The sequence below is a fragment of the Palaemon carinicauda genome, chromosome 29, assembly GCF_036898095.1.
Source record: "Palaemon carinicauda isolate YSFRI2023 chromosome 29, ASM3689809v2, whole genome shotgun sequence".
Lineage (NCBI taxonomy): Eukaryota > Metazoa > Arthropoda > Malacostraca > Decapoda > Palaemonidae > Palaemon > Palaemon carinicauda.
The window spans coordinates 94,717,543-94,821,955 of record NC_090753.1 but is presented as its reverse complement, the minus strand read 5'-3'; the positions used below and the strand labels follow the sequence as shown (position 1 = coordinate 94,821,955).

General features: G+C 44.4%; 1 protein-coding gene across 1 annotated transcript; it reads right to left on the bottom strand.

Annotated features, from left to right (window-relative positions):
- Positions 1 to 20,195: 20,195 nt before the first annotated feature.
- On the bottom strand, positions 20,196 to 96,121 carry LOC137622729 (mitochondrial intermediate peptidase-like). The gene is made up of 10 exons (XM_068353322.1): positions 96,043 to 96,121; positions 95,686 to 95,941; positions 79,703 to 79,844; positions 78,484 to 78,694; positions 43,789 to 43,916; positions 42,607 to 42,734; positions 41,557 to 41,764; positions 31,793 to 31,918; positions 30,551 to 30,672; positions 20,196 to 21,580 (listed from the first exon to the last, which is right to left on the bottom strand). Exons 1-10 carry the CDS (start codon positions 96,119 to 96,121, stop codon positions 21,406 to 21,408), a joined length of 1,575 nt encoding a protein of 524 aa, XP_068209423.1. The 3' UTR covers positions 20,196 to 21,405.
- Positions 96,122 to 104,413: the final 8,292 nt, after the last annotated feature.

Sequence of the window (104,413 nt, the reverse complement as noted above, 5' to 3'; positions counted from 1 at the left end):
TTTCTTCGATGAAAGATAGGGGCTTCATGAACTCAAAGGTAGCTGTATTTGAGTAAGAGGCTCCCTTCCTTTGTGTCCTCTCCTGCCACAGCCTTCTCCCTTTTTCGCTGAAAGGGTTTGCGGCGGTTTTGAAAACAGTCGAGGCTGGCAAGCCTTTCCCCTCCCTGCTGGAGTGTAAACCCTTGTTGCTGGCCTTTAGAAAGGAAGATTTAGTAAGCAAAACAAGGACTGGAAGGACGTCCATCTTACCTTCTCAGTCCAGATGTGGGAGGCGGATTTTGCCGGATGCCGGTTCGGCGAGATCCTCTCTAAGCTGTCTGGCTTTCTTTTGCGGAGAGAACTCTTGACAAAAGAAAGACTAGCTGCCTCTTTGTCTCTTCAGTCCACGTTTGAGACGATGACAAGTGATCCCAGGGTCCATGAAACGTTCATGGTTGTGATCAAGACTCATCTGGCCACTGTGACGAAGGATCTCTACAGCTCCGTCAGGGCGAAGAGAACCTGTAGGGAATTCGTGTTCGCCCGGGCTACGATGAGGCACGAGCCAAGGAAACTAATCTCCTCCAACAGTTGGGACAAAGACCTTTTCCCTAGTGAGTCGGTCAAAAAAGGTTGATAGGGCCACCATGGACGATAGAAATCTTCTCCAGGAGTGGGGCCTGTCTACCAAGAGAAATTCTTCCCCGGATGGGGTCCCCAACCTTGGAGGAAGACTAAAAGGATTAGGATACTTTCTCGGCCAGCTAAGTCAAGTAGACATCAGCAGCAACGGCATTTGCTGATGCCCTCAGTGCCCCAGATGGTGGAAAAAAACCCCGACCACACTTCAGTGGGTTCCCCAATTCGTGTCGACACAGTCTCCGGCATTCAACCCATCGTTCGAAGGTCAGTCAACTGCCTGTCGAACAAGCCTAGAGGAGCAGCCAGAATTTCGTCTAGGCGCCCCTCAAGGAGAAGGGGTTTCATGGGTGGTCGCGGTCAGAGAGGCAAGACCTCAGGACAACAGTCCGAGCGAGATGATATTGGTAGAAGGGAGTCTCCAACGCTTTTGGGATCGGTGGACCTTCGATCCCTGGGTCCACGGCCTACTCAAGAAGGGACTGGGCTGGAGCTGGTACAGCACTCCATCCCCATACCCTCGGCGTTTTTCCGATACTCCACCCCCGTTCTGGAGGAGTTCATTCATGAACTGTTAGAGGAAAAGTGATCCGAAGGGTAAAGTCCATCTAATTCCAAGGGAGGCTGTTTTGTGTTCCCAAGAAAGACTCGGAAAACTCGGAGTCATTCTGGGACTTGTCGCCACTTAACAAGTTCATAGCGAACTACTGGTTCAAGATGCTAACAATACAACACATAAGGACCTTACTGCCCAAGAGGGCATTTACCGCCTCCATAGTTTTGTCAGACGCCTATCGGCACGTTCCAATCTATTGTCGATTCCCCTCCTACCTAAGGTTAAGGCTACAACGAAGACTATACGTCTTCAAAGCCATGCCTCTCGGGCTTAAAATAGCCCCAAGGATTTTCACGATGCTTGCGAACGTAGTTCTCAGTCAATTACGCCTAAAGGGAATTCAGGTAGTAGCCTACCTGGATTTTTGGCTGGTGTGGGCAGCACCCAGGACAGAATGCTTGCAAGCTTCCCTGTATGTGATCCATTTCCTAGATTATCTAGGCTTCAAGATCAACAGGAAAAGTCTCAACTTCCTCCATCTCTAAGTTCCGGTGGGTGTGAATCCACTGGGACCTAATGTCACACCGTTTTCTCCGTCATGGCGGAGAAAAGAAAGGAGATAGCTGGTTCTGTCAAGAGACTTCTAGATTCCGTATGGATATCAGATGCGAACTGGAGAGTGTACTGGGGTCTCTCCAGTTTTCTTCGGTGACAGACCCGGTGCTAAGAGCACAGCTAAAGGATGCAACCGGAGATTGGAGTAGTTATGCATCAGATGCGCGAAGAGATCTGAGAAGACCAGTTCCGCTTCGTCGAAATACTCTTCTCAGGCCTTGGTCCCAAGCCAGACTCCTTAGGAAGTCGGTTTTTCTTCATCCACCTCCCCCGTCGGTGACGAGTCACTCAGACGCCTCGAAGGAGGGATGGGGAGTTCACTCTCATCAGAAAAAGGCCCAAAGGTCTTGGTCCAGTCTATTCAAGACCTCTCACAGTCATTTTTGAGAGACTATGACAGTCCTTCTTTCCTTAAAGAAAGTCTCCCCGCATCGCTCGATCCACATTAGGTTGGTGCTGGACAGCGGGGGAGTTGTGAGATGCTTGAATCGACAAGGATCAGGGTCGCCACCTCTCAACCAGGTGATGTTGGCCATCTTCCGATTTGGGGGAAGAAGAAATGGTACCTGTCAGCAGTTCACCTTTAAGGAGTCCGCAATGTGACAGCGGACGCTCTATCCAGGTTCACACCGATAGAGTCGGAATGGTTCCTAGACGCAGGACCATTCTCCTTCATTCTGAGTCAAGTCCCAGAACTGCGGCTAGACCTCTTTGCGACGAAAGACAACAAGAAGTTGCCCCTGTTTGTGTCCCCGTACGAGGACCCCTTGGCGGAAGCAGTTTTTTCTTTCATGTTATGGACGCGATGTCCTTCGACTGGAACAGATGGTTCAGGATTTATCTGTTCCCTCCTTACAACCTTCTGTTGAGGGTCCTCAACAAACTGAGATCATTTAAGGGAGTAGCGGCAGTAGTGGCCCACAAGTGGCCGAACAGTGTGGGGTTCCCTCTGGCATTGGAACTACGATTGGAGTTTCGACCGCTACCAGATCCAGTTCTGACCCAGTGAGTCCAGAAGTCAATTGTCTGCGCTTCATCACAGAAAACCCGGGCCCAGCAGCTCATGATTTCTTTCCTTAACAGGTGAGAAAGTGTTTCGGGATTTCGAAAGCCAGCATGGACTTCCTAGAGGATTATAAGTGCAAACCTTTTATAAGGCAATATGAGTCATCTTGGAGAGAATGGGTAGCCCTTGTCAGACGAAGATTCCGCAGGAGATCACGACGGACTTCTGCTTGTCTTTCTTCATCCATCTCCATGGTTATGGATCGGTAACTAACACGATTTTATCATGTAGGCCTGCTTTGACAAGACCCATTCTATATGCCTTCCAGGTCGACCTCGCTAACGAGATCTTTTATAAAAGTTCCGAAAGCCTGCGCTAGGCTCAGACCTTTAGCACCTCCAAAGCCCAATTCATGGTCTTTAGAAAAGTTCTTCATGTTGCTTCGCTGTTGAACAATAAGGAGTGTGCGTTAAAGGATTTGACCCATAAGTTATCCTCCTTTTTGCACTCGCGTCCGGGGCCAGGGTTAGTGAGACCATACCCCTCTCGAGAGAGGAAGGTCATGTTCAGTTCCTGGATGGGTGAACTGAACCTATTTCCGGATCCTACGTTTCTCACCAAGACCGAGTTACCCACCATCAGGTGGGGTCCCTGAAGAATCTGCCCTCTGAAAGAAGATGCATCTCTATGTCCAGTAGAATGCCTAAAGGTCTATCTTCGTAGAACTTCAGACTTCAAGGATGGCCATCTGGCCAGGGGAGAAACGTCAGGCTCAAAATTTATTACTGAAACAACTCAGGGCGAAAATCACATATATTATTCGCAGAGCGGATCCTGACTGTTCACCCACAGGTCACGATCCGAGGAAAGTTGCTTCATCCTTAAACTTCTTTAGTTGTAGGGATTTTGGACATCTTCGTTCGTACACTGGCTGGAAGTCTTCCAGAGTGTTCTTTCGTCACTATGCGAAGCAAGTGCAGCAACTAAGAGGTTCTGTGGTGGCAGTGGGTTGCGTCGTTAACCCTGCTGTTTAACTCTGCGAGGAACAGTAGCTTAATTGGGACAATTAATTCCAGGGTGAGTATGTAGTCACATGTTGTACTACAAACTATGTGAGGGTACTGGGTGACCCACGTTGACTGTTCCACTTTCAAAGGTGAACCCAGCATAAGTGCAAACATGTGTGCCGAGCGTTTCTAACGCTAATGTGACTGATTAGTAAAACAGACTTTTGACTTTGATACTTTGGTATCTTAAAAGTGGCTCCAATGTTTTTTCTTTCAGACAAACAAGTTTCTGTTTACTATCATACTTATGCTTAAAGTTTTAGTTATCCTCCTCTTATATATAGATATATATATATATATATATGAGTGTGGTTAACCTGTTTGTTTATTGTCTGTCAATAAACTGGTTCTTGAGAACCTTGCGTCTCCTTCACCTGTGAGCATTCATTCTATGTATATTTAACCGGGGATAATTCTAATAGAATGTTCCCTTATGCAAGCTAATACTGCATTGGTTTATGCTTCCCCTTAGCTGGAGGACTCCATCCCATAAAGGGATGGTGACGGATTTACGAGTTTCCTCCTAAGCGGATATGAACCTTTGCCCAATACGTGTTTTGAGCGGAGGACTGGTCGATATTTCATATTGACACAGTGATTCTTTTCGAACTTCGCTTACCCAGTATGGGGTGAGACCACTATACTTGCTTGCCTGGGGTTCATACTTAGATATATGTACTCTTCGAGACTTTCCCAGAGTCTAGTAAGACTCTTCCCTGTTGGGGGCAGGAAGCTCTATCATGGTTTATGATTAGTTGAAAAGATGTATGACGGTAACATCTTAGGTCTCTAGGTCGCGTCGACTGGGGGAAATACTTCTGAGGAGTACGGCACATTTTGAGAATCCACAGATACAGTAATGCTCTGGTATACTTCCATCAGGACGACATGGCTTGAGCCCAAAAAACGGATTTTGAGCGAAGCGAAAAATCTATTTTTGGGTAAGATAGCCATGTCGTCCTGATGGACCCGCCCTTCCCTTTCAATGAAAGGGCCGTAGGACCCCTCCCTACATACAGTATCTGTAGCACCTCGTGTTTCGCTACAAGGAATGCAGATGGCGCCAGAATCGGCGCAGGGCACGCTTACGAAACGGGAGAAGAGAGGGCCTTACGAACGGCTCTCCCCTTTTTCTTTCTCGTTTTCGTTTTCTTGCCATTTGACCCCTACGAAGTGTTAACTCTATTCGGGGTAAAGATTGCTATGAGGCGTGTCAAGAATACGTCCACTGATATTTACGATATCCCTAAGGTCTTTTTTAGGGATACTCGCTCCAGGAGTTAGAATTCTGGGTACCTTAAGGTAAATTCTCTGGGAATATCGCCGTAGTTGTAATATACCCTAGGAAGCTGCCTTTAAGGAACTTCCATCAGGACGACATGGCTATCTTACCCAAAAATAGATTTTTCGCTTCGCTCAAAATCCGTTATATATATATATATATATATATATATATATATATATATATTATATATACAGATATATATATATATATATATATATATATATATATATATTATTGCTTTTAAAGATTTCCTAATACAGTGAACCCTCGTTTATCGCGGTAGATAGGTTCCAGACCCGGCCGCGATAGGTGAAATTCCGCGAAGTAGTGACATCATATTTACCTATTTATTTAACATGTATATTCGGACTTTTAAAACCTTCCCTTGTACGTAGTACTGTTAACAAACCACCCTTTAATGTACAGAACACTTAATGCATGTACTACAGCACCCTAAACTAAAACAGGCACAAATATTAAAGGCGATTTTATATCATGCGTTTCCTAAACACCTAAAAAGCTTGATAAAAAATGGCAACCAATGTTTTGTTTACGTTCATCTCTGATCATAATGAAGAAACAAACTCATTTAGTGTACACATATATGTATAGGTTAGTTTTTGCATCGATTATATTGATTATACAGTATGTTGATTTTTTTATTACCAATGTTTTTACTTTATTTTTCTTAGGACTTCCAAATGAAATGTTTTTCTTTATGACGCCGCCTGAAACGACGGCGTCATAAAGTACTGTACGCTCAGTAAACAACCACGCTCAGAACAAACAAGGCATTTAACGCGCATGATGATAGTGATAAATAATGATACAGTACAGTATTTACAGTAAAAGCATTTACAAAATATGTTACCTTACAAATATAATTTACCGTATCTATATAAAATCATACAGTACTGTACAGTACATATTGTACGTAGCAAAACAGGAAAACAATTTACGAGAGAGAGAGAGAGAGAGAGAGAGAGAGAGAGAGAGAGAGAGAGAGAGAGAGAGAGAGAGATTGTTTTACGTACGTACTGTAAATGTAAATTTTAAACAAAAAAAATCAATTTACGAGAGAGAGAGAGAGAGAGAGAGAGAGAGAGAGAGAGAGAGAGAGAGAGAGAGAGAGAGAGAGAGAGAGATTGTTTTACGTACGTAAATGTAAATTTTAAACAAAAAAAATATGATAGGTTACAACATGTAGACTTTTAAAACCTTCCCTTTAACTTAATGCATACAGTACAGTACTAAACTATAAAACAGGCACAAATACAGTTTTAGAATGTGAGAATATTAAAGTAAAAAATAAAGATTGTTACTGTACTCACCACGAAAGAAGTTCAAGAAAAGCTTGAATGATGATGGCGATGAATTTGCTGCACAGTAGAAATGATGATGATGAAGCTGATGATGTGTTCTACTGTGCAGCAAGGTAGTATTTTACGTCTCTTCAGACGGAGGTGTCTTTTCCTGGGACACCTCTTCAACTTCTTCCTGGGAAACTTCTTCAATTTCTTCCGAAGGCGTACTAGCAGGAGTAACTGGCTCTTTTTTGCGAGGCTGGAAGAACATTGTGATCGGAAGTTGTTGCCGCTGCTTCTTTTTTCGATCTAAGAGCATCTTGTAGGGAGTCATTATGTCATCAACCTTGTTGCAGAATTGCATCGACCGAACCATATCCTCGTCCCACTCTTGCAACATTTCTTTCAACTCCTTTGCATGGTTGCAGGCCTTGGCAAGCCGTTCTAATGTTAAGCCCGTTTCTTCGACATTTTCTTGGGTCTCTTCCTGGGTTTCACTCTCTTTTTCGCTTGCCGATTTCGTCAGGTCTTCGAGGTCTGCGTCAGTTAGGGGCTGGGAATGGCAGTCCAACAACTCGTCGACGTCTTCAGTCGTCATGTCGCCAAACCCGTCACCTCCAATTATGGCAGCCAACTGCACAGATTTGCATATTGCAGAGTGTTGGATTTCAGCAGGTGTAAATCCCTCGTCGTCGTAAACAATCTGGGGCCACAACTTCTTCCAGCTCGCATTCACAGTTGCAGGTTTCATCTCTTGAAGTGCCTTCTGAATATTCTGCAGGCACGTGGCTATGGTGTACTGCCGCCAGTACGCCTTCAAGTTAAAATCTTCATCCTCATCCTCTTGGGCAGCATCCACACACGCAACGAGGTCCGCCAAGGTGTTCTTCGTGTAGAGGGCCTTGAACGCCCTAATAACCCCCTGGTCCATCGGTTGAATTAATGACGTGGTGTTGGGTGGCAGGAACTCAACCTGAATGCCCTCATGCGACAGGTCAGTTGCGTGTCCACCAGCGTTATCCATAAGGAGAAGGATCTTGAATGGCAAGCCCTTCTCTAAGAGATATTTGCTGACTTGCGGGATAAAACACTGATGGAACCAGTTGGAGGTCAGCATCTTCGTAATCCATGCTTTTTGATTATGCATCCAGTACACGGGAAGGAGATTCTTATTTTTATTTTTCAAAGCGCGAGGATTTTTCGACTTATAAATAAGCCCCGGCTTTAGCAAAAATCCAGCAGCATTGCCACACATCACGAGGGTAACGCGATCTTTGAATGCTTTAAAGCCAGAGGCTTTGGCTTCCTCTTTGAACAGGAAAGTTCGCGACGGCATTCTCTTCCAAAACAAGCCAGTCTCATCCATATTAAAGACTTGTTCCGGCTTGTATCCACCTTCGGCGATAATATTCTTGAATGTCTGGTTCGCGTAAGTTTTAGCAGCGGCAGTGTCAGCCGAAGCAGCCTCGCCATGCAGGGAAACGCTTTTCAGAGCGAAGCGTTTCTGAAACTTCGCGAACCATCCTTTGCTGGAGGAAAAACGTTGTTTCTGAGGCTGGGAATCAGTGGATGTCCCTGGTTGAGGATCATCTGCATCATCATCTTCTTCAGCATGGTTGCCGTCGTCGTCTTGAGGTTCCTTTGCAGCAAAATTCTCATACAAGCTCAAAGCCTTTGTTCGGATGGTGTTCGTATCCAAGGCTATGTTCTTCTTCCGGCAGTCGGCAATCCACACAGCTAAAGCACCTTCCATGCGTACGATCGTTTTATTACGCGTTGTAACGACTCGCTTCGCTGATCTGCTAAAGGTGATTGCAGCCGTCTTTCTAATGTTCGCCTCGTCCTTCTTGATATAGCGAACAGTAGATTCATTGATCCCAAAATGGCGCGCAGCGGACGCGTAACTTCTACCATCTTTTAACATATCGAGAAGCGTAACCTTCTCAGCAATCGTCATCATCCTTCGGTGGCGTTTAGGCTCACTACCAGCCTTAGTAGAAGCAGAACGCTTGGGAGCCATTGTACAGTAGGATTTGACAAAAAGTTCGCACACAGCACAGATTAAACTTCACAAACTTAAGAACGTCTACTCAGCGATACGCGGGAACAGAGAGTGGACGACCCGGGCCCGCGAGAACCTAGATGCTGGAAGCTGGAGATGATGGCAAAACACCAATCACAGGCTAGATAACAAAACTTGAGTTCTGATTCGTCATCTATCAGCGCTTGAACCAATCACAACCCGTCTTACAGTATATGATGCGTAGGTTACCAACTCATACAAGATACCCCGCGCATACCGTATGTACGTACAGTATTAATAATAATAATAATAAATAATGATAATAATACAGTACAGTACTGTAATAATAATAATAATAATGATAATAATAATAATAACAATCATAATTTTATTAACAACAACAACAATAATAATAATAATAATAACAATAATAATAATAGCTTTACGTATGCTACAGTATTTTATTCTTTTGTAGGATGTGTGTGTGTGTCTCTCTCTCTCTCTCTCTCTCTCTCTCTCTCTCTCTCTCTCTCTCTCTCTCTCTCTCTCGTACGCTTATTCGAAATGTGATTTTTGCAACAAAGAATATTATTGGATGCAGTACTACGTACGTATACATACAAAAGATTCATGGAAAAGAAGCACATCCATTACATTTGTAGTACGTACAGTAGTAGCCATCAGCAGCCTTACACCATTCTAATATTGTATGACTGCATCTGATTTGCGTTTCATGTTCGATTTAATTTTACTACGTACTGTATACAGTACTGAATTATCGTACGATAATAATACAGTAATAATAATAATAATAATGATAATAATAATAACAATAATAATTTTATTAACAACAACTACAACAATAATAATAATAACAATAATAATACTGTACACGTAATAGCTTTACGTATGCTATTTTATTCTTTTGTAGGATGTGTCTCTCTCTCTCTCTCTCTCTCTCTCTCTCTCTCTCTCTCTCTCTCTCTCTATCTCTCTCTCTCTCGTACACTTATTCGAAATGTGATTTTTGTAACAAAGAATATTATTGGATGCAGTACTACGTACGTATACATACAAAAGAATCATGGAAAAGATGCACATCCATTACATTTGTAGTATAGTAGCCATCAGCAGCCTTACACCATTCTAATATGGTATGACTGCATCTGATTTGTGTTTCATGTTCGATTTAATTTTACTACGTACTGTATACAGTACTGTATTATCGTATGATCACATTCTCTTTTCGTGTTTTATTTCTTTTTGTGCTGAATTATATATCATATGTAATGCAATGAACAATCAGTAAGAGCAGATATTACTAATTACAGTATTAATGGAATTACAGGTAACAAACTATCGTATTTGGGGGTCTTCAGATTTCGCGGTAATTTCGAAATTTCCGGAAAATCCGCGATATGTATATATATATGGGTTATGGAAAAAACCCGCGAAGTGGTGAATCCGCGATGGTCGAACCGCGAAGAAGCGAGAGTTCGCTGTACTGTAATAATATAGAATTAATTTACACATTTCGTCTGATACCAAAGTAATTTGTTGTTTTCTTTCTATCTAATATAACAATCACTTGGTCCTCAAAAATTAAATTTAAAAATTCTGTGATGTTATGGATAAATGGAAACTTTAAAAAAGAATTTTTTCCCCTTTTTTTTCTGAGTAACAAAAATAATGATTCTATAACTACATTATATGTAAAATCTTCTGATAATTTCCATGATTAATCCTTAAAAAATATATGAAATAAATCATATGTATCATATCTGAATCTAGATCTACACCATGAATTAATTGGAAAATATCAAATAATTAGTTATTCTAATTAGAAAATTTGTGACACATGGCAACTTGATCAACATTATCTACAAAGCAATAAAAGACAATGGCTTACCTATATATCTACTGCAGCTGAAGGTCACCCCTCTCGCCATCCAAACCTGTTTCTTCCGGTGACTAATATCCAAAGAATTTCATGTCTGCATCTAATGTCTTATATTTGAAGAGATTTCTCTTCTTTTGTATCAACTTCAGTGCTGAATAAAGGATTTAATCAGCTGACTGCCTTTTGTTATTTTTGTCCTTGCCTTTTTCATTAAGATGATGATGATAGAGCATGACTTTGGGCAATGTCTAAGACAAATGAAATGTGATCCTATTTCAAGTAAGTTTCCGGTTAAATGTAAATATTAAAGAAAACGGACCTTTCTCTACCTGGTGACGGCAACTCTGTGCCTAGGTTGAAACGTATTCTTTGGATATTGCCGGTGGATTGGGGAACTCCTGGTGGATTGGGGAACTCCTACGAATCCTATTTCCTTTCGACTGTTTTCTTTTTAGGCGTTGGTGCTGGTCACTGTCTTGAGTCTTGGTTTGGCTCTTTAACTTTGCTTTTTTTTAAAAAAAAAAGGATTCACTGACTCGGCTGCAATTTTCTCCTTACGAAGGGTCCATTAACCACACTCTAGCGACTAGGGGTATTGGGGCACGGGTCACTATCTTCTGACTTGAATTGCTTTGCAAACACTCTTTTTCACAAGACTGACATCTTACTAACTCCCAGGTTTTTCCTTTTCATACAGGTAGCTGTCGTTGTCTTATTTATAGTAATGTTCAATCTTGACAACATACTTGTTTCTTAGACTTGACAATTTCATTATTTTGAACCGGTGGTTCACTTCTCAAAAATGTAGTGGAACATTTACCTTAATTTGCCATATATAATGTATTTTCTTTCCTAACAAAAACGTATTGAATGCAGTCTTAAGCTATTTTAAAACACACTTTTAAGCTTAGATTAAAAATAATAAATAGTTAATAAAAATACAATATTACTCGTATAACTAAGGAGTTATACACTGTCCATGCCATGCAAAAGAATTCATAAAACATTACATATTTTATAAAAGCATTCACAAATTGTGAATAAAATTTGACGAAAAAAACGAAAACATGCAAAAGCAGATCCTACTCACAAACAACTACAGTCAAATTGTCGAGGCTCTTGAGCTAAACGGGTCCAAAATTCATCATTTAGAGACAACTGAAAGATTAATAACAAACGTTAAATACAACAGCTGACAGAAGGTTGTAATAAAAAAAATCATGAAGGTGATGATGTATGTACATATTTTTTCTTAGCAAAGGCAAGCAACCAGCAAAGACAATTACATATTCCAAGCAAAGCAAATATCTACATAAAATCCATGCAATTGAGCTAAAGCAAAAATTATGATATTTTAATTATAAAATAAATTTTTGAATATACTTACCCGGTGAATATATAATAGCTGCAACTCTGTTGCTCGACAGACAAAAAACAGTAAAAACTCGGCAGCGATCGCTATACAGGTTGCGGGTGTGCCCACCAGCGCCAACTGTCGGCCAGATACCACACTCGATGTAAACAAAGACTCAATTTCTTCTCATCCCACTGCGTCTCTATTGGGGAGGAAGGGAGGGTCGTTTAATTTATATATTCACCGGGTAAGTATATTCAAAAATTTATTTTATAATTAAAATATAATTTTTAAATATTTAACTTAGCCGGTGAATATATAATAGCTGATTCACACCCAAGGAGGTGGGTAGAGACCAGTTAAATATGTTTACATCGTATAAGCTAAGAGTTTTTATTTCATTTTGGAAGTTATCAATATAACAAAAACAAAATAAATAGGTACCTGGTAAGGAAGAAGTCGACTTAGACGATTACTCTGCCTTGTAAGTACGTCTTCCTTACGGAGCCTCGCGTTCCTCTTAGGATGCTGACAGACCCCTAGGAGCTGAAGTATCAAGGGCTGCAACCCATACAACAGGACCTCATCAAACCCCTAATCTGGGCGGTCTCAAGAAATGACTTTGACCACCCGCCAAATCAACCAGGATGCGAAAGGCTTCTTAGCCTTCCGGACAACCCATAAAAACAACATTAAAAACATTTCAAGAGACAGATTAAAAGGATATGGAATTAGGGAATTGTAGTGGTTGAGCCCTCACCCACTACTGCACTCGCTGCTACGAATGGTCCCAGTGTGTAGCAGTTCTCGTAAAGCGACTGGACATCTTTCAAGTAAAATGACGCGAACACTGACTTGCTTCTCCAATAGGTTGCGTCCATTATACTTTGCAGAGATCTATTTTGCTTAAAGGCCACGGAAGTTGCTACAGCTCTAACCTCGTGAGTCTTAACCTTAAGCAAAGATCGGTCTTCCTCACTCAGATGTGAATGAGCTTCTCGTATTAACAATCTGATAAAGTATGACAAAGCATTCTTTGACATAGGCAAGGATGGTTTCTTAACTGAACACCATAAAGCTTCAGATTGGCCTCGTAAAGGTTTAGTACGATCTAAGTAGAAATTAAGAGCTCTAACAGGGCATAAGACTCTTTCTAGTTCATTGCCTACGATCTCCGATAAGCTGGGAATATCGAAAGATTTAGGCCAAGGACGAGAAGGTAGCTCATTTTTGGCTAGAAAACCAAGTTGCAGCGAACAAGTAGCTTTTTCCGACGAAAATCCAATGTTCTTGCTGAAGGCATGAATCTCACTGACTCTTTTAGCCGAGGCTAAGCATACCAGGAAAAGGTCTTAAGAGTGAGATCTTTCAGGGAGGCTGACTGTAAAGGCTCAAACCTGTCTGACATGAGGAATCTTAGGACCACGTCTAAATTCCACCCAGGAGTAGCCAAACGACGCTCCTTAGTGGTCTCGAAAGACTTAAGGAGGTCTTGCAAATCTTTATTGTTGGAAAGATCTAAGCCTCTATGCCGGAAGACCGATGCCAACATGCTTCTGTAGCCCTTGATAGTGGGAGCTGAAAGGGATCGTCCTTTTCTCAGGTATAAGAGAAAATCAGCTATTTGGGCTACAGAGGTACTGGTCGAGGATACAGAAACTGACTTGCACCAGTCTCGGAAGACTTCCCACTTCGATTGGTAGACTCTAATGGTAGACGCTCTCCTTGCTCTAGCAATCGCTCTGGCTGCCTCCTTCGAAAAGCCTCTAGCTCTCGAGAGTCTTTCGATAGTCTGAAGGCAGTCAGACGAAGAGCGTGGAGGCTTTGGTGTACCTTCTTTACGTGTGGCTGACGTAGAAGGTCTACTCTTAGAGGAAGACTTCTGGGAACGTCTACTAACCATCGAAGTACCTCGGTGAACCATTCTCTCGCGGGCCAGAGGGGAGCAACTAACGTCAACCTTGTCCCTTCGTGAGAGGCGAACTTCTGCAGTACCTTGTTGACAATCTTGAATGGTGGGAATGCGTAAAGATCCAGATGTGACCAATCTAGGAGGAAGGCATCTATATGTATTGCTGCTGGGTCCGGGACTGGAGAGCAATATATTGGAAGCCTCTTGGTCAGCGAGGTTGCAAAGAGATCTATGGTGGGTTGACCCCAAGTGGCCCAAAGTCTCTTGCACACATCCTTGTGGAGGGTCCATTCGGTTGGAATTACTTGACCTTTCCGACTGAGACAATCTGCTAGGACGTTCAAGTCGCCCTGGATGAACCTCGTTACTAGGGAGATGTCTCGACCTTTTGACCAGGTGAGCAGGTCCCTTGCGATCTCGTACAACGTCAGTGAGTGGGTACCTCCCTGTTTGGAGATGTACGCCAAGGCCGTGGTGTTGTCCGAGTTTACTTCCACCACTTTGCCTCGAAGGAGAAACTCGAAGCTTTTCAAGGCCAGATGAACTGCCAACAGCTCCTTGCAGTTGATATGCATGCTCCTCTGACTCGAGTTCCACAGACCTGAGCATTCCCGACCGTCCAGCGTCGCGCCCCAGCCCAAGTCCGATGCGTCCGAGAAGAGAACGTGGTTGGGTATCTGAACAGCCAGGGGAAGACCCTCTCTTAGGTTGATATTGTCCTTCCACCAAGTCAGACAAGACTTTATCTTTCCGGAAATCGGGATCGAGACCGCCTCTAGCGTCTTGTCCTTTTTCCAGTGAAAAGCCAGATGGAATTGAAGAGGACGGAGGTGTAGTCTTCCTAGTGATACAAATTGCTCCAGGGATGACAGCGTCCCTACCAGACTCATCCACAGCCTGACTGAGCAGCGTTCTTTCTTCAGCATCTTCTGGATGGAGAGCAGGGCTTGATCTATTCTGGGGGCCGACGGAAAAGCCCGAAAAGCTTGACTGTGAATCTCCATCCCTAAATACAGGATCGTTTGGGATGGGACCAGCTGCGACTTTTCCAAATTGACAAGGAGTCCCAATTCCTTGGTCAGATCTAGAGTCCACTTGAGATCCTTCAGACAGCGACGACTGGAAGAGGCTCTGAGAAGCCAGTCGTCCAAATAAAGGGAGGCTCGGATGTCCGATAAGTGGAGGAATTTCGCCACATTCCTCATCAGCCTCGTAAATACGAGAGGAGCTGTGCTTAGGCCAAAGCACAGGGCCCGAAACTGGTACAGTAAACCACATCTTCGAAGACGAATCTCAGAAAAGGTTGGGAGTCTGAGTGAATGGGGATGTGGAAGTAGGCGTCCCTTAGGTCTAGCGAGACCATCCAGTCTTCCTTTCTGACCGCTGCTAAGACTGACTTTGTGGTCTCCATGGAAAACTTCGTCTTTGTGACAAAGACATTCAGAGCACTGACGTCTAGCACCGGTCTCCAACCTCCTGTCTTCTTTGATACTAGGAAGAGACGGTTGTAAAACCCCGGTGATTGAAGGTCCGAGACTTTGACCACCGCTCCCTTCTCTAGCAAAAGAGACACTTCCAGTTTCAGGGCTTGTCTCTTTTCTTCCTCTCTGTACCTGGGAGAGAGATCGATGGGGGACGTCGCTAGAGGGGGTTTGCGTACAAAAGGGATTTTGTACCCCTCTCTGAGTAACCTCACAGATTGTTGATCTGCACCTCTCTTCTCCCAGGCTTGCCAGAAGTTCTTGAGTCTGGCTCCTACTGCTGTCTGAAGTTGCGGGCAGTCAGACTCTGCCCTTAGAGGACTTGGATCCTTTCCTCTTCCCTCGCTTCCCTTCGGCACGAGCACCTCCCCTGCTGGAGGCTCTGCCACGAAAGGGCGGAATAAAACGAGACGCTGGAGTGTCTATCCTCGGTCTGGCAGACAATGTAGGCAAAGGGGGAGCTTTGCGAGCTGAGGACGCAACTAGATCGTGTGTGTCCTTCTGAACTAAAGACAAGGCAATTTCCTTAATCAAGACTTCAGGAAACAGGCACTTGGAAAGGGGAGCAAAGAGAAGCTCAGATCTTTGGCATGGCGTCACTCCAGCAGACAGGAAAGAACATAGAGACTCTCGCTTCTTTAGGACTCCGGACGTGAAAGAGGCGGCAAGCTCGTTGGACCCATCACGGACGGCCTTGTCCATGCAGGACATAATGAGCAAGGAAACATCCTTATCTGCAGAAGAGATTTTCCTGCTCAGGGCTCCTAAGCACCAGTCTAGGAAGTTAAAGACTTCGAAAGCCCTAAATATACCTTTAAGAAGGTGGTCCAGGTCCGATGGTGACCAACAAATCTTCGAGCGTCTCATGGCAAGGCGGCGGGGAGAGTCTACAAGACTTGAGAAGTCGCCCTGGGCAGAGGCAGGAACTCCCAAGCCGAGAACTTCTCCCGTGGCATACCAGACGCTCGATCTAGACGAGAGTTTAGATGGGGGAAAGGCAAATGCTGTCTTTCCTAAACTCTTCTTGGTCTCTAACCAATCTCCCAACAGCCGCAAAGCTCTCTTGGATGAGCGAGAGAGAACGAGTTTAGTAAAGGCAGGTACGGTAGCAGGTACGCCTAATACAAACTCCGACGGCGGCGAACGAGGAGCCGCAGAAACAAAGTGGTCAGGGAACAACTCCTTAAATACAGCCATGACTTTTCTAAAGTCCAAGGATGGTTGAGTTGCCTTAGGCTCATCAAGTTCTGAAGGTTGATCCTCTTGTGGTTCAGCAACGTCCTCATCTGATAGTTCCTCATCCGATAACTGATGAGGAAACGGCAAAGGAGTGGGCAACGTTTGACTCGCCGAGTCCGGTCGCACTGGTGCATGCGTGACGGAGCCGGACGCAGCGTCATGGAACTGCTGCACAGTCTGGGAACTGTCAACAACCATGGTTGCACGAGGACGCACAGCGTCCACCCGAGACTGTTTAGACCGTCTGGGTTGTGCAGTCAACACCATACCGGGTTGCGGAGGTTGACGCACCGCGTCAAAACAAGTCACCTCTGATGGTTGATGAACGTCCTGAACGTCAACAACCACCTCCGTGCGTCGCCTAACGTCAACGTGCGGCTGGCAACCCACACTGGGTCGCATCGGTGGAGGGGCTACCCCAACTGGTTGACGCGAGAAAGCTACCTCAACGTCAACAGGACGCACAACAGACCGCTTGGATGGTTGTTGGCCAGAAGGTTCAGCAGCAACCTTCTCCGCATTGAAGTCCTCCATCAAGGACGCAAGCTTGGACTGCATGTCCTGCAGTAATACCCATTTAGGGTCTACGGAAGCAGGTGCGGCAACAGACGGGGTGAGCGACTGAGGCGGCATAGCTTTTCCTCTCTTAGGAGGCGAGCAGTCATCAGATGACGGCAACGAGTCCGAACTGTCCCAGTGGCTACAACCGGGACGTTGGACTTGTCCTGAAGGGACCGACTTACGCTTCAAAGGTCGGGAGACCTTGGTCCAAGGTTTCTTACGAGAAACACCTTCGGACGACGAGGTAAAAATGGGCTCTCTCGTCTTACGTTGGTAGGGGCGATCTTGGGGAGATACGCCTGATACCATAGAGGGAACGTCTGTTCGCTGATCAAGGCCTCTCGAACCCATGAGTCGTACGACATTGCTTCTCCCCTGGGCTTGGGAGCTTGCAAGAGGTCCCGGACTAGGAGGACGACAGGCACGAACAGATGAACCCTCAAGCGCAACACTGTTCACAACACTTTGAGAAACACTAGGCACTTTAACACTTTCAGCCGCGGCACTTTGGCACTTTAGTTCCTTTACGTCCGCCATGAGTTGATTGCGGTCACTTGCAAGGGCCTCAACTCTCTCCCCCAAGGCATGGATAGCACGCATCATGTCTTGCATCGACGGTTCCTGAGTGCTAGGAGGGGGGTTAGGAACAACCACTACAGGGGAAGGATTAGGTTCAGGGGCATGTGGAGAGGAAAAATCTACCGACCTAGAAGAACTTCTCCTAACCCTATCTCTCTCTAGTCTGCGTGTATATTTCTCAAATTCGAGAAAATCGAATTCCGACAGGCCCACGCATTCCTCACACCGATCTTCCAATTGACAGGTTTTACCCCGACAATTGGAACAAACAGTGTGAGGGTCGAGAGAAGCCTTAGGAAGACGCCTATGACAGTCCCTAGCATTACATTTTCTGAACTTGGGAACTTGTGAAAGGTCAGCCATTTTGAATTAGTCAAGGGAAAATTCCAAAAAAAAAAAAACGATCTAAGTCATCAACAATTAATCCGATCCAAAAAAGAGTTCAAGGATTTATTTGAAGAAAAACACCTGTACTGCGAAAGCTCAAACCAAATTAAAGTACTTCACCAAATATGATGGGAAAAACTCCAGGTTCAACAGCGAGTAAAGTACGTCTTGTCGACACGTCGACAGAGAAGAAATTGAGTCTTTGTTTACATCGAGTGTGGTATCTGGCCGACAGTTGGCGCTGGTGGGCACACCCGCAACCTGTATAGCGATCGCTGGCGAGTTTTTACTGTTTTTTGTCTGTCAAGCAACAGAGTTGCAGCTATTATATATTCACCGGCTAAGTTAAATATTTAAAAATCCATGTTAAAAAAAAAGCATTTTCCCAAAAAATAATAATGTATAGCAGAACATTCTATATAATAAGCATATAACTAAAATAAGGCAATATCAAATGTTACAGAGCCACATTAAGTTTTCAAAGAATTGGGATATTAAGTCATTCCACCATGCAGATATCGAATTAATGTGACAGGATGTAAACCATGTTCCTGTATAGGAATTCCTATGGGATTCATCACAGAACCTTTAGCACCACTTACAATGTGCCTTGTGTGGCACACTGTAGAAGGTCCCTTCATTTTCCAACTACATTACTTTCTGTATATTACATTCATTATATTATTATTTTTTATTATTAGTATTATTATTATCATTATTATTATTATTATTATTACTAGCTATGCTACAACCCAAGTTGGAAAAGCAGGATGCTATAAGGCCAAGGGCTCCAACAGGGAAAATACCTCAGAGAGGAAAGGAAATAAGGAAACAAATAAACAACAAGAGAAGTAATGAACAATTAACATAAACAATATCAAAATACATCTTTCATATATGAGCTATAAAAAGACATGTCAGCCTGTTCAACATAAAAACCCATGCTGTAAGTTTGTAAGACATCGAAGATCGGGAAAAGTAAAAGTATATAAAGCCCGTGCAACTATGAGCTGAAGGAACAGTGCAAAGACCCTGAGTAATGTCTACAGTGCATCATATTAGGTGCAATGACAGACCTACAGTACCTTCATATAAGGTTTCTCTAACTTTGTTTTGTTCTAATTTTCCCCTCTCATCTGAAACCAAATCTTAAGACGAGTCTAGAAATGTAACTCTGTGGTTTTCATATAATAATCGGTTATGCTGTGGTCCGCTAGGTTTGATAAATATATTCTACTGAATTAAAAGTCGATACAGATATAAATATTGAAACAGGTTCAAAATAGTATAACGAAATCTCAAACCCCCACAAAATTTACAAGTCCTATTCTTGTTAAGGTTTAATGCACGAGATGAAATTTAAATAGACATCCAGCTGGCTTTTTATTACAAGTAGACACCACTGACACTACCTGCCTGATGCCCTTATCTAGTTCAGGCCTAAAGAAAGTAAGAAAATTGAATGAAGAGAGAGGCTTAAAGCTCACCAACATTATTTTATGTATGTGAATCCATTTCAGATAATTTGTTAGTTAAATCAAAGGTAATTTAAGCATGACAAAACATCAGCCATAACAATAAGCAATTAATAGGTTTGCATTTACATTCATTCACACATGCAGTAACATCACACACGCGATAGTAAATAACAAGCAACTAAACGATACCTTACAGTTTTCTTTCCAATTTTTCCCCATTCACAAATTGTATGCATAAATAGCAACTATACTATAGTATTTATCCATAATAGTACAGATTCTAAGCAAACGTATAGTTCAAATTGTGACTAGAAAGAATAAATTATGGTCCATGTAACACTTTGATATACAGTATATCAAATAAAATAAGAGGTGGACTACAAACAATTCGGTGTGGCACAAAAAACAGAAGGGCCACCATGAAATATTGAAAAATATCTGTAGTAACCCATATACTCTTGCGATTTTTATTCATGAATGGGTTACAACACTAGACTATGACCCTTAGGTAATCTGGATACATCAATACGTAAGCGGCACAAAAGTTGTTCAAGAGGAGGATGACTATGGGAGGCTGGTGATTGCCGAAGCAATGTGCATCAAAATGCAGCATACTGCATTGAACTTTCAAGTTTCCTCAGGCTGTTATGTCTTCCCCTCCAGCAAGAATGCATTCCACAACATGCCTCCAGAATAGGGATTGTCACTTGAGACACTGTTCCTAATCTCAAGATTTTGGCTGTTATAAATTGTTCCATTTTGAAATGGAAAGTCATAAACAATCTGAAATTAATTCTTTTGCAAAACAATCAGGCGATAAAAAGACTCAATACAATAAATTCTTTTATATTTACACATTTCGCCAATTATACATACAGTATTATACAAAACACATAAAATCCCAATAAAAAACCACATTCTTTCAGTTACCAAAAGTAATACAATAGTCAAACACATAACATCACATACCAACATATTTTCCACTTGCTTAAAAACCTGAGTTTTTTCATGTAGCATCATTCAGCTGTTTATTATAAGAATAAAGTAGTCTCTATCACAGATAATAAATAATTTCCATCTCCTATAGTCACTTCAAGTGCAAATCAAATTGAAATACTAAGTATATGTACAGTCAGACACAGGAATTCCCGGCACGCCTCGTTCTGAGGAAGGGTACGCTATCACACCCTTACTGTATGATGAGTAACCAAATAGGCTGCGTAGGGAGAGATGGCAAAGGCAGTGGGCAGGGTGACATACAGGAATCTGCTGTGAAGTAAGGGTGTGATAGGGTGCACTATCTCAGAGCAAGGTGTGCCAGGATTTCCTGCATCCAACTGTACCTATCCTTCGTGAAGTAAATTGCAGGCTGAAGATATACAGTAATCCAAATCACATCGCAGCCGCCATGATGTTAAACCCTTCATCTACATTAGGAAAACTTTTCCATATTTTTTACGGAATACACATATTTCTCACAAATACAGCACCGGTGAATATTACATACATAGGAAAATTACACAGCTAGAAATATCAGTGAACAATGTACGGACTGAGACACATGCTCAGTCTAGCATTTTTGCCTTAAAGATATGCTCAAGGATTGAAGGAAGAGCAACAAGGAGGCATTGAAAAAAAAATAGAAGGTCAGAACTAAAGGAAGAAGAGCAGGGAAGGATCAAAGGCAACCCAACAGTGGCAGGACCAAAGGGAAAACACCAAGGTATGACTGAAGGAAAAGCAGTAAGAGGTCTGGAGGGAAAACAGCAGGGAAGGATCAAAGGAAAGACATCAGGACAGGATCAAAGGAAATCAGCAGGGCAGCACTGAAGTAAAAATAACAGGGTCCTGAGGGCGGAAGGAAAAACAGACAGCAGGATAAAAGGTAAAACAACAGGGAAGGATTGAATAAAAACAAAAGGCATAATTTTCTATTATCTGTTCATAAATGTGGATAATATCTTGGTAGACATTCTGTACATTTGGACAAATTCTTTGGAAGATAAAATTGTACATAATATTCTATTAGAAAGCTAAAGACTAGCTCCTTAATACCCTTTCAACCGTTTGTTTCTTCAAGTCTAAGTCTGTCATTAAAGCTTCAACCATGACCTCTGCGCTGACTTCTCGGCCTAGAAATTCTCCAACCATGGCAAGAGGCGGCTTCCCTCCTCCATGTGCGAGCACTTCTGTTCGATATTTTTCACCCATTTCTCTGTTGAATAAAATATTTTCCAACCAATGAATCCCTTAAAACATTATATGGATAGATTAAATCAAAATACAGAAAGGCCTCAACTTACGTACTTAAAGAGGTTCCAAGGAGCTGTTTATAATCTAAATTGTTTGTAAGTAAAGTGTTAGGCAAACTCACATGCCTATGATTTTCAACTGACAAATTCAACAATTAGTCCCGTTTCATACTGCAAATGGTGTCTTCCTTACTGCATTAAGTTACGGTATATTGTTTTATTATAATCTTTCATTATGAACCCTTGGCAAGTTATCCCTTACAGCTATAGTAATGTAATCTTCTTCCTTTAATAAATGCAAGTATTTATTAAACAATAAAAATATAGAATCCATAAAAGCAATAGTTAGTTTGATAGGAAAATTTGATTTCCAAAGGATACAAAACCTAAAAGTGAATAATTCATCAGTTGAACTTGAGAGGAATCCAAGGTTTAAGACATGTTTCATTTTGGTAACGGTAAAAACAAAACCAAAGACGAATAACCAATTATAAACCCCAAAACCTTTTAGGTAGAAGCAACAGCTGTTCTTGTCCGGGAACATTTATCCCACTCGCTGTGGGCTGACGCCAGTCTCAGACTATCTATCATACCTTAAAATCCTAAATGTACATTGTAAATTGAAAGAAATTCACAGTTTTACTCTTACAAAGGTGATGTTTAATGAGAGTCCACTGAAAATTCACAGGCATTTGAATATTTTGTTACTGACACAAGAGGAATTCTGCTGCATCCAGTCAAATTCAAAACAGTCATCTGAAGACACTTGATCAGCACTGGACATGCATGATTTGCATTGACTTGGTGGTGGCACACATTTTACGTCAGTAAAAAGAAATCTTGACAAAACTTCGTTGAATATATAGTACAGTTCACCTGCTTATCGGCAGATTTGCATATACATCGTTGACCAATTGGTACATACTTACAAAAGTTATACACATAAATTCACTTATACAGACAAAAAAAAAATAAAAAGGCTGGAAAACAAATGGAAGAAACAGACTTTCAGAGCCAAAGACTTCTGGCTTTAAAAATGAGGGAAATTATCTTTTTGATTTAACAAAAATTGTATCGAATATTATAATTTTACATCTTGAAAGAACTTTCTTTGATAAAATACACAACACAATTCTTTCTTAGTATGGAAAAGGTATCAGATAACCAGCTATTTTGTAAAAATTCTAAATTTACTATTTTCCAATAAAAAATCACTATTTTTAAGAAAGGAAACTATTCAAACTAATGATAAAATAAGAACAAATAAGAGACTGAGAGAGAGACAGAGAATAAACTTATACCAAATGCCCCAGTGTTAGTCTTAAGGTAAAGTTCCAGAGTGAGAAAACTGGTTTTCACAACAGAGATATTTCATTCTATATCTATTACAAATATGAAAACAATGTTGAGTAGGGTTGAAAATCTCTTGTTATTACATTATAAATCTTTAATGATCTTCCCTTAAAAAAGTGCAAATTTTTTTTGGAAAAATGATATTTTAATTATAAAATAAATTTTTGAATATACTTACCCGGTGAATATATAATAGCTGCAACTCTGCGGCTCGACAGAAAACACACTCAAAAAACTCGCGAGCGATCGCTATGAAGGTTGCGGGTGTGCCCACCAGCGCCAACTGTCGGCCAGATACCACTCTTGCATGTAAACAAACCCTTCAATTCTTCTCGTCCCGCTGCGTCTCTATTGGGGAGGAAGGGAGGGTCATTTAATTTATATATTCACCGGGTAAGTATATTCAAAAATTTATTTTATAATTAAAATATCATTTTTAAATATTTAACTTAGCCGGTGAATATATAATAGCTGATTCACAACCAAGGCGGTGGGTAGAGACCAGAGTTAATTAAGTTTACAGCGTATAAGCTAAGAGTTTTTTCATTTTGACAGTTATCAATATAACAAAACCAAAATATATAGGTACCTGGTAAGGAAGTTGACTTAGACGATTACTCTGCCTTGTAAGTCTGTCTTCCTCACGGAGCCCAGCGATCCTCTTAGGATGCTGAAAGACTCCCAGGAGCTGAAGTATCAAGGGTTGCAACCCATACAACAGGACCTCATCAAACCCCTAATCTGGGCGCTCTCAAGAAATGACTTTGACCACCCGCCAAATCAACCAGGATGCGAAAGGCTTCTTAGCCTTCCGAACAACCCATAAAACAATATTAAAAACATTTCAAGAGACAGATTAAAAGGATATTGGAATTAGGGAAGTGTAGTGGTAGAACCCTCACCCACTACTGCACTCGCTGCAACGAATGGACCCAGTGTGTAGCAGTCCTCGTAAAGAGTCTGGACATCTTTTAAGTAAAATGACGCGAACACTGACTTGCTTCTCCAAAAAGTCGCGTCCATAATACTTTGCAGAGATTTATTTTGCTTGAAGGCCACGGAGGTTGCTATATCTCTAACTTCGTGCGTCTTAACATTAAGCAAACATCGGTCTTTCTCATTCAAGTGAGAATGAGCTTCTCGTATTAAAAAAATCTGATAAAATATGACAAAGCATTCTTTGACATAGGCAATGAAGGTTTCTTAACTGAGCACCATAATGCCTCAGATTTCCCTCGTAATGACTTAGTACGAGCTAAATCGAACTTAAGAGCTCTAACAGGACATAATACTCTTTCCAGTTCGTTGCCTACGATCTCTGATAAGCAAGGAATATCAAAAGATTTAGGCCAAGGACGAGAAGGCAGAACATTTTTGGCCAGAAAACCAAGTTGAAGTGAACAAGTGGCTTTTTTCTGTAGAAAAGCCGATGTTCTTACTGAAGGCATGAAGTTCACTGACCCTTTTAGCCAAAGCCAAGCACACTAGGAAAAGTGTCTTGAGGGTGAGATCCTTCAGGGAGGCTGAATGTAATGGCTCAAACCTGTCTGACATGAGGAACCTTAGGACCACGTCTAAGTTCCATCCAGGAGTTGCCAAACGACGTTCCTTAGAGGTCTCGAAAGACTTAAGGAGATCTTGGAGATCTTTATTGTTGGAAAGATCTAAGCCTCTATGTTGAAAGACCGAAGCCAACATGCTCCTGTAGCCCTTAATCGTGGGAGCTGAAAGGGAGTGAACCTTTCTCAGATGTAAAAGAAAATCTGCGATTTGGGCTACAGAGGTACTGGACGAGGACACAGATGCTGACTTGCACCAGTCTCGAAAGACTTCCCATTTCGACTGGTATACTCTAATGGTAGAAGCTCTCCTAGCTCTTGCAATCGCACTGGCTGCCTCCTTCGAAAAGCCTCTAGCTCTTGAGAGTCTTTCGATAGTCTGAAGGAAGTCAGACGAAGAGCGGGAAGGCTTTGATGGACATTCTTTACATGGGGCTGACGTAACAGATCTACCGTTAGAGGAAGACTTCTTGGAAAGTCTACCAGCCATTGAAGTACCTCGGTGCACCACTCTCTCACGGGCCAGAGGGTAGCAACCAACGTCAACCTTGTCCCTTCGTGAGAGGCGAACTTCTGCAGTACCTTGTTGACTATCTTGAATGGTGGGAATGCATATAAGTCCAGAAAAGACCAATCCAGTAGAAACGCGTCTATGTAGATTGCTTCTGTATCTAGGACTGGAGAGCAATAGATTGGTAACCTTTTGGTCAACGAGGAGGCAAAGAGGTCTATGGTGGGTTGATCCCAAGTAGCCCAAAGACTCTTGCCCACGTCCTTGTGGAGGGTCCATTCCGTGGGTATCACCTGACCCCTCCGACTGAGACAGTCTGCCAAGACGTTCAAGTCCCCCTGGATGAATCTCGTCAACAGGGAGATGCCTCGAATTCTTGACCATAAGAGAAGGTCCCTTGCGATCTCGAGCAGCGTGAAGGAGTGTGTGCCTCCTTGCTTGGAGATGTACGCCAAAGTTGTGGTGTTGTCTGAGTTGCCTCTACCACTAAGTTTCGAAGAAGCTTTCTAATATCATCAAGGCCAAGTGGACTGCTAATAGCTCCTTGCCGTTGATGTGCATGCTCTTCTGACTTGAGGTCCACAGACCCGAGCATTCCCGACCGTCCAGGGTCGCACCCCAACCCAAATCCGACGCGTCTGAGGACAACACGTGGTTTGGGTTCTTGACTGCTAGGGAAAGTCCCTCTCTCAGACTGATATTGCTGTCCCACCATTTCAGGCATGCCTTTACTGGTTCGGAGACTGGGAATGATACCGTCTCTAATGTCTTGTCCTAGTTCCAGTGAGAGGCTAGATGGAACCGGAGAGGCAGAAGGTGTAGTCTCCCTAGTGAGACAAACTGCTCCAGGGATGAGAGAGTCCCTACGAGACTGTTCCAACTCCTGACTGAATAAACGTTTCGTTTCAGCATTAGTTGGACTTTGAGCAGGGCTTGACTGCGAATCTCCATCCCCAAATATAGAATAATCTGGGATGGGATTAGTTGGGACTTTTAGGTTGACCAAAAGTCCCAACTCCCTGGCCAGACTCAACGTCCAATGTAGATCCTGCAGACAGCGAAGACTGGACGATGCTCTGAGAAGCCAGTCGTCCAAGTACAGGGAGGCTCGGATCCCCGATAGATGGAGGGATTTTGCCACATTCCTCATGAGCCTCGTAAACACGAGAGGCGCAGGACTGAGGCCAAAGCACAGGGCTCGAAACTGGTACCCCACATTCCTGTAAACAAACCTCAGAAACGGTTAGGAATCCGGGTGTATAGGAATGTGGAAGTATGCTTCCTGAAGGTCGAGAGAGACCATCCAGTCGCCTTCCATAAATGCTGTCAAGACAGCCTGGTAGACTTCATCGTGAAGTTTGTCTTGACAATGAACACATTGAGCGCACTTGCCTCTTACGTACTCCTGCAGAGAACGTGGCTGTCAGATCATTGGAGCCATCCCTGAAAGCCTTGTTTATGCATGACATAATTGTACAGCAAAACTTCAAAGGCTCGAAAATAGCTGTGAAGTCGACCTGTAAAATCTTGGAGCGTCTCATGGCCAGGCGCCAGGGAGAGTCTATGAGGTTTGAGAAGTCTATCTGGGCAGAGGCAGGAACTCCCAAGCCGAGAACTTCTCTCCTGTCATATCAGACTCTCGCTCTATAAGCCAGTTTAAAAGAAGGGAAAGCAAAGGCTGTCTCCCCCAAACTCCTCCTGGTGATAAACCAGTCGCCTAGCAAACGTAAAGCTCTCTTAGAAGAGCGAGAGAGCACTAGCTTATAAAACAACGGCTTCAAAGTAGCTAGGCCTAGTGTAAGCTCTGACGTTTAGGCGAACGAGGAGCAGCAGTTACAAAAAGATCCGGACAAAGATCCTTAAAAATCAGCATGATTTATTTAAAGTCCATAGAGGGCTAAGCAGCTTTAGGCTCCTCTCCGTCTGACAGAGTCCTCAAGGGAATATCAGTATGAGGGGGAACAGCAACTTCCTCATCTGAAAGAACCTTGTCCGATAATAGCCGAGTCTCAAGCAAGGGAGAGACCTACCGTGGTGGCAATGCTTTACAAGCAGAGTCCACACGCACTGGTGCATTAGTAGCGGACCAGGACGCAACGTCATGTAACTGCTTGACAGTCTGTGAACTGTCAACAACAACAGGTGCGTGAGGACGCACAGCGTCCACTCGAGACTGCTTTGACCGCCTAGACTGAGCAGTCAAAACAACTCTAGAATGCGGAGGTTGACGCTCAGCGTCAAAACAAGTCAACTCCGATTGTTGGCGAACGTCCTGAACGTCAACAGGAGCATCAGCAAGTGGCCTAACGTCCAAATGTGGCTGAAAATCCACACGAGACCGCATCGAGTGTGGTTCTAAACAACCTGACTGACGTGACTTGGCTACGCCAACGTCAACAGGACGCACAAAGGAACGTTAGGGTGGCTGAAGGCCAGGATCTCGATGAGATAAACGGCTAGGCTCAACGGACTTATCGGCAGAATAGTCTTCCATAAGGGAGGCAAGCTTATTCTGCATGTCTTGCCGTACAACCCATTTAGGATCAACGGGAATGGTTGCGGTAAGAGACGAGGGTAACGTCTGTGACCGCAAAACCTTGCCTACAAAAAGACTCTCGGAGTCTGTGTTACGCTTTTGTTAGGCGGCGAGCAGTCTTCCGATGACTGCATAGGGTCAGAGCTGTCCTAATAGTTAAAACCAGGACGCTGGACCTGTCCTGAAAGGACTGACTTTCGCTTAAAGGGCCTCGAAACCTTGTTCCACGGTTTCTTATGCGAAAAGCCTTCGGATGACGAGGAGAAAATCGTCTCTCTCGCCTTATGGTAGGGGTGATCTTGGTAAGATACACCTGATACCATAGAGGGAACGTCTGTTCGCTGATCAAGGCCTCTCGAACCCATAAGTCGTACGACATTACTTCTCCCCTGGGCTTGGGAGCTTGCAAGAGGTCCCGGACTAGGCGAACGACAGGCACGAACAGACGAACCCTCGGTCGCAACACTGATAACACTTTGCGCAATATCACTTTATCACTACGATTTTCTGTTTTGCACTTATTTCACTGAAATCGAATTTTTTAACAATTCACATTAGGTATGAATAAAACTGATTTCTACCTGAAGCACGCAATTCTACCCTCATCAAAAGGTTGTAATTGCGAAATCAGTCGTATAATGTAAGTACTGTACATTAATACCAGCAAAAAACAGTAAACATATTTTAAGATAAAAAAAAAAAATCAGTGGCTGGGGAAGAGACTAAACACTAGTTCATTCAAAACTACGTTTTCAATCTCTCACCGTACAGTGCCTTGGGACGAGAATAAAAACTAAAAACGTTTTATCCTTTCTCCCCGTACAGAGACTAGGGACGAGAGTAACTCGAGAACAACGTTACTCGCTTGGGACGAGATAAAGATCGGAACGTTCTCTCTCCTCTCTCTCTCTCCGTCTCTATCTCTCTTTCTCTCTCTCTCTCTCTCTTGATTTCGCATCGAAGAGAAGAGCCCACTTACCTTTCGTCAATAAACAGGTTATTTGACCAAAGGAAAAAACTGAAAGGTTTTTCAATTAAAAGTTCCTTTAAAATAGTCTTTAAAACATTTAAGCTTTGAAAGAAAAAAGAACAAAACGTCAGAATCGATTTACTCTTTCTGCAAAGTGAAACCGTGATACTCTCTCTCTCTATCGTAACGATAGAGCGCAAACTGCGTAGCATAAATAAACTAAACGTTAGTTCATCTTTGAAACAGTACGAAGACTATTCAAAGAAAAAAACTATCATAAAATATTTACCAAAAATATTTCATTTAATAAGTTTTAAATCATTAGCTCTGTAAAAGTTATTTACGATTGAAAGGGCTCAACGTTGTTTAACTTCGGTTTCCAAGTTAGGACCGCCTACTCTCAGGAAAGGTCGCATATAAACAAATTTATTTTGATGTTTATTATAAATGGAAAGCTAATCGAGGAAAATCTATAATTAATTTATAATGTGATAAGATAATTGCTAAAAGCCTAAAACACACTTCCGTCTAAGGGAAGGGTCGGCCATTTAAAAGTCAAAGAAAGTCCATACTCTCTCTCTTGTCATCAAAAATTAAATCTATCCAAAAACGAGTTCAAGATTTAAGATGAAGATAAAACACCTGCACTGCGAAAGCTCAAACCAAAATGAAGTACTTCACCAAATATGTTGAGAAAACTCCAGGTTCTACAGCGAGTATTGATACGTCTTGTCGTCAACATTGACAGAGAAGAATTGAAGGGTTTGTTTACATGCAAGAGTGGTATCTGGCCGACAGTTGGCGCTGGTGGGCACACCTGCAACCTTCATAGCGATCGCTCGCGAGTTTTTTGAGTGTGTTTTCTGTCGAGCCGCAGAGTTGCAGCTATTATATATTCACCGGCTAAGTTAAATATTTAAAAATAAAAAAATTGTTATATTACAAATTTAAAATAATTTTTAATTTTATATTTCAACCTGAAAAAGCTTTCATCTAAAAGAAAATATTCAAAACCTAACAACAATCAAATTTCACAACTATTTTGAAGAGAGAGAGAGAGAGAGAGAGAGAGAGAGAGAGAGAGAGAGAGAGAGAGAGAGAGAGAGAGAGAGAGAGACTCTACCTGAATTCTATTGAGTGTTTTCCAAATATATCATGAAATTATCAACTGAACATGAAGATTATTACATAATTTCAGTCATGTCAAAACAGAAGCTCATTCACAAGAGTCATTTACAACAAGTAAGAAATTTCTTACGCAGATGACACCTCTGCCAAGTCGATCAAATGCCAGCACGCCGTAATATGTTGAACATTAGACAGCAAGGATGGACTCATTGTAGCAGTGCACTCTATTATCCAGTTGGTTGCAATTCTCCCACAAAGATTCCTTTTTAAATCATTTGTTCTTAACAACTGGCTCCACTAGCTAATTGATATTGGTAAACGATAGCTTAAAGCAGTGTCCTCTATTATCCAGTTGGTTGCAATTCTCCCACAAAGATTCCTTTTTAAATCCTTTGTACTTAACAACTGGTTCCATCAGCTAATAGATATTGGTAAACAATAGCTTAAAGCCGTGTACCCTATCATCCAGTTGGTTGCAATTCTCTACAAAGATTCCTTTTTGAATCCTTTACACTTAACGACTGGCTCCATCAGCTAAGAAATATTGGTAAACAATAGGTTAAAGCAGTGTACCCTATTATCCAGTTGGTTGCAATTCTCCCATAAAGATTATCTTTTAAATCCTTTGCACTTAACAACTGGTTTCATCAGCTAATGGATATTGGTAAACAATAACTTATAGCAGTGCATTCTATCACCCAATTGGTTGCAATACTCCCGCACAGATTCCTTTTTAGATCCTCGCTCTTAACGACTTGTACCATCAGCTAATCAATATTAGCAAACAATAGCTCTGACTTAAAAATTAGAATGTAGAATTCTGTAAAACAAAAACTAAAGCTAAGAAACAGTGACTATAATAGGAACTAGACTTACCTATTGAACGGGTCATCAGCAAAATATTTTTGCCATATCCAAGAGGCCACAGCGCGAGACACGAGGTACGCGTAATACTTCGCGCCGTATCCAACTAGATGACCGAATCTTAATTGCCAAGCCTAGATATTAAATAAAAAGAAAATAATTAAACCATGAATCTGCAATACTAATCCATCTTTACAAAAACAGTTCAATTGATTTATAAGGAGCATCCATATAATTTACTTACTATTATTATTATTATTATCACTAGCCAAGCTACAGCCCTAGTTGGAAAAGCAAGATGCAATAAGCCCAAGGGCTCCAATAGGGAAAAATAGCCCAGTGAGGAAAGGAAATAAGGAAATAAATTAATGATGAGAACAAATTATCAATAAATCATTCTAAAAACAGTAACAACGTCAAAAAAGATATGTCATAAATAAACTATTAAAAACGTCAAAACAAATATGTCATATATAAACTATAAAAGACTCCTTGGAACCTCAACAAACAACATTCAACACTTCAGTCAGTATGCAAACAGATATACCTCACATTACGATACAGTAATATACGTAAGCTATATTATAAGTCAAATAACAGCAGAAACACCACCCCATGTAAGACTAAATTAGAAAAAATGAAGAAAAAGTTCAAAATACTATGCATCAATGAAAGGGATATGACCAAAATAAATCAAATAAACCTACTGATACGTACTTCATGGTACAAACACTGAGATTCCTCTAACATCATGTGTAGAAAACTTTTGACTAGCTTTAAAGTGATATTTTGACTCATTATTTTTGCTGTTTTCCACTTTTGAATATACTGCATAAGGTACAAGTATTTCTTATATATCTGATTACTTATGACTTTATATTGGTTTAGGAAAACCTGATGTGTAGGCTATTATTTTTGTCCCAAATCATAGGCCATTTTTCTAATTATATTTACAGTACAGTATTTCATTTAGAAATAAATAATTATTTTCTTCTTTAAAAAATAAGTGTATTCTATTCATTAAAAGCTTACTCTGGAAATTTTAGGCCTTTCATGCTTTCTACAAATGTATATTTACATATTCTAAGTAATAATGACAATAAAAATAATCATCATTTTCTATCCTTTGAAGATTGTACCGTATTACAAGAATGTTTTCAAATCTTGAATAATAATACGTATATCAAACTTTCTTTACTCTTGCACGAGTCCCATAAACAAAGAGGTAGCACATTAAACCCCGACTTGACTTACTGTATTAGGAACGTACGGTAGACTATAAGATTCATTATGGACTTCTTTTAAAATCTCTGTAGTGCTCACAGTTCTCGGCCACTGTTCGGTATTGTGATATTTCTGGTCAAGAATTGAGTAGAAGGTCTGAAAAGGAGATGAAAAAATCTATTATCTAATATTGTTACTTATAGTAACTCAAAAATATTTCCAATGAAATTTGGGAAACATTTCTGATATAAGTCTTAATTGCATGGGGCAAAAAATAATGTTAAAACTGATTTACATAATAAATTTAGAAATATTTTGTATTTTTCCTAACCATAAAAACATGAAGCTTTTCACTATGGAGATACAGTATCATTATTATTATTATTAATAATTATTATTATTGTTATTATTATTATTATTATTATTATAATAAGTAAGAGAAACCGGCAATTTAGAGGAGTAGTGGAAGTTAGTGAAAGAAAATTTTGTTGGGATTGCAAGTGATGTGTGTGGCAAGAAGGTTGTTGGAGGCAGCATGAGGAAGGGCAGTGAATGGTGGAATGAAGGAGTGAAGGTAAAAGTGGAAGAGAAAAAGAGGGCTTCTGAAGAATGACTGCAGAGTAATAGTATAGAGAAGTATGAAAAATATAAAGAGAAAAAGGTGGAAGTAAAGCGCAAGGTACGTGAGGCAAAGAGGGCAGCTGACCTGAGATGGGGTCAGGGATTGGGTCATTCATATGAAGAGAATAAGAAGAAGTTTTGGAAAGAAGTGAAGAGAGTAAGGAAGGCTGGCTCAAGAATTGAAGAGACAGTGAAAGATGGAAATGGAAGGTTGTTAAAAGGAGAGGAGGCAAGGAAAAGATGGGCGGAATATTTTGAAAGTTTACTGAATGTTGAGGATAATAGGGAGGCAGATATAATTTCTGTTGCAGGTGTTGAGGTGCCAGTGATGGGAGATGAGAGTGAGAGAGAGATTACAATAGATGAAGTGAGGAGAGCACTAGATGAAACGAGAGTAGGAAAAGCGTCTGGTATGGATGGTGTGAGAGCTGAGATGTTGAAGGAAGAGGGTGTGACTGTACTTGAATGGTTGGTGAGATTGTTTAATGTGTGTTTTGTGTTGTCAATGGTACCAGTAGATTGGGTCTGTGCATGTATTGTACCACTATATAAGGGTAAGGGAGATGTGCATGAGTGTTGTAATTCAAGAGGTATTATTTTGTTAAGCGTAGTTGGAAAGGTGTATGGTAGAGTAATGATTAATAGGATCAAGGATAAAACAGAGAATGCAATCTTAGAAGCACAGGGTGGTTTTAGAAGAGGTAGGGGTTGTATGAATCAGATTTTTACAGTAAGGCAGATATGCGAGAAATATTTAGCAAAAGGTAAGGAGGTGTATGTTGCGTTTATGGATCTGGAGAAAGCATATGATAGAGTTGATAGGGAAGCAATGTGGAATGTGATGAGGTTATATGGAGTTGGTGGAAGGTTGTTGCAAGCAGTGAAAAGTTTCTACAAAGGTAGTAAAGCATGTGTTAGGATAGGAAATGAAGTGAGTGATTGGTTTCCGGTGAGAGTGGGGCTGAGACAGGGATGTGTCATGTCGCCGTGGTTGTTTAACTTGTATGTTGATGGAGTGGTGAGAGAGGTGAATGCTCGAGTGCTTGGACGCGGATTAAAACTGGTAGATGAGAATGACCATGAATGGGAGGTAAATCAGTTGTTGTTTGCGGATGATACTGTACTGGTTGCAGACACAGAAGAGAAGCTTGGCCGATTAGTGACAGAATTTGGAAGAGTGTGTGGGAGAAGGAAGTTGAGAGTTAATGTGGGTAAAAGTAAGGTTATGAGATGTACGAGAAGGGAAGGTGGTGCAAGGTTGAATGTCATGTTGAATGGAGAGTTACTTGAGGAGGTGGATCAGTTTAAGTACTTGGGGTCTGCTGTTGCAGCAAATGGTGGAGTGGAAGCAGATGTACGTCAGAGAGTGAATGAAGGTTGCAAAGTGTTGGGGGCAGTTAAGGGAGTAGTAAAAAATGTTATTTTTATTACTAAAATAAATTTTTGAATATACTTACCCGATGATCATGTAGCTGTCAACTACGTTGCCCGACAGAAATCTACGGTCGGGATACGCCAGCGATCGCTTATACAGGTGGGGGTGTACTCACCAGCGCCATCTGTGGTCAGGTACTCCAGTACTTCTTGTCAACAAGACCTCAATTTTCTCCTCGGTCCACTGGTTCTCTATGGGGAGGAAGGGCGGGTCATTTAAATCATGATCATCGGGTAAGTATATTCAAAAATTTATTTTAGTAATAAAAATAACATTTTTCAATATTAATCTTACCCGATGATCATGTAGCTGATTCACACCCAGGGTGGTGGGTGGAGACCAGTATACATGTTAACAAAGAAGCTAAGTATCCCGTATTTCATTTTTATTAGTTATTCAAAATAACAATAAAAAATAAATAAGTACCTGGTAAGGAAGTCGACTTGAACCATTACTCTGCCTTTAATAAGTACGTCTTCCTTACTGAGCGTAGCGGTCCTCTTAGGATGCTGAACGACTCTTAGGTGGCTGAAGTATAAAGGGCTGCAACCCATACTAAAGGACCTCATCACAACCTCTAACCTAGGCGCTTCTCAAGAAAGAATTGACCACCCGCCAAATCAACCAGGATGCGGAAGGCTTCTTAGCCGACCGTACAACCCAAAAACAACAATAAAAGCAATCAAGAGAAAGGTTAAAAAGGTTATGGGATTATGGGAATGTAGTGGCTGAGCCCTCACCTACTACTGCACTCGCTGCTACGAATGGTCCCAGGGTGTAGCAGTTCTCGTAAAGAGACTGGACATCTTTGAGATAGAATGATGCGAACACTGACTTGCTTCTCCAATAGGTTGCATCCATAACACTCTGCAGAGAACGGTTCTGTTTGAAGGCCACTGAAGTAGCCACAGCTCTCACTTCATGTGTCCTTACATTCAGTAAAGCAAGGTCTTCTTCCTTCATATGAGAATGAGCTTCTCTAATCAGAAGCCTGATGTAGTAAGAAACTGCGTTCTTAGACATTGGTAGCGAAGGCTTCTTAACAGCACACCATAAGGCTTCTGATTGTCCTCGTAAAGGTTTTGACCTTTTCAGATAGTACCTAAGAGCTCTGACTGGGCAAAGTACTCTCTCCAGCTCGTTACCCACCAAGTTGGATAGGCTAGGGATCTCGAACGATTTAGGCCAAGGACGTGAAGGAAGCTCGTTTTTAGCCAAAAAACCGAGCTGCAAGGAACATGTAGCCGTTTCCGATGTGAAACCTATGTTCCTGCTGAAGGCGTGGATCTCACTTACTCTCTTAGCTGTTGCTAGGCATACTAGGAAAAGAGTTTTTAATGTGAGGTCCTTGAAAGAGGCTGATTGGAGCGGTTCAAATCTAGATGACATCAGGAACCTTAGGACCACGTCTAGATTCCAGCCTGGAGTGGACAACCGACGTTCCTTAGAGGTCTCAAAAGACCTAAGGATGTCCTGCAGATCTTTGTTGGAGGAAAGATCCAAGCCTCTGTGGCGGAAAACCGCTGCCAACATACTTCTATAACCCTTGATCGTAGGAGCTGATAGGGATCTAACGTTCCTTAGATGTAACAGGAAGTCAGCAATCTGGGTTACAGTGGTACTGGTTGAGGAAACTGCATTGGCCTTGCACCAGTTTCTGAAGACTTCCCATTTAGATTGATAGACTCTGAGAGTGGATGTCCTCCTAGCTCTAGCAATCGCTCTGGCTGCCTCCTTCGAAAAGCCTCTAGCTCTTGAGAGTCTTTCGATAGTCTGAAGGCAGTCAGACGAAGAGCGTGGAGGCTTGGGTGTACCTTCTTTACGTGAGGTTGACGCAGAAGGTCCACTCTTAGAGGAAGAGTCCTGGGAACGTCGACCAGCCATTGCAGTACCTCTGTGAACCATTCTCTCGCGGGCCAGAGGGGAGCAACCAACGTCAGCCGTGTCCCTTTGTGAGAGGCGAATTTCTGAAGTACCCTGTTGACAATCTTGAACGGCGGGAATGCATACAGGTCGAGATGGGACCAATCCAGCAGAAAAGCATCCACGTGAACTGCTGCCGGGTCTGGAATCGGCGAACAATACAATGGGAGCCTCTTGGTCATCGAGGTAGCGAACAGATCTATGGTTGGCTGACCCCACAGGGACCAAAGTCTGCTGCAAACATTCTTGTGAAGGGTCCACTCTGTGGGGATGACCTGACCCTTCCGGCTGAGGCGATCTGCCATGACATTCATATCGCCCTGAATGAACCTCGTTACCAGCGTGAGCCTTCGATCTTTTGACCAAATGAGGAGGTCCCTTGCGATCTCGAACAACTTCCTCGAATGAGTCCCCCCCTGCTTGGAGATGTAAGCCAAGGCTGTGGTGTTGTCGGAGTTCACCTCCACCACCTTGTTTAGCTGGAGGGACTTGAAGTTCATTAAGGCCAGATGAACCGCCAACAACTCCTTGCAATTGATGTGGAGTGTTCTTTGTACCTGATTCCATGTTCCCGAGCATTCCTGTCCGTCCAATGTCGCACCCCAGCCCGAGTCTGATGCGTCCGAGAAGAGATGGTGGTCGGGGATCTGAACAGCTAACGAAAGACCTTCCTTGAGAAGAATGCTGTTCTTCCACCACGTTAGAGTAGACCTCATCTCTTCGGAAACAGGAATTGAGACCGTCTCTAGCGTCATGTCCTTGATCCAGTGAGCAGCCAGATGATACTGAAGGGGGCGGAGGTGGAGTCTCCCTAACTCGATGAACAGGGCCAGCGATGAAAGTGTCCCTGTTAGACTCATCCACTGCCTTACTGAGCATCGGCTCCTTCTCAGCATGCTCAGGATGCACTCTAGGGCTTGGTTGATCCTTGGGGCCGACGGAAAAGCCCGAAAAGCTCGACTCTGAATCTCCATACCCAGGTAAACAATGGTCTGGGATGGGACGAGCTGGGACTTCTCTAAATTGACCAGGAGGCCCAGTTCCTTGGTCAGATCCATAGTCCATCTGAGATTCTCCAGACAGCGACGACTTGTGGGAGCTCTTAAAAGCCAGTCGTCTAAATAGAGGGAGGCTCTGATGTCTGCCAAGTGAAGGAATTTCGCAATATTCCTCATCAGTCGCGTAAACACTAGAGGTGCCGTGCTTAGGCCAAAACACAGGGCTTGGAACTGGTACACAACCTTTCCATAGACGAATCTCAGGAAAGGTTGGGAGTCTGGATGGATGGGGACGTGAAAGTATGCGTCTTTCAGGTCTAACGAGACCATCCAGTCCTCCTGCCTGACCGCTGCTAGGACCGACTTCGTCGTCTCCATAGTGAACGTCTGCTTGGTGACATAAGCATTGAGCGCACTGACGTCCAGCACCGGTCTCCAACCTCCTGTCTTCTTGGCTACCAGGAAGAGACGGTTGTAAAAGCCCGGGGATTGATGGTCCCGGACTATGACCACTGCCTCCTTGTGTAGCAAGAGCGACACCTCTTGTTGTAATGCTAGCCTCTTGTCCTTCTCCTTGTAGTTGGGAGAGAGGTTGATGGGAGATGTAGCTAGAGGGGGATTGCGGCAGAACGGAATTCTGTATCCCTCCCTCAGCCACTTCACAGACTGAGCGTCTGCACCTCTGTTCTCCCAAGCTTGCCAGAAGGTCTTGAGTCTGGCTCCTACAGCTGTCTGGAGAGGAGGGAAGTCAAAACTTGCCTCTTGTGGACTTGGAACCCTTCTTGGACTTGCCACGGTGACTGTCTGCACGGGTACCTCCTCTGCTGGAGGTTCTGCCACGAAAGGGTGGGATGAATCTGGAAGCAGGAGTATCAACTGCTAGAGGGCGGTAAGGTTTAGTCACGGAAGGTAAGGTCTTAGCCTTACGTGCACAAGAAGCCATGAGGTCATGCGTATCCTTCTGGAGAAGAGAGGCAGTCATCCCCTTAATTAATTCCTCCGGAAACAGACACTTGGACAGAGGAGCAAAAAGTAACTCTGACCTCTGGCAAGGGGTGATACCAGCAGATAAGAAGGAGCACAGATGTTCCCTTTTCTTGAGGACCCCTGATACATAAGAAGCCGCAAGCTCGCCAGACTCATCCCGTATTGCCTTGTCCATGCTGGACATGATCAGCATGGCTGAGTCCTTGTCAGAAGGGGCAGTCTTCCTGCTTAAGGCTCCCAGACACCAATCGAGGAAGTTGAATATCTCGAAGGCACGAAAGACTCCCCTTAACAAGTGATCAAGATCTGTAGGGGACCAGCAGATCTTCGAACGTCTCATAGCCAACCTGCGGGGAGAGTCAACCAGACTTGAGAAGTCGGCCTGGGCAGAGGCAGGAACCCCCAAGCCAGGTTCCTCTCCCGTGGCATACCAGACGCCCGACTTAGAAGCCAGCTTGGGAGGAGGAAACACAAAAGAGGTCCTTCCCAGTTGCTTCTTGGACTGCAACCAATCCCCCATAACCCTCAAAGCTCTCCTTGAAGATCTGGCAAGAACAAGCTTGGTGAAGGCAGGCGCAGTAGACTGCATGCCCAGAGCAAACTCGGAGGGAGGAGAACGAGGGGTTGCAGACACAAAGTGTTCAGGGTACAGCTCTCTGAACAAAGCAAGGACTTTGCGGAAATCTAAGGAGGGTGGCGAAGACTTGTGTCCTTCAACATCAGAATGAGGATCATCAAGATGAGCAGCTTCATCCTCAGAAGCCTCCTCACCCGACAGTTGAGTTGTAAGAGGCAAAGGCAGAGCAGCAAGCTGAACGGCTGAATCCTGCAGAACGGGTGCATGCGTACCTGCGGATCCATCATCATGCCTCTGCTGAACAGACTGTGAGCTGGCAACAACAAAAGCAGAGGGCCGGTGTGAGGGAGGGTCTGCGGTGGGCTGAGGAGCATGCGGTGTGGTATGCAGAGCATGCTGTGAGGCATGCGGCTCATGCTGCATGGCATGCGGCTCATGCTGCATGGCATGCGGCTCATGCTGCATGGGATGCGGCTCATGCTGCATGGTATGCGGCTCATGCTGCATGGCATGCGGCTCATGCTGCATGGGATGAGGCTCATGCTGCATGGTATGAGGCTCATGCTGCATGGAATGCGGCTCATGCTGTAAGGTCTGCAGAGCATGCTGCATGGGCTGAGGACAGCGCAACTGTGGAGGAGCTCTCACAGGAGGAGGGATGTTAACCTTCTCTGCCTGATAATCCTGCATAAAAGCCGCAAGCTGAGACTGCATAGTCTGCAGCATGGACCACTTAGGGTCTACTGAGGTTGGAGCAGAGGCCTGTTGAGGGACCACTCTACCTCTCTTGGGAGGTGTGCAGTCATCCGATGACTGCGGCGAGTCCGAACTGACCCAGTGGCTACACCTGGGCCGTTGGACTAGCTCTGAAGGGACTTTACGCTTAAGCGGTCGTGAGACCTTAGTCCACCGTTTCCTCCTGGAAACCTCTTCCACAGACGAGGAATGTAAGGGCTCATTCGTCTGGGAGTGGAAGGGACGATCCTTAGCAGATACGTCCGCAACCACTGAGGATACATCTGTGCGCCGATCAAGGCCTGCCGAACCCTTTGGTCCTTCGACATTGCTTCTCCCCTGGGCTTGGGAGCTTGCAAGAGGTCCCGGACTGGGCGGACGACTGGCACGCACAGATGTATCCTCATGCGCAACACTGACACTGACACTATGCACAGCACTTGCACTAACACTTCCCACTGCACTCTTCGCTTTCAGCTCTCTGACATCAGCCAAGAGCTGATTGCGGTCACTAACCAACGACTCCACCTTATCACCGAGAGCCTGAATGGCACGCAACATATCAGCCATTGCAGGCTGAGCACTCGTAGCAGGTTCGGGGGTCACCACCACAGGGGAAGGAAAAGGTTGAGGGGCATGGGGAGAGGAAATATCCAAAGAGCGAGAAGAACTCCTCCTATCTCTCTCCTTCTCTAACCTACGAGTATATCTGAGGAATTCATTAAAATCGAATTCCGAAAGCCCAGCACATTCCCCAAATCGATCTTCCAATTGACAGGATTTTCCCCTACAATTGGAACATACGGTGTGAGGATCAACAGAGGCCTTCGGAAGACGCCTATTACAAGTCCTAACACTACATCGCCTGTATTTAGGAACTTGGGAATGGTCAGACATCTTGAATTTTAGAAGTAGTCAAAGGGGGAATTCCAAAGTAAGCAAAGATCGTTAACCAATGAATCAAATTAATACCAAAAGCTTGCTAAGCTAAGGCTAAAGCTTCCTGTACAGCGAAGGCTAAAATTTCAGAGCAAATACTTCACCAAATCGTGAACGAAAGACTCCAAAATCAACAGCGTATCCATGTAGGTCTTGCCGGTGGCACGACAGAGGAAAAATTGAGGTCTTGTTGACAAGTACTGGAGTACCTGACCACAGATGGCGCTGGTGAGTACACCCCCACCTGTATAAGCGATCGCTGGCGTATCCCGACCGTAGATTTCTGTCGGGCAACGGAGTTGACAGCTACATGATCATCGGGTAAGATTAATATTGAAAAATAAAGGGTTGGGCATGAATGTAAAGAGAGTTCTATATGAGAAAGTGATTGTACCAACTGTGATGTATGGATCGGAGTTGTGGGGAATGAAAGTGATGGAGAGACAGAAATTGAATGTGTTTGAGATGAAGTGTCTAAGGAGTATGGCTGGTGTATCTCGAGTAGATAGGGTTAGGAACGAAGTGGTGAGAGTGAGAATGGGTGTAAGAAATTAGTTAGCAGCTAGAGTGGATATGAATGTGTTGAGGTGGTTTGGCCATGTTGAGAGAATGGAAAATGGCTGTCTGCTAAAGAAGGTGATGAATGCAAGAGTTGAAGGGAGAAGTACAAGAGGAAGGCCAAGGTTTGGGTGGATGGATGGAGTGAAGGAAGCTCTGGGTGATAGGAGGATAGATGTGAGAGAGGCAAGAGAGCGTGCTAGAAATAGGAATGAATGGCGAGCGATTGTGACGCAGTTCCAGTAGGCCCTGCTGCTTCCTCCGATGCCTTAGATGACTGCGGAGGTAGCAGCAGTAGGGGATTCAGCATTATGAAGCTTCATCTGTGGTGGATAATGTGGGAGGGTGGGCTGTGGCACCCTAGCAGTACCAGCTGAACTCGGTTGAGTCCCTTGTTAGGCTGGGAGGAACGTAGAGAGTAGAGGTCCCCTTTTTTGTTTTGTTTCATTTGTTGATGTCGGCTACCTCCCAAAATTGGGGGAAGTGCCTTGGTATATGTATGTATGTATGTATTATTATTATTACTAGCTAAGCTGTAAGCCCAAGGGTTCTCTAAGTTCAAGGGCTACAACAGGGAAAATAGCCCAGTGAGGAAAGGAAATAAAATAAATAAACTACAGAAGGAGTAATGAGCAATTGAAATAAAATATCTTATGAACAACATTAAAATAATCTCTCCTATATAAACTATAAAAACATAAAAAAGAACAAGAGAGAGTGTAGAATTATGCCAAACTATTGCCACAGTACCAGCAAAACTCAGTTGAGTCCCTTGTCAGGCTGGGAGGAAAGTAGAGAGGAAAGATCCCCTCTTTTTTTTTTCATTTGTTTGATGTCCGCTAACCCCCAAAATTGGAGGAAATGCCTTGGTATATGAATGTATGTACGACAACATACTGAAATATATTATAAGAAACTTATTTGTATGAAATGGAAAAATAGGATAGTTTTTCTCGGGAACCAAAAATAGAGACATCTTTCTATTGGAACAGACCAACGGCAAGAATTACTAAGCTCTCACCTGCAACTGCATCTCTGAAGAGCTGAATACTGCCTTAGATCCCACAAGTAGTTCGAGTAGCTCATTTGGGATTGGTTCTCCAGTCTTGTAGTGACGGGCAAAGCTGCGGAGAACCCTCGGATCCATGGCAAAGAATTCCATCAAGATGGAAGGGACTTCTGCAAAGTCGGTGCTGCAACGAGTTCCAGTGACATGCTGGTACTGGGTCCTACAAGAAAAAGTTGAAATTTAGTCTGGGTTCAATAGTTTTTTCTTGAATAAAATTTTTTAAAATTTTTCCTGTTTTATTCTGTTTTTTAAAATCTATCTTTTGCCTGTTACTTTTCCTATTTCCCTTCTGATTTTTCCTTATTTGCTTTGTAATTTCTTCAAATTGACCTTACTGCAATTTCTATCTTACATTCAAGGAGTCCATTGAATGACCCTTAAAATAAATTAAAAATGTGGGTCAGAGATCTTGTTGAGCCTCTGAATGAATGAATATACATGAATAAACTTCAGTTGGAACTTGGCAAACTGAAAATGAAATGAGAAAGGGTTAAATCAAATTAACTAATGCTAATCTATGGCGAAAGTTGATATAGTTTGGCCTCTGTAATACACTTAAATACTCAGTTATCAATTGTCAAAAATTTAAAAACAAAACTAAAAATGTAAAAGCTCATCACTTGATATAATGTGATATTGGAAAATATGGTGACAAGCTGTTATTATCATACAATCATCCAAAGGAAAACTTGGTTACAAATATAGTTCACTTCCCAAGAGAGATTAGTTCACCAAATGTTCAGCTGGGCTCCACAAGGCACTAGAAGAGTTGGAAGACCCAGACCTACATGGCTGAGGACTATGAAGCGTGAAGTAGATGATGAATGGAGAAGTATTGAATTAGAAGCTCAAGATAGAGACGACTTGCGAAATCTAACTGAGATCCTTTGCGTCAATGGGTGTAGGAGGAGATGATGATGATGATGATAAAATATGGAACTTTGCATACTATTTCACGGGCAATATATCAAAACATTCTAGGAAAAGACAACATAATCTTACCTCGCTAACATGGAGTGAAGAGCATGTCCCATCTCGTGGAATAGGTTCTCTACCATTCCAGGAGTTAACAGAGATGGACAGGACCAAGAAGGAGTTGGCAAGTTCAAGTGTAATACCACAACAGGATCCTATAAGTCAAAGAAAAATACTTAAAAGAGAATTTCTTTATTAACTGATGACATACAAAAACAAAATATCTTAACAAGACTGGAAATCCCTTTCCACCCATTCCTTGTACCTACAAAGATGATTTAACCTTAGAGTGCCATATGATGTAATGTAGGCGCAGTAATTTTATTACGTTATGTGAAAATTTTATGAACTATCTAATAGTGAGGTCAAACCACATATCCTATTGCACGCAAAAACATACAAAGACACTTGACGCACGTCGGCAAACTCCACACCTCACACGATTGATGGCAATTTGATCGGTGGCAATGCGAGGTGAAGTCATAATGAGCAAAATTTTTATCATTTCGACATGCGAAGCCTGGAATCCCCGATGCGCAACCCCAACTTAACATTACATATTAATAGAAAGGAAATTTATTCAACTATACAATGATAAACTTTATTATTATTATTATTATTATTATTATTATTATTATTATTATTATTATTATTATTATCATCATCATTTTTTTAGCATTATTATTAACTGCTAAGCTACAACCCTAGTTGAAAAAGCAGGATGCTATGAGCCCAAGGGCTCCAAAAGGAAAAATAGCCCACTGAGAATTGAGGAAAGGGAAGATATAAAAATTGAATGGCTGGGTGGGGGAAATGCTAACTACAAGAGATAAAATGTAAAAGGCAGACAGCTATTAACTATATATAGAAAATGTTGATATGGCCTAAAAACCTTTAAAGGATACAAAATACTAATATTTCATAAAGATCATTCATAAATGTGACAAAAAAACTCCCATGCAGCTATCCAAAAACAATCTAATCTATGGTAAACAGTAACCATTATCTGAGTAAAATAAACAAAACAAAACTACAGTACTGTATTAAACTTACTATAAGAGACCTTAACCAAACCCTCAACTTAACACTTCCCACATAAATATTGTTCCAAAATAACTTAAATCAAATCTCACATTTTAAATTACATCTCTTTACAAATTTAACTTTTGGATAGACTGATTAAAGTGTAAGATATTTAATTACACAAACCTGGTAAGATCCATCAGGTAACAGCTTTCCTCCTCTTATAGTGAAATGGCAGTCTTGGTGAGCCTTCCCGGCCCTCTCGTAGAAATCACAGTAAATATAACCGAGCAATCCTTCCGTACTGTGCTTCACTAGAAGTTAAAAAATGGGCAATGATGTTATTCATAAGTGCTGAATGAAAGAAAGTCCTCAACTCACAAACTTAAATAAAATTCAAGGAGCTGTTTGTAAGTCAAATGATTTTTTAAGTTGAATTTTGTTAAATTTTGGTCTAGAGTAGGTTTCACCTAACTAACATGTCTGCTATTTTCAGATGCAAAAGTAAACAAATGGTCCCATTTCATATTGCAAATGCCGTCTTGCTTACTATATTGAATTATAGTTGAGATACTACCACTAGAGAGTTATGGGGTCTTTTGACTAGCCAGATAGTACTACATCGGATCCTTCTCTATAGTTACGGTTCATTTTCCCTTTGCCTATACACTCACACACCGAATAGTCTAGCCTATTCTTTACATATTCTCCTCTGTCCTCATACACCTAACAACACTGAGATTACCAAACAATTCTTCTTACTGCACTGTAATTGTTCAGTGGCCATTTTCCTCTTTGTAAGGGTAGAAGAGACTCTTTAGCTATGGTAAGCAGCTCTTCTAGGAAAAGGACACTCCAAAATCAAACCCTTGTTCTCTAATCTTGGGTAGTGCCATAGCCTCAGTATTATGGTCTTCCACTGTGTTGGGTTAGAGTTTTCTTGCTTGAGGGTACACTCGGGCACACTGTTCTATCTTATATCTTATTTCTCTTCCTCTTGTTTTGTTAAAGTTTTTATAGTTTATAAAGTGATATTTATTTTATCATTGCTATTCTTAACATATCTTATTTTTCCTTGTTCCCTTTCCTCACTGAGCTATTTTTCCCTGTTGGAGCCCCTGGCCTTATAGCATCCAGCTTTTGAAACTAGGGTTGTAGCTTAGCAAGTAATAATAATAAAGGGATTTTGACGAAGGAAAAATCTATTTCTGGGCGAGAGACCTGTGCCGCCCAGTGAAATACTCCTAGAGCACTATTTCTAAGGAATATAACTGCTATATATACCAGAGAAAAAAAGCATAGGAATGCCAGGTTGAACCCAGCTCGCTCACCTATATAAGGTGTCGGTATAAAATACTGGGGCGTGATAATTCACAACCAGAGGTCTCGCACCATTTAGACATCTCCTCTTCAAAATCCCCGCCACAGCGAGGTGCCGTTCAACACTACTACCACTAACCCAACCCACGCCAGTGACGTCACTCCTCATAGCACCCTAGGTTTGGGGCCCATGTTGGGAGGGAAGTCAAGGGAGGGTTCACTGGGCGGCACAGGTCTCTCGCCCAGAAATAGATTTTTCCTTCGTCAAAATCCCTTTTCTGGGCTCCGACCTGTGCCGCGCAGTGAAATAGTACCAGAGAAATGGTCCCAAATCTTGGAACAATACCTGAGGAAGTAAAATAAAATCCAAAATAACAGGTAAGAGGATAGCAAGACATAGTTGATTAAGGTTCACTATGTTCAGGAGGAATCACATTCCCTGCTGCCACTGTAGCAAATATAAGGCTTCCAGAGGTTTTAAGCAGTGGCGTTTAAATACTGTTGGAGACTTCCGGCCTATATATTTAGTAAGTCCAGTGAAGTTCATAGTAATTAACTGAGGTAGCTACAGCTCATATATCATGGACGTGAGGGAGTGATGTGGGAATGATTCTAGGTAGCCCGTTAATGAAATGCAGAATCTTCTGTCTGAGTCCTTTCAGGATGATGGTTCTTCACCTTCTCTAATGGGTAAGGGCCCCGAGGACTGAACGGGAGATATGTTTAAGTAGGCTTCCAGAGTGTTTACTGGACATAAAGATGGGTCCTGCGGAAGTGGGACAATCTTCCAGGGGAACCGTCTGTCCTGGGGGTCCTCATTTTCGCTAAAAATCTTTTGTCAGGGGAAAGGAGTACTTCCCCTGACGAGAGAAATTCAATATGACCTGGATCTCTAGACAAGGCTGAAAGTTCTGATATTCTGGTGCCAGAAGTCAGGTTCATTAAGAACAAGGATTTCCTAACCAATGGAATATAATGGCAAGTCTCGTTAAGAGTGTCTGAAGCCAACTTAAGTACGTCATTCAGAAACCAGGAAACTGAGCTAGGGTGAGTTGATGGTTTCAATCTGGCGCAGGTTCTCGGGATGGATGAGAAGTATGAATCTGTAAGGGCAATATTAAAGCCAATTGTAAAACCTTCAAGGCTGACTTAATTTGTGGTAATAGTACAAGTCGCTAAGTCTGATTCAAATAAAATTCTGAAGAAGGTTACTGTCAGATTCATAGTCATCGTCTCAACCTTTGAGTCCCTTAAAAACTGGCAAGTTTCATAACAGCCGAATCATACTGTCGAAGGGTGGATCCCCTCTTATCTGATTCTAAAAATAACGTATTTGAGGATCAATATCTGCACCTCTTGAGCCGCAAATTTCATAAAGTCCAGAAAGGTAGGGCATTCTGAATTTGAGGAAGCTAACACACAGCGAGTTGTACTGCTTGTGTTAGTATTGGATTGGGGATCTGTCGAGGTGGAGACCCAGTTCCACCAGAAGGGGAAACCCGTTGTGCTTGGGCCAGATGGGGACTACTAGAGCAACTTGGCCTTTGAAAGTCCTGAACTTGTCTAACACTTTCATCGACAGATTTATTGGTGGGAATAGGTAAATTCTCTCCCAAGTGTTCCAGACTAATGATAGTGCGTCTGTGGCGTAAGCCCGAGGATCCGGGCTGGGAGCTACGTAGCACTCCAGTTGTAGTTGGACTTTTTTGCAAACAGATCTATCTGGAGATCCGGAACCTGAGAAAGAACCCAACTGAAGGACATTGGGTCTAGTGACCACTCCGACTCCAGCGGAGTTGTCCTCGAAAGTGCGTCCGCCACTATCTATCTAGAAGAAACCTGATATGTTGGTTTTTGGCTGGAGCCGGTTGCTTAAGGTAAAAAATACCGCCATGGCCTCTAAAACATTGATATGAAGTTGGCGGAATATTGTCGACCATAGTCCCAGGATTTTCGTGTACTGAGAGTATCCCCCCCCCCCCCCCCCCGCCTGTTAGGGAGGCGTCTGTGTAAATGACGAGCTTGGGGGTGGATATTGTAAGGAAACGGATTTGCCAGATTTTGACCTTTGTCCATGGTTGAAGTCTTTTCTTCAGAATTGGTTGGAGTCGAGCCCTTTGTCTCGATAGTACTCGTTTTCCTGGAGCACCATACTCGGCTTATATCTTTCAGTCTGGCCTTCAGTAGTATATCTGTTACTGAGGCAAACTGGAGGGCACCCAGGATTCTCTCTTGATTTCTTCTGGAAGACAATTTGTCTTTGAGAAAACGTATTGTGTTTTGCTATATCGTTCCTCTTGGCTGTTGGGAGACAGAGTGTGGGAGCATAGAACCCATTGAATCCTAACCATGAAACTTGTCCTCGGGACCAAACGAGATTTCTCGAAGTTGATTTGGAACCAAAACTGTTGTAAGAGATTATCACTCTGTAGTTGCTGTGAGGCAGTTTGCCTAGTTGAAGCCTAGAAACGGACGAAAATGCCTTGCTTTCGGAACATGATAGCAAACGTCTGCAAGATCCATAGGGGAGGTGACGGCCCCACAGAGAAGCAAGGTCCGCACCTGAGAGATGGTCAGCATGTGAAACTTGTCGCATTAAATGTAAGAATTCAGAAGCGACAGGTCTAGGATTACTCTTCGCTATTCTGAGTCTTTCTTTGGCCCGCTGAACAAGTGATCCTGAAATTACAAACGATTTACTTTCTTTATTGCTTCCTTTTGCAATAAATCATTTTCATATAAGACCAGCTCTTCCGTTGGATGTTGATGAAAACTGGTTGGTGGAGGGGGCCATTCTATCCAACTCCACCCCAGACCTTTGGAAATTATACTGGAAGCCCAAATGTTGAACGTTCAACGGTTCCGGAAGATGTAAAGTCCTACCCCTACCTGAGAACTCCCAATGATTTGCTGCGGATTTACCTCCTCGGCCTCGAGAGTAGCTGTTGCGAAAAGTTCCTCTCGAGCTAGCGCCTCTGGGGCGCTGGTAACCCTGGAAAGCACCCTGAGTTTCAAAGGTGGGCCTAAGGGCTGGGGAAGTAGCATAGGAGGTAGTTGCTACTTGGGACTGAGGAACCAGCACGTATTGCTGTTGGGGTTGACCCTTCGAAGTGAAAGGTTGACTCCCTTGTGCCATCGGGATGGTTTGAACCACCTGTTGGGACTGCCGGTTTGGAAGGAATGGAAAGATCTCAGACTCTTTCTACCTCGAGATTGGTTGCTGGCCGGTTCGAACTTGTGCTTGGGGACTAAGCCCATCGAACCTTGAGTCTCTGATTGACCCTAGCAGCTCCAGACTGGGGCTTTAATGAGCTTGTTAGGCTCATGTCTGATAGTGGCCTCAGACAAGACATGCCTACAGCAACGACGTCTGGCCGCAAAGAAGTCGTAGGAATCAGACAGTAAGGTTTGAAGTAATGACTTCGTCAAGACCTTAAAAGGTGGTTCTTCTTCATACATTAAAGAGGTCTTTTCTGCCATTGTAGCCGAGTTGATATGTCTACTCAGGCGCATACAGGCTTCGAGCTCGAGGCATATCAGAGATTCCGGAAGCCTGGGTAGCCACTTACTGAACTGAATGGGAGCACAGTCAGCGCTTAATTTACCCGATGTGAAGGTCGCCGGGGCGTTAGTCCAGCAATCGTGATCCCCCAGGGACAGGAGGGAGGTCGGATGCGTTTCCTTCAGCTGCGGTAACGGCTTGTCCTCGTTTATTGCCTGCTGAGCAAGGTCCGATATCTTAGTGACACACGGAGTAGGGGTTTACTCCTCCACTAGAAACATCGTGTACGGGCTCTTGTGAGGTGTTAACGTAGTGTTAACACACTCCCACTCGTTTAAGGGCCGGACCCAGGTGGACTGAGCCTGCCCCTTTGGGTACATTTTGGTTTCTTTGGGGACCTTGTCAAACCTTACGAGTGTCTCCTCGGTAAGGCATGCGAAACCAGAGAGAGGGAACTGTAGACCCGGCGGGAGAATTCAAAATCTTCTACAGTCCGGGTGCCAAACCCTTCGATGGTTAACATACCATCTTTGAAGGGAGAGCGCAAGGCCCCCTTCAACGGATTGCTTTCGACGAATTCCGGGAGCTTAGAGGCATCCGGGATGATATATTGTGCTGTTGAGGTAGCCCATAACAAATGAGACCCTGTAAGAGGCTATCTGGTTTAGCACTCTCTCTTCCCCCTAATGGGCAATAATTCCATTCAATTGTCAAGTTCACAGAGGCACCAGGAATCTTCCATCCTATAATTCGTGGTGACTCGGTATGTGACACGAGGTTTGAGCCAGTGAGCTACAGAGGTCCGTAATTTATATATATATGTATATATATGGATAAATATCAGCACAACATCGTGTTCAAATAGAAATAAATTTCTACCTCATCCCTGGGATCGGTCGCTGGCCTCTTCTAATGAAAGGTCAGGTTGAAACTAACCATGCCACGAGAGGCCATGCATCAATCTGGAAAGGGTTGCCGGATCGAAGGGAGCCTCCGGGGTCGTAGGTTTCAGGCCGGGCTTCGCTCTCGACCCAAGAGAAGTCTTAACTGGTTTGGTGATTTGGAAGACCTGTGAGTCTTTGGTAGGGCTGGCAGGTAGCTTTAACTTTAGGGACAACGGGACGTGGCCCGACATCAGCCACGTGCTTCCTTGAAAACCCTAAAAGGAAGAGACACAGGGTCTCTTTGCCCTGACACTCCAGGCAAACCCGCCAACCCAGATCTAAAGAGTCGCCAAGGTAGAAGAGACTGCGAGCTCCGAAAGAGGGTATATCGTTACTAATGAACAAGGTAACTCCGTTGGGAATGTAAAATAAATAGATCGAGAATAAATGTTTAAATCGATCAATCACAAAGGAAATAAAATGAAAATCCCAAAATAATATATCCGAAGTTATAATTATAGATAGTAACGACAGGGGCACCTACAGTGTCCCATAGTAGGGTAGTAACCCAAAAAGATCCGGGTGTTCCGAATTCTTAAAATAGACCGGTATGAAACCGGGACAAAAGGCTATGAACAAAATTTCGGACCGGTATAATAACCGGGGAGAAAACTTTCATAAATTAACTGACATTGTCAAAATAATTCCATAAAAGGTGAAGATTATCAATGAAATAATATTGTCATAGCGCGAAATATACTATCCCGTCGGTACTGGGGAAGTATAGAATAACATAAAGATACATAAGTATCCCATAGCAGGTCAGTAACCTAAAGAGATCCGGATGCTCCGAATTCTTGAATTAGACCAATATGAAATCGGGACAAAAGACTATGAACAAAATTCAGATCGGTACAGTAACCGGGGAAAAACTTATCATAAATTAACTGACTTTGTTTCAACAATGTCTGTTAATTTTTATAATTTTTTCCCCGGTTCCTATACCGGTTCGAAATTTTGTTCATAGCCTTTTGTCCCGATTTCATATCGGTCTATTTTAAAAATCCGGAACACCCGGATCTTTTTAGGTTATTAACCTATTATGGGATACTCACGTATCTGTATTTTATTCTATACTTCCCAAGTAACGACGGGATAGTGTATTTCAAGCTATGACAATATTATTTCATTGATAACCTTAACTTATTACGGGATTGTTTTAACAATGTCAGTTTATTTATAAGTTTTTCCCCGGTTACTAAACCGGTCCGAAATTTTGTTCATAGCCTTTTGTCCCGGTTTCATATCGGTCTACTTTAAGAACCCGGAACACCCGGATCCTTTTAGGTTACTAACCTATTATGGGACACTCACGTATCTTTATTTTATTCTATACTTCCCAAGTAGTAACGGGATAGTATATTTCTCGCTATGACAATATTTTTTCATTGATAACCTTAACTTATTATGGAATTGTTTTAACAAAGTCAGTTAATTTATGATAAGTTTTTCCCCGGTTACTGTACCGATCTGAATTTTGTTCATAGTCTTTTGTCCCGATTTCATATTGGTCTAATTCAAGAATTCGGAGCATCCGGATCTCTTTAGGTTACTGACCTGCTATGGGATACTTATGTATCTTTATGTTATTCTATACTTCCCCAGTACCGACGGGATAGTATATTTCGCGCTATGACAATATTATTTCATTGATAATCTTCACCTTTTATGGAATTATTTTGACAATGTCAGTTAATTTATGAAAGTTTTCTCCCCGGTTATTATACCGGTCCGAAATTTTGTTCATAGCCTTTTGTCCCGGTTTCATACCGGTCTATTTTAAGAATTCGGAACACCCGGATCTTTTTGGGTTACTACCCTACTATGGGACACTGTAGGTGCCCCTGTCGTTACTATCTATAATTATAACTTCGGATATATTATTTTGGGATTTTCATTTTATTTCCTTTGTGATTGATCGATTTAAACATTTATTCTCGATCTATTTATTTTACATTCCCAACGGAGTTACCTTGTTCATTAGTAACGATATACCCTCTTTCGGAGCTCGCAGTCTCTTCTACCTTGGCGACTCTTTAGATCTGGGTTGGCGGGTTTGCCTGGAGTGTCAGGGCAAAGAGACCCTGTGTCTCTTCCTTTTAGGGTTTTCAAGGAAGCACGTGGCTGATGTCGGGCCACGTCCCGTTGTCCCTAAAGTTAAAGCTACCTGCCAGCCCTACCAAAGACTCACAGGTCTTCCAAATCACCAAACCAGTTAAGACTTCTCTTGGGTCGAGAGCGAAGCCCGGCCTGAAACCTACGACCCCGGAGGCTCCCTTCGATCCGGCAACCCTTTCCAGATTGATGCATGGCCTCTCGTGGCATGGTTAGTTTCAACCTGACCTTTCATTAGAAGAGGCCAGCGACCGATCCCAGGGATGAGGTAGAAATTTATTTCTATTTGAACACGATGTTGTGCTGATATTTATCCATATATATACATATATATATAAATTACGGACCTCTGTAGCTCACTGGCTCAAACCTCGTGTCACATACCGAGTCACCACGAATTATAGGATGGAAGATTCCTGGTGCCTCTGTGAACTTGACAATTGAATGGAATTATTGCCCATTAGGGGGAAGAGAGAGTGCTAAACCAGATAGCCTCTTACAGGGTCTCATTTGTTATGGGCTACCTCAACAGCACAATATATCATCCCGGATGCCTCTAAGCTCCCGGAATTCGTCGAAAGCAATCCGTGGAAGGGGGCCTTGCGCTCTCCCTTCAAAGATGGTATGTTAACCATCGAAGGGTTTGGCACCCGGACTGTAGAAGATTTTGAATTCTCCCGCCGGGTCTACAGTTCCCTCTCTCTGGTTTCGCATGCCTTACCGAGGAGACACTCGTAAGGTTTGACAAGGTCCCCAAAGAAACCAAAATGTACCCAAAGGGGCAGGCTCAGTCCACCTGGGTCCGGCCCTTAAACGAGTGGGAGTGTGTTAACACTACGTTAACACCTCACAAGAGCCCGTACACGATGTTTCTAGTGGAGGAGTAAACCCCTACTCCGTGTGTCACTAAGATATCGGACCTTGCTCAGCAGGCAATAAACGAGGACAAGCCGTTACCGCAGCTGAAGGAAACGCATCCGACCTCCCTCCTGTCCCTGGGGGATCACGATTTCTGGACTAACGCCCCGGCGACCTTCACATCGGGTAAATTAAGCGCTGACTGTGCTCCCATTCAGTTCAGTAAGTGGCTACCCAGGCTTCCGGAATCTCTGATATGCCTCGAGCTCGAAGCCTGTATGCGCCTGAGTAGACATATCAACTCGGCTACAATGGCAGAAAAGACCTCTTTAATGTATGAAGAAGAACCACCTTTTAAGGTCTTGACGAAGTCATTACTTCAAACCTTACTGTCTGATTCCTACGACTTCTTTGCGGCCAGACGTCGTTGCTGTAGGCATGTCTTGTCTGAGGCCACTATCAGACATGAGCCTAACAAGCTCATTAAAGCCCCAGTCTGGAGCTGCTAGGGTCAATCAGAGACTCAAGGTTCGATGGGCTTAGTCCCCAAGCACAAGTTCGAACCGGCCAGCAACCAATCTCGAGGTAGAAAGAGTCTGAGATCTTTCCATTCCTTCCAAACCGGCAGTCCCAACAGGTGGTTCAAACCATCCCGATGGCACAAGGGAGTCAACCTTTCACTTCGAAGGGTCAACCCCAACAGCAATACGTGCTGGTTCCTCAGTCCCAAGTAGCAACTACCTCCTATGCTACTTCCCCAGCCCTTAGGCCCACCTTTGAAACTCAGGGTGCTTTCCAGGGTTACCAGCGCCCCAGAGGCGCTAGCTCGAGAGGAACTTTTCGCAACAGCTACTCTCGAGGCCGAGGAGGTAAATCCGCAGCAAATCATTGGGAGTTCTCAGGTAGGGGTAGGACTTTACATCTTCCGGAACCGTTGAACGTTCAACATTTGGGCTTCCAGTATAATTTCCAAAGGTCTGGGGTGGAGTTGGATAGAATGGCCCCCTCCACCAACCAGTTTTCATCAACATCCAACGGAAGAGCTAGTCTTATATGAAAATGATTTATTGCAAAAGGAAGCAATAAAGAAAGTAAATCGTTTGTAATTTCAGGATCACTTGTTCAGCGGGCCAAAGAAAGACTCAGAATAGCGAAGAGTAATCCTAGACCTGTCGCTTCTGAATTCTTACATTTAATGCGACAAGTTTCACATGCTGACCATCTCTCAGGTGCGGACCTTGCTTCTCTGTGGGGCCGTCACCTCCCCTATGGATCTTGCAGACGTTTGCTATCATGTTCCGAAAGCAAGGCATTTTCGTCCGTTTCTAGGCTTCAACTAGGCAAACTGCCTCACAGCAACTACAGAGTGATAATCTCTTACAACAGTTTTGGTTCCAAATCAACTTCGAGAAATCTCGTTTGGTCCCGAGGACAAGTTTCATGGTTAGGATTCAATGGGTTCTATGCTCCCACACTCTGTCTCCCAACAGCCAAGAGGAACGATATAGCAAAACACAATACGTTTTCTCAAAGACAAATTGTCTTCCAGAAGAAATCAAGAGAGAATCCTGGGTGCCCTCCAGTTTGCCTCAGTAACAGATATACTACTGAAGGCCAGACTGAAAGATATAAGCCGAGTATGGTGCTCCAGGAAAACGAGTACTATCGAGACAAAGGGCTCGACTCCAACCAATTCTGAAGAAAAGACTTCAACCATGGACAAAGGTCAAAATCTGGCAAATCCGTTTCCTTACAATATCCACCCCCAAGCTCGTCATTTACACAGACGCCTCCCTAACAGGCGGGGGGGGGGGGGGGGGGGGGGGGATACTCTCAGTACACGAAAATCCTGGGACTATGGTCGACAATATTCCGCCAACTTCATATCAATGTTTTAGAGGCCATGGCGGTATTTTTTACCTTAAGCAACCGGCTCCAGCCAAAAACCAACATATCAGGTTTCTTCTAGATAGATAGTGGCGGACGCACTTTCGAGGACAACTCCGCTGGAGTCGGAGTGGTCACTAGACCCAATGTCCTTCAGTTGGGTTCTTTCTCAGGTTCCGGATCTCCAGATAGATCTGTTTGCAAAAAAGTCCAACTACAACTGGAGTGCTACGTAGCTCCCAGCCCGGATCCTCGGGCTTACGCCACAGACGCACTATCATTAGTCTGGAACACTTGGGAGAGAATTTACCTATTCCCACCAATAAATCTGTCGATGAAAGTGTTAGACAAGTTCAGGACTTTCAAAGGCCAAGTTGCTCTAGTAGTCCCCATCTGGCCCAAGCACAACGGGTTTCCCCTTCTGGTGGAACTGGGTCTCCACCTCGACAGATCCCCAATCCAATACTAACACAAGTAGTACAACTCGCTGTGTGTTAGCTTCCTCAAATTCAGAATGCCCTACCTTTCTGGACTTTATGAAATTTGCGGCTCAAGAGGTGCAGATATTGATCCTCAAATACGTTATTTTTAGAATCAGATAAGAGGGGATCCACCCTTCGACAGTATGATTCGGCTGTTATGAAACTTGCCAGTTTTTAAGGGACTCAAAGGTTGAGACGATGACTATGAATCTGACAGTAACCTTCTTCAGAATTTTATTTGAATCAGACTTAGCGACTTGTACTATTACCACAAATTAAGTCAGCCTTGAAGGTTTTACAATTGGCTTTAATATTGCCCTTACAGATTCATACTTCTCATCCATCCCGAGAACCTGCGCCAGATTGAAACCATCAACTCACCCTAGCTCAGTTTCCTGGTTTCTGAATGACGTACTTAAGTTGGCTTCAGACACTCTTAACGAGACTTGCCATTATATTCCATTGGTTAGGAAATCCTTGTTCTTAATGAACCTGACTTCTGGCGCCAGAATATCAGAACTTTCAGCCTTGTTTAGAGATCCAGGTCATATTGAATTTCTCTCGTCAGGGGAAGTACTCCTTTCCCCTGACAAAAGATTTTTAGCGAAAATGAGGACCCCCAGGACAGACGGTTCCCCTGGAAGATTGTCCCACTTCCGCAGGACCCATCTTTATGTCCAGTAAACACTCTGGAAGCCTACTTAAACATATCTCCCGTTCAGTCCTCGGGGCCCTTACCCATTAGAGAAGGTGAAGAACCATCATCCTGAAAGGACTCAGACAGAAGATTCTGCATTTCATTAACGGGCTACCTAGAATCATTCCCACATCACTCCCTCACGTCCATGATATATGAGCTGTAGCTACCTCAGTTAATTACTATGAACTTCACTGGACTTACTAAATATATAGGCCGGAAGTCTCCAACAGTATTTAAACGCCACTGCTTAAAACCTCTGGAAGCCTTATATTTGCTACAGTGGCAGCAGGGAATGTGATTCCTCCTGAACATAGTGAACCTTAATCAACTATGTCTTGCTATCCTCTTACCTGTTATTTTGGATTTTATTTTACTTCCTCAGGTATTGTTCCAAGATTTGGGACCATTTCTCTGGTACTATTTCACTGCGCGGCACAGGTCGGAGCCCAGAAAAGGGATTTTGACGAAGGAAAAATCTATTTCTGGGCGAGAGACCTGTGCCGCCCAGTGAACCCTCCCTTGACTTCCCTCCCAACATGGGCCCCAAACCTTGGGTGCTATGAGGAGTGACGTCACTGGCGTGGGTTGGGTTAGTGGTAGTAGTGTTGAACGGCACCTCGCTGTGGCGGGGATTTTGAAGAGGAGATGTCTAAATGGTGCGAGACCTCTGGTTGTGAATTATCACGCCCCAGTATTTTATACCGACACCTTATATAGGTGAGCGAGCTGGGTTCAACCTGGCATTCCTATGCTTTTTTTCTCTGGTATATATAGCAGTTATATTCCTTAGAAATAGTGCTCTAGGAGTATTTCACTGCGCGGCACAGGTCGGAGCCCAGAAATAATAATAATAATAATAATAATAATAATAATAATGTTGCTTTATTACAGTATTTCATTATGAATTTTTGTTACAATATCTTAGATTTACGATTCCACTTGGATTTGTCTTTGTATCTCCGAATGTTTGTAAGTCAAGTGTTTGTAAGTTGAGGGCCTTCTGTACCCTGTATATGTAAATAAGTTAACCCTTTTACCCCCAAAGGACGTACTGGTACGTTTCACAAAACTCATCCCTTTACCCCCATGGACGTACCGGTACATCCTTGCAAAAAATGCTATAAAATTTTTTTTTTCATATTTTTGATAATTTTTTGAGAAAATTCAGGCATTTTCCAAGAGAATGAGACCAACCTGACCTCTCTATGACAAAAATTAAGGCTGTTAGACCAATTTAAAAAAATATATACTGCAAAATGTGCTGGGAAAAAAATAACCCCCTGGGGGTTAAGGGTTGGAAATTTCCAAAGAGCCTGGGGGTAAAAGGGTTAAAGAAAATCACTATGCTGTATAAATCATGAGTGCAGTTCGAAATACTGTGATTAAAATATTATATAGAATAAGAGATTAGGTTTGTTCAGAACACGTTTTTCATAAAAACCCACTGATCTCAATGGGCCCATAATATAAAGACATCCTTGTGATAAAAAGGCCCTATAAAAAATAAAAGGACAAAAATAAAAATAAAAATTTACTAAAATGTAATGAAAATTCATCTGGGTATTCATAAACTTTACATACCTAAAAGGAAAAATATTTCTCAGAGATAATGTGGACTTTTTTATCTGTACATTGCATTGTATAGAGAAAACAATATGTGCAGTATAAACTTTTCATTTCATAAACTTTAGTACGATTGCTAAAGTAGCAAAAATAGTCCAATCAGTTGAAAGTCTTAGCTTGTATATAACTTCCCCCAAAAAATATATCTTGATAAAATTCAGAAAACTCTCAAAATCTGCTTTAAAATACAATCTCAGATTTCCTTCAAATGAAAAATAAATTGGAGGCTTCTTCAACCAAAATAGTCAAAACTTAATCCTTTTATAATTTATTGAAGATTATGATGTGAGCAATGTGGAAAACACCAAATTCACTTATAATGTATAATTTTGCAATAATATAACAAATTTGGAAATAATTTTTATTTTTCCTAACATAAAAACCTGGAGCTATTTATAGGGTATTACTTTCGACAATGCTGAAAACCACCCAAGACAATTTTAGTGAGGGATAATTACCCCATCCGCTAGTTAGCGGGAGGGGGTTGGGGTAGACTAGCTACCCCGCTCACTCACACCTGTCGGTTGAGTAACCACTTTTGCTTTCTGGCAGGACTTCTAGGGGGACAAGGTGGCGGGCCAATTTGTATAAATAGCTCCAGGTTTGTATACTAGGAAAAATACAAATCACTTACAAATTTGTTATTTGTTCCGACGTAGATACAAACCCTCCGCTATTTATAGGGTGACATACTCTTAGGAGGGAGGAAGTTCTACCAACTGGCCTTGGTCATGACCAGGGGTTCCTTCTAATTGATTTTTTATCTAATTAGTAGGAACCCTACCCTCGCTAAAATCAAAGTATTTACACGGTAACTCACTGATGGAGGCCTACAGAAGCTTGTGTGAGAGAGAGTCGTGGCTTGTCTTTACGTAGGAACTCGAGGATTCTGAGACATATCCAATACCCTCCCTTATGAGGTATTGGTGACATAACAAAGTATTCATTCATACTCAGGATGCACAAGGGAAATGAATCTTACCTGCAGAGGGGTGAGGTCAGCTATGCTTCCGTCATGCGGAGCAATTTCCCCAGGGGGGGAGAAGGAGAAAGAAAGAAGTAAGCCAGACATTCTTTTCATTCACCCCAGACTAACCCGGGTAACCTCAGCCCTCAACCCTCTGCTACTTGTCCATCAAGGAGCCTGAGGCATTAGATCACTTGTTGTGCGGCCACCACAGGACCAATGGAGGTTTCCATACTCCTGTGGGTTATGTCTTTCAGGTAGTGGGCTGTGAAGGTCGTCTGATGCTTCCTCACGCCCGCTTGCAATACCTGTGCCACAGAAAAATTCTTCTTGAACGCCAGAGACGTTGCAATGCCTCTGACGTCATGAGCTCTGGGTCGGTTGGACAGAGGAGGATCTGGATATAGAGAGTATTTGATTACTTTCCTTATCCAGGAGGAAATAGTATTCCTTGTGACCCTCCTCTTGACCTTCCCCATGCTGACAAAAAGAGCTCGTACACGGGGGCGAGCTTTTGTTGTTCTTTTTAAGTAACACCTCAGACTCCTTACTGGACATAGTAACAGTTGGTCTGGATCTTCGGTTACAGAACGAAGACTCTCTATCCGAAATGGGCCAAACCTGGAGTCTGGCACACCGGGATTTTGAGTCTTAGCTACAAACTCAGGGACGTAGTTGAGGATTACTTCCCCCATCTCCTAGAGTGGGAGACATCAGCAGATAGACAATGAAGTTCGCCGACTCTCTTGGCCGAAGCCAAAGCGAGCAGGAACACCGTCTTCCACATGAGGTGGTGATTTGAGGCCTGGTGTAGTGGTTCATAAGGGAAGCCCTTCAGAGACCTGAGGACCCGGACCACGTTCCAAGGGGGAGGTCTTAGCTCGTAACTGCGTATGAGCAAAGAAAGTTCCAACGAGGAGGAAATATCGACTCCTTTCAGTCTAAAGGCGAGACTCAAGGCTGAGCGGTAGCCTTTGACTGCCGAGACCGAGAGGAGCATTTCTTCCCAAAGGTATACAAGAAACTCCGCTATAGTTGGAACAAAGGCATTGAGGGGAGAGATACCCCTTCCACGACACCAACCACAGAAAACTGACCACTTTGCCTGGTAGACTGCCTCTGTGGATCTCCTGAGGTGTCCAGCCATTCTTTTCGCAACCGGTTGCGAAAAGCCTCTCTGTGTGAGGAGGTGCTGGATAGTCTCCAAGCGTGAAGTCGAAGCGAGGCTACGGCTTTGTGGAAGATGTTGGCATGTGGTTGTTTGAGGAGGTCGTGCTGTGGAGGAAGCTCCCTCGGGATCTCCGTGAGGAGATGCAGAAGATCCAGGAACCATTCTGCGTGATGCCATAGCGGAGCTATGAGGGTCATTTGCAAGTTGTTGCTTGCTCGTACCTGGTTGAGGACTTTTCTCATCAGACAGAACGGGGAAAATACGTAAGCGTCCAGGTTTATCCACCGCTGTTGGAAAGCATCTTGCCAAAGAGCTTGGGGATCCGGGACTGGGGAGCAGTACAACGGGAGCCTGAAATTCAGGGCTGTTGCGAACAGATCCACAGTCGGGGGACCCCACAAAGTAAGGACTTTGTTGGCTATCAGAGGATTCAAAGACCACTCAGTGCCAACTATCTGAGTCGCTCTGCCCAGCTTGTCTGCTAGCACATTCCGCTTGCCCGGAATGTAGCGAGCCGATAGTCACCGAGTTATCCTCTGCCCATCTGAGTATCTCTACTGCAAGATGGCATAGCTGCTGCGAAAAGGTACCGCCCCATTTGCTTAGATAAGCTACTACCGTGGTGTTTTCGCTCATCAGCACCACAGAGTGCCCCGCCAGGACCTGGTGGAACTCTTTGAGGGCCAGAAAGGCTGCCCTCATCTCTAAGAGATTTATGTGCTGGTACCTTTCTGATTCGGACCATTGGCGGAGATGTAATGGAGCAGCACGTGAGCCCCCCACCCTTCTTTTGATGCATCCGAAAAAAGCATCAATTCCGAGGGAGAGATGAGAAGATCGACCCTTTTGCAGAGGTTCGGTTCCGCCAGCCACCCCCTGAGGTCCGACTGTTCCTCTAGCACTATGCGGACTAGGTGATCCCGGAAATCGGAGTGTTGGTTCCACTGGAATTTTAGTTGCCACTGGAGGGATCTCATCCTGATGCGACTGTTGGGGACCAGTCGGGTCAGGGAAGAGAGGTGACCAAGAAGGCGAAGCCAATACTGTGCCGGGAGCTCTTCCCCACTGAGGCAGACCTGTGTTATCTCCCTCAGTCTCTGAATCCTTTCGTCTGATGGAAACGCTTTGTGACTTAGGGTGTCTAATCGCATGCCTAGGTAAACCAGTTCTTGAGAGGGGAGCAGTTGAGACTTTTCGAGGTTTACCACAATCCCCAGATCCTGGCAAAACCTTAGAAGCTCGTCTCGGTGGCGGAGAAGGGCTGCCTCCGAGACTGCCAGAATCAGCCAGTCGTCCATGTATCTTAGGAGACGGATGCCGACTCTGTAAGCCCAAGATGATCCTAGGGCGAATACTCTCGTGAATACCTGGGGTGCTGTGGAAAGAGCGAAACACAGTACCCTGAACTGGTAATGCTTTCGATTGAACATGAATCTCAGATACTTCCTGGAAGACGGGTGAATTGGGATCTGGAAGTATGCGTCCTTCAGATCTAGAGTGCACATGAAGTCCCGGGGTCTTATCGCTTGTCTGACTGCGTCAGCCGTCTCCATCCTGAAAGGTGTCTGTTCGACAAACCTGTTCAGGGTCGAGAGGTCAATGATTGGTTTCCAGCCTACAGACGCCTTTTTCACAAGAAAGAGTCGACTGTAGAAGCCTGGGGACCCGTCGAGGACCTCCTGGAGAGCATCCTTCTCCAACATGGACTGGACTTCTGCCCTGAGGGCAAACTCCTGTGTGGATCCCTTCGCACAGGAGTTCGATGGAATCAGCACTCAAGTCAGTGGAGGGAGAGAGAGCGTGAACGGGATACGATACCCTGAACGAATCACCTCAACCGTCCAGGGTTTGGCCCCGTGGTGACGCCACCTCTGCCAGCGGCTTTGCAGGCATCCCCCCACAGGTGGGCAAATGGGAGGATTGCCTGTCTTATTGGGACCGGCCTCGGCCAGATCCCTTATTACCCTTTCCTCCACGAAAGGACTTTTTGCTGTGAAAGGCCTGCTTTGCGCCCTTTTTACCCTGCTGTTTTGGGTCTCTAGCCCTTTTCGGCTGCGGGTTTTGCTGTGCTTTCCGCTGTGGCTGAGAGGGGTAAGGTCTAGCTGTTAAGACCTTTTGGATGAGGGAGTCCTGACTGGACTTCCTCCACCTCTCTGCCACCCACTCGACATCCTAGGGATGGAACAAAGAATTGCCCTCGAAAGGAGCATTTCTATGTTTCGTTACTTCGGCCTGAGGGAGATGTCTATAGAGCTTGCCTATGACGACATCTCTCCTCTTCGGGATAGTGTTGGCCCAAAGGTTCACTACCTGATGGGAGAGGAACTCGATGGCCCGAGTGCCAGACAATAGGAAAGTCTCCAAAGACTTCCTGGAGGACTCCCGAGACAGGTCTTTAGACCGCATCAGTTGTCCTAAGGATCCTAACCAGAAATCCAGCCACGAAGTAGCCTGCATGGCGTACTTCGCCACCTTTTCCTGGTTTAGGATTTCAGAGGCCGAAAAGGAGACTGGAAGTCCCGTAAGTTTCTCGAAGGGGGTGGCCTTTGAGAGTGCCTCTATAGAGTGGTCGAGAGGCAGCATTGGAAGAGATTCCCCAAGGATCTCGTAGTACCTCCTCTGAAACACATACGGAAAAGGTAGGAGCTTGGAGGACGAGTTGGGGTGGAGAGAAGAGGTGGACCCAGTTGCCTGGGATACTGTCTTCTGTTTGGCACTCTTCAACCCCTTTGACCAGGGCAAAGCTGCACTGGTCCTATGAGGTTCCTGAGTGCCATAGAACTGGTCAAGGACCGTTTCTTTTCCATCTAGAGGGGCTGCCGATGGATTTGGAAGTCCATTAATGGAACGGATGCAGGCTAGGACCAGCCAGAAAGTGTGTTCCGACTCCTTCCTCTCATCCTCTGTAAGCTTAGGGCTAGCGGCTGCCGGCAGAGCGTCGTCCTCGAGATCGCTCTGCCCTTCCACGTCAGAGCTCTCATCCATAGGAGCCCGGAGTGGGTCGAAGTCATCTACTGTATAGACTGGGGATAGGGAGACTACTGGGGAGGTGCTCGCTTCCGGCTGCCTGGGAGGTAGTGAGGAAGAAAGCCTGGCCGAGGATTTGGGGATGGTGAACAAATCCTTCGGTTCCCTCCCACGAGGCCGGAGGTCCTCTGTCCCCAAGGGCCAAGAGGACTCCGTTGGCTTACGGGTGGAATGTAAGTCCATTGCCTTACGGGGTGAATCCTGTCCGGTCGCAGGTCGTGCCTTCTTGGGGGGCAAAGGACGAATCCTTTTCCTTTTCCCCTTTGGCCTGGCCTGTGGCGTCTTGAACTGCAGGGGGCTACCCTGAGGTTCATGCCTAATCTCCTCCAGAGGTCTTTTGCGAGGGGATGACCGTCTCCCCTTGCCTAAAGGACCCGCCTGTGCGGGAACTTCCGAACTCCTCCTAGGATCAGAGGGAGGAGAGGACCCTGGGAAGAGAGGAGGTGACAAGGGAATCCTAGGTGTATCACCTATGGACTGGGAGCGGGGAACAACTCCCTTCATGGCTTGGCGCATTACACTGAATAAGGTCCTAAGCCACGGGGGGTCACAGGCGCCTGAGGAACTAAGGGGAAGGTCCTTAGGAAAGAACTGCTCCCTGGGTTTAGGAACCTGGGCAGGTTTCCTAACCCTCTTGTCTGATGGAGGCTTCCCTACAGGCAAGATCGGCACAGGCCTACCCTTAGGTATGGGGTCTGGGCTCGGTCGCGCAGGCAACTGTTGTCTCTGTTGAGGCCTAAGGGGCTCGAGAGACTGATTGTGAGCACCAAGATGGTGGTGCGCTCTTGCGCCGAACTGTTGGTAGGCGGAAGGGAGCTCGTGCACGCACCCTTCCCGATTGCGCGCACCTTTTTCGCGCTCATGGAGCGCATGAGGTTGTTCGCGCACCTGGCGCGCATAAGGTAGGTTGCTCGCGCGCAGTAGGTTGTTCGCTCGCATGGCGTGCAACAGGATGTTCACGCGCATGGCGAGCAACAGGATGTTCGCGCATATGGCACGCCATAGGATGAACCCGCGAGTCATGATCGCCATTTTGTTTGCGCGTGACAAGACAGTCGTGCACGCCAAGTCGGTCATGCACGCCAATTCCGTCGTGCGCGCCAATTTGGCCGTGCGCGCCAACTTGGTCGTGTGCATGAGAGCTCTCAGGTTGGTGAGAGAACTCATTGCTAAGCTCACCCGAAGGTTTACGATAGCTTGTGTTGTGTGAGTGCGAACGATCAACACAACGAGAGTTTGAAAACTCTCTGTCATAAAAAGAATGACTCTGGTCATGAGAACCCGAAAGTTCAGCGTGAACTGTGTTGCACGAACCCGAAGGAGCAACGCAACGAGAAACCGGAGTTTCTCTGTCACAATACACCAAAGTGTTAGCGCGACTAGAGTTACGAGAGCCCAAGGGTTCAGCGTAACTCAGGTTACGAGACCCCGAAGGATCAACGTAACAAGGAATCGAGGTTCCTCTGTCACGAGATCCAGAAGGATCAACGTGACTGACGGTACAAAAACCCGGAGGTTCAACGTTACCGTCGTTACGAGAGCCTGAGGGTTCAGCGTAACAGAAACCCAAAGGTTTCAAGTCGCGAGAGCCCGAAGGTTCAGCGCAACGGAGACCCGAAGGACTCCTGCTGTCATGAGAACCTGCAGGATCAACATGACGAGAGCCCTAAGGCTCACGATCACGCCAGCCCAAAGGGTGATCGTCACGAGACCCCGAAGGGTCAACGTGAGGAGAACCAACAGGTTCAAAAAGATGTCTCCTCACAGCCCGAGGAGAACGTCCGGGGTGGAGAGTGGTTACCCACCCCTCCACTCTACAAACCTTCAGAGAGGAATGATCAACAGACTCCGCCCGAGGGGGAGACTGATTAAGGTCAACAGATAATTCCTCCGCAGGGGAGGAGAGTTCGCCCGAAGGAGAACTACGCTTATAACAAGGTTCTCTTTCCGCCCCTGGAGGAGAACCTAAAGCCTAAGGAGATTGCCGATGCACAGAGGCAATCTTCTCTCGCGAACGAGATATGTTCCCTCGAAGGGGAAGCTTGCCTTGGAGAGAGCCCTGCCACCGCCCCTGGTGGATTAGCTAACTCCTCGACGTCGGAACCAGACTTTCGGCCTGACCGACGGGCAACCGCGCCTGCACCCAGAAGAGGAGGATCGACCTCCGCAGAGGAAGGAGATGACCGCCTTCTCTCTGCTCCCCTTTGGAGGAGTTCGAGGAGAACTTCCTTCGAAGGGGGACCATCGACGCCCAGCGATGGCCATAAAGACACAAGGTCTGGAAAAGAACAGGCGCTCCCTGGGGGAAGAGAAGGCGCCGCCACCCTCGTCTATACACAGGGTTAACCTGGAGTCACAAGCCCTACGCTACTGCTCGATCGTGCCCCGCAAGGGCCTGGTTGAGGATTAGCTTCGGGCAGAGATTTGGGAGTAGAGGAAGCAGAAACCCGCGATTTCTTCAATTTCGAGGAAGACCCCGAAAGCGAAGATTCGCGTTTAGACTTCTTCTTCTTTTGCACAAACCTCTCCCACTGGGAGGCAGCCCACTCCCTACACTCGGAACAGGTGTTGTCCCGCGAACACTGAGTTCCCCGGCAAGCTGGGCATAAAGGGTGTGGGTCCATTTCCACGGACGACATGAAGGTGCCGCAGCGGCGGCATGAAGGTGCCGCAGCGGCGGCCTTCAATCCCTGGACATGTCCGCATAGCGGGACAATAACCATACACACACCGATACACACAAAAGAAAAAGAAAAAGTAATACAGGTAAAGTCCAGGCAGTTTGTTTAACGGGAGAGAGCCAAAAGCAAAAGTGGTTACTCAAACGACAGGTGTGAGTGAGCGGGGTAGCTAGTCTACCCCAATCCCCTCCCGCTAACTAGCGGATGGGGTAATTATCCCTCACTAAAATTGTCTTGGCTGATTTTCAGTGTTGCCGAAAGTAATACCCTATAAATAGCGAAGGTCTGTATCTGTGTTGGAACAAATAAAATTTTAAAGAGATCTTTTCATCCTCAAAAATAACTGTTGAACCTGTCTTATAACCCATCCAAGATCGAAGTAAGTGCAAGATTTGTTAAATACTGAATACTGTATCATTGGAATCAAAACATCATCAAGTAAACAAAAGCATGACAGATGAACACGTACCCAGACAAACAGATTTGCTCTATCTATTTCTGTATTTCCTTTCCTCCCTGGGCTATTTTCCGTGTTGGAGCCCTTGGGTTTATAGCAACTTGCTTTTCCAATTAGGGATGTACCTTACCTATTAATATTATTATCATTACTGTTATTATTAATACCTAAGCTATAACCCTGGTTGGAAAAGCAGGATGCTATAAGCCAAAGGGTTCCAACAGGGAAAAATTGCCCAGTGAGGAAAAGAAACAAGGGAATAAATAAATTACAAGAGAATTAATGAATAATTAAAAGGAAAGATTTTAAAAACAGTAACAATATCAAAATAGATATTTCGTATAATGATAAACGGATTTTGAGCGAAGCGAAAAATCTATTTTTGGGTGAGATGGCCATGTCGTCCTGATGGAAGTTCCTATAGGGTAGCTTCCTAGGGTATATTACAACTACGGCGATATTCCCAGAGAATTTACCTTAAGGTACCCAGAATTCTAACTCCTGGAGCGAATATCCCTAATGAAAGGGATATCGCGACATATCAGAGGACGTATTCTTGACACGCCACATGGCAATCTGCACCCCAAACAGAGATAACACATCGAAGGGGTCAATTGGAAAGAAAACAAAAACGAGAAAGAAAAAGGGGAGCCGTTCCCAAGGGTCTCTCTTCTCCCGTTTCGTAAGCGTGCATTGCGCCAATCCTGGCGCCATCTGTATTCCTTGTAGCGATACACGAGGTGCTACAGATACTGTATGTAGGGAGGGGTCCTACAGCCCTTTCATAGAAAGGGAAGGGCGGGTCCATCAGGACGACATGGCCATCTCACCCAAAAATAGATTTTTCGCTTCGCTCAAAATCCGTTTTTTGGGCTCAAGCCATGTCGTCCTGATGGAAGTATACCAGAGCATTACTGTATCTGTGGATTCTCAGAACGTGCCGTACTCCCCGGAGGTATTTCCCCGGTCGACTAGACCTAGAGACCTAAGATGTTACCGTTATACATCTTTTCAACTAACCATAAACCATGTTAGAGCTTCCTGCCCCCTACAGGGAAGAGTCCTACTAGACTCTGGGAAAGTCTCGAAGAGTACATATACCTATGTATGAATACCAGGCAAGCCAATATAGTGGTCTCACCCTATATTAAGCAAAGCATAGTTTGTAAAGAACCACTGCGTCAATATGAAATATCGACCAGTTCTCCGCACAATACTTGTATTGGACAAAGGTTTATATCCGCATAGGAGGAAGCTGTAAATCCGCCACCATCCCCTTATGGGGTGGAATCCTCCCGCTAAGGGAAAGCATAAACCAATGCAACATTAGCTTACATAAAGGAACAATCTATTAGAATTATCCCAGATAAATATAAATAGAATGAATGCTCAATTATATCAATAAATTGACACAGGTGAAGGAGACGCAAGGTTCTCAAGAACAAGTTTATTGACAGACAATAAACAGAGAGGTTAACAACAATTTTATATATATATATATATATATATATATATATATATATATATATATATATATATATATATATATATATATATATATACAGTGAACCCTCGCTACTTCGCGGTTCGACAATCGCGGATTCACCACTTCGCGGGGTTTTCCCATAACCCATATATATATACATATCGCGGATTTTCCGGAAAATTCGAAAATACCGCGAAATCTGAAGACAACCAAATACGATATTTTGTTACCTGTAATTCCATTAATACTGTAATTAGTAATATCTGCTCTTACTGATTGTTCATTGCATTACATATGATATATAATTCAGCACAGAAAGAAATAAAACACGAAAAGAGAATGTGATCATACGATAATTCAGTACGTAGTAAAATTAAATCGAACATGAAACGCAAATCAGATGCAGTCATACCATATTAGAATGTTGTGTACTGTAATGGATGTGCTTCTTTTCCATGAATCTTTTGTATGTATACGTACGTAGTACAGTACTGCATCCAATAATATTCTTTGTTGCAAAAATCACATTTCGAATACTGTAAGCGTACGAGAGAGAGAGAGAGAGAGAGAGAGAGAGAGAGAGAGAGAGAGAGAGAGAGAGAGAGAGAGAGAGAGAGAGAGGCGTAAAATAGCGTACGTAAATTTTTATTATTATTGTTATTATTATTATTATTGTTGTTGTTGTTAATAAAATTATTATTGTTATTATTATTAATCATTATTATTATTATTATTACTGTACAGTATTATTATCATTATTTATTATTATTACGGTATTGTACTTAATCTACGTACGTTCAGTATGCGCGGGGGCATCTTCTATGAGTAACCAACGCGCCATAGTACTAAGACGGGTTGTGATTGGTTCAAGCGCTGATAGATGACGAATCAAAACTCAAGTTTTGTTATCTAGCCTGTGATTGGTGTTTTGCCCGCATCTTCTACCCGCAGCATCAAAGTTCTCGCGGGGCTGCATCGTTCACTTTCTCTTTCCGCGTATTGCTGAGTAGACGTTCTTAACTTTGTGAAGTTTAATCTGTGCTGTGTGCGACTGTTTTAAGTTGAACTTTTTGTTGAACTTTCTGTTACAATGCCTCCCAAGCGTTCTGCTTCTAGTAAGGCTGGTAGTGAGCCTAAACGCCACCGAAGGATGATGACGATAGCTGAGAAGGTTACGCTTCTCGACATGTTAAAAGATGGTAGAAGTTACGCGGCCGCCGGCCGCCATTTTGGCATCAACGAATCCACCGTTCGCTACATCAAGAAGGACGAGGCGAACATTAGAAAGACTGCTGCAATCACCTTTAGCAGATCAGCGAAGCGAGTCGTTACAACGCGTAATAAAACGATCGTACGCATGGAAGGTGCTTTAGCTGTGTGGATTGCCGACTGCCGGAAGAAGAACATAGCGTTGGATACGAACACCATCCAAACAAAGGCTTTGAGCTTATATGAGAATTTTGCTGCAAAGGAACCTAAAGACGACGACGGCAACCATGCTGAAGATGATGATGATGCAGATGATCCTCAACCAGGGACATCCACTGATTCCCAGCCTCAGAAACGTTTTTCCGCAAGCAAAGGATGGTTCGCGAAGTTTCAGAAACGCTTCGCCCTGAAAAGCGTTTCCCTGCATGGGGAGTCTGCTTCCGCTGACACTGCCGCTGCTGAAACTTACGTGAACCAGACTTTCAAGAACATTATCGCTGAAGGTGGATACAAGCCGGAACAAGTCTTTAATATGGATGAAACCGTCTTGTTTTGGAAGAGAATGCCGTCGCGAACTTTCCTGTTCAAAGAGGAAGCCAAAGCCTCTGGCTTTAAGGCATTCAAGGATCGCATTACCCTCGTGATGTGTGGCAATGCTGCTGGATTTTTGTTAAAGCCGGGGCTTATTTATAAGTCGAAAAATCCTCGCGCTTTGAAAAATAAAAATAAGAATCTCCTTCCCGTGTACTGGATGCATAATCAAAAAGCATGGATTACGAAGATGCTGACCTCCAACTGGTTCCACCAGTGTTTCATCCCGCAAGTCCATGAATATCTCTTAGAGAAGGGCTTGCCATTCAAGATCCTTTTCCTTATGGATAACGCTGGTGGACACGCAACTGACCTGTCGCGTGAGGGCGTTCAGGTTGAGTTCCTGCCACCCAACACCACGTCATTAATTCAACCAATGGACCAGGGGGTTATCAGGGCGTTCAAGGCCCTCTACACGAAGAATACCTTGGCGGACCTCGTTGCGTGTGTGGATGCTGCCCAAGATGACAAGGATGAAGACTTCAACTTGAAGGCGTACTGGCGGCAGTACACCATAGCCACGTGCCTGCAGAATATTCAAAAGGCACTTCAAGAGATGAAACCTGCAACCGTAAATGCGAGCTGGAAGAAGCTGTGGCCCGATATTGTTTACGACGACAAGGGATTTACTCCGTCGGAAATCCAACACTCTGCAATACGGAAATCTGTGCAGTTGGCTGCCATAATTGGGGGTGACGGGTTTGGCGACATGACGACTGAAGACGTCGACGAGTTGTTGGACTGCCATTCCCAGCCCCTAACTGACGCAGACCTCGAAGACCTGACGAAATCGGCAAGTGAGGAAGAGAGTGAGGGTACCCAGGAAGAGACCCAAGAAAATGTCGAAGAAACGGGCTTAACATTAGAACGGCTTGCCAAGTTCTGCAACCATATGAAGGAGGCGAAAGAAATGTTACAAGAGTGGGACGAGGATATGGTTCGCTCGATGCAATTCTGCAACAAGGTTGATGACATCACGACTCCCTACAGGATGCTCTTGGATCGAAAAAAGAAGCAGCGGCAACAACTTCCGATCACAATGTTTTTCCAGCCTCGCAAAAAAGAGCCAGTTCCTCCTGCTAGTACGCCTTCGGAAGAAATTGAAGAAGTTGAAGAGGTGTCCCAGGAAAAGACACCTCCGTCTGAAGAGACGTAAAATACTATCATTGACTGCACAGTAGAACACATCATCAGCTTCATCATCATCATTTCTACTGTGCAGCAAATTCATCGCCATCGTCATTCAAGTTTTTCTTGAACTTCTTTCGTGGTGAGTACAGTAACAATCTTTATTTTTTACTTTAACCTGTTTTATAGTTTAGTAATGTACGTACTGTATGCATTAAGTTAAAGGGAAGGTTTTAAAAGTCTACATGTTGTAACCTATCATATTTTTTTTGTTTAAAATTTACATTTACGTACGTAAAACAATCTCTCTCTCTCTCTCTCTCTCTCTCTCTCTCTCTCTCTCTCTCTCTCTCTCTCTCTCTCTCTCTCTCTCAAATTGTTTTCCTGCTTTGCTACGTACAAGTACTGTATAATTTATATTTGTAAGGTAACATATTTTGTAAATGCTTTTACTGTAAATACTGTATGTACTGTATCATTATTTATCACTATCATCATGCGCGTTAAATGCCTTGTTTGTTCTGAGCGTGGTTGTTTACTGAGCGTACACGCCGTCGTTTCAGGCGGCGTCATAAAGAAAAAGATTTCATTTGGAAGTCCTAAGAAAAATACGTAAACTAAAACATTGGTAATAAAAAAATCAACATACAGTACTGTATAATCAATATAATCGATGCAAAAACTAACCTATACGTACATATATGTGTACACTAAATGAGTTTGTTTCTTCATTATGATCAGAGATGAACGTAAACAAAACATTGGTTGCCATTTTTTATCGTGCTTTTTAGGTGTTTAGGAAACACATGATATAAAATCGCCTTTAATATTTGTGCCTGTTTTAGTTTAGGGTGCTGTAGTACATGCATTAAGTGTTCTGTACATTAAAGGGTGGTTTGTTAACAGTACTACGTACAAGGGAAGGTTTTAAAAGTCCGAATATACATGTTAAATAAATAGGTAAATATGCTGTCACTACTTCGCGGATTTTCACCTATCGCGCCCGCGTCTGGAACCTATCTACCGCGATAAACGAGGGTTCACTGTATATATATATATATATATATATATATATATATATATATATATATATATATATATATATATATATATATATATATATATATATATATATATATATATATAAGAAGAGGATAACCAAAACTTTAAGCATAAGTATGATAGTAAACAGAAACTTGTTTATCTAAAAGAAAAACAATAGTGCCACTTTTAACATACCGAGGTATCAAAGTCAGAAAAGTCTGTATTACTAATCAGTTACATTAGCGTTAGAAACGCTCGGCACACATGTCTGCACTTATGCTAGGTTCACCTTTGGAAGTGGAACAGTCAACGTGGGCACCTCAGTGCCCTCACTTAGTTTGTAGCACAGTATGTAACTATACACTCACCCTGGAATTAATTGTCCCAATTAAAACCACTGTTCCTCGCAGAGTTAAACAGCAGGGTTAACGACGCAACCCACTGCTACCACAGATCTCTTTAGTTGCTCCACTTGCTTCGCATAGTGGCGAAAGAACACTCTGGAAGACTTCCAGCCAGTGTATGAACGAAGATGTTCAAAATCCATACAATTAAAGAAATTTAAGGATGAAGCAACTTTCCTCGGATCGTGACCTGCGGGTGTACTGTCAGGATCCGCTCTGCGAATAAAATATGTGATTTTCGCCCTGAGTTGATTCAGTGATAAATTTGAGCCTGATGTTTCTCCCCTGAATAGTTGACCACCCTTGAAGTCTGAAGTTCTATGAAGATAGACCTTTAGGCATTCTACTGGACATAGAGATGCATCTTCTTTCAGAGGGCAGATTCTCCAGGGACCCCACCTATTGGTGGGTAACTCATTCTTGGCGAGAAACGTAGGATCCGGAAACAGGTTCAGTTCTCCCCCATCCAGGAACTGAACACGACCTTCCTCTCTCGAGAGGGCTACAATCTCACTAACCCTGGCCCCGGACGCGAGTGCAAATAGGAAAATAACTTTTTGGGTCAAATCCTTTAACGCACACTCCTCATTGCTCAACAGAGAAGCGAAATGAAGAACTTTGTCTAAAGACCATGAAATGGGCTTTGGAGGTGCTGAAGGTCTGAGCCTAGCGCAGGCTTTCGGAACTTTATTAAAGATCTCGTTAGCGAGGTCGACCTGGAAGGCATATAGAATGGGTCTTGTCAAAGCAGACTTACATGTCGAAATCGTGTTAGCTGCCAACCCTTGACCATGGAGGTGGATGAAGAAGGATAAGCAGAAGTCCGTCGAGATCTCCTGCGGATTCTTTGCCTTGACAAAGGCCACCCATTTTCTCCAAGATGACTCATATTGCCTTCTAGTAGATTTGCACTTATATTCCTCTAGGAAGTCTATGCTGGCTTTCGAAATCCCGAAACGCTTTCTCACCGCTAGGGAGAGAAAATCATGAGCTGCAGGGTCCGGGTTTTCTGTAATGAAGCGCAGACAGTAGACTTCTGGACTAGCTGGGTCAGAACTGGATCTGGTAGCGGTAGAAACTTCAGCCGTAGTTCCAATGCCAGGGGGAACCACACGCTGTTCGGCCACTTGTGGACCACTATTGCCGCTACCCCCTTGAAGGATCTCAGTTTGTTGAGGACCCTCAACAGAAGATTGTGAGGAGGGAACAGATAAATCCTGGACCATCTGTTCCAGTCGAGGGACATCGCGTCCACTGCTTCCGCTAAGGGGTCCTCGTACGGGGACACGTACAGGGGCAACTTCTTGTTGTCTTTCGTCGCAAAGAGGTCTATCTGCAATTCTGGGACTTGACTCAAGATGAAGGAGAATGATCCTGTGTCTAGGGACCATTCCGACTCTATCGGTGTGAACCTGGATAGAGCGTCCGCTGTTACATTGCGGACTCCTTGAAGGTGAACTGCCGACAGGTACCACTTCTTCTTTTCCGCCAATCGGAAGATGGCCAACATCACCTGGTTGAGAGGTGGTGACCTTGATCCATGTCGATTCAAGCATCTCACAACTACCTCGCTGTCCAGCACCAACTATATGTGGATCGAGTGATGCGGGGAGACTTTCTTTAAGGTAAGGAGCACTGCCATAGCTTCTAGAAAGTTTATGTGAAAGGTCTTGAATAGCTTGGACCAAGTCCAAGAAGAACCGACTTCTTTAGATGTCTGGCTTGGGACCAAGGCCTGAGAAGAGTACGTAGACGAAGCGGAACTGGTCTTCTCAGATCTCTTCGCGCGTTTGATGCATAACTTCTCCAAACTCCGGTTGCATCCTTTAGCTGTGCTCTTAGCACCGGGTCTGTCACTGAAGCAAACTGGAGAGAACCCAGTACTCTCTCCTGCTCGCGTCTTGATATCCTTTCAGAATCTAGAAGTCTCTTGACAGAACCCGCTATCTCCTTCCTTTTCTTCGCCGGGATGGAGAAACAGTGTGACATTAGGTCCCAGTGGATTCCCAGCCACTGGAACTTTTGAGATGGAGAAAGTCGAGACTTTTTTCTGTTGATCTTGAAGCCTAGATACTCTAGGAACTGGATCACATGAATGGAAGCTTGCAAGCATTCTGTCTTGGATGCTGCCCACACCAGCCAGTCGTCCAGGTAGGCTACTACCTGAATTCCCTTTAGGCGTAATTGCTTGAGAGCTACGCTCGCAAGCTTCGTGAAGATCCTTGGAGCTATATTTAGCCCGAATGGCATGGCTCTGAAGGCGTATAGTCTTCGTTGTAGCCTGAACCCTAGGTAGGGGGAGAGTCGACGGTTGATTGGAACGTGCCAATAGGCGTCCGACAAGTCTATGGAGACGGTATATGCCCTCTTGGGCAGTAAGGCCCTTATGTGTTGCAGTGTTAGCATCTTGAACTTGCAGTTCACTATGAACTTGTTGAGTGGCGACAAGTCCAGAATGACTCTGAGTTTTTCCGAGTCCTTCTTGGGAACACAAAACAGCCTCCCTTGGAATTTGATGGACTTTACCCTTGAGATCACTTTTTTTCTCCAACAAATCTTGGATATACTCCTCCAGAACGGGGGTGGAGTGTTGGAAAACCCGAGGGCACGGGGGTGGAGTGCTGTACCAGCTCCAGCCCAGTCCATTCTTGAGTAAGCTGTGGGCCCAGGGATCGAAGGTCCACCGATCCCGAAAATTCTGAAGTCTCCCTCATACCGGTATCATCTCACTTGGACTATTGTCCAGAGGTCTTGCCTCCCTGACCGCGACCACCCCTGAATCCCCTTCCTCTTGAGGGGCGCCTAGACGAGCCTCTGGCTGCTCCTCTAGGCTTTGCTCGAAAGGAAGTTGACTGCCCTTCGAACGTTGGGTTGAATGCCGGGGACTGCGTCGACACGGCCTGGGGTACCCACTGGAAAGTGGTCGGGGTTTGTGCCACCATCTGGGGCACTGAAGGCATCGGCAATTGCTGTTGCTGTTGCTGTTCAACTGGCTTGGCTGGCCGAGACGGTAGCCTAGTCCTTTTAGTCTTCCTCTTTGGTTGGGGACCCTCATCCAGGGAAGACTTTCTCTTGATAGACAGGCCCCACTTCTGGAGAAGATTTCTATTCTCCGTGGCGGCCTTATCCACAACTTCTTTGACCAATTCGCTAGGGAAAAGGTCTTTGCCCCAAATGTTGGAGGAGATTAGTTTCCTTGGCTCGTGCCTCACCGTAGCCGAGGTGAACACGAACTCCCTACAAGCTCTCCTCGCCCTGACGAAGCTGTAAAGATCCTTCGTCACTGTGGCCAGATGAGTCTTGGCCACTACCATGAACATTTCATGGACCTTGGGGTCACTTGCCATCGTCTCAAGAGTGGTCTGAAGAGACATTGAGGCAGCCAGTCTTTCTTTTGTCTCGAGCTCTCTCCGCAAAAGAAAGTCAGACAGCTTAGGGAGGTTCTCACCGAACTGACGTCTGGTAATACAGTATCAGCCTCCAATTTCCCGACTGAGAAGGTAAGATGGACGTCCTTCCAGTCCTTGTGGTCCATGGGTAGGGCCAGCAACAAGGGTTTACACTCCTCCAGGGAGGGGCAAGGCTTGCCAGCCTCGACTGCTTTTAATACAGCCGCAAACCCTTTCTGCAAAAAGGGGAAGGCTCTAGCAGGAGAGGACACAAAGGAAGGGAGCTTCTTACTCAATGCAGCTAACTTTGAGTTCGTGAAGCCCCTCTCTTCCATCGAAGATGAAAGCAAAGCTTGAGCCTTAGCATGGTCCATCACTATGACCTCCTTCGGCTCTGTCTCCTCCTTTGAAGCTGGTTCCTTCCTCAACCGGACATAACAGTCCGGATATGACCCTTTGCTGGGCCAGAATTCCACCTCCTCAAGGGGAACTGAACCCAGCTTATCCGACATGACGATCTTTCCAGTCGTCATCGGCATGTGCTCAGCATATCTCCACGGGTTAGCATCTGAGCACAAGGGAAGGTCTTTCACATTGAGCCTTTTCTGGGGCCCACGTGATGCTGCAAGCTTCTGCATCTGCAGTTCCATTGCAGCTGCCTTCTCCATATTCTCCTTCTGCATTTGTTGGATCATTCCAACAATGGAGGAGAGGGCCTGTCCCAGCTCTACTGGGAGAGCGGACGATGTTGAGGGAAAAGGTTCAGGGATCAGAACCGGAGCAGCCGACACCTCGTCGGCTTCTTCCTCTACAATGTCTGGGGCTTGATCTTCATCCTGGCCTCCTGCCAGGAGGTCTTCCTCCAGACGCTCGGACACGTCTGACATCCTGTCGTCCAACTGGATGTCTTGCAAGGCGACCACGACTTCAGCATCCACCTGGATCTGAACTAGGGGGATCTCCTCTTGAGGCTGGGGAATCACTGCATCAGCTGATGCCCTAGGGAAAAGGTAAGCCCTCATCTTCTCACTTGGAAGATAAGGTCCAGAGGTGTTCTTCTGGAAGCCCCTTACCCAGGTGCGAAGCTTCTCCCTTGCTATATCCCTTGATTCCGCTGTCCTAGGGGAATCAAAAGCCTCAGTAATCAGGTTAGAGCACACGGTACATACCTGGGGGTCCCAATACCGGAGATCACCCTTGGAGACAGCGCATGCTGCGTGCCTCCTACATAACTCATGTCCGCAGAAGTTCTTACTGCGGACGTTGCAGAAAGCACTTCCGCACTTCGGACGTACCTCCTGCAAAGAGAAGAAATTTCCATGAGTATCAAGTGAACTACGTATCACTGGATATGCACAGTTAGCATAACAAATCAGAAAGGAAAGACACACACTTGTGTTTCCCCGCACAACCAATTGTTGCAGCCTTCCAGATAATAAAATCGTATGGTTAATCTATCCTAGAGTAACCAATGAAAAATTTCCAGAGGAAACAGGTGGAGCTCACACCTAAGATATGATTTTAAAATACCGGATAATAGGCAAGAAAGAACTCACTTTCTTATCTGTAAGGCAACACCAAAGGGCTGTGCAAGACAACACAAAAGTGTTAGAACACACAGTGTTGTACCAATACTATACTATAGTTTTCTTCCTACAGTATATGTTATACTGAAGAATACTGGTACAGTATAGAAGGTAATGCGCCGGCCGGCACACACCATAACTAGCTTTAAAGTATACTACTTAACAGCTATAAGGCGGCAGAACGCTGGTTCAAATGCATGAGCCGGCCGGCAGTAACTGCCGGCCGGCAACAGCCAATGTCGGCCGGCAATGACTGCTGGCCGGCAACTACACAAGGTAGCACCCGGCTTCCGGTCACTGCTCATAGCAACCGGCAGACAAGGGCTTGACAATAGCCGGCCGGCAAAGGTAAACAACCGATGCCGGCCAGCAGCAAAAGAACCAGAGGACTACGACTGCCCGGCTGCCGGCCTCATAGGCCGGCAGCCGGGTCGGGTACAGCACTAGAAGAAAACAGAATGGATGCCGGGATAAGAGAGTATACTACCCCCAAGCCCGGCAATCCGAAAGAGTGTATATAAGGAAGGGGAGAATCTAATTCAGGCTTCCTGACCAATGCCGTCTGGCTCTACAGGCAGACATGGACGAGGGACCAAGGGAGGTCCGGGCAGCACTCAAAGCAGAAGACCTTTGCCGGCCGGCACACTCTGCCGGCCGGCAAGGGACTGAGTCAATTCCACATCCTAACCTATCCTAGGTCCAGATGTAGAATGACGTACAGTACTGTAATGGCTAGGCCATTACAGAGATAGAGGGGGAAGGGACAAAAGAGGGTCCTACCAACCTTGCTTTAGTGAAGAATCACCCGCAGCCAAGAAAACTCATCTTAGCCTAAGGGAGATCCAAGGAGGGAGGCCAGCAATACTTGCCAACCCCACTGAACCAAAGCAAGGAAGGTGTTGCTACTCCCAGGGAAAGGATCTTATCCTCCCACCGAGAACAGCAACAAGGACTAGTCTGCTAGATCACAAAAGAAGGAATCAACTCGTACAGAAACCTTCGGCAGTGACCTAAGGAGGCTAAGCCTCCTATGTCTGCGTCAGGCTAGCGAGGGAGACTCTACCCCAAGCCAGACCAACACAGACTCAGACTAAAAACTCTGATGTTCTGTCCCTCTCTGAAGCCAGACTTACTGGAACAGGGAGGTACAGTAACACCCCAGTATAGTTGTATCGAAAGTTAATTCAGATAAACCACTAGGGTTAAGCCCAAGGCTTAAACAGAGGGAAAGGGATTGCATACCTTCTCCGAAGAAAAGAAAGCAACCGGGGAGTATGAGAAAGTATACTAAGGCTCCATAAGCAACTTAGCCTAGGCACTAAGAGAATCGATTACCTAAATCACCGAAACTCACTCGTATACTATCTTGGAAATAATCAACATAATCTTGAATGTATAAAAAACTGCCTAAAGCTTCAATAAAATTTTAAAACACTCGGAAATCCAAAATCATGCAGGAAAGTACTAGGACCAAACGACTAGGCTACATGGCCTAGCGTAGGCCAGAGTTGGCGAATACTTCGCCAAAATAAATAATACTAAAAGCACGAGAAAGGAAATCCTATGTAACGCTAAATAGCTAAAATTTATTAAAGCAAAACAACCGGGAAAGTCGCTCTGGCTAACTAAAACTCATACCTAGCGAGCGACAGCGTCCATGACGCCTCCGGTAGGCAACGGCTCTTGTAACAAAGATTAATACTATTAATCACTTTAAAATTTACCAAGAGCCTACATTTATACATAAAAGAAATGGTACTCAACTTATCAGCGGCAGACGAAGTTGAAGAAGCCATGAAAAGATGATTAAATCCAAGATTTTGCGAGAAACACAGGAAAAAACACCGAGTTGTTAAGCTACGCAAAAAGGAATGCAGATGGCGCCAGGATTGGCGCAATGCACGCTTACGAAACGGGAGAAGAGAGAGCCTTGGGAACGGCTCCCCTTTTTCTTTCTAGTTTTCGTTTTCTTGCCAATTGACCCCTTCGATGTGTTATCTCTGTTTGGGGTGCAGATTGCCATGTGGCGTGTCAAGAATACGTCCTCTGATATGTCGGTATATCCCTTTCATTAGGGATATTCGCTCCAGGAGTTAGAATTCTGGGTACCTTAAAGTAAATTCTCTGGGAATATCGTCGTAGTTGTAATATACCCTAGGAAGCTACCCTATAGGAACTTCCATCAGGACGACATGGCTTGAGCCAAAAAATAACAATAATAATAAAAATAATAATAATAATAATAATAATAATAATAATAATAATAATAATACCAGACCATTTTACCAAGTAGTAAAAGGGTCCTCTCACCTGCTACTTTGTAGACATCGCTGGCCCACAGTTCCCCATTCTTCGGCTCCTCCACTTCTAATACGACATCATAGAGATTATACAAGAGACCATTCAGGCCATCCATGACGGCTCCCAAAGACAAATATGGTGCCAGTTCGGAAGGGTTCAAGTTGAACTTGTTCTGCCGTGCCTGGCCTGTGAAGTAAGGTACGTCCCAAGGGGCCAGATTCTGAAATAAGATGAGAGTTGGAAGATGTGGTGACAAGCTTTAATTATCATACAATCATCCAAAGGAAAACTTGGTTATAAATAGTTTATAAAATTCAAATAGGTACCTTTCTAAAGGATTTCCCAACTTAAAAAATCACAAATATTAAAAGAAACTTCCATTTTTCCTAACTACATAAGGTCCTCAACTTACAAACATTTGGAAATACAAGCACAAATCCAACAGAAATCATAGATCTCAGATATTGTATCAAAAGTTCATAATGAAATACTGTAATAAAACAATATTTAATGCAGTAAGCAAGACAAGATTTGTAATATGAAACGGACTATTCGTTGGCTTTTGCAAAAGAATAACGTAGGCATGTGAGTTAGGTGAAGCCTATCCTAGGCCAAAATGGAACAAAATTTGACTTACAAATACTTTCTTGAAGCCTATTAAGTTAGTAAGTTGAGGACTTTCTGTAATGTAGTGTTGTGTTTTGAAAGAGGCTAAAGCTTCTTTTGTGTCTATTTTAAGCCAAGCACTGGTATGCTAGACATTTTCAGCAGTCTCTCATTTATATACTTGCGCGATCTATACCTTTACGCTCCCATGGTTCCAAATTCATATGATTTGTTCCTACACATTACTGTTAGTATTACTAGCTAAGCCTACAGCCCTAGATGGAAAAGCAGGATGGTATAAGTCCAAGGGCTTCATTAGGAAAAAATACCCCAGTGAGGTAAGGAAATAAAGAAATAAATAAACCACACTGTCAAAAGAAGCTATAACTCATTTAAAACACAGCACTCTACATTTATATTTCATTCATATCGAACTCCCAAGTGCTTTCAAGCCAAGTGGGACCAAACTTTACTTATTTTTAAACCACTTGCTTTTATATTTACAAAATCATTGTCAAAAGAATTTATAAGTTCAAAAACAAAAAAATAAAACTCTTATATATTATGTACTGTAGATGTTTTTTATGTGATATCCCCCCTTGCACAATTCACCCTGACATACCTTTGAAAATTTATTATGAGATTTCTTCATGATGCTCATTTCCATAAAATCCTCCTCGGCTCTCGGTCGTATTTCCTGCGACAAGAGATTCAGAAAATCCTGTACTAATTCCGGTGTTTCCGCTAAGCTTCCTTTTACTGCCCTGAAAAAAAAAGAAAAAAAATCTATATAATTTTTCTTGAAAGATATGAAATACAATCCTCTCATAAATTATATTGAAAAAAAGTATATAACATTTAAAAGTATTCCCATTTAGCTGTTCAAATTCTTCAACTTTTATATTTTGCTCCAATTTCTCATTCAAAAACAAATCCCTCAGGAAAGCCATATAGAAACTGAGTCACAGTAATCATATGAGAGCTGAAAGTACCCAGTTAACTTTAAGTAATGTAAATTTTTGGGCTCAGGCCATGTCGTCCTGATGGAAGGTTCCTATAAGTAGCTTCCTAGGGTATATTTAACTACAGTGATATTCCCAGAGAATTTACCTTTAGGTCTCCAGAATTCTAACTCCTGGCGCGAATATCCTTAAAATTTCTCCTAAGGATATCGCATAAACCAGGGGACGTATATCTTGATACGACACATAGCAATCTTCACCCCGAATAGCGTTTTCGCTTCGAGGGGGAAAGTGGCAAATTTTGAAGGGGAGCCAATATCAAGGTTCCCCTTCCTCCGTTACTACTTTGAGTATCCAGATGGCGTTGTACGTCGCCGCCATGTTCATTCCTATAAGTGTAGCACTACAGCTCGGTGATTTTTCCTGTTGCTCTTTCGTGTACGCTCTACTTTTCAGATTTATCATGCAATCGCCAGCCTCTTCTGCCTCTGGAAAGTTGAGTATTTGATCTTTATATTGTATAAATTTTAGCTCTTGCCTCACAGTGAAATAAGGTTAATTTAAGTGAGAGAACTTAGGCTTAACTGGAGGCGTCATGGGCACTGTCGTTCATTACGCATGAGTTATTTAGTTAGCCTGAACGACTTTCCCGGTATTAATAGCACGAATATCTTGAAGCTATTTAGTCTTCATTGCTAGGAGTTAATTATATTATGCCGATTGTATTCTTGATAGTTTTGGCGATTTAGGTAACCGAACCTTGCTTGCGCTAGGCTTCCTAGCCTATGCGTTTTAGTTTACTTTCATGCATGATATAATAGACATTCCTAGTGTAATAACAATTAAATGAAGCTATTTAGGCAATTTATACGTGTGAGATACATTGATTGAATATATATATTCCTCTTCTGAGATCGTATACGGAGTTTTGGCGATTAAGGTAGTCGATTCTTACCCGCCGCAAGGCTACTAGCCTAGTGGCTTTAGTATACTTTCATACATGTTCCCCGGTTACCCTCGTGTATCGTTTTATCAATTCAGGCGGAGATAGATATCTCCTAGAATTATTACATAAACCGATATTCGTCTCCAATGGAGATTTAAGGGTAATCCCTCCTTCCCTCTGAGCGTAGCCTTAGGCTACAACCCTATTTGGTCTTGCCTTGAGTAGACACACAGGCATGATTAGGCTAAGGTTTTCTGTCTCTCCCCTAGGCCGGCAGATGGCAAGCTTTGGGTTTCGGTCAGAACCTCAGAGCATATGGTCTTGTGCCGGCAACCGGACGGCAGGGTGAATAATCATTCCCCTGCCGGACTAGGCTGCCGGAAAGGGAGGCTAGACCTCCCTTGGCTGCACTTGAAGTGGTTGTATGATGCCGCCACCTTCTCCCTGCGGTCTAGTAGACTAGTCCTGTGCTCGCAGACCATAGGGTGAAGAATAGACATTCTTCTGCCACCTAGGATGGAGCCGGCACTGGAACTCTGTTTCTCCCTTGTTGAGAGGAGGCGGCAAATTTGCCGTCGTCCCCTCAACTATATTGGCAGCCCCTAGGCTGGAGAATAGATATTCTCCTGCCGCCTAGTATGGCGCTGATACTGAAACAGAGTTTGTTAGGGGTGTGGTAGGACCGGCAACTCTTCCGGCTCCTTCCACACCTCATACAGGACCCTTTTCCCTCCCCCCTCTGTCCTTTAGTGATGGCCTAGCCATCACAACTCTTTGGCCGTCGTCCTACAATCTCACCACTTGCCGGCAGGTTGTGGGGCTGGGCGGGGCTTCTACATGCACCGGCTTAGTCGCTCAGCCTTCCTTTATGGACGCAAGGCTCCGGGAAAACCTGTGCCGGCGGGAGACCCCTATACTGTAGAGCGTTCTTCAGTCCTCTCTTGGACTGCCATCCACACACCAGTGGCCGGCAGAGACCGGCAATGGTTTGCGTTTGGGTGGAAGCCTGAATGATACATTCTCGCCTTCCATTTGAACCCTCATTCTGGAGGAAGGCAGTAAGACTGAGTACTTACACCCTTATTTACTGTTAATATACATTTAATAAGGTACCCTTCACTCCTTGCTTTCTCTCTCTCTCTATCCGCTAGTGCCGCCGGGTACTAACCTAGCCGGCAGGTGCCGGCCACTACCCCAGCTGGCAAGGCGCCGGTTGGACTGGTGCGCCGACACTAGCCCGGCTGGACTAACCTAGCCGGTAGATGCCGGCCAGGTTGATGCTGCCGGCCACTACCGCTGGACTGAGCCGCCAGGTGCTAGCCTAGCCGGCAACATGCCGGCTAAAACTACAGTACATGTATATGGTTATACAGTAGCCAGTATATTTGCAGTATAGATCATACTGCAGACAGAAAACTATAGTATATATTATACAGTAGTTATTTTCCAACATACCCTGTGTATCCATGCACAGTCTATTGTTGAGACCAATTATATATGGAAAGAAAAGATTTCTTTCCACATACTGATAGATGATCAGTTACAATTTACCCTCATTATTAAAACCTTTGGAAAGTCAGTGTTAAGTTACACTTATCTATCCTTACAGGTTAGAATTCTTCCATTGGGTTTCCTGAATAGGAAAACTCTAGGTTTTAATTTTGGGGGAGGTCACAGCAATTGGCTGGATGGGAAAGACAAGTATGTGTCTTTCCTAATTCTTTTCTAGCTTATCTATCCTAAGCTATATGCAATAAATATGCAAAAATATTAATAATAATATTTATATAGTTTATCAGGTGAGATGAACTACCGCATACTCATTTAGTTTTCCTCTTTACAGGAGGACCATCCCAAGTGCCAGAGAGTCTTTTGCAACGTGAGGAGCAAGGACTTCTGTGGGCATGTAGAGTGCAGGGCTCACTCTCTCTGCTCCATCTCCAAGGGACCTCTGAAGTACTGGGACCCCCAGGACTGCAATGTGTGCAAGGCCTTGGTTACTGAGGCTTTTGATGACCCCAAGACAGCGGAGTCAAGGGATGCAGCACGGAGTAAGCTGCGCAGATGGGTTCGTGGCTTTCAGAAGAATGCCACGGGGCCTTACTTTCCAAATGAACGGATGCGTGCCTGTCTGTTCCCTAAGGAGACTGCGGATGCTGTTATACCCCAGCCTCAACCTGAGATCCCTTGCATCCAGATTTCCGTAGATACGGATGTCTCTGACGCGATGAAGGACATCCACCTAGATGAAAGGATGTCGGAGGTGTCCGAGGACACCAAAAAAGACCTTCTAGCGGAAGGTCTAGAAGAGGAGTCTACCCTGGCTCCCAAAACTGAAGAGGACGACGTCAAATCGGAGTCCGTTTCGTCGGTTCCAGCCCCAGAATCAGTACCCTCTACGTCTTTTGCTCCTCCATCGGATGACATGGGTAAAGCTTTGGCTAGTCTCATGTCTACGATGGAAAGTCTTCGTAAGCAGAACGAAGAAAGGGACGCTGAATTGAGGAGAAGGATGGACCATCTCGCCGCGTCCCGTGGGTCTCAGAGGAGACTCAATGTGAAAGATCTTCCTCCTTGCTCTGACGTGAACCCTTGGAGGCATGCGGAATACATGCCTATCACCAACGGGAAGATTTTCATTTCAGAGAAGCTGGGGACTGTCCTCATAGAGGATGTTGACTTTTGGCCCAGCTTTAAGTCTTACCCAGACCACTTCATCCGCTTGAAGACAGAACCTGTGTCCAAGGAGGAGACAAAACCAAAAAAGGTCGTGCTTGACCATGAAAAAGCTTAGGCTCTGTTGGCAAGTACCCTGAAAGAAAAGGGCCTCGCTAATTCAAAAGTGCCAGCCTTTAGCAAGACACACACTTCTTTTCTAGCTCCAGATAAACTAGCCTTTCCCTTTACGGCAAAAGGGTTTAAGGCAGTCATGAAGGCAGTGGACGCAGGCAAGCCTTGCCCTACACTCGACGAGTGTAGACCCTTGTCCCTAGCCCTGCCTACGGATGGGAACGACTGGAAGGAAATCCACCTTACCTTCTCAGTTAGGAAGTTGGAGACGGATATTGCTGGACGCCAGTTCAGTGAAAACCTCCCTAAGCTGTCTAATTTTCTCTTGCGAAGGGAGCAAGAGACAAAGGAGAGACTTGCCGCATCCTTATCCCTCCAGATTTGCTTGGAGGTAATGGCAAGTGATAATAGATCCCCAGATATGAGCATGGTCGTCGCCAAATCCCATTTGGCTACACTGGTCAAAGACCTATATGGCTTTGTTAAGGCCAGACGGGCATGTAGGGAGTTCGTGTTTGCTTCGGCTCCAGTGAAACACGAACCCAGGGAGCTGATAGCTTCCAATATCTGGGGAAAAGACCTCTTCCCGAGTGAAGTGGTCAAAGAAGTAGTGAACAAGGCCGCCGCGGAGAATAGGAATGTCGGCGAAGAGGAAGTCTTCCCCGGATGAGGGTCCCCAAACAAAGAGGAAGACAAAGAGACCCAGGTTGCCCTCTCGCCCTGTCAGACAACAGCAGCAGCAACAATTTCCTGCAGTTCCCATGACCGCGGTGCCCCAGATGGTGGCACAACCCCAGATAACTTACCAGATGGTGCCTCAGGAGCTGGTTGCCCAGTCACCAGCATTTAATCCTGCGTATGAGAGGCAGACCACTACCTTTCGTCCGAAAGGTATAGGGTCGAAAAGGGGCTCCTCTAGATACCCCCCAAGGGGAAGAGGGGGTAAGGGAGGATGCGGTCAAGGAGGCAAGTCCTCCGGACAATCGAAGCAATGAGATGCTTCCGGTAGGAGGAAGACTCCAAAGAATTCAGGATCGCTGGACCTTCGATCCTTGGACCCACAGCCTAATCAAGAATGGACTAGGTTGGAGCTGGAGGACAGCTCCACCATCACTTCCTCAATTCTTCCAACACTCCACCCACGTCCTGGAACAATACACCCAAGAACTCTTGTGCAAACGGGTGATAAGGAGGGCAAAGTCCATCAAATTCCAAGGAAGGCTGTTTTGTGTTCAAAAGAAGGACTCAGACAAATTCAGAGTCATTCTGGACTTGTCGCCACTCAACAAGTTCATAGAAAACAACAAGTTCAGGATGTTAACCCTTCAACACATAAGGACCCTGCTGCCAAAAAGGGCGTACACAATCTCGATAGACATGGCAGATGCCAATCAATCGCCCACTCTCCTCCTACCTAGGATTAAGGCTACAAAGGAAGAAATACATCTTCAGAGCCTTACCCTTTGGACTAAATATAGCCCCAAGGATTTTTACAAAGCTTGCAGATGCGGTCGTTCAACAACTACGCCTAGAAGGTGTCCATGTAGTAGCCTACTTGAACGACTGGCTGGTGTGGGCAGCATCCGAGACGGAGCGCATGCAAGCACCCAAGAAAGTGATCCAATTCCTGGAACACCTGGGATTCAAGATCAACGACAAGAAGTCTCGATTATCTCCAGCTCAGGAGTTTCAATGGCTAGGAATTCATTAGAACTTAAAGTCACACCGTCTTTCCATTCCCCCAGGGAAGAGGAGAGAGATAGCGGGATCTGTCAAGAGACTACTGAAATCTGACAGGATATCAAGACGCCAACAGGAGAGAGTACTGGGTTCTCTTCAGCTTGCATCAGTGACAGACCCGGTGCTAAGAGCACAACTAAAGGATGCATCAGGAGTCTGGAGAAGATACGCATCAAACGCTCAAAGAGATCTAAGAAGACCGATACCGACTCGACTATGATCACTTCTCAAGCCATGGTCGAAGGCCAAGAACCTGAAGAGGTCTGTGCCCTTGCAACCACCTCTACCTTCAGTCATCATCCATACGGACACATCAAAGGAAGGGTGGGGAGGTCACTCTCACCAACGGAAAGTCCAAGGGACTTGGTCTTCCCTATTCAAGATTTTCCACATCAGCGTTTTGGAAGCCATGGCAGTCTTTCTCGCGCTGAAGAAACTGTCCCCTCGACATTCGGTCCACATAAGACTGATCTTAGACAGCGAGGTGATAGTGAGATGTTTGAATTGTCAAGGTTCAAGATCACCCCAAATCAACCTAGTGATGTTGGCCATCTTCCGTCTACCGGAAAAGAAGAGATGGCATTTATCAGCAGTTCACCTTCAAGGGTTCCGCAATGTGACAGCAGACGCTCTATCCAGGCTCACGCCGATAGAGTCAGAATGGTCCCTAGATGCAGGATCATTCTCCATCTTACGGCAAGTCCCAGAACTGCAGATCGACCTCTTCGCGACGAATGACAACAAGAAACTACCTCGTTACGTGGCCCCATACGAGGACCCTCTAGCGGAAGCGGTGGACGCCATGTCCCTCGACTGGAACAAATGGAACTAGATTTACCTGTTCCCTCCAACCAACCTCTTAATGAAGGTCCGCAACAAGCTGAGAAACTTTCAGGGAACGGCAGCTCTAGTGGCTCCCAAATGGCCATAGAGCAACTGGTTCCCTCTGGTATTGTAACTGAAGCTGAGGCTAGTCCCTCTGCCGAACCCAGTACTGACTCAACAAGTACAGAAGTCGACTGTCTTCGCTTCATCACAGAAAACCCTAAACCTTCGTCTCATGATTTTCTCTCCTTAGCAGTATAGAAAAAGTTTGGGATCTCGAGAGACAGTATAAACTTCTTAGAAGAATACAAGTCTAAGTCTACTAGAGGACAATATGAGTCATCTTGGAAGAAGTGGGTTGCTTTCGTCAAGGCAAAAGGACCAAAAGAAATCTCAACAGACTTCTGTTTATCCTTCTTTATCCACCTTCATAAACAAGGTTTAGCAGCCAATACGATAACAACGTGTAAATCACCCTTGACTAGACCTCTGCTATACGCCTTCCAAGTAGACTTGTCACACGAAATCTTTAACAAGATCCCTAAAGCTTGCGCTAGGCTTAGGCCTGCAGCCCTTCCGAAGCCCATTTCATGGTCCCTGGATAAGGTCCTACACTTTGCTTCAACAGTGAACAATGAGGATTGCTCTCTGAAAGACTTAACCCAGAAAGTTATATTCTTGTTTGCTCTAGCCTCGGGGGGCCAGAGTTAGTGAAATAGTGGCCCTTTCCAGAGATGAGGGCCATATTCAGTTCACAGAAGTGGGAGTACTGAATCTCTTACCTGACCCAACATTTCTCGCCAAGAACAAGCTACCTACCAAAAGGTGGGGTCCCTGGAGAATCTGCCCTCTGAAGGAAGATGTCTCGCTGTGTCCAGCGGAGTGTCTAAAGGTCTATCTTCGTAAAACTTCAGACTTCAGGGGAGGACAGCTCTTTAAAGGAGAAACCTCAGAGTCAAATCTTTCCCTAAGACAACTAAGGGCGAAGATCACCTATTTCATTCGCAGAGTGGATCCTGACAGTACACCTGCAGGTCATGATCCGAGAAAAATTGCTTCGTCATTAAACTTCTTCCAATACATGGACTTTGAGCGGTTTCGCTCATACACTGGATGGAAGTCATCCAGAGTGTCCTTTAAATACTACGCGAAGCAAGTGCAAGAGTTGAAACAATTTGTGGTGGCGGCAGGTAGTGTCCTAAAACCTGTCGTCTAGCGCTGTGAGGAACAGTGAATTGATTGGTACTGTCAAAGTATGGGTGAAGGTGTTGACACTTCACAGTGCAATACTTTAAAATAAGTGTCACCAAGGTGGCACTATGGACTGTTCTAGTAATTAAAGGTGAAGAAACATAGAGACAAAACTTGTGCAGTGTGTTCTTAAACAGTGTGAAGAGACAATCAAAATCACGGAAATGCATATTAGAAAATTTAACAAATTTTCAGTTTTTGTGGCCCTAACAAAATTTTTCCCTTTCAGGTGAAATAAACATTTTCTGGTCTTGATTGTAATACATGTTTCTTATTGCATCTGTTAACATTATGTTATGTATGTTGATTTGCTGGTTATTTATTACCAATAAATACTTGATATGTATTTGCGTCTTATTTCGCCCCAAAATTCATCTCAATAAAGATATGCTAGAGTATTATTTTCCTTTAATAATCTGCATATGTATATATGAACGAAATATAATTAATACATTTGTTCTGTTACGAGTACAAACTCTACCTGGCTATGCATACAGCAAGACCTGCAAGCTTTTGATGCTATGTTTGTTCATATGGTATATGCAAACCTTGAGACTCTTTCCTAAGTCTAGTATGACTCTTCCCTGCAGGGGGCAGGAAGCACTAACATGGTTTATGATTAGCAGTAATGACGTATAACGGTAACGTCATATGTCTCTATGGTCTGGATGACCAAGGAATAATTGTCCTGAGGTTAAGGCACATTTGGAAAATCCACAGATACAGTACTTTCTAAATAATGCTCTGGTAGCTTTCCATCAGGACGACATGGCCTGAGCCCCAAAACAGATTTTGAGCGAAGCGAAATATCTATTTTTGGGTGAGATAGCCATGTCGTCCTGATGGACCCGCCCTCCTTTTTCATAGAAAAGACCTTTGGCAGGATACATCCCGAAACTACTATATCTGTAGCACCTTGCTCAACGCTACAAGGAATAAACATGGCGGCGACGTACAGCGCCATCTGGATACTCAAAGTAGTAACGGAGGAAGGGTAACCTTGATATCGGCTCCCCTTCAAAATTTGCCACTTTCCCCCTCGAAGCGAAAATGCGATTCGGGGTGAAGATTGCTATGTGTTGTATCAAGATATACTGTACGTCCCCTGATTTATGCGATATCCTTAGGAGAAATTTTAAGGATATTTGCGCCAGGAGTTAGAATTCTGGAGACCTAAAGGTAAATTCTCTGGGAATATCACTGTAGTTAAATATACCCTAGGAAGCTACTTATAGGAACTTTCCATCAGGATGACATGGCTATCTCACCCAAAAATGACAAACTTATAACAGAGTTTGTATTTTTCCTAACATACAAACCTGAATTCTTTACTATAGGAGATATTCTAGCGCGAGCTGGAAAATACGGCAGAAAAACCTTAACAAGGTCGTTAACGACCGGACAGTAATTACCCTCCTGTCAGTGGTGGGGGACCGCCGGTAGGTAGCTGCTGTTTACCTTCAATCGGATTCTAGATAGGACTATCCTAGGGGGCGGTGATGGAGAGAAGATTTATGTAAAGAATTCGGGTTTGTATGTTAGGAAAAATACAAACTCTGTTATAAGTTTGTCATTTGTTCCTACACTAAATACAAACCCTCATTCTTTACTATAGGAGACTTAGTCTTGAGGCCAGGGTGGCCAAGGAGTTCCCTATCTTTAGGGAAGATAGTCCTCAGACTAGACTCTTTTGAAGCAACAATCTTCCGTTATCTTCTTTCTTTGTAGATCCCCAGAATCTCAGTACGACTGAAGGTTTGCAACTTCATGGAAACAAATGTTTCGGGATGAAGTGGGTCAGGAACATTCGACTCGGACCTCTTCAAACTTAAGATTCCCCCGACCTTGCCAAGGGGAAACCTCATGACCACGAGTATAACTTATACTCTGTGAGAGGAATCAGATAAGTATCGTACCTTATTTCCATTGGCGAGTCCAGCTGAAACTGGATACAGGCTAGGATCCCCAGATGTGGGGGAGAAGGAGACGAAGAGGATCGAAGAATGTCCTTCTTAAAACATAGTGTAACTCAGAATCCTCAACCAATGGTTACTGTCCCCTGAAAGGGCGTAAGGTAGTAACAGCATCTGTTGACCTGTCACAATAGGCCCTATAAAAAGGGTGTCTAGAGACCTATGTGTCACATCGCTCAAATAGTGAGCAGTGAATGTAGATTGGCATTTCTAGACCCCAACACTTAAGACTTGGGAGACTGAGAAAAAATCTCTTAAACGCCAGAGAGGTAGCCACTCCCCTAACTTGATGGGCTCTGTGATGTGCTGCCTCTGGGTCTCCGTGAAAAGACCTCGCAATAACTTTCTTAAGTCAGAGAGAGATGGTGTTGCGAGAGATTCTCTTCTTTACCCTGTTGGAACAAGGAAGAGATGACGGAGACGTGGTCTGAAAAGTCTGGTGCACTTCAGATGTTTCTTTGACGCCCTGACTGGGCATAGTAACGACTGGAGTGCATCCTGTGTTACCTATTGAGAGTGGATATTCTCGACATCTCCCATCAGTAGATGAAGGATTGTGAGTCTAGCCACCAAGCCCGGTACGAAGCTGCGAGACACTCGCCCCCCCCCCTCTCTTAGAATGGGTGGCGTAAGAGACCATGTAGCTCACTGACCCTTTTAGCGGAGGACAGAGGTACGAGGAAGACGGTCTTAAGGTTCAGAGAGGGTCTGAGGCCCTTAAGGGCACATAGGGCAGACCCTTCAGCAAACGTAAGACACATCTCAAGGAGATGGTCTAATCTCAAGTGGGGGGCAAGATCACTCCAACACCGAAACAACCAAGGTGATGTCTTCTGAGGCGGAGAGGTCAACCCCTTCTCCGTCTACAGATGAGGCTCAAGGCTGCGCAATAGCCCTTAATCGCCGAGACTGAGAGATGCTTTCCTCACTGAGGAACAAAAGGAAGTCTGGGAACTACTGATCCTTCCTTTGAGGATCCAATTGCTTCACATTGTCGCTGTTGTAGCGGTTAAGAAGTCCATTGTCTTAGCCCCAGCAGTTAGGAATTCTTGTAGGGTCTGCCTAGAGTTTGGTTTGACAAGTCCTCATGGCTCGCAAGGTAGCCGACTGTATCAGACCACGTGCAAGCCAAAAGGGACATTGAAGTCGCTTCCCTTGCCGAGGCTTCTGTGACTGAGAAGAGCCTGGAAGAGTTTAGTGTCTCTTCGAGGATTAGCCTGGTGTGAGCCTCGCCGTGAAGGGATCTAAGATCAGAGAAGGTTGACGTCTCTGAACTCGGAGAACAGACCAGGTTTAAAGGTCACTCAAGAAAGCCAGAGGCGAGGGATAGTGACATTGCACTAGCTGTTAGGACAATGTCCTAGAGACTGACCATATATGGTCAACGACCAAGCCTCCTCTCCATCCCAGCTAGGTCCATGGAAGGCCAGGCAGTGGCTGCTGAAGACTCAGCAGATAGAATTATAGGCTCCCCCCAACCTTAGCTTACAAGGATGGTAAGGTTGTAGGCAGTGAAGGCTCTAACGAGTCTGGGCGGGGCTCGAGCCCCAGACTGTCAATACATAGCCTGTCTAAGGCTGGAGAGTCAACGGGTCGAGGAGACAGATGCAAATCGCCGAGGCATGAGATATAACACACAGTTCTTAGAGTCGTTAAATAAGAGGATTCTAAGTCCCTCGACGGCAGCACTCACGAGGAATCCTCAGGCTGCGATAATTCCTAGCGTATATAACAGGAAAAAGTGGAGACGCGAGTAGCAGACAAACCTTATATCTTACCCCCTCGTATCTTCTTATCGAAAGGGGAAGAATGGTAGAAGTCGGAGTGTCTGGAGGTAATGGCGAAGACCACTGACGAGAGTCGGAAGACTAATTGCGCGCGTGCACGGACACTCTGTGCTAATTGTTACCAGAGCCCGACTACTTGCATAACTGAAACTCGAAGGTTCCAAGTCGTGTGAACTCGAAAGTCCAACGCAACAGAGGCCCGAAGGACTCCTAAGGTCATGAGAACCCGTAGGATAAACATGACGAAAGTTTAAAGGCTCCCGATCACGCCCAGCGAAAGGGTGATCGTCACGAGGCCCCGAGGGGTCAACGTGAGGGGAACCAGTAGGATAAAAAAGACGTCTCCTACCAGCACGAGGGGGAGAACGTCAGGGATGAAAATAACTCCTCCGCAGGGTAGATTTGTTCTCCCGAAGGAGAATGTCGCTTTATATAAGGCTCTCGCTCCGCCCCTGGAGGAGAACCAAAAGGCGTAAGAGGGAGGAGCGTAGATCAGTAAACTTCTACAAGTTTCTCTCGTGAAGGTAGGAAGGTTCTCCCTGAGGAGATCGCCTAAAACAATCTTCTCCCTGCCCTATGGGGAAAAGTGTAGGCGTATTAACTTTTCTCTCTCAACGAGGGAAAAGTTTTCCCGAAGGAAGGATTGCCAAAGGCAAGATTTCTCCCCTCTCTATGGGGAAAAGCGTAGGTTTAATAATTTCTCTCTCGCGAACGAGGGAGAAGTCCTTCCGAAGGAGGACATCGCCTAAGGCAAACTTTCTCCCAGATCTATGGGAAAAAAGCATAGGCGTAATAATCTCTCTCTCGCGGACGAGAGAGAAGTTCTCCCGAAGGAGAACGTCACTTAAGACAAGTTTTCTCCTAGTTCTAGGGAAAAAACGTAGGCGTAAAAATCTCCCTCTCGAGTATAAAAACTCCCTCTCGTGAACGAGAAAGGAGTCCTCCCGAAGGGGGACTTGGCCTAAGACAAGCTTTCTCCCAATTCATGGGGAAAAAAGCATAGGCTTACTAATCTCTCTCGCGAACGAGAGAGAAGTTCTACCGAAGGAGAACATTGCCTAAGACAAGCTTTCCCCCAGTTCTATGGGAAAAAAGCGAAGGCGTAACAATCTCTCTCTCTCGCGAACGAGAGAGAAGATCTTCTGAAGGAGGGCATTGCCTAAGGCAAGTTTTCTCCCAGTTTTAAGGAAAAAACATAGGCGAAAAAATCTCCTCTCAAGAACAAGAGAGAAGTCCTCCCGAAGAAGGACATCGCCTGAGCCCAGCATACTCCCAGGGAGAAGTTCCCCCCGAAGGAGGCATAAGCCGTAGACTTGCTTTTCCCCAGCTCCAGGGGAGAAAGCAGTCTTCAGGGACGAGATAACAGCGGTAAAACTCATTGAACTGTTCGCAACTACTTACGAAGGAGGGAAGGTTGCTGACTGTCTGAAGTTGGAAAGCTTTCCCTCGGAAGGGGAATGGATCTTTCACGCAGTCCAATTCCGAGGAAGGTTATCACTCCCTCATAAGGGAAGGATCTCTAATCCCTGGAGGAGAACCTCCTGTCAGCAATCTGAGTTTCCCAATAAGTTGATCAAGTTGCAAGTTGACAACGAGTGTTACCTCGTAACATGGGCAGCTCATGAGCTGCCACATGACTTTTCCCTTCTGCTCTCAACCGAAGAGAAGAAGGGGGCGAACCCCTGCATCTTCTTTCAAGGTTTCCGAGAGACTCAAAATCCTTAACTCAACAGGGAGCAAAGGAATTGGGGAGGTTGTCCTGTCTGAAACACGGGAGCGAGGGATTGACCCCGCGAGTGTATGATCGGAGATTTGCGTGTATAGCGCTAATTGCGTGGGAACACCTGCGTGATTGGGGTCTGAAGACTCTGCCATAAGAGTAAAACTCCTGATCGTTATGGGCGTAGTGTTGGATGGGCCTACGCGAACACTCAGCGTGACAAGAGTCCGAAGACTCTCTGACATAAGAGTAACGCTCTTGATGACTTGTGTCACGAGAACCCGAAGGTTCAGCGTGATCGTGCGTGCCCCTAGAGGTTGTGTTGCGAGAACCCGAAGGTTCAGCGTGAACGTACGTGCCCCTAGAGTTTGTGTTGCGAGAACCCGAAGGGCTAGAACAACGGGAAAACGGAAGTCTCCCTTGTCACGAGACACCGAAGTGTCAGCGAGACTAAATGCACGAAAAACCCAAGGTTTCAGCAACTAGCTGTGAGCAAACGAAGGGATAGCGCACCGGAAAACCGAGGTTTCCTTGTCACGAGACCCCAAAGGGTCAGAGATCGCTAATTCAAAGGCGAGAGCGATCTCTCTGAAGATAGAGAGAAAAGCAAGGAGAAGCGCTCTATCTGACTTTTTCTAGAGCGGACGGAGACCCTCAAACAAATATGCGAAGAAGAGGGTTCGAGGTCAGGACGTGCTTTGCCCTTGGCCTCTCTCCTGTTTTCTTAGATGATCCCTTGCACGACGACGACAGCGAGGTAGAACGATGACGAGAGGGATCGTTCTTCTCAGGTTTGTGGCACGAGAGTATATAATCTCGAGGGAGGAAGTCTCGGTGAGAGACAGAAGGCGAGAATGATAATGTCTCTTCCTATTTCGCCCGTCTCTTCGGTGAGAATATCTAGGTGAAGGCGTACACGGGCGTGCGGGAGAGTTATTTCGCACGGCTGTGCCAACCGTAGGGAGCGCGCACGCGCAGGAGAAAATTCCCCATAGTGGAATCATATGGGCGCGCGGGGGTGCGCGCATATCCTTGCGGATGCGGGAGAAGACTGCTGCGCCGGTAAGTGCTGGCGCGTTGATAAGCGTTGGCGTGTTGCAAAGCGCTAGCGCGTTGGTAAGCACTGGCGCTGCGGGAGAAGGCAGCATGGCTGCCTTGTCAGAAGACCTTCTAACAGTAGAAAGTTGACGCGCAGGTTTTACCTGTCGCGTAGGATGGTGTTGGGCGCGTATGCGCACGTGCAGGCGCAGGAGAGTGCCATTGCGCAGAAGATTGGTGACGCGCAGGAGTTTGTGAGCAGGTGAGCGCATGGTACGAGATGGAGCTATGCTCTTGTTGGAGCGTATGCGCATGTTGGCGCATACGCTCTTGATGCCCTATGTTAGAGTAAGAAGGAAGCGCTCTTAATTTTGTGACGAGAGTGCTTAGACTAACGGCGAGACATCTCGTGAAGAGACAGAAGGTGAGGAAGAGCAAGAACGATTATGTCTCCTCCTATGTCGCCTGTGATTCCGGAGAGAACCACTGGGCAAAGGAGTGCGATCTCTCCTTTTCCTCTTCTCTATCTCTCCCTCCTAGCCTCCGAAGAGGGAAGGACAATGAAGTGGAGGAGGAGAAGGTAATGTGTAGACCTCTTCTACATACTTGGCAGGGGAACCCATCCTCCACAGGGTAGCAAAACACCCATGACCTCCGTAACCGGGCATAGGGAAAGAGGATCCACACCTAGTGGTGACATAAAGGCGTCGTGAACACTTCCTCAAATAGAGAACATCATCTACAAAGAAAAAGAATTATTCAAAACTCAAAAAAAAAAAAAAAAAAGAAAGGGTAGTCTGCCAGCAAATAAAGCAGGAGCAGAGGTGTTACCACTGCGACGGCTAGAATTCGATTGAAGGTAAACAGCAGCTACCGACCGGCGGTCCCCCACCACTAACAGGTGGGTAATTACCTGTCCGGTCGTTAACGACCTTGTTAAGGTTTTACTGCCGTATTTTCCAGCTCGCGCTAGAATATCTCCTATAGTAAAGAATGAGGGTTTGTATTTAGTGTAGGAACATAGATCTTTCGTTTCGCTCAAAATCCGTTTTATACATTGTACTTTATGTACATTATTGGAGGGGAGTATCTAATCACACACAGAAATAGCCTATTTGAAAACTTCATTCATACTGTACAGTACACTATATGATAACCAATACTCTGAAAACATAATTCTTAAGGAAAAAATTAGCGCGTAAAGCAATATGTATGCAAACTACAGTACCACAGTGCGAAATTGAATACTTCTTGGAATTTTACTGGTAGCATTTCTTCTCCTAGGGAATGACCAAGGTATTGAAAGCATATCCCCAGTTTATAATAATATATCTGTAAGGTCCTCAAGGTTTTGCTCTCTCTTTTTTTCTATCTCTTAATGTACTTTAACTTAAGGTCTCACTCTCTCTCAAAGAACCTACCTAACTTGGTTATAAACACTAAAAGAAAACACTAAAAGCAAAGAACCCAATTTCATGAAATGTAGAGAAAATCCCGGAAGAGACATTTCTTTAACGATCTTCCTATCAATATTCCTATCATCTTCACAAACCAAAGGGCTCTAAGCACCAACCTGTGAGCGTAAGAGGGAAACCCACATGTGGTGGCCATTTCATGCCTTCCGCAGAGGAGCTCGGTCAGCAGCTCTTCTTGATGCCGATCAGGATACAGAAAAATCTTGTATGCTGCTTCCCTTGTGATTTCCAAGTGCGCGTCTGCATACAACCCTGTTACGACGATGTTATCGCCGTCGATGGAAAACCTGAAACAAGAATGATGCGTCTCTGGGTGTAGATTCCGCAAGTAGAAGATATAAAACAAAGTATAGGCTATAATTAAATCAAAATCATTGGTGTAGAGTGAGTACCTAATTATGTGAATACTGTACTACAAATTTTCAACAATTTGTATTTCACCTAGCTATACAAACCTAAGTCATTTATATGGGTTACTCCTAAACGAAATTCTTTTAATGAGGCGCATTTGCACCGACTCGCAGCAGTGCCCATTTAGCTCGGAAAAGTTTCCTGATCGCTGATTGGTTAGAATTACCTTGTCCAGCCAATCTGCGATCAGGAAACTTTTCCGAGCTAAAAGGGCACCTTTGCGAGTCGGTGCAAATCTGCCTTGCTAAAAAAAATTTTGTTTTCTACGACCGGGCAACCAAAAGAAAACTGGTTTGATTGCATCATGCTTTGTTGCTTGGCAACTACTGCACAAAGTCCCTTGATCAAGAAGGATTCCACTTGATAAATTAATGAAGTAAAACCAAAAATTTCTTCTCACTTTTGTAAAATCAATAAACCCATCCTCAAAAGAAAAGAGAAGTAGTGAAGGATTAAGTCCTATAAAATACTGCAGCAATATTCAAGAAGGGCTCTTAGAACGAATCAACGAAATATAAGTATCAGCCTGGCGTCAATTCTAGGAAAGGTACAAGACATTATTATAGCTGATGACATAAGGAAATACTTACAGGTAAAGGTAAAAGAGTCTGGTTTCAGTTCGTTTATCATCAGCACATGCGCAACAGAATGTTAGTCAGGCAAGCCCAAAATCTGCTACTGTGGTGCCCAACCACAGCAGTATCCTCCCACGTAAACTGCTTAGACTCGTTGTGGCGGGATGTTGCAAAACAACCCCCCCACACCCTTGAATCACTCTACCAAACGATTGTCCCTCAACACAAACTTTCCCCTTACTTTATCAACTGGACTCTTGACAGAGGGAAAATTGAAACAAAATATGACCTTAATACTATATTTCTTACAACAAAAACACTTAAAACTAGAATCAACTGCATTCAAATGAATATTATCTATACCTAATCCTTTAAAGCTATAAACTTAAAACTAAACCGAATCACCAATCAAAAGAATAACCATACTTAAAACTAATCATCAACTTTAAACGAAAATACAGACAAAAATAACCATAACGTAGAATAATAGTACTCAACTATCAAAAAATAACTAAACAAATATTTGTTTATGTGTGGACCCCTTTGTCCACAAAAGGGCCAACAGTCCTTTAAGCCCAACGCCACAACTCTCTGGCAGACGCAACCCTTGGCACAATAACTGTGGCAGACAGATAACTTTGTAGCAATCTGCTACACCCGTCTCACTTGATTGGGGCACTAAATTATCACCATCATCATCGTCATAATCGCACGGAACAATCAAATCAGGTCCTTCAAAACAATCCAAGTCATCAACAACTGGACACCATTCAAAAAATCAATTTGATATCTCCAAAGGAATAAGTACTCTAAGGAGGAATCACGGCCTGCCAAAATAAAAAAGAAAAACACTTACGAACACTTCTAGCTAACTAAACTATCGCACTATAATCAAAGATAAATAATGAATTGTTCCTATCATTCACAATCACGACAAGCAAAGATAAACAAAACTGTACTTACTTTTTAAATAAATAAACACCTCCACGCTGGTCAAAAAATGATATAAAATATAATCCAGCATTCACAACAGCCTCTAGCTGCAGTCAAAATCAAAATAAGCATTCACCCAAGACATTCACCACTGTCGTAACCTAACTAAAACATAAACAAACAATCTCATTTATACCAACAGTCTTTCTCACCACAAACAATCGATACACTAACTACTCTCTCTCTCTCTCTCTCTCTCTCTCTCTCTCTCTCTCTCTCTCTCTCTCTCTCTCTCTCTCTCTCGATTTGGCAAACAAAAAATAAATAAAAATAAAATGTTATTTTGATTATAAAATAAATTTTTGAATATACTTACCCGGTGATTATATAGCTGCAACTCTGTTGCTCGACAGACAACTCTACGGAAAAACTCGCCAGCGATCGCTACACAGGTTGCGGGTGTGCCCAACAGCGCCATCTGTCGACCAGATACCCAGCTCTCAATGTAAACAAAGACTCAATTTTCTCCTCGTCCCACTGCGTCTCTATTGGGGAGGAAGGGATGGTCATTTAATTTATAATCACCGGGTAAGTATATTCAAAAATTTATTTTATAATCAAAATAACATTTTTCAATATTTAACTTAGCCGGTGATTATATAGCTGATTCACACCCAGGATGGTGGGTAGAGACCAGTAATATATGTTTACACTTTTATGAGCTAAGAGTTTTTTATTTCATTTTAGAAGTTATCAAAATAACAAAAACAAAATAAATAGGTACCTGGTAAGGAAGTCGACTTGAACAATTACTCTGCCTTTTAAGTACGTCTTCCTTACGGAGCCTCGCGATCCTCTTAGGATGCTGATCGACCCCTAGGATCTGAAGTATCAAGGGTTGCAACCCATACAACAGGACCTCATCAAACCCCTAATCTAGGCGCTCTCAAGAAATGACTTTGACCACCCGCCAAATCAACCAGGATGCGAAAGGCTTCTTAGCCTTCCGGACAACCCATAAAAAAACATTTCAAGAGACAGATTAAAAGGATAAGGAATTAGGGAATTGTAGTGGTTGAGCCCTCACCCACTACTGCACTCGCTGCTACGAATGGTCCCAGTGTGTAGCAGTTCTTATAAAGAGACTGGACATCTTTCAAGTAAAATGACGCGAACACTGACTTGCTTCTCCAATAGGTTGCGTCCATTATACTTTGCAGAGATATATTTTGCTTAAAGGCCACGGAAGTTGTTACAGCTCTAACTTCGTGCGTCTTCACCTTAAGCAAAGTTCGGTCTTCCTCACTCAGATGTGAATGAGCTTCTCGTATTAACAATCTGATAAAGTCTGACCAAGCATTCTTTGACATAGGCAAGGATGGTTTCTTAACTGAACACCATAAAGCTTCAGATTGGCCTTGTAAAGGTTTAGTACGCTTTAAATAGAACTTAAGAGCTCTAACAGGGCATAAGACTCTTTCTAGTTCATTGCCTACGATCTCCGATAAGCTGGGGATATCGAAAGATTTAGGCCAAGGCCGAGAAGGCAGCTCATTTTTGGCTAGAAAACCAAGTTGTAGCGAACAAGTGGCTTTTTCTGACGAAAATCCGATGTTCTTGCTGAAGGCATGAATCTCACTGACTCTTTTAGCCGAGGCTAAACATACCAGGAAAAGAGTCTTAAGAGTGAGATCTTTCAGGGAGGCTGATTGTAACGGCTCCAACCTGTCTGACATGAAGAATCTTAGTACCACGTCTAAATTCCATCCAGGGGTAGCCAAACGACGCTCCTTGGTGGTCTCAAAAGACTTAAGGAGGTCTTGCAGATCTTTATGTTTGGAAAGATCTAAGCCTCTATGCCGGAAGACCGATGCCAACATGCTTCTGTAGCCCTTGATAGTGGGAGCTGAAAGGGATCGTCCTTTTCTCAGGTATAAGAGAAAAACAGCTATTTGAGCTACAGAGGTACTGGTCGAGGATACAGAAACTGACTTGCACCAGTCTCGGAAGACTTCCCACTTCGATTGGTAGACTCTAATGGAAGACGCTCTCCTTGCTCTAGCAATCGCACTGGCTGCTTCCTTCGAAAAGCCTCTAGCTCTCAAGAGTCTTTCGATAGTCTGAAGGCAGTCAGACGAAGAGCGTGGAGGCTTTGGAGTACCTTCTTTACGTGTGGCTGACGTAGAAGGTCTACCCTTAGAGGAAGACTACTGGGAACTTCTACTAACCATCGAAGTATCTCGGTGAACCATTCTCTCGCGGGCCAGAGGGAAGCAACTAACGTCAACCTTGTCCCTTCGTGAGAGGTGAACTTCTGCAGTACCTTGTTGACAATCTTGAACGGTGGGAATGCGTAGAGATCCAGATGTGACCAATCTAGGAGGAAAGCATCTATATGTATTGCTGCTGGGTCCGGGACTGGAGAGCAATAGATTGGAAGCCTCTTGGTCAGCGAGGTTGCAAAGAGATCTATGGATGGTTTTACCCCAAGTGGCCCAAAGACTCTTGCACACATCCTTGTGGAGGGTCCATTCGGTTGGAATTACTTGCCCTTTCCGACTGAGACAATCTGCTATGACGTTCAAGTCGCCTTGGATGAACCTCGTTACTAGGGAGATGTCTTGACCTTTTGACCAGATGAGCAGGTCCCTTGCGATCTCGTACAACGTCAGTGAGTGGGTACCTCCTTGTTTGGAGATGTACGCCAAGGCCGTGGTGATGTCCGAGTTAACTTCCACCACTTTGCCTCGAAGGAGAGACTTGAAGCTTTTCAAGGCCAGATGTACTGCCAACAGCTCCTTGCAGTTGATATGCATGCTCCTCTGACTCGAGTTCCACAGTCCTGAGCATTCCCGACCGTCTAGTGTCGCGCCCCAGCCCACGTCCGATGCGTCCGAGAAGAGAACGTGGTTGGGAGTCTGAACAGCCAGGGGAAGACCCTCTCTTAGGTTGATATTGTCCTTCCACCAAGTCAGACAAGACTTTATCTTTTCGGAAACCGGGATCGAGACCGCTTCTGGCGTCTTGTCCTTTTTCCAGTGAAAAGCTAGATGGTATTGAAGAGGACGGAGGTGTAGTCTTCCTAGTGACACAAATTGTTCCACGGATGACAGCGTCCCTACCAGACTCATCCACAGCCTGACTGAGCAGCGTTCCTTCTTCAGCATCTTCTGGATGGATAGCAGGGCTTGATCTATTCTGGGGGCTGATCGTCTTGTTGTTCAGCAACGTCCTCATCAGAGGGTTCCTCATCCGAAAACTGATGAGGAAACGGCAACGGAGTGGGCAACGGAGTGGGCAACGTCTGGCTCGCTGAGTCCGGTCGCACTGGTGCATGCGTGACGGAGCCTGACGCAACATCATGGAACTGCTGCACAGTCTGTGAACTGTCAACAACCATGGGTGCGCGAGGAAGCACAGCGTCAACCCGAGACTGTCTAGACCGTCTGGGTTGTGCAGTCAACACCCTACCGGGTTGCTGAGGTTGACGCACTGCGTCAAAACAAGTCACCTCTGCTGGTTGTTGAACGTCCTGAACGTCAACAACCACCTCCGAGCGTCGCTTAACGTCAACGTGCGGCTGGCAACCCACACTGGGTCGCATCGGTGGAGGAACCACCTCAACTGGCAGACGCGAGTAGGTTACCTCAGCGTCAACAGGGCGCACAACCGACCGGTTGGAAGGTTGTTGGCCAGAAGGTTCGTAGCAACCTTCTCCGCATTAAAGTCCTCTATCAAGGACGCAAGCTTGGACTGCATGTCTTGCAGCAAAGCCCATTTAGGGTCTACGGGAGCAAGTGCGGCAACAGACGGGGTTAGCGACTGAGGCGGTACCGCTTACCATCCCTGAAAGCCTTGTTATGCATGACATAATTGTACAGCAAAACTTCAAAGGCTCGAAAACAGCTGTGAAGTTGACCTGTAAAAAACTTGGAGCGTCTCCTGGCCAGGCGCCAGGGAGAGTCTACGAGAATTGAGAAGTCTATCTGGGCAGAGGCATGAACTCCCAAGCCGAGAACTTCTCTCGTGTCATATCAGACTCTCGCTCTATAAACCAGTTTAAAAGAAGGGAAAGCAAAGGCTGTATCCCCCAAACTCCTCCTGGTGAAAAACCAGTCGCCTAGCCAACGTAAAGCTCTCTAGGAGAGCGAGAGAGCACTAGCTTAAAAACAACGGCTTCGAAGTAGCTAGGCCTAGTGTAAGCTCTGACGTTTAGGCGAACGAGGAGCAGCAGTTACAAAAAGATCCGGACAAAGATCCTTAAAAAAATCATCATGATTTAATTAAAGTCCATAGGGGGCTAAGCAGCTTTAGGCTCCTCTCCATCTGACAGAGTCCTCAAGGGAATATCAGTAGGAGGGGGAACAGCAACTTCCTCATCTACAGGAACCTTGTCCGATAAAAGCTGAGTCTCAACCAAGGGAGAGACCTACCGTGGTGGCAATGCTTTACAAGCAGAGTCCACACTCACTGGTGCATTAGTAGCGGACCAGAACGCAACGTCATGTAACTGCTTGACAGTCTGTGAACTGTCAACAACTGAACTGTCAACCACAACAGGTGCGTGAGGACGCACAGCGTCTACTCGAGACTGCTTTGACTGCCTAGACTGAGCAGTCAAAACAACTCTAGAATGCGGAGGTTGACGCACAGCGTCAAAACAAGTCAACTCCGATTGTTAGTGAACGTCTTGAACGTCAACAGGAGCATCAGCAAGTGGCCTAACGTCCAAATGCGGCTGAAAAACCACACGAGACCGCATCGAGTGTGGTTCTAAACAACCTGACTGACGTGACTAAGCTACGCCAACGTCAACAGTAAGCACAAAGGAACGTTAGGTTGGCTGAAAGCCAGGATATCGATGAGATAAACGGCTAGACTCAACGGACTAATCGGCAGAATAGTCTTCCATAAGGGAGGCAAGCATATACTGCATGTCTTGCCATACAACCCATTAAGGATCAACGGAAATGGTTGTGGTAAGAGACGAGGGTAACGTCTGTGACCGCAACACTTTGCCAACAAAAAAAGACTCTCGGAGTCTGTGTTACGCTTTTGTTAGGCGGCGAGCAGTTATCCGATGACTGCATAGGGTCAGAGCTGTCCTAATGGTTGTAACCAGGACGCTGGACCTGTCCTGAAAGGACTGACTTTCGCTTAAGGGCTTCGAAACCTTGTGACAGGTTTCTTATGCGAAAAGCCTTCGGATGACGAGGAGAAACAACGTCTCTCTCGTCTTATGGTAGGGGAGATCTTGGTAAGATACACCCGATACCATAGAGGGAAAACGTCTGTTCGTTGATCAAGGCCTCTCGAACCCATAAGTCGTTTGACATTACTTCTCCCCTGGGCTTGGGAGCATGCAAGAGGTCCCGGACTAGGTGAACGACAGGCACGAACAGACGAACCCTCGGACGCAACACTGTAACACTTTGCGCATATCACTTTATCACTTCGATTTTCTGTTTTGCACTTATTTCACTGAAATCGAAACTTTTACTGATTTCTACCTGAAACACGCAATTCTACCCTTCATTAAAAGGTAGTAATTGCGAAATCAGTCGTATAATGCAAGCTCATTAATACCAGCAAAAAGCAGAAAACATATTTTAAGATAAAAAAATCAGTGGCTGGGAAAGAGACTAAACACTAGTTCATATAAACTACGTTTTCAACCTCTCGCCGCACATAGCCTGGGGACGAGAATAAAAAACTAAAAACGTTTTATCCTTCCTCCCCGTACAGCGACTAGGGACGAGAGTAACTCGAGAACAACGTTACCCGCTTGAACGGAACGTTTTCTCTCCTCTCTCTCCCTCCGTCTCTATCTCTCTTGATTTCGCACCAAAGAGAAGAGCCCAATTATATTTCGTCAAAAAAACATGTTATTTGACTAAAGGAAAAAACTGAAAGGTTTTTCAAATAAAAAGTTCCTTTAAAATAGAATTTAAAACATTAAAGCTAAGAAAGAATGAACAAAACGTCAGAATCGATTTACTCTTACTGCAAAGTGAAACCGTGATACACTCTCTCTCTATCGTAACGATAGAGCGCATGTTGAACGTCTTGAACGTCAACAACTGCGTAGCATAAATAAACTAAACGTTAGTTCATCTTTGAAAACAGTACGAAGACTATCAAAGAAATTCTTTCATAAAATATTACATTTAAAAAGTTTTAAATCCTTAGCTCTTTAAAAGCTAATTACGATATAAAGGGCTCAACGTTGATTAACTTCGGTTTCCAAGTTAGGACCGCCTACTGTCAGGAAAGGTCGCATATAAACAAAACATTAAAATTTATTTTTATATGTTTATAATAAATGGAAAGTTAATCGAAGAGGCCTAATAAAGGCGGAGAGATATAAAATATATAGAGGAAAATCTATAACGTGATAAGATAATTACTAAAAGCCTAAACACACTTCCGTCTAAGGGAAGGGTCGGCCATTTAAAAGTCAAAGAAAGTCCATACTCTCTTTGTCACCATAATTAAATCTATCCAAAACGAGTTCAAGATTTAAGATGAAGATAAAACACCTGCATAGCGAAAGCTCAAAACTAGAATATAGTACTTCACCAAATAGATGTGAAAAACTCCAGTTTAGCAACAGCGAGTAAAGTACGTCTTGTCGACACCTCGACAGAGAGAAAATTGAGTCTTTGTTTACATTGAGAGCTGGGTATCTGGTCGACAGATGGCGCTGTTGGGCACACCCGCAACCTGTGTAGCGATCGCTGGCGAGTTTTTCCGTAGAGTTGTCTGTCGAGCAACAGAGTTGCAGCTATATAATCACCGGCTAAGTTAAATATTGAAAAACAAAAATTAATCCTCCACATCGTGGTCCCGGGCTGGGATCAATATGCTGCCATGCGAATGTTAGGCGAACACATTACCAACAATCTAA

Coding starts and splice junctions, on each gene's coding strand:
- LOC137622729 (XM_068353322.1), bottom strand. CDS start 96,121: ATGGGCACTGCTGCGAGTCGGTGCAAATGCGCCTCATTAAAAGAATTT. Junction 43,917..78,483: donor CGATGTCTACAAAGTAGCAG/GTGAGAGGACCC, acceptor TTTAACTTCTAG/TGAAGCACAGTACGGAAGGA. Junction 41,765..42,606: donor CTTCACTCCATGTTAGCGAG/GTAAGATTATGT, acceptor TTTTTCTTGTAG/GACCCAGTACCAGCATGTCA.